This window comes from Melanotaenia boesemani, chromosome 3 (genome assembly GCF_017639745.1).
Source record: "Melanotaenia boesemani isolate fMelBoe1 chromosome 3, fMelBoe1.pri, whole genome shotgun sequence".
Classification (NCBI taxonomy): Eukaryota; Metazoa; Chordata; class Actinopteri; order Atheriniformes; family Melanotaeniidae; genus Melanotaenia; species Melanotaenia boesemani.
This window is the reverse complement of record NC_055684.1, coordinates 33,354,346-33,471,795: the sequence shown is the minus strand read 5'-3', so window position 1 is coordinate 33,471,795 and position 117,450 is coordinate 33,354,346. Positions and strand designations below refer to the sequence as shown.

The 117,450-nt window shown below is 38.0% G+C and overlaps 11 protein-coding genes across 18 annotated transcripts; 6 read left to right on the top strand and 5 right to left on the bottom strand.

The window, feature by feature from the left end:
- Nucleotides 1–13,566: 13,566 nt before the first annotated feature.
- Nucleotides 13,567–17,081, bottom strand: camk2n1 (calcium/calmodulin dependent protein kinase II inhibitor 1). The gene is made up of 2 exons (XM_041978014.1): nt 16,143–17,081; nt 13,567–15,368 (listed from the first exon to the last, which is right to left on the bottom strand). Exons 1-2 carry the CDS (start codon nt 16,309–16,311, stop codon nt 15,295–15,297), a joined length of 243 nt encoding a protein of 80 aa, XP_041833948.1. The 5' UTR covers nt 16,312–17,081; the 3' UTR covers nt 13,567–15,294.
- Nucleotides 17,082–18,141: 1,060 nt separating this feature from the next.
- Nucleotides 18,142–31,701, bottom strand: LOC121636868 (trypsin-like). Of its 5 annotated transcripts, XM_041980706.1 has the most exons (8): nt 31,625–31,701; nt 27,725–27,815; nt 26,029–26,102; nt 25,213–25,375; nt 22,814–22,973; nt 20,508–20,649; nt 19,972–20,238; nt 18,142–18,711 (listed from the first exon to the last, which is right to left on the bottom strand). In XM_041980706.1, the coding sequence occupies exons 4-8, from the start codon at nt 25,265–25,267 to the stop codon at nt 18,538–18,540; spliced, it is 798 nt and encodes a 265-aa protein (XP_041836640.1). In that variant the 5' UTR covers nt 25,268–25,375; nt 26,029–26,102; nt 27,725–27,815; nt 31,625–31,701; the 3' UTR covers nt 18,142–18,537. The 5 variants fall into 5 exon arrangements, with proteins under 5 accessions (XP_041836640.1, XP_041836639.1, XP_041836641.1 ...); XM_041980705.1 differs by lacking the exon at nt 26,029–26,102; XM_041980710.1 differs by lacking the exon at nt 26,029–26,102 and having other exon boundaries at nt 18,562–18,711; nt 19,977–20,238.
- LOC121636869 (putative trypsin-6) lies at nt 29,694–32,308 on the top strand. The gene is made up of 4 exons (XM_041980711.1): nt 29,694–29,908; nt 30,164–30,305; nt 31,021–31,278; nt 31,645–32,308. Exons 1-4 carry the CDS (start codon nt 29,739–29,741, stop codon nt 31,792–31,794), a joined length of 720 nt encoding a protein of 239 aa, XP_041836645.1. The 5' UTR covers nt 29,694–29,738; the 3' UTR covers nt 31,795–32,308.
- A 203-nt stretch (nt 32,309–32,511) lies between these two features.
- cdab (cytidine deaminase b) lies at nt 32,512–35,259 on the top strand. Its single transcript, XM_041980712.1, has 4 exons — nt 32,512–32,756; nt 33,986–34,097; nt 34,426–34,483; nt 34,779–35,259. Exons 1-4 carry the CDS (start codon nt 32,576–32,578, stop codon nt 34,917–34,919), a joined length of 492 nt encoding a protein of 163 aa, XP_041836646.1. The 5' UTR covers nt 32,512–32,575; the 3' UTR covers nt 34,920–35,259.
- A 982-nt stretch (nt 35,260–36,241) lies between these two features.
- On the bottom strand, nt 36,242–45,724 carry LOC121637241 (dnaJ homolog subfamily C member 16-like). Its single transcript, XM_041981272.1, has 15 exons — nt 45,322–45,724; nt 45,046–45,112; nt 44,735–44,880; nt 44,221–44,396; nt 42,540–42,724; nt 42,137–42,241; nt 41,225–41,383; nt 40,963–41,093; nt 40,504–40,681; nt 40,071–40,253; nt 39,875–39,951; nt 39,549–39,629; nt 39,212–39,307; nt 37,178–37,348; nt 36,242–37,002 (listed from the first exon to the last, which is right to left on the bottom strand). Exons 1-15 carry the CDS (start codon nt 45,507–45,509, stop codon nt 36,516–36,518), a joined length of 2,430 nt encoding a protein of 809 aa, XP_041837206.1. The 5' UTR covers nt 45,510–45,724; the 3' UTR covers nt 36,242–36,515.
- Nucleotides 45,725–47,597: 1,873 nt separating this feature from the next.
- On the top strand, nt 47,598–50,872 carry b3galt6 (UDP-Gal:betaGal beta 1,3-galactosyltransferase polypeptide 6). The gene is made up of 2 exons (XM_041980864.1): nt 47,598–47,927; nt 48,424–50,872. Exon 2 carries the CDS (start codon nt 48,428–48,430, stop codon nt 49,445–49,447), a length of 1,020 nt encoding a protein of 339 aa, XP_041836798.1. The 5' UTR covers nt 47,598–47,927; nt 48,424–48,427; the 3' UTR covers nt 49,448–50,872.
- Nucleotides 50,873–51,509: 637 nt separating this feature from the next.
- Nucleotides 51,510–54,166, bottom strand: LOC121636978 (protein FAM107B). Its single transcript, XM_041980842.1, has 5 exons — nt 53,677–54,166; nt 52,907–52,940; nt 52,580–52,736; nt 51,711–51,855; nt 51,510–51,608 (listed from the first exon to the last, which is right to left on the bottom strand). The coding sequence occupies exons 1-5, from the start codon at nt 53,737–53,739 to the stop codon at nt 51,510–51,512; spliced, it is 498 nt and encodes a 165-aa protein (XP_041836776.1). The 5' UTR covers nt 53,740–54,166.
- A 1,327-nt stretch (nt 54,167–55,493) lies between these two features.
- tmem167b (transmembrane protein 167B) lies at nt 55,494–58,437 on the top strand. The gene is made up of 3 exons (XM_041980865.1): nt 55,494–55,655; nt 56,458–56,589; nt 57,822–58,437. Exons 1-3 carry the CDS (start codon nt 55,646–55,648, stop codon nt 57,902–57,904), a joined length of 225 nt encoding a protein of 74 aa, XP_041836799.1. The 5' UTR covers nt 55,494–55,645; the 3' UTR covers nt 57,905–58,437.
- A 1,913-nt stretch (nt 58,438–60,350) lies between these two features.
- Nucleotides 60,351–79,306, top strand: mapk14b (mitogen-activated protein kinase 14b). 2 transcript variants are annotated; one of them, XM_041980212.1, is made up of 12 exons: nt 60,351–60,798; nt 66,680–66,809; nt 69,432–69,490; nt 70,450–70,561; nt 71,423–71,452; nt 71,701–71,748; nt 71,850–71,964; nt 72,202–72,273; nt 76,333–76,412; nt 77,307–77,385; nt 78,632–78,805; nt 78,895–79,306. In XM_041980212.1, exons 1-12 carry the CDS (start codon nt 60,680–60,682, stop codon nt 78,960–78,962), a joined length of 1,086 nt encoding a protein of 361 aa, XP_041836146.1. In that variant the 5' UTR covers nt 60,351–60,679; the 3' UTR covers nt 78,963–79,306. The 2 variants fall into 2 exon arrangements, with proteins under 2 accessions (XP_041836146.1, XP_041836145.1); XM_041980211.1 differs by lacking the exon at nt 76,333–76,412 and adding an exon at nt 76,829–76,908 and having other exon boundaries at nt 60,352–60,798.
- A 4,780-nt stretch (nt 79,307–84,086) lies between these two features.
- Nucleotides 84,087–109,218, top strand: srpk1b (SRSF protein kinase 1b). 3 transcript variants are annotated; one of them, XM_041980744.1, is made up of 16 exons: nt 84,087–84,173; nt 84,866–84,920; nt 96,885–97,012; nt 97,767–97,875; nt 98,195–98,282; nt 98,365–98,452; nt 99,208–99,314; nt 99,522–99,687; nt 100,174–100,199; nt 100,291–100,516; nt 101,727–102,149; nt 102,638–102,732; nt 105,307–105,414; nt 106,975–107,044; nt 107,355–107,447; nt 107,738–109,218. In XM_041980744.1, exons 1-16 carry the CDS (start codon nt 84,161–84,163, stop codon nt 107,920–107,922), a joined length of 1,980 nt encoding a protein of 659 aa, XP_041836678.1. In that variant the 5' UTR covers nt 84,087–84,160; the 3' UTR covers nt 107,923–109,218. The 3 variants fall into 3 exon arrangements, with proteins under 3 accessions (XP_041836678.1, XP_041836677.1, XP_041836679.1); XM_041980743.1 differs by lacking the exons at nt 84,087–84,173; nt 84,866–84,920 and adding an exon at nt 88,184–88,372; XM_041980745.1 differs by lacking the exons at nt 84,087–84,173; nt 84,866–84,920 and adding an exon at nt 92,899–93,234.
- A 2,371-nt stretch (nt 109,219–111,589) lies between these two features.
- On the bottom strand, nt 111,590–116,294 carry lhfpl5a (LHFPL tetraspan subfamily member 5a). The gene is made up of 3 exons (XM_041980746.1): nt 115,827–116,294; nt 114,159–114,395; nt 111,590–111,802 (listed from the first exon to the last, which is right to left on the bottom strand). Exons 1-3 carry the CDS (start codon nt 116,227–116,229, stop codon nt 111,792–111,794), a joined length of 651 nt encoding a protein of 216 aa, XP_041836680.1. The 5' UTR covers nt 116,230–116,294; the 3' UTR covers nt 111,590–111,791.
- Between the last annotated feature and the right edge of the window lie 1,156 nt (nt 116,295–117,450).

Below are 117,450 nucleotides of genomic sequence, written 5' to 3'. Positions count from 1 at the left end.
TGCCACCAAAATATTTAGTCAGTCAAGCAAAGTTTCTCCAAGTGGTATGCAGTTATTGTTGGTTGTAGCCCCTTGCTGCAACACATTTCAAACAATTAATTTTAATGAACAGCATCATATGGTTATTCCACACTATTCTGAACTAGCAACACAAGCTTTTTTTTTTTCTGTGACACATTTACCTTTTGCTATGCCAGTTTGGTGTTTTAGAAGAAACTAGACTACTGAACAAGATTGGCCTCCAGTAAGGCCCATGCAGGAGCATTAGGGTCACCTTCAGAGCAGCACTACTGTGCCTGGCTGTTTCTTAATTGAATGCAGAATTGATTTCACACATTTCTTCTGTTCTATTGGGATAGATGAATAATGACAGTGGCTTTCGATTGTGCTGAAGTAGATTACATATATCCCTTTTTGCCGTCATCCAACAGTCAGTGCCATGATGTGTGTGCATCAGTTAGAGTTTATCTACATCTAGTGTGTATATACATTAGTGACTGTGTCAGCATGCAACAGAGGATTTAGTGAACCTCTTAGGAAATAACTTTATAGAGAAAGTTGTCAAAGGCTTTACAGAGTAGAGTTTATTGTTTCCTCCAATCAGTTGCTTTGCGGGAGTATCCATAGCAACTGAAAAAGTAAAAGCAAGGTTTGTGGTCTCCAGAGATGTTGGAAAAGACAGACAGAAGGACTTGTTTTGCCAGATGAGAGCTCCTTTTGAGTCCTGAATATGACAGAAAGGATATCAAAACAGGGTTCTCACAGTGTGAACAACGTGATGAAATGCACAGCCAATAAATACATAAAGTAAACTGCTCCACACTTATACATTTACAGTACATCAAACCTCATGTGGGTGATATATAGATGCCCTTACATCTCCATAAATAAAGAAAGGGAAACTTCAGCACTCAGAGCTTGAACATGTCTCCTCATGTTAAAAAGGATCTCCGTCCAGTGAATAATAGAAAAGAATACAATAAAAAATGAAAGCATTGTTAGATAAGGATGCAAATAGAATTTGACAAAGAAAAGAGAAAAAATTTTTCCCAGTATACATTAGAGAAATTAAAATCTTTTATTTCTTAGAGTGGCAGTTTTTTTGGCTGTTAATAAAAAAGATAATCAGTTGTTGAGGTGTTAGTATGTCTACTTCATTACTTCTTATAGAAAATAAGCATTATGCTATTTTTATGACTGCTGTTTTGTTAGTAGACTCTTGGATTAAGATAGAACCCTTAAATTTTCATGGACCTAAAGAAAGAATACATACATTTAGATTTATCTTATACCTTAGTTGTGCTCAATTAATTAGGGAGAAAGCGTGTTGTTTGCTTATGAATATCTTTTTAACTTAAAGTGCAGGTCATAACAGACTATCTGTACATGTATGTGAGCATGTTTGTTTGTATATTGGGGTGCATATTTATGTGTGCATGTGTGAATTCTGATTCTGACACTTTTTAAAAAATATTGTATTAATATGGGTTATGATGTGACAGAACACCACTAAGGTAATTTTCAATTATCTGACACAGAAATGAAACATGAGCAGTCTTCGGGCATGTCCTCATCTTCTGCAGCTTGCCAGGAAGTTATACACAATCAGTAGATGTACGCAGTATTTACATTTAGACAGCTTTACATTTACACCAAGGACAGGTTGCTTTACATTACACACAAGGACACCAAGGACAGGTTGCTGTTCTTTAAGGGCTGACTGTAGCACACACTCTATTCAGTGTGTCAATATACACTACCAGTCAAGAGTTTAGGGACAGTTACCTATTGGATTTAATTGGAATGTGTGTCCAAATGTTTGACTGAAACTGTAAATCTCCTAATAAAATGGTATCCTCACATATAAGTATGTCGCCCATGGACAATGATGCACCCTTATAAAACCACAAATACAGGCTTTTGCACCTTCTGCTTTTATTAGCTTGGATGTTTTTTTCCTAGAACCAGATGCCAGTTTTTCCCCCAAAGCAGTTAAAACACAGACTCACCTGACCACATACATGTGTATTCCATATTCCCTTCCATCTGGGATGAGTTCAGAGAACTTGGGGCATTTCTGAGCAGAGTAGGTAAATTGATTTCTCTTATACTCCTGATCTTATATTACTTGATCTTATGTTGATGATGATCACATGACTGTTCCTCATCCAGTGGCACCTGAAGGCTATATTGTCACAGTCCATCAGAAACCAGCTGGTTTCTGTCCTTGGTATTTACACAGTGAGGGTTCCCTAGATTCTCTCAATCTTTTCATAATATTATACACTGTAAATTCTGAAGGTACAAGTATTTGAAATCTTGGTTTGAGATTTTTATTTATTTATTTTTTTGCAGCTAGCTGATGACTCTGACAGTGTGTGGCACAAAATGATGAGCCATGACAAATCCTTGCATGGAAAGACTACTTTTGGTGGATGCTCCTTTTATGCCCAGTCCTGACACCTTCACCTTTCACCAATTAATATGTTGAATATAAAATCTTCCAAGACTGTATTAATTGTAGATTAGATTAGCTATTTTCTCTTTATTTGTCTCTCCCCCAAATTAGTCAGTGTGTTGCTGGAATCAAATTTCAATATCTTATTATTTTCTAAATACAACGCATGTGGTCAATGAGCACATTGGAATAATTTTTGTAGATGTATCTGTTAAATAAAAGTTAAAGTGAATGAACATTTACAGATTTTAGTTTTTTTTGAAAATGAGGATTGTGTAGTCCAACCTGTAACCACTGATTACATGGTCTTTACTTTTCAGTATTTTGTGGAGATGTTTTGTGCCAAAGAAGGCACAAGTCCTTTTTTTTGGTGGAAACTCCTTATAGATCAGATACCAGCAGCATCAGTGGAAAGTGGCCCTGTCAGAATGACAAAAAATAGATCCATTTCATGTGGTGTAAATGGAATTTATTTATTTAAAAATTCTCCCCTATCTAACACACAAACATTGCTATCTGTAATTACTGTGTGAATACCACTCAATATGGTTGTCATATTGGCTGCGCTAGCAAAACAGGTGGCCATGATACTAATGGGGTAATTACAATGGCATTTGCTAAACTAGGCTGTAGCTGGTGTCTCTTTTCTGTTCTGCATTGTTAACGTGCTTGCATTCAGGTCCATGGTTGTCCATTGGTAACCAATTAATCAGAATCAAAGGGAGACAAATCCTGTAAACATAAAGAAGCTGTAAACATGAGTCCATAGGTGTAAGAAAGACAAGTCGAGGCGGAGAAAGGGAGATTAAGGGTGAATTCTCCCCAGACCTTCTCTTCCCACTTTCTTCTGCTAGAAGTCATTAAGATTCATACCCCTGATTCTTCACTCTTCACTGCTCGCTCCATGCATCTTTAGAAAGAGAGAGAGAAAAGCACAACCTGCACACCCACGCCAGAATTAAAATGGTGATGCAGCACTTGTTTTCTGTCAACAACAGAGAGCAAACTGAAAAAGTGAGAGAAATGGAGATAGGGTGAGAATAAGCAGGATAGTATGGTCGAGTTAAAGGCTGACAGCTGGTTGGTATTCCTGGGGCTTAGCTTAGAGGCTGATGGTGCACAGTGGACATCGCTCAGGAATTTTAACAACGTCCTGCTGTTGTCTGAGCCCTTATACTGACTGATTTGGCAAATTTATAAACAAATATTTATCACATAAAATGTCATCACATCAATGATGGAGCCCCATTTTAATTATAATTTTAAGTTAATATGAAATGTGTTTTTATAAATACTTAAAGATCCATTTTAGACTAATTTAGTGGTGCAGTGTATAGCAATATCAAAGGTCAATGTCAGAAGAAAAAAAATTAAAAACTATGTTTCTACTGACATATAATAATTTTACTAAAACATTATTGTTATGGTTTTTATTATCTTAGAATTAGCTATTTATATCGACTTGCAATGGCTGCTGCTATATTTGTGCCACATTTTTACTATAGTGTCTCTGAGTGGACAAACAACTGTTTGTGAAATGAGAATCATCTAAGTTTAAAACTTTAATGTCAGCTTTGTTTGGTAGGTGCGATAGCACCATTTGGGATAAGTAACACCTTAAAATGCACATGGAAGAAGACAGTACACATGAACATAATTTGAAGTAGTTACCTGTAGTTCAAATATGTTTATATCTTAAAGAACTTAGGTCACTGATGACCACGTTCATTCACATCTGTACTTGACGTTTGAAGTAATTTCAATTCTCCTCTTTACCACTAGATGCCAGTAATTCTTACACACTGTACCTTTAAAGGCTTTTATTATTATTTCTCTTCTAGAACAGGTACAGATATTTGAAATAGTAATTTTTTTTAATATTCATTTCTTCATTTTTCACATTTTGTCTAACATGCTCAATTTTAGTCTGTCTTTTAAAGGAACCTCTTGGAAAGATACAGTCTGCTCTGATTCAGCTGAAAATGTTGGAGTGCATGCAGCTGCTCATTATTTGTATGTTGTGCCAAACCACTTCTCAGGAATTGTGGACATGTTTTTCATGATGATGTGGATTAGTAACATAAGAAAAAACCTGGACTTCCAGTGAGGTATTTCAGGAAGCTCAAGAGCAGTATCCTCTTGTTGAGGTAATAGTTCCTTTTTCTGTGACTTATTTCTTCTTTTTACTTTGCCGATTTGTTATAGACCTTGAGGCCCTTATACACCAAACCTACATGAAGACCCAGTTACAATGAAAGACCCTTTTTCTCTTCCATTTGCCAGAGTATGAGCAAAGAAAACAGTGCTTGAACAAACTGAAAAGACAACATCAAATTGCTGGCTAGGATGTACAATCTACAGCCATGGGTATCTACTCGGATATGTTGTTAAGAATACGTTCCTGGCTTTGGAAAAAAGAAGATGACAAATGAGAAGAGAATGTGACATGCAGAGTTAGTCGTTTGCTTTATGTTGTCACTGCCACATTCCTCTTCGTGCACTTATTTGCTATTCTGACCAGCCAGTCAGAGTGATCTCTTTTACTGACACACCCGGCACTAATTCAACATGTAGAACAGAGATAAAAGAGATTATCAATAGCATATCGATAAGAGAGATCATTCCAGTGTAGCTTAGGCTTTTTATCAGCTTAGTTAATTAACTCTATTATACTAATGTAACATTAACTGTTATTTTATAATGCACAAAGTTTAAAAGCTACCTTTGCAAAAAAAATCTATGACTATCATTTAAATTTTAAATTTAAGCAGGTTTTTTAATCTAAACTATTAAATCATGCCTATTTGAGGTAGCTGCTTTAGTTGAAGTATTGTTATAATTCTGTGTATTTTAGATGAAGGTCTAGTTACAGTTGGAGGCATTTTGCAGTTATATAAACAATTTATAGAAATGTTTAACTCTGTCTTCCTGATGCCTCTGCATGTTTGCATCCACTAATCAGCTTTGGCAGTGGCTGTCAAATGAAAAGTGAAGACAATAAATGACACAATAAATGTTGGCCAATAAAGAATTTCCTAGTTATCCATTTGAGTTATTATTCATTTTCAAGTGGGTAATACCCCATAATACTACAGAGCAGTTGGGAAGACGATCAATAACTAAAATGTGACAAAGAGAAGAAGGAAGAATCAGTATGTAGTGGGTGTTTTTTTTGTTTGTTTGTTTGTTTTTGTTTTTTTCGAAATTAAAACATGAACTAGCTAAATGTACAAGGACTGTGTCTTAAGCTGAGCTCCAGTTTTACTTCCAAGGTCGTCCTGGCAACTATGAGCATCTGGATCTAGCCTCCTTCCTTTCTCCAGGGGGAGTCCCAGCTCCCGCTAAACCCTACCAATCCACTCAATAAACAGCTGGATTATTACATAATATGTGGTGGATGGCTATGCAGCCCTAATTAAAAGGAAAAAAAGATCCTGCAACAGAATTTTGCAGACTTCTTGTTCACTCCTAGTAGATGGAACTCAACAGTCTCTGACAATCATTTGCTTTGTTCTTCATCTATTGGCGCCGAAAAGCTTCAAGGCTGTCAGGCCCCTGCTTAACAATTTTCAATTCCTTAATAATTTATTGATGGCAGGCAGTCAAATTGCATATCAATAATGTAGAAGGGCTCAGTACAATGTTGATACAAAACACCCTTTGAGTTGAGCTCATTCATGCTCACAGACCTGCAGACGTATGTACTATGTTTAGTCCCACGTGGTCCCGAGCTGGCACATTGCATGAGTACAGTGTGCATCAGTGAGCTGTGTAATGTTGGTTGATGATGAAAATGCATCTCATGTTTTTATTTATGACTTGGTCTTTGAAGATGCATGCAGGATAAAACCCCAGAGGTGAGGATGTAAGCTTTGTAAATGGGGATTGGGAAAGAATAGTAGATACACTAAAAAGATACTGATATGAAGAACAAATTTAGCTAGTTTTGTGATAACAGTATATATTCTGAGCTCAGTGTTCAGATTATTAAACTTTAGCTAAGCATTTTATTGTGCATACCTGTAGAAGAAAAAAGTTCTGAACATTTTGTACCCAAATATGACTATCATTGTTCATAGTCAATTGGACAACTATATTATATGTTTGGGCATGAGCCAATCACGCATGTAGAACAAATTAAGTGACCAATGGCGGCTTTCCATCTAGGTCAGCATCTTTTATTCAAAAGGCACACGTACACAGTTACATGCCATCCCGCCCCAGGGGCCCTGCAGAGACCCACTCAGCCACAGAGAGATGGCCCACCATTTTGTTCTGTTTTGAAAATGATCTCCATGCATGAGATTAGCTGGGGGGGCTGCACGCTCTTCCCTTTGTTGAGTATCTCAGTTTGGATATTTCCTGGCTGGTCTCTGTGAGCACAAGCTTGTGTGTGTGTGTGTGTGTGTGTTTATGTTTATGTTTGAGGGGGGTTGCATGTGTGGTGCTAGGCTGCATTTTGGCATGAACGTGCATATGCTTATGTGTTAGAGTGTGTTTAATATGACTTTCTGCTTGTTGCAGGGGTCATTATGAACCTGATGGAAAAATCTGATGCCCATTCTAGGTATGAATAAGGCTCTCTACTGTGGAACTTTAAGATAACACTCATTGCATTTTAATCTATCTGCAGTATTTTACAACACCGCTTAAACACAGCTCCAACCCTAACTATGTAGACACGATAGATGCCTGTGTGTTGGTGTGTAAATAAAACTCAGAGATAGTATGTGACATCTGTTTAGGTCAAAATAGACTCTTGATCTCAGAGTAATTGATGTCAAATTGGATTATAAAAGATATATGCTTTCATATAGAAAGTGTAACATGGGTAATCATTACATCAGTTGACGTTTTACGCAGGAATAAGCAACTAGGACAAAAAAAAAAACAAAAAAACAAAACAAAAAAAAACCCCTCCTCATATTAAATGTAAACAAGTGGGTACATGAGTCTGTGCAGCTTGTTTGAAAGCTTTATGATGCCACTGCACCAAAATGTAAAAAGCTGTCTCTCTCAGCCGTTGGTTTCCCTCCACAGACTCAAAGCAGCAACAAAGCAACTATAGACAGAGAGACAGAGAGTGAGAGATAGAGAAAGAGAGACTGGGGAATGTGGTTGCTATAGTAACCATCTGGCGGGTCTGAACTGTTTCTCCCTGGCATTCATTTCATCATATTGAGCCTCTGTCTCTCGTCCTGTCTTCCAACCTCTAGTCTCACTTTTGTTTATCCCTCTCTTCTCCTCCTTCTTCTCTCCTGGCTTTCCATCGCTCTTTATCTCCTCATCTTCATCTCGTACCGTGCTCTCTCTCTCCTCCGAGCTGCCTGCCTGCCGCCCTTCCTGCCTGTTCTCTTTTCTGTTGCAAGAGTGTTTAATGCTAATGGAGAACGGTCCTTCTATCTCTGTCTTTTTGGCTGTCTGTCCATTTTTATCACCCTGTCCTGACAGACCCATCTATTAAACCTGGAGCTTGTCAAACAAGAACAATGCACAAGGACAGCGTCCACAGTGACATAATTTGGGTGGAGGTTGTTGGACATGAGGAGAAGCTGGACTGATATCTTAGAGGAAACTCACTTGAAAGATTGACGTCATCAGATTTAGATGCAACGGAAGTTGTTTTTGCCATCATATCATAGGCAGGGTTGCTTTTTGGTCATATGTCCAGCTAGATCACACCCCACTCGTGAGTAAGAAGAATACACTGGTGTTGTGCCTCTATTTTCCCAGTCAGGACTGCATTTCGTTTTACCTTCTTATCAGCAGCCGCCCTTGTGAATTCCCAGCAGAGACTCAATTGACAAGTAAATACCTGATCTCAATACTAAAGGAGCTTGCCCACCATTCATGTACACACATTTTTTTCTGTGCACATGCATAAATGGAAAACAAAAATGTAATAGCCACATGAATACCCACATAACTGCACACATGAGGCAAAGTGAAATGCAAATATTACCATAGCAATTTGCATGCCATACACAGAATGTTACTGTAAAAAAATACCTGCTGGTTCACACAAAGAAAGAGTGAAGGTGATTTTCCCTGTGAGTGTTTCAGTAAGGGAGATCAAAGCCAACATTTCCTCAACAGACACAAAGGTCATATTTAGGAGTCAGCCAGGGAGGAGCTAAGCACTGGGTTTCCACAGGGACAACCATGTGAAAATTGGTCAGCCCAAGTGAGTGTTACCTCATACGCAGCAACGTGGGGCTTTTGTGGATGTAGTTTCCTCTCTTATGTCAGTGACCTATGGATGCTCTTGTCCAGATTGAGTATCTCTGTCTCTTCACATCCTTCATAATGCTCCTCTTCCACCTCTTTCTACCTCCTCTTTACACCTGTCAGAGCTTATGTAACCTAACAGCTATCCAGCACTTGACTTTCATCTGCCCCTTTTCACAGCACTAGTGATTACTTTCTCATAAGTGCTCACTTCAAAACCCATTTACTACATTATCATCGAAGCAGTAACTGAGTAATTTAAACTTCCTACTACATTAATGATAATAATAGAGGATCTATTTGTTGTAAAGTGCAATTTAAGCCTGAGCCTGAATTTGAGGTAAACAAAGGCTGCAGCATATCTGTGTTAGCAGCATTAGCCTGAAGTATTTATGTATATTAAACACACCACAATGAGAAAAAAGACTGCTTTTTTTCCTGCTTAGTATATTTATTATAGAAATGGATGGGAAACAGTGTGGCTGTCTGTTCTGAGAAAGGTGGACAGGAAATAGGAAACTCTCCATAAGGTATGCCATTAAAAAGGCAAAAAGGGAAATCAAGTGGAAAGTACCTCAGTCAAAAATGAAGCAGACTAGTAATCCTTATGTCACAGTTTGCAGCTGAATGACGTCTATTCTAATGTACTGGGACATGTTCTAAACAAGATGTTTTTTTTTTATTTAATCTCTCAGAAAAGAAGAAACACACATTGACTATACACACTAAAGTAATAACATTTAAAATGTGTGTGTGTGTATCCTTCTCTAGGCCGTGATTTCAATCACAACTGCTAAATATCTACCAAGTGGGTCCCTTTCGCACAATTTTCATTTGAAACTTGTAGCCATCAACTTTATGGTATTTTTTTTAAAAGTCACTGTTAGAAAGATTAACGATGTACTCAAGCAAACTAATATATATGCAGGGCCTCATAAGTTTGGGCTTGATGGATTTAGGAGTAGAATTTATTAGGCCACCCATAACATTGGTCACATTTTAATTTATATCTTGTTGCAAATAAACATACTCATGTTTGGAAATCTGCCTTTGAAGAAGTGTAAATTGTCTAATTAAAAAAATCAACTTTAAATAGTTAATCTTTACTTAATTGCTAAATTGGTATAGGTTCGCTTCTAACTTACTAATAGATAAAAGTATGTCAGTGGTGGAGAGAATTATCAATTCCTCTGCTATAATGTGTGGCTTTTCAGACTGGGAAACTCTGCACATTACTTTATATGAGGTGAGTTGAGCATTTGATGAGACGGATGCTGCTTTGGTAAAACAACAACAGCTATTTGCAACAGATGAGTAGATTATTTCTAAAGGTTTTTCTTTGTGTTCTAAAGGAGACGTCGAGAGGTGTTGTAACCTATTTGGTTTTATACTGTCAGATGCTAATATATCATACAACACACTGTGGTCTCTATTCATGACCCACTGTTGACCATTCGCATTACCAGATCAAGCCTGGGGCAAGATTTGCCTTGTCATACTTTCTTGTCTCTTTTTTTGTTGTATTTCTTTGTGTCTGTTATTGATTAATAATCTTTTTTCCATTGGTACATTAAAAAATGTTTGTGTTTTACAAGTGGTGCAAAAACTATATGTTTTTATTTATCTTAGCTTGATATAAGTATTAAATTATAAAGAAAATAAAACTGAAAACTTCTGGTGTATCTACAGTGTCAAATAATATGAACCAGTGATCAGTCTTCAAAGCACTAATTCTGTTTCTGTGTAAATCCTCTGTTTCTCACTCTCTCAGACACACATACTAAGACACACATACATCAACTTACACAGAGTAATACACACAGACAGACAGATATATGGAGTGCTCCCTCGACTCTATGTTCATATTAGCGATGTACTGAGTGCAGTGTACTCTGCTGAACATGATCATGTACAGCACTTGTTTCCTTACAGAACAATATGCTACAATATGGGGTAGACAACCCAGTATTGTTAGTTTTTAGTAAGACTCTCTTTGGGAAATATGAAAATGTTTCCGAAATGTTTATTAGTTTATTTTATCTCCTTATTTATAGCTTAGCAGCTTATTCCCAGATGCTAACAGTGTTTGCTGCCACCTCAATGTATCCCACAAAAACTGGCTGCAGCCGAACATGCACCTAAATTATAAGTTCTCCCCAGTGCATAATAGTTGGAGAGGTGATCTTTTCAGCCTACCAGGCTTGCTTTTCTAATTTGCTTCAGGTTTGTTTGGATGTTTATTTAAAAATTTCTGATGGTAAATTTTTGTGATAAAGATGGTACAAATGTTCCCTTCCAACAACTCAGTGGTTCATTTGTGGGTTGGTGTGACTGCATATAACAGTGCACCACCACTGGGGGGGCATATGTGTGTCTTAGTAACACAACTGACAATATTTGTGGTTATGTGTTTTAAAAAATATATCTATATCTACTCTAATTTTCGATCATTCCCACCACTTTCTATTAGTCTGAGTCTGAGAACAGATCAAGATTTCTCTTGTTTTGTCTTGGTAAAATTTTGAATTTAAAATGGGCCTACAAGTTCTCAATAGGCTTTATATCAGGGGAAGAAGGGAGGCAGGTCATTACCGAGTCATCTTTGAGGCTTTTTCTGGCCAGCAAACCAGTGGAGTACTTAGATGCATTATGATCATGCCCTTATTGAATACTGCAGACTCCTTCCTGTAACACTGCTTGAACAAAATTAACTTAGAGGAACATGACAACAGATTTATCAGACCAACCAGTTCATCCTTAATGACAGGTGTACTTAAAAGTACCCATCTTCCACCTTACTGGCTCCTAACAAGAAGTAGAGTTGTGTATTTGTTGGTGATGCAGACACTGTTCCATCCATTACATCAGGGGTGCCCAACTCTGGTCCTTGAGATCTACTATCCTGTAGTTTTTAGATGCAACCCTTCTCCAACAGACCTAAATCAAATGGCTGAATTCCCTCATCCACGTGTCATTCAGCTCTGCAGAGGCCTGGTAACAAGCCATTCATTTGATTCAGGTGTGTTGGAGAAAGGATGCATCTAACAGTTGCAGGATAGTAGACCAGACTTGGGCAATCCTGTATTACATGGTGTTGCATTTATGTAGTTTTAGATGTGATGCATATGCTGTACTGTAATGGACTGGCGAGCTGTCCAGGGTGTACCTTGCCTCTCGCCTGCTGGGATAGGCTCCAGCTTCCCTGTGAACTGAATTGGACTAAGCGCTATGGAAAATGGATTGATGGATGGCATATGCCGTATGACATTCTATTCTATACCAAATGTATAGATATACCAAGTACATAAGTACATTTATAGATGGTAGCCTACTTAGGTGTGCTTGATGTGCATTTTATGCTCAGTGTTACATACTTTAAACTCAGAATTAGTCCTACTTTTGCTCCTTTGGTGCAGTTTTCATCCTATTTTTCTCACTGCAAATAAGTTGCTAATGAGACTTTCTGATTGGTTTTATTTGAAACAAAACAAAAAACTGGTTTACATTAGAAATGTCTTATGTAAGTCAAATTACTCTAACTGAGAAACTTGAATTTTGATTAAAAAGAGCATCAATTAATCCCAAGTGATCATTTTTTATGCAGAAAATATTTAACTGTCTGTCTGGGTTCAAATGTCACACCTGCTTCTTTATAAGGACTTTGTTGTCATGCTTTCAGAAATGCTGTGCAATTTTTGTCAGTGAGGCATCTGCATTTCAGCAACTCATAACCTGATCTTTCTTTCCCAGCTTTCCCAACACATGCTCCCAATTGGTGTTGTTACTTAATGAGTCACAGGTGTTTCTGACATTGTAGGTGTGACTTACAACAAGTGATCATTGCCTGGATTGCTGGTCTATCCGTTGGAAACACTATATAATTACAGAAAGCTGGAAGAAGATATTTCTGAAAAATATGACGCAACACCAAATAGGAAAGTCTGAATAAATACATAACGATGTTTTGAACTATCAGCATGCCTAAAAAGCTAATTAATTGCACTATATGCAGCACAAGTTTCAGATTTAAATTGAAATTATTTTAAACCTTATGTTCTCATTAAGATATTTGAAATGTGTCTAGTTTGTCTTCCCATTAGACTGTATTTTGCTCAAACCTCATCTACTTGTTCATGTGGGAATATTGTCTGGGTCTGCGTTGACTGAGTAGCACCAAACTCAGCCCGGCTTATCACACCCAGCTATTGCTGCATCATTTTTGGATGAAAGGATCCACCACACAGACAATCATAAACCATTACTCCCCAAATCTAATAACCTCTGATCTTGTGTGAGAGGACAGACTGTTGCTGCAGTAGGCACCACTGCCATGGTTGACTGCCATTGTGAAAGAAGAGACTATTTTGGCAGGATAATGCGGTCACGCCAATGAGTGAATAGGGGGTCTTGAGAGAAGAAGTTAGAGATAAGAAAATGGAGAACATTCCATTAAAGATAGCGATGGTATCAAGCCAAAGCATGGGGAAGACTATTCTGCTCCGAAACCCAACACAGCACCCATCGAGAACAAGGTGCATCTGTTACCATGGTACCCATCACAGGCAGCCCCTTTCACGTCTGTCAAGATGAGGAGGGATACTAGCAATATGTTACTCTCGCCTGCAGTAGAGCTGAATTAGACATGTGAGTCCTTATGTACGTGTGTGTCTAGAGCTACATGTATGTTCCCAGCACACAGCCAGGCAGCACAGGTTTAAGATGCCGTATGCTGACAGAGGCTCGTCACACAACATGAATCATTTAGTCACCACAGCAGAGCTGGAAATGTCACATCTCATCAGTGTTCCTGATGCCTGGGTGCCCCTAAAAATCTGGCAATGCAGTTAAAGAAAAAACTTGATTAAAGAGAGAAGCTGAGATTTTAAATGCAAACAGACATTTATTGCATTGGGAAGCAGTGTTATACATTTTCCCCACAATATCATTTGCAGTACTGTAGCACTTAATGAGATTATAGTCTGTTGTGCAACTGTTTGAGCCTGGTGTCTCATCAGGATGGAGTGCGCATTTTAGATACTTGATGGGATTATTGGTTCATCATTCTGGCCATTTCCGTTTCCTTCCATGTCTGATCTTTCCAAAGAGTGGGATGCTACTTCCTCACAGTGGAAAATGCTGACTTCCTGACTTCCTTGGCAGCCAGATAGGCAATACCATAACAACAGAATAAACTGTACAAGGAACATTTCCAAAAGTAAAGTCAGACTACCTGCTACTGTCTTCATCTTTCTGATACAAAACTATATTTTTAGGTTGTTGCTACAGTTTCAAAACAGTTTATGAATAAAAGCAACATCAAATACATTATTCTTTGTTGAAAACCACAATCAACACTAACAGTAAATAGTACTTTATCATAATCTTTATTACAAGATATTATGCCACTGTACAAATCAGTGAGAATCGTACAGTACAACGCAGAATTAAGACTGTTTCTTAAGGTTTGTCATTCAAAGCTGTATACGAGGTGCTTCAAGAATACACAAGAGTTGTAGAATTGCTGCCATGCATGCATGATTTTATATTTGCCATGCATGAGTTGGTATTTAAGTGTTTTACGAAAAGAGCCCTAAAAAAATGGCAACCCAACTAAACAACTTAACGAGTAAATGTATAAAGCACGAATAGGAACAAGTAGTCCGGTACAGTATATCCCTCATGAGTTTTGGCACACACAATAATGCACAATGCAATATAAATAGTTTTATCAATAGGGTGTTTACAGTCAAGTTACAGTATCAACCAATCCAGGTGAAAGCCTGGGAAGCTTACAAACAGGTGGGAAGTACACCGTTTATAAATGACTCGTTAGCTGCAAAGTATGGTAACAAAAAACAGGCAACATCGAGCACTGTTAAGTGAAAAATAATATCATTCTCATTTGCTCAAAGTTTTTTCTCAACATACAAAAAACCACTCCCTTAGGCCTTAGGTCACTGGAAAAGACATATTCCCAAGGATCAATAATAAATAAATTCTTCAACACAGAACAAATAAGTTTACCAATTCTCACTTTATCCAAGAAAATATGGGCTACGCTTTCCATATTTACAAACTCTGTTATTCATTTGCCCTCAGTCAAAATGAGAAGCAGATAGAATGGTACCATAGATTTGATTGAGAAGATAGGAGAAGTGTGTGCTTTAGTTATTATATTAGATTTACTTCTGTATCCTGTCCCTGATTTCTGCATTTCGACAGCATCGCCTCCTTCCTTAACCTCACCCCTCCCTCGTCTCCCCCCCGTGAAGTCTTCTCCTTGAATTGGATTTATGGCAAACCCTGTAATCGAGGGTGTGTGTAGGTTGTGTGTGTGTGTGTGTGTGTGTGTGTGTGTGGGTGCACGTGCATGTGTGCGTGTGCTGAAGGGGGTCCACCTGGGGGTCTCCTTTGCTGCCATCTCTCATCCCTGCCAGTGTGTGTGTCATCTGGCTGGTCATGACTGGGAGAGGAGGGTGTGGAAGTTCTGCTTGCTGCCACATGAGAGAAAGTGCTTATATACAGTGTCTTTGGATTAAAACTGCTAAATATCGCCATAAAAAATTTTCAAGAGTGTCTTTTGGGGAGGGGCTGGTGAGCTGAGCGCTCTAAGCCTCTGCCGAGGTCTTCTCTGTTCCATTTTTCAGTGCTTCGTCGTCGCCATTCTCATCTTCGATCACAACTGTGGATGACAGGGGAGGGAGAATTAATGAGAGAGGTGTGGAGGGGGGGGGGGGGGGGGGTAATCTTGGTGTGGCGTCTTGAAAATTCACCATCAGCTGACAGCAGGGCTTTAAAGCCCAGAACCATGAGTACAGAGCTGTATGAACAGAAATGATGTGTGCATGCATGCGAGAGTAAGCCAACGCAGAGACAGAAGTATGTATGCAACTGTGCGCCTCTGAGCTTTCAATGCACATTTGCAGATATGCATGTATGGACATCTATGCTGTGCAATTACAGGTGCAGCTCTTACATGTCTGCCATGTTTGTCCATGCTCTACTAGAATTGTGTTTCTTTGTGCATGTGCGACCACAGGTGAATCTCTTTTACAAGGTCCTATTTTTTTTATCAGGAATGCATGACACATAGAAACAAACAACCAAATCAAAATGCAAATAAACAAATCAGAATTATCCAGCATAAAAAATCAATCGTGCCATGCATTTTGTTGGGAGGGGATAGAGCACAACTCTGCTAAGCAACATTCAAAAGACATTAAACAGCACGCACTGCGCATCCAACTTGTGTTGCAATGCGAAAAGAATATTTAAACAAATCACACACGCATGCCAGCATTAGACTTCATCTCTGATCTTAAATATTACTGAAGACCATGGCATGGCATTACTGCCAGTTGGACAGGGAAATATTCTCAATAATGGTGCTCTAGTAGCCACAGTGCGCATTCATCACATCACCATACAAGCAAAAAAGCCTTAAATATATAATTACCACGTTTGCTTCTGCCTATTTGTCCGAGTTTCGGCGGACGTTTATTCTGTGAGCCATTGAAGAAGTTGTTGGTGTCTTGAAGACGACAGGTAAAGGAAAGGTGTTCCTCGTCGCCCTCATTTCCATAATGACTCATTTTTTCTTCGTTGAAAGGCAGTACTTCCGACATCTCCAAATGCGTCTTTATCACCAAGGCGCACCAGCTGAAATATATCGTCGCCAAGCTTGAACGTGGCCGTTTGAGACAAACAACAAAACAAAAAAACGAAAAAAAGGGAAAAAGAAGATAAAAAGAAACAAACAAAAGCAATATGCTGGTACTACCTAGTCCTTTCTGTTTACCCCGAAGACACGTGTCTGTCTCCGTTGGTACGCACCAGAAATAAATCAAAATGTATTCAGTTTCTCCGTTCTTGAAGCTTCAGCAACATCATGATAAAAAAAATCCAGAGATTTAGTTTTTCTGGGGAAAAATATCTGCGCGTATTGCTTTGGAAATGGAGGCGCACATACTATAGGTTACTGCCGTGAAGCGCCCGCTGGTTTCGTGCGGCTGAGCCCGTCGCACGGAAAATCTGAGGAAGAAATGCAAATTGAGGAACGATGCAAAACACTGATCCCGGGGAGACCTGACGAGGGAGCTGTACGGGGGTTTTCTGGTGCAGCCCAGAAGCGTCCAGTTGGAGTGGTGGGTACTACCAATGCTCCGCTCTCTGGGGTCTAGATGTAATAGAATGATTGCCGATTTTGAAAGTGAAAGATGGCACTTAAATCCGAATCAAATTAGATGGGGGCAAACAAAGAAAAAAAAGAAAAAGAAATTATTTCGTGCCACCACACGACGAACCAGAGACATTAAACGATCGAGCCTACTTTTCAATTTCTCAAATTTTGTGATGCATCTGCCTCGATGGGTTTGGAGGAGGACGAATATCCAGTCAGACCTCACCAGAGGGTGGCAGTATTTTCATAGGCTCTGGTGTGACATTTGGCCCCATGGCGCACTTTCGCTTCCTACTCCCTAAGATCCATTTAAATGATACATTTTTTAAAATGCATTTTTTTTTTATTTTGTGAGTGCTTTTCCTCTGCTTCTTCTACTCTTATTATTAATACACATTTGCCTTATATCTTTGTGGGTGAAATGCTCTGCATAGCCTAAATAATAAATAATGTTTTCACCAGTTTCTGTAGAACTGGATTTAACTGGGTTATATTTGATTATTAAAGCAGCAAAACGTTGTGTTTTAAAGGAGAATCAACGGCAAGTCTTGACAAAGTTCCAGGCTTTTCTAATGAATTTATATTCCTATTCACATTTTAGCCAATAGTGAATGCCCTCCCTAAGTTGATGAACACTCATTACAAATATGACATGCCCCTTCTTATCACCATGTTTTACAACAGACACACTCATTAATCAATTCTCATAAAAATAAATATATAAATGAATAAAAAATAAATAAATAAAACAACATTTATAGGTGTTGCAGTAATACATTAGGGCTAATATCTCAGAGGGTAGTACAACTGGGTTGTTGAAACTTGTCCTTAGGGGGGGGAAACCCTGAGTTTTCAACCCAGTACTGTCTGCTGTTTGTAATTGTGTCTTGCAAATGAACAACAGCACAAAAGAATGTCTTACACAACAGGTACAGGCAATAGACATAGACGATCCTTTCTCAGAGGAACCTGAATAAATATAATTACACACACAATGAAATGACAGATGGTATCTGAGCCTGTAGCAGAGCTAACTCATTCAAGTTGTCAACTATTCAGAGAGGATGTGCAGTTATGGCACACCTACTCTCCAAGGATTAAGAGTGGCCATGGATTTATCCCAGAATCCACCTTAGCAACAATGGCATCTACATAACACATCCCCAAGTTGCTTCTATTGCTACTATAGTCCCACAATATTCAATTGTGGAACTGGTTTGATTGGACTAAAATATAAGATTCAGATTCAAACACAGCTAAGTCATGATCTAATTTATTGAATTACTGGCACACACACACGCACACACACTGTATAAATATATTTAGGAAGCATTCAAGCCACAAAGCTTACATCTTCTCTGAGTGATTATGTAAGAGGGAAATTTCTTGCAGGCTGTGACATTTACTGGAATTATATTAGCATTAGGAATACAAATTGCTTACTATAGTGAAATCTACAATAACTGTATCTGACACATAGACCTGTGCTAGCACTAGATAACATCAGTGTATAAGATTCATTGCCATTCTATACAAGAATGATTAGAGCCATGTTTCAGAGATAGCACTGCAGGTTTTTAAGAGAACCATCTCTGATCTATATACTTAAAAAGAAATTAAAAAGAAATTACTTAAAAAGAAATGTCAGGTTTCATTATTTGCCCATTAAGCATCATCTGTATTTGGAACAGCGTAGATATGACACATAGATGGTTTGGTCTATCCAGCGACGGAATCTGGACACGGCTGTGTAGACTCCTGGAAATTTTGCATCACCACAGCCGTTACCCCATGAGACTACCCCGTAGACCCGTCCTCTGCATGCCAACGGCCCGCCAGAGTCTCCCTTCAAGCACAAGATCACATCCTCCATCAGTTACTATGCCACATTGTGTCTCAAAAGAAGAAAAAAGCTTTCAGTTTAATCTTATGTTGAGTCTGAGTGGTGCCTTGGAGGCGCAATTTCAAAAAGCATTTACTAATCCAGAGGGTTGGATGTCTCAGCCGTAAAGGTTACTTGTTTGTTGTGCATGTGAGGCAAAACATGGAAATATTATATAGTTGTAACTGAAAGCCTAGCAACACCCTATTCTTAAAATGTAATTACTTCAAGTTATTAAATTTGATTTATTATGTACTGAAAAAAACCATTTGCTATGTTAAATGTTGCATTGTCAGAAAACATGCAGATTTACTTTATATGAAATCATTTTTCACTACAATAACCCACAATGTGGACATGACAGCTATGAATAGTCATCTGTTAATTATGTATGCCTATTTTTCATGTGTGAAATATTCATGTGTCTTTTTTATATAGAAAATGATCAATATTTCACAGTAGAACAGAGACACAAAATCTTATAACTAACCAAATGTGGTTAAGTGTTCAATTCCCATCAGTTCTTTGTTTCATAGTTTCAAATCTCTTAAAACAGTTAATCAAAATCCCTTAGAAAGTCTTCTACTGTTGTGTTAAATATAGCACATTTTAATTAGTCACTCAGTTCTTTACCTAAGGCAAAATATAGCCTACTGGTATATCACACATTGAATTTCATTTAATTTTTCTCTCACACCAAAAAGCTGAGAAAAAACTTTCTCTCTCATACTGTGCAATAACAACAACAAAAAAATGAATCCAAGCATGGTATTATTTGCAGCTGCAAATTAGTTTATCTCAAAACTATAGTCACATTTTCAGCGTTGTTTCTAATTTAGAGATGCTTTTCCATCTCTGCAAATATCATATGTAATATACTTGAATCTGGACTTCCATCTGTTTCTTTAAAGCTTGGTGAACCTATGCGAACATGACATATGGTTGGTTCATATTTTCAAAGGGATGAGCTTCCCAAAACTGTTTTGCTCAAAATGCAAGAGAATGAAGACACATTCATGTGGTGCTATCTGATATGCATTGGGAAGCAAGGTCAGGACCACAGAGATTTAATTTCAAAGTGTATTTCATGTCTTTTCAGGGATCAAACAATCAAGTTTTTCCACAATGACTTATACTGGGTGGCAACACCCATTTACTGTACATGCTGCTAAATCATTTTAAGATAATAAGATAATAATAATAAAGTGCATTTGTTGTCTGTACCTTACATGCATCTTTTCCTCCAGCCCGATGGCCAGCACAAATCATGTTTGCTGTGATGTTTCCGTTAAAGGAGTCACTGTTGTTACATCTTGCGGCTGAAACAATGGGCACTGTGACTGTCCTGAGCGTGACAGGGACCTGGCCTCCACTCAAACTATTGTAGCCCCATCCAGACACCCGACACACATGGCCTTCGACCACACCTGTCCCCTGTCTGGGAAGAGGTGCCAGTGATACAAATTTGTTCAGGATCATGGGGGCCTGCAACTGGATAAAAAAAATAAGAGGACACGGTACATTTGATTACTATAATTAAAAATGACCAAAATGTTAGTTAACCTAAAAACAATTAGCGCTGTTTGGTCTTACAGCCTTCAAACATTTCTTTACATCGTCAGGGAGCTATTTTTGGCATTAAATATTGTAAACTACCTGATAGATACAAAACAGGAAAGGTCTGCAACTATATTATCATTGCTTATTAAAGATAAAACCATCTGTACAGCTGAATCTCTACACTTCTCTTTACACAGTACCTTAATGAGCATGATGTCAGCATTGTTGGTGCTCCTGTTGTACAGTGGATGGACCACCAGCCTGTGGGGTTTAGCATACTGCTCAGTACCCTCGAAGATATTTACTTTGTAGTCGCCTGCCACTATCATCATCTGATCTTTCCTAAAACACAGTCATTATTCATTTTAGATCCTGTTCATCAACAAACTAAGCACAAAATAGATCATTGGCTAGAGATTTAATTATTAGCTTTTAATTTTTGTTTTAGAGAAAACCTCTTCTTTTAAGTTTCTAAACAACATACATGAGAAATTACCAGAGTATAAAATAACAGCTGTGAATGTGTACGGGCACTGACTGTCATCACCATGAAATGTTTGCCTGCTGGGGAACAATGGCTTAGTGTAACCGGGCAGAGCTCAGACTATAAAATAATTTCCTGGATCTACAGAACACCACACTTCACTGTCTTTCCATTTAACCCTCCCACACTGATGATGCTACACCAAGGTCACCTGACAAAACTGTATCTGTGTGCTGTTTGACTTCCAAATGATGGTCTTGTTGTGACATTACCTAACGCTACCAGAGCGGATATTTGCTTTGAGGCATCTGTTGGGACCATCTGCTCCCATCATGCCAAGTTAGGCTTTATACAGTGAATACCAGAGGAGTGTAACTTTCAGTCTAGACATTTCAAAGACAGGTTTTTCTTTACCTTTAGGAGAGTTTTAACACAATCTGTCAGGTCATATTTTAAATTAATATGGTAGGTGATGCTGCAGCAGCCCATTTCAATCAATTTGTCAATCTCTAGGACAAAGTAAAACTTTGGAAGAGAGAACATAAATAAAGTTTAAACTTCTCTCTCTTTATTTCTTGAATTTATTCTTCATACAAGTATGTCACATAAGAATATTTTTTTCAGTAAGTCTAATAAACATATCTGTTGTATAGTGATACACTTAAATGTTTCATATTTCCATCCTTCTGTCTCAACACGCAGAATGTAAATACACCTTACAAGCGATTCCACATCAGAGCAGACGTAATTGTCAAGTCTACCACAACAACACTTTAGTAAAACAAATTCATCACTTCCTGGTTGGGTTAGGCAAAAATATTATTATAGTAGAATCAGAAAACAATTATGGTTTGAGATAAAATACACGCTTTTTACAGGTTGCCATGGTTACATTATAACACAGCATGAAACTTAAGTAATTTCCTGGTTGGCTGTAGGCTGTAACATGACTTGGTAAGTGATGGATTATGGTTACAGCTAAAATACATTCTTAAAAGAACCAAGTGTCACTGTCATGGATCACATTTTGTTCCCTTCACATGCAGATGCTCTCACAACCATTACAGGTCGCATATTCTTCAGATGCAATGACACTCAGCATCTCCCTGCATGCACATCTGCCACATAGATATGCAGCAACACAGCCTGATAAATAAAATCAGAATTAATTTTGAATACATGGATACAGATGGACTTCAGAGGTTTTCATTTCGAGTAGGGAATAAGAAATACGTTGGGTTTCCATTCACCAGCAAAGCAAATGTTCCCACTCTCTACATCCTCACAGGCCTTCCAGTTGTAGTTAGATTGTGCACGCATGGGCTTAATTGATCTAATTAGCTTCAGTGGCTGCACTTGTGAAGGAGTGCATAAAGCATGCCTGGTGTGTCTAGGAGGTCACTGTACTGATATGTTTAACATTAGCTAATTTCATATTACTCTTAAAAAACACATGTAATACAAGTATTAACATTTTATACAATGTTGGAAGTGTTTGAATTTATTTTGTTCAATTTAGTGTTTCTGTGACCTTTTCTTATTCTTGTCTTATTAATCTGTATCAGACACAGCAATGACGACCCTAAGGAAGAGTATTAGAAGAAAAAATAAAATAAAATTGTGAGATTAATGTTAGAATTCTGATTTTTTTTTTCTCAGAATTCTATTTTTTATTTCTTCAGTGGCCCTGATATTTTTCTGTATGACCCAGCTATCGTAGTTTTGCTTTTTTATTTATTTTTTTTATTTATTTTTGACCATGCCCCTGTGAGATAGCGAAGCAGTAATCACAAGCCTTATCAGACTTTCAGAACCTGGCAAAAAAAAAAAAGAAGAAGAAAAGAAAAGAGTAGGCTTTTATATGGCTCTGATTTGATTTAATTCAATTATATTTTTCTATCTCATTTAATTGCATTGTGAATCTTGCAAATTAATTTATCACAATTCCAAAATAACTATAACGAGTTGGAAATGAGCTAATATGTCACCTTAAAGTTCATAGTAAAATAATAGCATTCTTACCCAATGTTGCAGTGTGCTGCAGTCAGAACCCAGTATCTGTGGACTAGTGATCCACCACAGAAGTGTTGGCCACTGGTGCTCTGCAGTGACACAATGTATTTGATAGAATTTGGTGCAGCAGTGTAACCACCCACTATACGGCCCTGCATAAGCACACGACCTGCATGGAAACATCAACAAAAGAACATGCGCTGAACGAGTGGTGTCAGCCTTGAGTGGGTAAAAGAGAAATAATGATTTAGCCCTCCCGATCCCACCCATGTCTTTACTTGGCTTTACAATTAGTGGATTTCTGTCACCTAGAAGCTCCCTACGTGATGAAGCTAATGTAACACAGCCTGCCTGACCCGTCAGCGTCACCACCTTGCTCTAGTTTTTGAAACATCAGAGCGGAGACCCCTCCTGCATGCCTTATGCAACAGCTAAGCTACACTGGCCTCAGGCTACACAGTCGGACACATGGTGGCAACAGTGAGGACCATTTCCTACAAATATCTTTAGCTGTGGGTGGAAATATAGCTGACCAGTACATAATGGTTTATAGTGAATATTTTTGGACTGCAAGGTTTCTTCTGTCTGGATATGGTATGAACAGATGACCAAAGAAGATGGAAGTCACTCTAGTAGAAATGTCAATGAACAATGCTTTTTAAACATTATTTTTCCAATAATAAACATCAAAGTGATCATCAATTTCATTACCTACAAGCTTCTTGTTTGTCTATTGGTTACTTCTTTATCAGGTAGGCTAAGTGTTTGGGGTCAGTATATTAAAGAATGTCCATGGATGATTGAGGCACAGTTTTTCTTCAGTGTTTTCTGAAGGGTTGTAATTATTTTACCCAAAGCTATCCTGATTAGTTAGAGAAATTCAGGTACCAGCATCTCAAGGCAGCACCCCAGGGGACAGCACACAATGCTGTTCTCCATGGACAGCCACCAAGGGAACTTACTTTTACAAGATAAAATCTTATCCTTCCATTACAGGGAATGAAGGAAAGCCTTTGATCATCAAGTATTTAGTGAACTGTCTGCACTTGCATTGCATTTTATTGACCCTCTTTAGGTTCTACATAGTGTGTTTTTTTATTCACCCATTCATATAACGCATACAGTGCCTCTTGTTCTTTATAAACACTATACATGCATTGCTTTTTTCTGAGTTGCATACAGTTACACACCATTGGTCACATCAGAGACCAAGTGCAGTTCAGTGTCTTGCCCAGGGCCACTTTAGCATGGGGAAGGGCTTGGGAATGAGCTGCCAATGTTCTGAATAAAAGGAAAAGCATTCATCCTCAAGAACACCACTGTAAGGGTCAAGCGTGATACATCTGAAAGTTTTTTTAATTATTATTATCATAATTGTATTTTTGTTTATAACCTTGTTTTATTCAAGAAAAAAACACAGCATAAAGATTCTTTAGAATTAGAATCCCACTTTTTTTAAAGTCACATTTAAAATGTTTGCATATTAATTATTATTAATATAACCACTATAACCACTATTTTATATTATGATATATGTATATATATATATATGGTATGACATTTAAGATGACAGAGACTACCAACACTGGCATAGTGGGAAGAGATAAAACCGCACATCTTTATGCCTTGCTCCACTGAATCTTTGCACACTTCAAAAGCACCTCATCTGGTTTTTATGTTTGCACCTCTTACCTGATGGTTCATAATTTGTGCAGAATTGTGGATAGATCATGGTATTACTGCTAAACTTCTTACTCATTTTGCTACATCAGAGCATGTCAGTACTCATAGCACTGGAGTCCAGTAAGAGCTTGATGCAGCTTGATGTTCCCAATTTGCACTTTAGAGCATACGGCTAGGATGGGAAGGGTAATGCTGTACCCCAGTTTCTTCAAATCTGAGAAGAGTCTGAGAATAAATTTGAGAGTAGCAGTGAGACTTCTCTTTTTTGATGCTTCTGTGTTCTTGGAGCAATCTACCAAAATGCTTATATGTAGAATGAGTCTTCAGAACAGAACACCTCACAGTGTGGACTGCAAATTCCTCCAGCACACTGCTATGCTCCACATAGCATATGTGTTTGTTTGCTGTCTGCATTGAAAGTCCACTTCACTTGACTGATCAAGGCATCAAGGAAGAGACATTTAAGAATCAGTTTTTCTGAAAACAAAAAAGTACCAAAAAGTTTCTTTTCTTTTTTTCTTATTGTGTAATAAACAAACAATATATCTGATGTAATCTGAGCTGAGTATGGGGACTTTGCTTGGCTATTTTTTTACTCCTCTTTCATTATGCATGTTTTCTGCTATGTAAGAGTATTTCTTTAAAATATCTTGTCCTTTCTAATTAGAAAATACAGTGGTTTAAGCAAAAACACAGAAAAGCAATACACAAAATAAGCTACTCACTGTGGACTGTTGTTAGATCCAGAAGCACAAAACATAAACACAGAAGCAGGTTCATTGCAGCAGGTGGGGCAGTTATCTCACACCATACCAGAGACTGAACTACAGCAGCCACACAACCAGCGTCCTCTGCTCCTGCCTGCTGGCCTGGACTACTAATTCACTCCTCTCCGGAAACAGAAGGATTCAGTCATATTAACCTTTATTCTCAAGTTTCCTGTAAAAGAAAAACACAGTTTTTAATCTCATTGTTCATCATGCAGCTGAAAGGTCCAACACTGTGGCACTGATTGAGAAGGAAAGAGAGAAGAGAAAGGAACAAAGTTCACATTCAGAAAGTATCTACTATCAGAAGTCTGTCTTCTGACCCTTCTGACTTGTTGAAGGGCCTTATGCTGTTGCCATGGAAACACGGGGTATTGTGCTGAGCAGGTTCATCTATACTGTATCAGCACACTCTATTTCATCATGCAGACTTATCCCTGTTGAAATGTCCCAACGGCCTACTGAGTATATTTGTTTCTGTGTATGTGAGTTTGTGTGTGTCCGTGTGTGCATGAGTGTTGTATGACTTTGTTGTGTATTAGCTATTCTCCACACAAGTGTCTCTGTATGAATCAGCAACTATCACTGAATCCATGTCAGCAACATTGACATGTCATTGTTATTAGTATGACAATCATGGCAACGATGTTAATGATGATGATGAAGATCATGAACCCTCTGGCAAATCAACATCAACCATACCATGGGGGATGGGAATTTCACCTGACCTCCTCTGTCCCACATTTACAGCAGGGTGAATAATTGATGCCTCACCCGGCAAAACGGGAGAGATGGCTGTGTGTGGCCTCCCACTGTCAGGTATTTCTTTGGCTGACGCTACAGTGGCCCTAAGGTGCAAAACACAACTGTTGTGGATAAAGTGTTCTAATTAAATAATAATAATAATAATAATAATAATAATAATAATAATAATAATAATAATAATAATAATAATTTCCATCATCTCTTCCACAAAGAATTAGCCTTCAGCAGCAACAGTAAAAAAAAAAAAAAAAAGCCACAATATGTATTGAGAATGTGGATACAGCTTATATTGTAGCTATATCTTTCCTCAGCTGGTTTGCTGGTTTGGAGTTGTCTCTGTTTGGTGTGTGTGTGTTACCAAAGAGGAATAAATAGTTTTTTAAGGCAGAACCCATGTATGAAAAAAACTACAGTATTAATGAAACAATAATAATAATGTTTATATGAAAATAAGGCACCTTGCACTGTACACATAAAGTTGTGTTATTGTGACCAGTGTTACAGTTCACCATGTTATTACATTAACTGGCAGATGAGCCAAAATGATCTGTGGTAGCTGGTAACTACAAGAGCTTTGGAGTAGCGCAATACCTGTTAACTTGCAACAGTGCAAATGCAACTAGCTATTTCTTCTATGTTACGTCCACTATAACCACATTCTGCAGCAGAATTAAACATACATAACTTGATATTTAAAATAAGGCTCATGATAGTTTGGCACTGATGACAACTATGCAGCCTTGTACATCCAGCTTTGTAGCTACAAGCCACAAGCTCCTTTAGCTGAACAGAACATAAAATCAGACCAAAGATCAAAACTAGTGTGCTCATCATATTTCAATTCCTGTCCTTTTTTCTGTTATTTTACAGTTAAAATTAAAAGAGTATGGAGACTTTAGCAATCACTAGGCAACAGAGCCAAAAGTTGCTGTTATTTTTCTACCTCCTGATGAATGAATCTGGTCTATTAATTAATTAATTAATTAATTAATTAATTAATTAATTAATTAATTAATTAATTAATTAATTTATTATTATTATTATTATTATTATTATTATTATTATTATTATTATTATTATTATTATTATTATTATTATTATTACATTTCGCCTTTCTTTAACCAGACAATGTTAATTGAAAACCAGTTTTCATTTGTAATGACGACCTGGGTCAGAGGCAACAGTAACACCTGCATTGGTACGTACATAAAGCAGTATAGTATAACTGCCCCCTTGTGATTATTTTTGAAGACTGAAGATACAAAAAACACCTCTAACATAACAACATCTTCAAAGTTTCATTTCATCTGGAGACTTTTCATTTGCACATTGCACATCTTTCCCCTGTAAACCATTGTTTCAGGAAAGATGTATTGATGGAAGCCTAAAACACCTGCTGATGAAATATTCATTGAATTTATTTGCTTTAACTCTTATTTTGATACTGTTAGTAGATATTTTAGCTTCCACATTGTTTCTCTGTTCAATAACTTATGCTCTCTTTTTATTTTAAGCTATTTGTTGCATGGCAACAGTACCACTTTGTAAATATATTAAAGGACTTACAATACTTTGCTGTATGTCTCTGCCACACATGTACTTTTTCTTCTCTCCTATCTCTTTCACAAACACACACACCAGGCACAAAAGCATCCTGTTCGTCACAACAACTTTGCACCGGAGGGAAAAATGAGCACGCTATCACCTTTCATCCTCACAGGTAGAATGACACCTTGGGAGTTCAGACTGTATGGAGGCTGTGAGTTACAAACCAAACATCCCCATGGGTGGGAACTCTGAATGGAAAAAAAAGAAGAGAGAAAGTGCTGAGAACCTAAATGAGAGTAACACCTGGGAGGCTGTGAAGGAGGAGGGACACTGCAGCATATCTCTACTGGATTAGACTTATTAATACATACCATATTAAAGCTCTGATTGAGCTTTGTTTTTTTCTTTTAATTAGTTTCTATTTAAGCATGACTGTTTATTTTAGCCCTTAGACAATGTGAGGGTAAAGGTGTTCAAAATGACATCAGCTACTCTTGCTCTATATGTAATATGTACAATTTCTAAAAGATTTTTCCTCAAAAAATAAAATGTTTTTTTTTATGGTAAGCACTTTGTGTTGCTTTTTGCATGAAAAGCACTTTATAAATAAAATGAGTTTTGATTTGATCAGAAGTATGGAAGAAATGCTGTTTTGCCCAGCTTCATCTCAGGTTGATAGATCACCAGAGGGCAAATATATCACACTGCTCTTGTCCTGCTCTCTGTAATATTATTAGATGTACTAACAGTATGTCTTACAAGTATAATCTATCATTTCTCTGGCTTGTTGGGTTTCATCTCTGTAAAGCTTTACTTTGTCTGTAGCACTAGACAAAGGACTGATGCTGTGAGAACAAAAGCCTTTGAAAAAAGGAGGTGTAATGAAAGAGAAGTCTTTTTTAGTACTGGGTCACATTCTATCCTTTCTGCATGTTACAGACACTTTAATAATGGTGGGGGCTAAAAAGAAGGACATGTGTGCATACAGTATAAAAGCCTCCTGAGAGTCCTCAAACTTCTCCTGAAGCTTCATTTGTTTAAGATTAGTGTGTGGATGCTAGACTTCGGTGGACTCTGACTTGACTGTTGATTAGGTGAGGCAGTTTTGTATACAATGGTTACATGTGGGAGTGTAGACAAAAGGGTAACACTATCTAAATAAGTTTAGGAAAAGTTGGGTTTTTCTTTTAAAAAATATGTAAATCATTCAACTGAAACTCAAACTGTCTATAAAAACCTCATTTTGAGGATGTCTGAATTGGAAAACCATTGAATGGTCTATGCAACTATAGACTGGACCACTGAAAAAGATGATTCTTTGACACTGCATGAGATAAGGCTGATGGAAACCGTAGAAGGGTGGCTGGTAATCTTGGCTCTGTTTTCCATCATGTTCTAGTTTAACATCTGTATGATCGACCAATAGTACAAATGTTTGTAAAACCAAAAGTAATGTTTACAGTATGAACATTGCTTGAAGATTTTTGTTTTCTGATGATTAATCAAGACCTCGTGAATTTCATGCAGCATTTAAGAGTTACTTCCATTTGGTTCTTTGTGAGACTTGAACCTACAGCACTATTTGTACTGCAATAAATAAATACATAAATACATATTACAGACTTATTCTAGTGATCTGATAAAGCTGTAATTGATCATGTAGGACAACTGCAAACACACGCATATCACCTTTTTAATCAGCATACACAAGGAGGAGTGCATTTAACATTTTTTGTACTTATATGTGAAACAGACTGCTTTGGTTGTCTCCGTATGCTTCTATAGTAGCTGCAATGATGAAACTGGTTCCATCTGATTCTTTCTTACTGTTTGGACTGCTCATTATTGACCTAACAGGTGAGGTTCATGAGAAGAATGATAAAAAATATCATGGTATTGTATTTATTCTTTTAACTTATATTTGTCTTCCTGGAGAAGCTGCTTTTTAAGCGGCCCATTATGCTCTTATTTCCTCTTAATTGTATTTTTTTGTATTTATATGTTTGCACCTGGTTGCTTAGTTTTAAGCATTTTGAGTTACTTTTGTCTAAAAAGTGCTATATAAATAAAGTTTGATTGGACTGGATGAAATACTGTCTTCCTGTCTTTAAATTTATTCAACTAGAATAAATAATAATAAAATAAATAAACATCAAAGCTACTTTTATGCCATGCTTCTGTGTATCTTAGGTGTGTTTGGGGCCAGAATTATTGGGGGTGAAGTGGTAAAGCCTTATTCCATCAAGTATCAGGCCTCCCTCATGTACAGTGAATCCCACTTCTGTGGAGGCACCCTGATACACCCGCAGTGGGTGGTGTCTGCTGCCCACTGCTGGAAGCCGTAAGTTATTGCAGCTCTACAGCTGATCTCCACATAGTGTACACTGATCATGCATTAAGGCTAATTGTATACACTCAAAGCTGTAACAGAGATAAGATATTTTAGCATTCATTTTGTTTTTAGTATTACTTAATCACTTTAAATGTCCTATGGTGCTATTATATGCTTATTATATACTCTCATTTATAATTTCCCTTCAGAGATCAATAAGGTATTATTTTCATTTCATTTCATTTAATGTCATTTCTCTCGTAGGAGTCACATGATAGTAGTGGTCCTAGGTCAGCACAACCTTGTACTGCGGGAAGGATTTCAGCAGACCTTCAACGTTTCATTAATCATCAAACATTACCAGTACAATTACTGGATGCTTGATAATGATATCATGATGCTTAAGGTAAGGACAACAGTGAGACTATAGCACAGGGCTGCATTCTGATGCAGGAAATTAGTGCATACAGATGTCATGAATGTGGATGAGAGGAATATGGTCTTTTTAAGGTTATTCTTTCAAAGTGTTGCTAAATCAGTGATCATCAAAACAACAATGAGGCAGAGTATAATTTACTTGTGCATCTCTAAATAATTCAATTGTAGCATGGTAGTAATGTCACTTCCTGTAACCCAAAAAAAGGATTCCACTTCCAAATTTGTTTTATGCACAAACCAAGGAATTAGCAGTGGCAAATGCTATATACTTGTAGAAGTAGGCTCTGTTACCAGTGTTGATTTATTATTGGCCAGAACAGAGGCTGGCTTCAGTAAGGATACAGCCGTCAGCTACCACTCTGTTAAGCGTCTGGCTACTGTTCAGTGGTCTTAATGTGCCATATCACTGCATGGCCAATACTTGAATATAAGTCTTCTTTTTTCCTTTAAATATCTAATTAAAACCCCCTCATTTATCCAAAGTAGTATTCTATATCACATATTGTAAGTAACCTGGTGTTTTAACATTTTTACAATTAAAGAAAATAACTACAATATGAATTTCAGGGTGTATTATGAAATATTACTTTAACTTCTATAATCTCAGTGGAATAAGTACTATTCTACTTTCGGTGCTAGTTTGTGAATATGACTAACAGAGAAATGTGTTTCCTGTGAGTCAGCTGGACCGTCCAGCCAACATCAATGCAGTAGTGGAGCCGGTCCTTTTGCCAGATGTGGGCGCTCCCCCTTTGGAAAACTTGGCCCGATGCACAGTCAGTGGCTGGGGTGTGACCTGGATCTATGGCCAAACTCTGTCAAATGAACTGATGTCTGTAGATGTGGATTATTTCTCAAACTGCTGGAATTACTACTACTTCAGGATCACAAGCAACATGATTTGTGCTGGCTCTCTCACTGGTGGGAAAGACTCCTGTCAGGTGAGCCACAATGTTGTGTAATTGTGTGTTTGAAAAGGAGAAAATCACTGATTTAATGTCAACAGTGTGTATCAGTATATATTCATTTAAAGCCATGTTTTTGGCCACTTGACATATTCAAATTTAGATTTTTTTTTCCCCTTGTAACAATGTGTGTGTGTCTCTCTCTCTCTCGAAGTCACTAAATGCCAACTGAACTTCTGAAGATGAGTGGCATGCACAGATATTAAAATTTTTACAAAATTCTTCACAAAAAATACTTTTTTTAAACATCACTATAAAGTCCTTTAAGAGGACAAAAACAATGATCAACTTTTAAGGATATTTAAACTGCCAACTTACTAACCCTGTATTTTCCCTCCTCAGGGTGACTCAGGAGGACCGCTCGTCTGCAACGGTAAATTTGAAGGAATTGTGTCGTGGGGTATCGGCTGTGGTTATGCTTTTTACCCCGGTGTCTACACCAAAGTCAGAAACTACATTTCATGGATGAACTGGGTCATACAGAACAATTAATGATTCCTTCATTCACAGATAAGTTTGCTGTCATAATTATTTAAATAGATCCTAAAGGATGTTTTTTTTTGTTTGTTTTTTTTTGTCTTTTACAATTCTTCTATATAAACTTGAATATATCTACATAAATTGCATTACCAGAAATATACATTGTAATAAAATGACTTCACTCTGACTTTTTTTTCCACTGAATGGGTATTGCCTGAATTCTTGTTAATATAGAGACTCACCAAGTATGGCTAAATTTTCAGTTAAATGCACTGTGTATTTTGCAGTTATTACACTGTGTTTTTCATAATGACATAAAAGCATCTAAATGATTCTGTCTGGAAATACTTTCTCATCAAAGGTTCAATTTCTCTAATGACTACTAAAAAAAAAAATAAATAAACAATACATGTATTTTCTCAAACTGGCTCTTTTGTTTTTGATCACTTTGCTCACCCTGACAAACAAGATTAGGAGTTAAAGCAAAAAGAGAAATCCTTCTCCACTAACTTTCAGCTTAACCCATCATACAAGAAAGTCACAGTTAATGGTATGAGACCTGCCCTAATCTCTCTTATTAATATCTTATATTAATATGTTCAAAAATACCTATGAGCTGCCAACACCACATATCAGCTTTCTTTCTTCATGACAGCTTGTTGACATCCCTAGCGAATGATTGGCTGTGACTCTAACCTCTCCCCTTTCGCTCTGTTCCATTGACTTGTAAAAGCTGAGCTACAATAGACACATTCACTGACTCAAAACTACATTACAAAGCCCAAGAGCAGGAATGGATGAATTGAAGACTGGCCTGGGGGCTGTGCATATTGATGACAAAAGCTCCAACTACCAAGACATAGTTAAAGAGCTGATTCTTCAGTCCCAGAAGGCGAAGGAGGGAGCGTACTGTCCTTATAGTAAATTTAGAGTGGGAGCTGCTCTCCTGACCCTCGACAACACTGTGTTTACAGGTGAGCTGCTTGTGAAATTGTATGTTAATAACTGAATGGGGTAATTACTATTCTGAGGATAAAATCTAGTTTTGGGATGAGCAGAAAATTAAAGTAATTGCTCATAATTTCTCAGTTTTTCTATTGAACTAATACAAAATGATTGAATTTCTTGTTTTCCAAAAAAAAAAAAAAATGTTTTTGAGTTTTGAATCAAGTGCTTATTTAAAGAACAGGAACATTTTACATCAGCATGATCTGAAGTTCATGCTACTTCTATGTTAATGATTACCTGACAGTTCAAATGACTGGACTTGGTGAGGAAAGTACAAAGTAAATATTTAAAGTGTTGTTTTTTGTTTTTTTTACATAAAGTGGCCTATCACTGAATCATTATTTTCATTAATCCACTTGACTAAATCAAATCCCTCCTTTCAACATGGGGCAACCTTATCTTTCCTGACAGCTGAGACATTTTGCCTTTGCATCACTGTGTCAAATCGCTGTAAATTCTTGATGTCAAAGATACAACCATCCTGTCAGTGTTGACAGTACAAAGCTGGACATGTCACGTGTTCCTTAAACCAAAAACTCTGGGTGGGACAAACAGCAGTTAAACAGCTGAGTCCAAAGAGCCAGAGTAACTATTTGGTTAGACCAGAAGAGGTAAACAGTCATCCCCTTTTAATCTGTTAAGCCCGATTGGCCTTTATGAGGACTGAAAAAAACATTACACACATAATTGCTTACACTTAAAGATTTATAAAGGACATGGAAATGGTGGAAATGGTGTTTATTATCAACTATTGTTAAAAGTTTAGACCCTAATGTTCACAAAACAAAACCAAACATTTTTTTTTCTGGTTTTTTTTTTTTTCTTAGTTTAACATTAATGTTTAGAAATTATTTTGTTGTTGAAGATGGTCAGTGGTCATTAACATGGTGTTATTGTCATCAAATATGGGGAAAAAAAAATCAGACAAGGATAGAAATTTATGTTTTGCCTCGATTTTATTTAAATTTACTCAGGCATAATACCAGACACAATATTTTTTTACACTAAATACATTCTCTGAGGTCCTTAGATATCCATAGACACCAAAACATGCATGATCCTTATGATCCCAGAGTAATTCTTCATTTACTTTGGGTAAGTCTTCTTCATTGTCTTCTAAAAACGTGGCTAGAGCATAAGGGCCTCATTTCAAAGAACATGCATTAAATCATTCCATATGTACGTGTCTGTGCAGGTTGCAATGTAGAGAACGCATGCTATAATCTGGGAGTGTGCGCTGAAAGGAATGCTATTGCAAAAGCAGTGTCAGAGGGCTACAGAGGTTTCAAGGCCATTGCAATTTCAAGGTAATGTGCACTTGTGGTTAAAATATATTTCAGTCCATAAAGTTTCCTGCATTTCTAAAGACACTAACATTCTCACTGTCATCACTTCTGTATTTTTAAATCACATGACTCACCTCAGGTGGCATTTCTTTTGCACGTCACCTAAGGTTAAAAGAAATTCCCCACATTCCCTCTGTCACGCAAACTTTGTTATGTTGTTTGACTAGAAAACTGAAATATGATTAATGATGAGAAGTACTGATCTACATTGTGAAAAGAAGCTATGTGTTAAGCATTAGCAGTATGTGACTATAAAAATCCTTCATGTTTCCTCTTATGTTCTTTTCAGTGACATGACTGAGCAGTTCATCTCTCCATGTGGAGGCTGCAGACAGTTTATGAGAGAGGTATCATCTCTTGATTGGTTCAGTGCTTTTCCTTTAAGGCTCAATCAGTGATTTGATGCGGTTAAAAACACTTAAGAGGACAAAAGTGTTTTATAGTTAATTTTTGTTTTTTTACTGAGAGGTATACTCACGTTGCACTAGTCCCAGTAACACATTATCAAATGCTAGTTTCTTATTAACTGGTAAGTGTCCAAAACTGGTGTTTAGAGTGTAGAGTAAAACCTTTTGAAAGACAGATGTTTTTTTTTTTCAGCTGTATAAATATGTATTTTTTTCCTCCTTGTTTCATTTACAGTTTGGTCCTAATTGGGATGTTTACCTGACAAAGCCTGATGGCTCATACAGCAAGATGACAGTTGAAGAGCTGCTACCCGTCTCCTTTGGCCCTAAAGACCTGTCACTGAAGAAAGTGACTGATAGCTCTAACAGGCAGTGAATCTGTTTTCTTATAAACACACACACACACATCTCACCGTCTTTGTGGGCTCATTCCACTGACATTGCATCCTGAACCTGATCATAACTTAATTCTATGCATGAAATTAAAAGTTTTCCACCTCAAAAATCCCTAGACTCTGGAAACTGGAACTTGGACATGTCCAGCATTGTACTGTCAAACAGTACTGTTTGTGTCTCTGACATCCCTGCTAGTAAATACACAATTACTTTACAATATTTTTTTTAAATGCTATGACATGAACTGTTTGATGCTTTTTCTGAATGTGTATCTTTGCATAGCAGCAGTTATATTTCTAATAAAGATGCATTCTTCTTTTTGTTATATTTAAATTCACTTTGTGTGATCTAGAATAAAACAATTTGAAAAATAAATCATTTTGGCTTTGCTTGTGATCAAATCAAAGAAATAATTAACTTCTGAAGAGAAACTATAATTAAATTTAAATACAGTAAATACACCATTATTGTAGATAAAACAATTTTATTAGTTTAAAGAAACTTGAAATAAAATAATATCCACACATTTTAATAAATAACAGTTCCAAAAAGAGTTTTCTTTAGTGACACTTAATTTCTTTTCTTTAATTTCTTAGTAAGATTTGGGAGCAGTTCAAGTTCAAAGGACAAACAAGGAAATCAAATTATTTGACTTATCAGTGTACCGTAAATATTTGTTAAGCAGCATATTAGTGAATAGTAGAAAAGTGAGAACAGGGGGAGTGAAACATTTAAGCTGCCAGTTAAATCTACTAGATTTATTCGTCAAAGATTTTTAGGTCTACTAAAATCTTCACTAAATCTCTTTACTGAAGATTTAGTGAAGATAGAGAATAATATCTAAGATTTCTCATTTTTCCTCATTTAAAGAAAGAAAAAAAATTAGTCACATTTAAGAAGTGACAAGTGAGTCAATTTTTAATTATAATTACAGTTGTTCAAAATTATATTTAAAAAAATACAAACAAATGAAAACTCTGGAGGAACCACCAAAGGTGATTGTTGCAGCACAATATGAGAAAAAATTATTATTGAGATCAGTGCAACAGGCTGGTTTTCAGGCTATTGGTAACCCGTTTCCAACAGAAGCCCATGGGCAGATCTGACCACAGAAAGCAGATTCTCCATCAAACAAAATCATAAATTCAAACTTTAGAGACGTTACTCAGAAAGATGTTTCTGGACTTAAATACACTGAGGATGCTGAATGTGTTTTAAAGAATTAACGTAGTGCAGAAAAACAAGCAAAAATATTTGCCCTTCTGCATGAGTTTACCTATTGAATAAACAAAGACACTCACAGAGCTAGCTACAGTTAGCACCTTGGCAGGATGCGCACTGACTGGATGTTATTAAGCAAAATAAAACTTGCATTTTGCAATCCTAACATCCTTCTGCAAGTCGCTGGTGCTCACCAGCACCACCCAAAAGGTGTCAACAGTTCAGTGCTCATCTACATTTACAAAAAAAAAACTTAAATAATTGTTTGAAAAAGCACAACATTGCTCTGCAGATTCTCTGCTAAAGATCTAATCAGGAGGCAAAACAGTGGGGTGCAACTTCTCCTACTCTGACCTCAGCTCTTTGTGGAGGAGCTGTTGGTGGTATCAAGTGTTGGCCATGCAGGGACCTGCAATCTGGGCAGGGTTCCCTCCATTAGCCTCTCCATCCACAGCCCCAGCCTGTCAAGCTTGTGGTGGACTTCTATGCTAGTGGCCCTACTCGAGCCTCTTTTGGGTATGGCACCATCTTCCCAGGAATGGGATCGGGATCGGGAGTGGGAGCTAGACCTGGACCTGGAGCGGGACTTTCTCTTGCTGTCAGAGGAAAATGAGCTCTCAGATGAGGCATCATTTGGATCGTCCCCTGTGAAGACGGGTCTAAAGAGACAAAAATACTTCTTGTAGCCATTGAGGGCCAGGACGTGGCCAGTGTAGTCTGAAGACTCCTCATCATCTAAATGGCTCACACTCTGACCAGCAGCACTGGCTGAGCGAAGGAGTGAGGGCATCCAGAGACAGTGCTTATCAGCATTGAGGAAGGAGAAGTGAAGGGTCTGAGTCCTGTAAGTATGTAGACAAAGGGTTTAGGACTGACACTTGAAAATATGAGACTTATCATAGTAGGCACAAAAATACTAAAGTACATAATTATTACGAAGAGCCATTTTGGTGTTTCTTATGAGAAATAAAGAGGCAATAAGAAATTAGTACTCAAGTACTTGATACTGAAACTTACCCAGAAAAAGAAAAAACCTCCTTGGCAAATTTCCTGAGCAAAACATTTTTGGAGGCATTGGTGAGCACCAGGACAACATTAATGTGACCAGGTCTCAGCTTGACCAGGTTACTGGTGTATGTAATGTCTGTTAGCTCAGTCACTTCCACAAAGTCCTTCTTTGGAGGACGGCTGCATAAACCAACGAGAAACACAAAAGGATGCAAGGTCAATAGTGATGCAAAGAAAAGTATAAATCATGTTTCTGTGGATTAAGGGTTTTGTCCTTTATAACTAAGTTGAGTTCAAGAATCCAGTCTAAAAGTTGTTTTTTTTCTTATAATTTTTTTTTAATTAAACCTCACAAGGGGATACACTCCAGAAATCTGTAATAGTCCAACAGAATTACATGAGTCCAGGGTGGGTTCTCATACTGTGGATCTCACAGTCACAGTCAGTCTGCAAGGGTCAGACTTCTGTCATATTATGTTTAACAGCTAACATAAGCAGCACTGCAATAAAAACAAGGCATCAATATAATTTTATAGATCAGATGAAAAATAGGTGCCAATTCAATTTCCAAACTCTATTTTCAGGATGGGTTCTCGTGGAACTTCTCAGCTCTAAATGGGCCAGCATCCAAGCATTCAAATAATAATTAGGCCTGGTTCAATTCCAGTGAGTATATGTTCAGGTCTTTTTAGGTTAGGAGCCTAGTTTTGGACCCATTTGCACATATCTGCAAAAATGTTCTCCATTGGTCGGAGCGTTTTGTGTCTAAATGTTCATGCAAAAGAATCACAAAGATTTGCTACATAAAGTATATCAACAAAAAGTTTTAACAGAGTTTGTGGCTGCTTGTGCTATGAGTGATTAGGGATGAAGGCTTTATGTAAAGTGACCAGCTCCAAAAACAGTAGTCTTAAGCATCAATACTTTCATCTGAAGGTAAATAAGAGGAGCCTTAAGGAACAATTGTGATTTTTATCAACCAGCTCGACCAGCTGTATAGCAAAGATGCGATTGAAGGTCACATCTTTGCGCTTGCTTCTGGGTTCTTGGGGCCCTGGGCCCTTGGCTCTGGCTGCCCTGGCTGGCTAGTACCTGGTGGGGGGGGCCGTGCCCCGTGACCGCCGTGGGCTCTGGCTGGGGCTCTCCTCTGCCACCCTCTGGGTGGGACCGGGGTCACCTTCAATGTTGGGTAGCTTGGGTTTGTGCTCTAGGATAACTGCTGATGACCCGGGTCTCTGGGCTGCCCTAGTCTGCCTCTAGCCTCTGTGGAGGCGTGGTCGCTTTTGCACAATCTCACTCACCACTCCTCATCACTGATCACTCCTCATGCACGCTGACACAGTCACTGAGTTGTCCAGTGGGTTTATACATTAAGAGATATTTCTGTTTTTTCTCTGTGAGTGTGTATCTGGTACTTTGGTTGTTGTGATATGTTTGTGATATGTTTTTTTTTATTTGGTTATTCTTTAGGAACTCTTGATCACTGTCAGCTCTGTTTTCCTGTAAAAGCCACAGGAAATTTTCTGCTGTGTTTCTGTACAAATGTAGCAGTTTGGATTGAAGGGGTGTTGCCTTCTATCTGTGGTGTGTTTGTTTCCTCTTTCTTCTTTCCCTTTTGCTTCTTTTTGCCGTCTTCCTTCTTTTACTGTCACCTCCAGTAAGGTCCAGCAAGATTACATAATTATTTACTTTGAATTATGGAATTTAACAGTAAATAAACAAATAAATGAATCAGATTATCAAGAGGAGCCTTATATCCATAAACCTCCCCTTGGTAAAGCAAATTTGTTCGGCACAACACAGCAACCAGACTATCATTCCGCTTGCTATGATGCTAGACAGGACAGGTTAAAAAAAAACAGCAGCTTACATCAGAGGTGAGCATACTACTTTCTGTTTCCTTGTACTGATATAACCCTACAAGTGTCTTTCACAATGATCCATCTAAAATGCCCATGTGATCAATGTCTTGGTTGCTGACCTGGGGAAACATATCTCAGTATTGTGTGTCCACCTTGTGCTTGTTTGATGTTACTACATTACCTGAAGGTATTTGCTCTGCTTGCTGCTTCTTCCTCAGCTTCTGTTGTGGGTTGCTTCTTTGGCTTTGCATTTTGTGGTTTACTCTCACTTGGTTCACTGAAAATATACACAACAAAAAATAATAATAATTGGTGTAGACATAAAAAGCTCTCACTCTTAATGGCAACCCAGAATAATCAAGTAAAAAAAAAAAATTTAAAGAGTATGTCAGCCTGTTTTTTATTAATACTGTTATTGTAGATCTCATCTTAAGTACAAGAACTTTCATTTTGAACAATTCCAAGTAAGATATTTCAATATGTGAGTAAAATGCCTCAGATGGAGTGTTGCCTCTCACCTGAAAGCTTGAATGATAACAGTGCCGAAAAGAATAAAGAGAGCTGAGAAGATCAAGGACAGAATAGGCATCATCTCTCGCCTTGAAGGGAGAAAAAAAAACTGTTATTGCAACAATATTAGGAAAATGCACAGTCAGCAGTCTTCAACCTAGCCTCAACATAAAAAATATATAAGTACTTACAGAGCTACCATAAAGTACACACTGATCTTGATACAGAAGCATGATTCAGCTTATGATCAGATTTCCATATCTATCAGCAGAACCCATTGTATTTGTCTGTCTCTTTGCATTCCATTCTGCAGACTTACTCAGTATTGTCTTACCAGTTTGAGTAGAGAAGGTCATCATATATTTGGAGGATGTAATCATAAGCTGCATTCATCCACTGAATAATAAAAATCTGAAAAGGGAAACAAAGGAGAAAAAGTAAGACTGATAAAAAAAACACATCTAAGCAGAAGAGGTCAGGTGGTTTGGAAACTAAAGTCAGTGTGTGTGTGTGGGTTTGCTGTTACTTACAGGGGCCATCTCGTTGTTGAGTTCTGGCAAGGTGGTGTCTGAGCTCAGGTAAGTAGGATCTTTCTGAAGAAGCTCCAGCTGTTCGTGAAGGCGGTACTTGTCCTCCTCACTGCCATTCCAGCCACCGCTCACAGAGCGGTAAAAGACCCGGCCAGTTTGGCTCCGCCTCTCCAGAATCACCACCTGTCAGTGTTATTACAAAGCACTTTTACTGAAAACTGAGGCGTTGCAGAACTTTAGACGGCACAAACAGGAAATCTAAAACATTAAATCTGATATACTCTCCACGTTTGTATGTCCTGCAAAAGAAAATGCAGTGAAAGAAAAGCCTAACTCCTCCTTGAGGTTTATATATTGTGTTTACAAACAGGAAAAAAAAAAGTTATTTAAAATGTTTGTTTCACTGTGCACATTGTGTGATTAGACCCCTGACCTGAGGTGAGACTGCAGCCTGGTTGTGTAGAAGCGCTTGACAAAGAGGCTGCTGCTTACGCTGGTATACGTATGCAAACCGCAGCACTTCTTTTTTGTTCACAGTGGCAAAGTCCAAGAAGGCCTTATTTCCTGGAAGAAAATCTTCATCCTCCCCTGTGATTAGCAGCACACAGTACCTGCAAAGCATTCACAATAAATTCACCTGCTACAGGATTTTTATTTAATTTCAATGCAACAACCAATTCCTGCACAACTCTTCGGTTTAGACTCCAGCCTCTTACAACTAGCATGCTATGAGACTGCCCAAAAAAACAATCAAGTCTCTCTTTTTACCATCTATCAGTACAGCAGAAATAGATAGGAAGATGTATGAAGAAAGAAAGACATATCTTCTAATCAAATTTCATATACAAGGTATTTATTGCAAGACTGTTGGCTACAACTAAAAATGCCTTACTTCCTCCGTCGGTGGAATTGCTTGACAGGACATAGCTCATCAAATAGCTTCTGGCTGACCAGCCGTGGCACCTGAAGGAACTTGTTATTGGAGACAAACTCATCCATGATCTGTTTCTTCATCCCTCTTGCCTGAAAAAGAAAGTTTTTAAGGTGTGTGTGAATGGGTTAAATTAGCAAGTGTGTTATGATACAACAGGAGAGGACGTTTTTATTCTTTAACAGTAGTGAAGTTGTAGGCTACAGGTAATGCAGGGGTGTACCTGGATGACGTCAACAGGCTTCTCTGTGTTTTCCTTAAAAAGCAGCATGGTGGGAGCGTAGGTATTAATGTTGAACTGCCGCACGAGCTGAGTGCTGTGTGTTTCACCCTGATCCACATAGCCAAAGCGAATATAGTCCCTGAAGGCGAATGCAGTTAGCTGGAGGTGGCAAAATGAAAGGCACAAAAATTAATACATTAAATTAAAGAAGAGATCAGGGCAAAAATAATGGCCATTTTAACTGCAGGGCACAAAATCAGCAAATAAAAAAAATTATTCAAGTAATAAAAACTTCACCACCAAACTGTAATTTAGCCATTCTTGTGTTTGGTAGAAATCCTCAACACCAGATTTATGAATATTATTCTACCTAAAGAAGCCAGACTGAAAGATGTCTATATTCTATTAACATATTTAGCTTCATTTATTGCTCTGTGTTCATCTTTTCAAAACATTACCAACAACATAACGGTGTGACAATATTTAACAATCACAGCTCTGAAACAGTGTGCACTGTAAGATATGTTGAAAGATGGTTATTGAACGGGTATTACAATAAAAAAATGTAAGTTGGACAGTATCAGAAACTTAGAAAAACCGTCTGACAGTATGACTGCTGATATAACTTACATCTGCAAACCAACTGGACTGCAGAATGAAATAAGACAGTAGTTGACACAAAGCCATAGAAAATAATTGAAATAAATATGTTGTAGTTTCCAACAAACAAGAGTATTGAACTAAGTTCAAAATAAGAGCCCTTTGTTCTGTCATCGAAAGTGCAGCCATGTTTCTGAGCCTATAATATGGAGGGTACCATCATTTAGTCCCCATACTATAAACTTATCCACAGTGTAAGTTGTGATAAACTTATTTTAAGTGAATAAATTCTCAGTCTGCAGGTGGCTTTACCTTGTATAGTAGTGGCACAACAGGGACTTGGTCAAACAAGAGAAGACTGGGCTTATTTTCCAGATGCCAACTATCCAGAAAAGCCCTGTAATTGTTATCATTTATCTGGAAAAATAGCAGAGTTTAGTTCAAAGGTATGCTCCAGCTATGGAAAGAAAAAAAAAGAGCTCAACTACGTTTAAAGCAGTTTTACTGACCAAATAGTTTGTAATTAGACTTATGTTTCCATCAGCAAATAAAAACAAACAAAAAAAACAACAAAAAAAATGGCATAATAACTGTCCAGAAATTTTTTTTAAAAAATAACTCATATGGCCCATTAGCAATTACTGGTCAATAAATTTCTTTGAAAAATATGAGTTGAAATTTGTGGTGGGAGTGTATGTATGAGAGATGTGATTACCCTCTCCACCAGTTTCTGAGGCAGCAGATCTTCAATAAACTGTCTCAGGAGCTCCCGTACTACAGCCTGATGGAAGAAGGTCAACCTGCCATTCACCAGCCCAATGATGGAGGGAGCGCGGTGAGCTCCCAGCTGGTTGGCCAGGCGACGCTCATAGCCCAGATCCACAATGCCAATGCCCACACCTGGTGTAGTAAAAACAATAACAGATTTATTGGACTTGACAGTGTAGAGTAAAACACATTCTCTCTTAAAATAAATGTAAATACAACATTAAAGAGAACAGGTCATATTTTAAGTTTCTTCAAGCAGGGGCAGTCATCTTCCTGAGAACATCAGTAACACAAAAATGTGGGCTAAATGCTGACTTCAGACAGTGAATTGGTGGGATCATTCTCTGGTCTGGCAGAGATTTTACTTTCAAATGAGTCTTTGTGAACACGAAGAAAAATGTGGCCAAGTCCCTCAATGGTTGCTGTTTAATTTTACAAGCAAATCTTGGTCACCCTGTGTCCAGAGCAATTTTTTTTCTACATATCAATTTAAACCTAGAAACAAATCAAAACAAAGCCCAGTTGAAAAGTCTTGTTATTTCTCTTCAGGTCAAGCCACCACTAAGCAGTGAAATGTATTGATTTGTTTAATTTATGGTTTAGGACTATATAGTTTAAAGAAAATTGGACGTCATCCACAGATACCTTCTTAAGTTTGTTCTTAAGTTGTACATAAGAAGTTTTCTACAAAAACCCTGCAAAATTGTTTGTATCTTTCTTAAACTGGTGAATGCCAATCTCTTGTAAGTTGAAAGGAGGTACAAGCTGGTCCAATTTTGCATTGGTAAACACCCAGATGTGAATGGAAACGGGTGGTCATAAATGTGGTTTATAACCACACAGTGAAATTCAAATCATATAAAAGCAGCTTTCGGTATGAGTAATTAGGATGGAGCTGGAGATCTACCGGTGGATCAGTGCGGCATCTGCAGTGATGCAGACTTTGCATCGGTCTGTTGTGGTGAAGTAGGAGCTAAGCCAAAAGGCAAAGCTCTCGATTTACGGGTTGATCTATGTTTCTAACCTCACCTATTGTCACGAGCTGTGGGTAGTGACCGAAAGAACGAGATTGCAAATACAAGCAGCTGAAATGAATTTTCGCCGCAGGGTGGCGGGGCTGTCCCTAAGAGATAGGGTGAGAAGCTTGTGATCTTGAAGGGGCTCAGAGTAGAGTCGCTGCTCCTCCACATCAAGAGGAGCCAGATGAGGTGGTAGATGAGGGACATGTAAGTTTGTAAAAAACTTGCTGAAACTAAGATTTGAATGTTGCTTGCAATGTCTGACTTGTTTTAAAATACATTTTCTAGGCTTGTTTTACTGAAATTAAAATGTAGATCTATTTTTCTAATGTATCTCAAAGCAAAAACGTTGGTATTCATAAAGTGTAGTTTAAATTATTTACATTTCTTACTTGGATTTACTCCAGGAAAACCAAGAAGAACAAATAGACCCTACTGAATTAGTAAGGAAGTTGCAGGCTCTTTGGGCCACCTCTTTGTAAAGCATCTCAGAATTTTCAGCTACATTTGTCCTCATAATCCAGAAGTGTGCAAACGTCAGCCTTGTGCTTTCATCTTTTTCAGGAAAAGCGGAACATACAGATGGGTATTCCACAAAAACAGTCTTACCCAGAGGTTCCAGCTCCAGCACCGTGTCCTTCCAAACAGGCTCAATGTGAATGCATGCAAAGCACCACTCTGAAGTCACTTTAATAAGGTACGGCCTCTTGTAGCTGTCTGGGAGGACATCGCTGTTAAACTGAGCATGGTGAAGCATGTACTTGCTGTCAGCAAAGTCCCTGGACCTGGAACAGTGATATAGACAAAACACAGTCTTTCTTGTTTGTTTGTTCTTATTATTTTATTATTATTATTAATCCAGTAAGATGCTCTTTTAAGAAATGGGTTGACAGAAAACTGCCTGCAACACTAATTTGTTCCAAACAAGCTATAAGGCTGAAATTATGCTCTAGAAAAACATTGCAATAAAAAGGAAGGCAAAGAGCAGTTTTTGCTTGTCCCAATATGCTAAATAAATTCAATACATGATGGGCTGAACACAGTTTTCTGGGAGAAATATGCTTCCAGTGACCAAAATTATTTGGCAAAGAAACCAGAAGAAACCTGTTCCGACATAAGGTACCTGGGGAAATGAAAAAAAGACTCATCAAAGTAGAAACTGTTGTGGAAGCTGCGGAAACCATGATGCTGTGACTGGCCAAAAGGTTGGTTTTCATCCATCTGACCATAGCGGTCAAAGTTGGACCTTCGTTCCTCATTAGACAGAATCTGTGTGCAAAAGAAAAAAACAGAAGTGAGTTCATTTATGATTTCTTAAAGAGATTTTTTTTTTTTAAATAAACAATGATAGTGAAAGCAAAAGAGAGTAAGTAAAAAAAAAAAAGAAAGGAACAAACTTTCAAGTGTTGTATGATGTGAAGCCTTTAGACCCACCTCATATGACTTAGAAATCTTGATGAACATGTCTTCTGCTTTAGGGTCCTTGTTCTTATCTGGGTGCCTAAAGAAATCCAAAGATTCAAGTCACCACATAATTCAAGTAAATTATGTAAAAAATATTCTCTGTTTAAAACTGTAAATTGGGTCACTTTGTGATAGGTTAAGTGATAACTAACATTTCAGTTAGGTGATGATGTTAAACAAACAGGGCTGATACTACACAGCCGAGGGGGGACGGCCTAATAGTGTTAAGGGACACCTGTCACTCACCATTCTCTAGCAAGGCTCTTGTAAGCCCGTTTGATTTCTGCCTGACTGGCACTCCTGCTGACACCCAGGATTTTGTACGGGTCAGACTCAGTAGTCGGTTTCACCACATGTACAATCAAAATTAAAAGGAAGATGGCGAGCAATGCTGGACATGCCCCAGGAACCCGGCCGGTGCTACAACCCCTCATCGTTTGCTAACCTTCCCGTCCCTCGTAACGACAGTTAGCGATCCTTTGACGGACAAATATATCAAGCGATGCGTTTACATGGTCGGGTTTATTAACGTTGAGATCCAAGGTAAAGTACAGATGACATGCACCTATTTTCCTACGACGAAGCCATAATTTCCTGTACAGATGATGGACATTAGCAAACCGTCAGCGTCAGGCCAACTGTTGCTAGCAACGAAACATTAAACTTCCGGCTGTGAATTTCAAAATAAACCTGTTCGTTTGACCCTAAAAATAATAACAGAAGAATGGGATTTTTTCCTCAGTGAAATTGGCATAAAATTAAGGTCTTGATCAATTGTAAGATAATAGGGACATTGCAGAAAAACACTGTTTTCCATAATCTGTGTCTATGACAGATTTACTTTTTATAGCCTGTTTTACCTAGAAAAACATAATAAAAAACAAATCACATCCAGCAAATCATCAAGTCAAATCAAATTTTACTTATAAAGCAGTTTTCATACAGACAAAGCAGCACAATGGGTTTCACATGATTAAAAACAATCAGTTTTGCAAATTAAAAACACACAACCCATCACATACCCAACTATACTGCCTAACAATTTAAAAACACACCTAATCAATCATTCTCTCTAACACACAATGCAAATGTACCCCACCAACTGAATTTTGTACAAACATAAACTCCAATAAGCAAGCAACATGGCTTTTATATAATAATTTTATATCACTTTATACAGTTCCAGTAGTGGAAGTTAAAACAATATTTTTGAAAGAAGATTATTATGAAGTTGGATCCTCCAGCACTTGTATTTAGTACATTTGTTCGACAAAGGACATTTTAAAAGAATATCCTACTACCATTTAGATAGTAAGACAAGAAAAATACAGTTAAAATCTGAAAGGAATCAATTTCCCAAACCTCCCCCCACAAACTTTATCAGACACTATTCTTATTGTAAAACTTCAGTCAGAGAGATATTATTTCCCATATCTGTAATACCATGGACTCCACTATTTCAGTTTTAACACAATAAACAAAAAATTTGTGGGAATGAGAACTACAGCTCAATTAATATCAGGGTACAATATTCTTGAGTTGGTACACAAATGCTCTACCTGTGCCAGACATGGTGGATTCAGTGCAAACTCATATACAAGGCTTACTATACTAATCATAGTCTGTCTAAAATTTATCCAAGTGTTACAGATGCAGCCAATCTTCTGTCATATGTTTTGGTCATGTCCAAACTCTGACTCACTAAATATCACACCTGAGGAGACAGATACCTGAGTTTTTAATGATTTTTTTAATGATCATGTTATTGTATTTTTTTTTGTCCTTGAAAAAAATCCCTTCATTTTTCTTCTTTTTTGTTCTTCTTTCAAGGGTAATGTTGGGGGATAGTATCTTATGAGATGGTGGGAGTAGGTGGTAGATGGGATTCTGAAAATTTGCAAATCTGAGCAGTCTGTTTCATATGAGAACATGTTCTCCCCTGTTCTCAGCCTGTGAAAATGTTGTATTAATATGTGATTAACATGTGTGTGTGTGTGAGGGGGAGAGAGAGAGAGAGAGAGAGAGAGAGAGAGAGAGAGAGAGTGTATGAAAAAAGTCTGAGAGTAGTAAAGAGGAAGAAACAGCTATCATAACCTCCCTGCTCCACATAGTGTAGCCCACATATTCACACACAGCACAATATGTCAGCGGATGCTTTTGAGCTTTAATTTTGAAGCAAAAGATTTCACATCCGGTCTCGCTCAGATCAGTACAATTTTGAAACCGCATAATGCGCATACTCGTCAGATCTTTACCAACATATTCATACCATGGATCCATGATTCATACCTGCTTAGTTCATTCACTGTTTTCTGTTCTCATATCCAAAATGAACACAAACGTGCACGCGCCTCTCGAATCCCTGTTACTTTCTTTGTCTTTTTTCATCACTCTATGACAGTTTAAGAAAAACATGGACATTTTTGCTTCGGCTTGAATTAATGTGCCTAGTTTTTGTTCATGGCTTGTTTCTGGAAATACAAAAAAATATTTTGCTACACTTTTTTAAAAAATCGTTTTATATCCCTCTATCGGGGCTACATTTCCGTTTCCTCTTCGTCACAGCCACCCAGAACTGAGTTTACACTTTAAAAGCATGGAATGAATACACTCAATTCACTTTACCCAACGAACTGCTTGTTGTAATTCGCCTGACCGACACCACTAAACGTACTGCTTTTTCCTTCTCTTCCAAAGACCAGTATGATCAAACTGTGTGTGTTTACATCTGGTGGAGTGAGCTCAAAAAGTGCGCAGATGATTTCATCTCGGTAGCTAACGCTAGCCCTGCGCATCTGCTGTCTTTGGCCCGCCTTGGCTGCATCATTAGGGGACCTTTTTAATAACCTAAGGTAAGAAAACATATCGTTTTGCATTCTTAACTACTTACAACATCGTTGTGACACAGATGGTGTGGAGTTCAATTGCTGTGTTAAACGGAAAGGTGGCATATGGATAACGTATAGATAAGCGGTTCTGAGATTTGTTTGCTAACATTCTCCGTTATTCAGCGCAAAATGCAACATCATTCACTTTAATGTAATATGTTAATGGTCTGACAGATTTTTAAATAGTGCATGTAAAATGTTTGTTGTTATTTGCAATTCGTGTAAAAACAGCGGTGACGCGTTAAAACAAATATACAGTGCTGTGTGCTGACCAGCTACAACCTACATGCAAGTATTTGTCATGACAGTAAAACGCACATACACAAACCCAAGTTGAGTTATTTTCTTTCACAGCCAGGTTCTCAAATCTGATATCAAAGTCTACTGTTAAATGTTTGAAAATCAAATATATATTTCTTAAATGAATAATAATGTCCTTTGTGTTCTTCACTCTCCCCAGCACCATGAATCTGTTCCGTCTGGTGTGCCGCCACAAGACAGCTCTGGTCATTGGGACAGTTTGCAGCTTCGCTGTAGTACTTGTCTTCTTGGCCAAATGTACATCAGAAACCCTGAAACAGGGTCAATGGGATCCTCCAGGTTTTGCCCCTCACAGTAATTCTTTGCAGTCTCGTCCAGAGCAGCACAATCCCCCCTCCACATCCAAAGACTTGTCAGCATTCCTCGTGATCCTCATTACAACGGGACCCAAATACACAGAACGCAGGAGTATTATCCGCAGTACCTGGCTTTCTAAGCGGGATACAGATGTTCTGGCCTTGTTTGTGGTTGGAACTCACAGCCTTTCAAACGAAGACCTTCAGAATCTGAACACAGAGCAAGGACGGCACAAGGACTTGCTTTTACTTCCTGAATTGCAAGATTCTTATGAGAACTTAACACTGAAGCTGCTGCACATGTACTCCTGGCTGGACCAGAACGTGGACTTCAAGTTTGTCCTGAAAGCAGACGATGACACATTTGCTCGCTTAGACCTCATTAAAGAGGAGCTAAAGGGGAAGGAACCCAGTCGTTTGTACTGGGGCTTCTTCTCAGGGAGAGGTCGAGTAAAAACAGCTGGGAAGTGGCGTGAAAGTTCTTGGGAGCTCTGTGACTACTACCTACCCTATGCGCTGGGTGGTGGCTACATTCTTTCAGCTGACCTGGTACATTATGTGCATCTAAATACAGGATACTTAAAGACATGGCAGAGTGAGGATGTGTCCCTGGGCGCCTGGCTGGCACCAGTAGATGTTCGGCGGACACATGATCCACGCTTTGACACAGAGTATAAATCACGTGGCTGCAACAACAAATACTTGGTGACACATAAACAGAGCCTGGAGGACATGTTGGAAAAACATCAGACTCTGCAGCGTGACGGGAGGCTCTGCAAGGAAGAGGTCAAGCTGCGGTTGTCTTATGTGTATGACTGGAGTGTGCCACCCTCACAGTGCTGCCAAAGAAAAGACGGGATCCCATAACTGCTGTCTCTCCACAAGGCGGAAGTTTGCTTTCATGTGATGTATATTATTAGCCAATTTAGGAAGACTCAAATTTTTATCTGATCTCCATTGTTAGACTATTTAAAGTTGTGCAACTGATTATAAATATTACAGCAAAAGTTGTGATATTATAAATGTAATTTTAGAACTTATGTTCTATTTGTGAAAACATAAAAAGTGACTGATGCACATCAGTTGTTCTCCAATTACAGCAGGTTTAGCCCAAAAACCTACTGTAGATTTTTTGCCACTGCGTTTGGAAGTTTAAAACATCTGGTTGGAAGGAGAAAAACCCAAGTAACCAGTTTCCTTAAACCTGACCCTGGGTATGAAACATGATCATCTAGTAGGTTTCATAAGTCCAAATACAAATGTGTTTTTCATTTAAACCTAGTTTAATGTGGTGTAATAATATACAAATGAAAATGTTTTCAGAAATAGGCTTTTAAAAGGGCTGTAGCTTTATTATAGAATTAAATAATAGTTATACAACTTCAAATTGTTTAACATGGAGAACTGGCCAAGAACTACAGTATTGTCCTTCCTCATATTTGGAATTGGAAGCCAGCACCAGTTCTGTGTCCGTTTTGACTTGCTAGCCCTGACCTGGCTGTTATCCCCAGTTTTCAGCTTTGGTGGCCTACTTCTTTCCTGTTTTGCGCTTCATCTGCTGTACTCCTAGCTTGGTATTTTCTAACACAATGTGATAGGCTTTAATTTTATTTCAGTGTTGTAAATTGTACAAAGAAACACTTACAGGAGATTTTTACCCTGCCATGATGTCTACTTTATGTTAAAGCAGGATTTTTATTTTTTTTCTTTGTATTTTATTTATTGTTAACTTATTTTGCAGTAAACACAACACACTGGTTCAGTTGATGGATGGATGTGCAGGGGATGTAGTTGCTGTTTGTAGAAACAGTTTGTATTACTAAATATAACTGACAGAGTTAATGAACAAGAAATGTTTAATTTCTAAATGTAATGCTTTTGTTAATGAACAACAATACTCCAACTCTTGCTTTTAATTTTTCAAAGAATGTGTACCAGAAAATGGTTGGATGTATTTTGTTTAACCAGCCTTCTTATTCCTCATACTGAAGTCTGCAATGGTACTAAAACGTCCAGTGCCACAGCCGCACTGGTGAGTTATGGTCGATGTGTTTACTGTGCAGCGAGATCAAGTCATTTGTGAATGTTTTTTTTTTTAGCAGCACACCCAGCACTTTGTTGCTTTTTGTAAGCGAGAAAACCTCATTTTTAATTCCCATAATAATTCTTTATTGTTTGTCTTTTGATGTGACGTGAGGCTTTCCAACCTAAACTCTCTGTGATGTCAGTAGCTGTGTCTTGAAACTTGTGAAATTTCTTCCTGGAGCAGCTTTGATTAAAGAGTTTGACATGTTGGAGCCCCAAATAGGTTCATTTTTTTATGCTGTCACATTTTTTTGTGAACAGTGACCAGATTCTTTTCTTTCAGATTCAGTACAGACTGGGGATCTGCGATCGTATTCAAACATGCTCAGCCACTCTAGGTGATTTATTTGAACAGTTAAGTGTGTTCTTATTACTTATAAATGTCCATGTTAATCGTTTAATAAATGGGTTACAGTGTGATTATATCCCTGTTGAGAAAAGGCAGAGTTACCCTTCAGAGGACTTGATAATATAATTGCATTGCAGAATGCAATAACCTTACTTTCTGCATTCGTATTAAGCAAGGGTTCTCTTGTAAAGATTATTTTTGCTAGATGTCTTTACACAACCATTTTTTTTTTTTAGATGAAATGTTCAAAATAGAAGTTTTAAAATGTCCTGTATATAATGTATGAAAGGTTTTTATTCATTTCTTTATTCCTGTTCTCCAAGCAAACCCTGCAGCTCATCTCCAAAAAAGTTTTAACAAATGCTTTTAAATTTTGATTATTCCATTTCGAAATGTATGCAGTTCCCAATCAAAACCGACGTTCCTTATAACCAATCAAACAAAGAAAATTGTCACACTTGCTGTGTTTTATTTGAGCCATAGCTCTGGTAGTTATTAGGAGGAATTTGGGATACACTTTAAAGTTTGTCTCACATGAACAAACTCTGGCACATTCCTCAGGCTTTCCCTCCTCCTCTTCTCCTCCAGTTCATACTGCAAGACAGGAAACATAAAGGTGATTGGACATCCTCATTAACAATATCCTGTTTTTTCTAAATATATACTAAATTATCCCCCCCCAACTATCAGACTTACAAGCTGCATTTTCTGTAGTCTTATGCACAGTTTCATCTCTAAGTCAGAGGGAGGATGGAGAGCTCGCTCTTGTTTCTTGTGCTGCTCTCTCCTCTTGTGTTCATATACGCGCTGCAGCTCCGGCTTTCTTCGCGGCAGCACGCCTCTGAAGAGACATTCAGATATGGAGAGGTGGATTAGAATAACCTACATATACTAGGGAATATTTTACTTGGAAAGCTACTCATCACTCATTACAACTGAAATGTAATAGAAGTTGTACAGTAATTCACAGAAGGTATCAAATCGCCAACCTGACAGTTAGTGGATGACCCACTCCAATGTGATCAGCACCTTACCCCATGTTGTACAACAACAGGAGAGAGAAATCTCCTGTGTTTGTTGAGAGATCAGCAGGGATGTTTTGGAGGGTGCTGCACCTTTGACTCAGTTGTTAAACACAACCTGAACATACTGCTTATCCATGGTCACAACCCCGGTCAGCTGGACTAAGAGGATTCACTGACCGAGGAAGCAAAACAACTCAAATGCAGGCGTGAAGAGTTATGACCCAAATTCAGTAGTAATCTATATTTATTTTAATATTTGTTTTTATTTTGATCTTGATTTTTATTTGTGTGCATGTAACGGTAACAAAAAAGATTGTATTCCAAAACCATTGAAATAAAGCCACTTAATCTCACACAAAAAGAAAAGATTGATAAATATTTAGCATAACAAATTCACAATCCTGAAAGTGGTTTGAGGTATAAAAGTCCTGGTAGAAGCTTAGAACCTCATGACATTTTCATGCACAAGGAACTGCATGCACCTGCTGCAGATGAAACCTGATCACATGTAAGCAAATATAGAGCTCAGTGTTTTCTCACCGTCTGTAACAGAATAACAGCTCCTGGTGAAGAGCTCTGCGCTGGAGAGAGGCCAGGACGGGATTTATCAGCTTTTGTGGTTTAATGAGGTCATCTTCCTGCTGTTGTTGATTTTCAATCACCTGGTGAGGCGGGATCATCCAGGAGTAATGTCTGTCTGATAAACATGAACTCGAGTTAGATTGTACAGGTCAGAGCAGCAGAGCAAGATATTCCAGGAAAATAAAACAACAGTATGTTTTTATTGCCCTCTGCCACGTGTGAAAATAGTGCGTGACTTATTTGTTTATTTAAATTTACTGGTTTTTATCTTTGATTTCATCTTACCGTTTCTCTTTCTTAGGCCCATCTTTTGTGACACCTAAATGAGCACCAGAAGTTCGTCAGTACCATTTGTAAAACATGTAATATTAAACCAAAAACATGTTCATCCACACAGTCTTCCTAGTTATACACATGGGAAAAAATGAAAGCACTTAATTTATTATTGTCGACAGAAACTGGGTCAAATTTTGTATGTTCACACCTCAGAAAAAGACAAATGTCCACCATTTTCTTCAGAGCCAAAAACAGTTAGACTGATCAGTGTGTTTAATTTTTTAAAGTAATTGAAATATTAGCCTCTTTATTAGTGATTGCATTTATTTTCAACATCAACAACAGTGTCAAAAGAGTGAATTTATAAATAAACCGATAATGTAAAACTTTTTGAAAAAAAGTTACAATGACTTTAAGTCTAAAATGTTGGAAAAAATATTAAATAAAAGGAGAACTGCCACAAAACAGCTGGTTTATCACATGTCACATGTCCACAAAACTTTTGTTTATCAGATGTAAAAACTTTTGTATTTATGTATGTTTCCAGTTTAATGTTAGGAATATATGGGGATTAATTTCCATCATTACAACATTTAGTTTTTTTTTCTCCTCTCTCTCTCTCTCTCTCTCTCTCTCCATAAAAACCATTTTACCAGCATCCAGACACATATACTGGAATACTGGAGTCAGCTGTTTTGGACAATGGTTGGTTAAATCAGTTACTAATTTTAAGATTTGCACCAAACAGCTCTGAAGTGATTAGAGTAAAATAATCTTACCTGTGTGTTCTGGTAGAGACGCATCGCTGGAAAAAAACTTAGACTTTTGCACAAAGAGTGCATAAGTTTGTGCAAAAGAATTGTAGTAGGAGAGTTTCTCTGCTGTGGTCAGGGTGCACGGTGAGCTTCAGCTACAATGAGGCTGATCAGAGCAGGTGTGCCACACTGTCCTGTGACCAAATCTCATTAAGTGTCTCACAAACCTTTGTTCTACTCTTGTTCCCTTCTGGGGAGAAACTTCTGTTGTCTCTGAGCAGCAGCATATGCAGAGATTAGGATAATGTAATGTAACAGTTGGGGTAATCCAGCATGAGAGCCTGGGATCAAAACTATTGTGGCCATTGTGTCTCTGCTTTGTGGATCCATTTGTTATCAGCCAGGAATATTCTACAATCACATTTACTTAGTGGTTTTTGTAATTTTCTCTTTTCATTTATTTGCTAAAATTGCTTCTAGTCCAGAAACTAAATCAAACTAACACAGCAATATAAAAAAAACTGGTCTCAACATATATATTTTAGATATAAACACTAAACCTTCCCTTTTTGCTCAGATGATAGCAAACAGCAAACTTTACATGTCAGTATGATGCTGAACATGTGCAGTAGTGACAGTACTAGCTATAAATCATCAGCTATCTGATACATGAGAATGTTGCTGAGAAATACAGGTGAACTTAGGTTTGGACAACCTAAGTTTAAACATTGTGACATTTTTACTGATAATAAGTGAAGTAAATACATTCATCTGTACTGAAACGATTGTGTCTTCACGTTTTCCCATAATGCAATGCTTAAGATCAAATTCCTTAAACATGTTACCACCATTAATCCAAATTGCTCCATGGAGCTTTACATTGGGAGTAAGGTGGAGAAGGCTCAGCCCATATGAAGTATTTGTGAGCAGTCACTTTAATCCTTATCCTTCCCACTGCAACTACCAGTGCTGTGTCCAGGTGCAGAGCTCTAACAGAGGTTAGCAATTTCACCTGTCTCTCAATTGTCTCTTGATTATCCACTTACTAGTGCTGCCTCCATCTGCCTTAGCCACATTATGAATAAGGTGACTGTGTCATTAATATTTTTTCTGCCCAAATACATTCTGAATTGACCATTTGTTGCTGATGCATTCCCTCTATAGTACAAACCTTTTTAAAAAAAAGTCAGCAAGTGCAAGTAAACAGACTGAACAGATTTGCCATTCATTCAAAGCCCTTGTTTCATTAATTATATTTCAAATGCAACATATTTAATGTTAAAATTAAGAACATTTAGTGTTTCTCCTCTAACATGTGGTCATTTTGAAATAAAAAGAAACACTTTGTGGAAACCAGACAATGTTAATCTCAAGAAAGACCCAAACTGTTTGACAGCAAAAGATTAAATAAACATTACTCTTGTAAAACCACATTCAGCTCCTAATGTGGCTCTGTAGTTAATGAGTATGTGTTGAACTAACCTGCCTGCTGTCCAAACACATTTTTAAAAATCTACCATATTATAAAGCTAAAAATAAGAGAAAAGTCTCAAACTGTTGAGCTGTTGAAATCCTATATCAAACAAAACTGCTAAAACGTTCATACATTTTACACAGCAGCTTTACCCAACCCTTTTTGTTGGTATTTTTTGGTGAAAAAAAAAACACATTTATATGTAAGAACATTGTAAACAAAAGTATTTGAGGCTGAAATACAACGTTTGTGCATAAATCAATGATGTAAGTTTATTTTGACTGAGTTACAGCTAGGGGTGCTGTAACACCATACGCCAGTAGGTGGCAGTAATGTCAGCTGGACAACAACGAATATGAAACGAAGAAAAAAAAGATTGTGTTCAGGGAAACGGAAATGTCAGCAAGTACTGCGACGCAGGCATCAACACAGTATATCTTTACTTTAACAATATATAATGGATTGTTAATTTAGGGGGATAAATAGTGATTTAACGTCGTCAAAGAGTTAACTGCAAATATGACAAATGGTAGGTACACTGCTTTATCCGGAGGCTTGCGGCATAACAGGGCATCTAAGTTAGGCTACTTCTATGATGGAAAGCTAGATGAGGCTAGTTTAGCTGCAGACGTGGCCCTGGTTGTACTGCTGGTATGTCAAGAACTTAATCAATACGTATATGTCTCAAACAGCGTTACAGTACTTATTTGTCTACAGTTACAACCACAATGCTAAACTTACCGTATCTAATACAAAACTTGTTTCTCGTGTTTTTCTTGGGCTACATGGCAGTTTGCTAACTAGCTTAGGCAAAGTGGGACTAAGACTATATAGATTAAGATATCCAGGTAGACACAGCTGTATTAAAGAAGAAAACAGGAATGACTGGTTACAAATACTAGAAGTTCGAGGACTCGAGGTGAACAAACCTGCAAGTTTTCGATGTTTCCCTTCTCCAACACACCTGACTCAAATTAATGAGTCATTGTGTAGAACTCCATTAACTGGTCCATTTAATTTGAGTCAGGTTTGCAGAAGCATGTAATATTTGCAGGACATCGACCCTCGAGGACTTACTTTGAACACCCCCTCCTTCTACTGTCCTGGGAACGCCAGCCTTACATTTTTTTAACGTTGCTGCGAATGCGTGATAACTGGGTAGACTCAACAATACAGCTAGTACACGCTGGTGAAAGAGAAAGTCCAACTACTGGATAACTGTGTTTGAAAACTAGCTTGCTTTTTTAATTGTTTGGGGGGGAATTAATGTACTGTATAAATGTAACTGGCACTCGGTCCACACGTGATGTTGTCCTTGTGCTCTTCCACAGTGTACTCCTTCGATGGCATACTGGTGTTTGGGCTGCTGTTTATTTGCACATGTGCATACCTCAAAAAGGTCCCTCGCCTCAACAGCTGGCTGCTGTCAGAGAAGAAAGGGGTGTGGGGTGTCTTCTACAAAGGTAATTATCACAAGCTTCCTAAAGAAGTTTACTTTAGAAATGTGATGACAACACATCCTTGTGTTTAGGAGCCACAAATATAATTTATCCTGTACTATTACCCTATTTTACACTTTGTGTAATTTGCTCTGAGCTTCAGCATTATTGAAATTTAAATGAAACACTGGTTATGAGTTATAAAGTAAATGGTCATTTAATATCCAGAATTTACTTTTTGCATCTTGTGTTATGTTCTAACATATAGATGAGGCAACAAAATAACATGATCAACTTCATTGTAATGATTGACAGGCAAAAAGTACCTATAACTGTAAAAAGGTAGGGCCTCGTTGTTTGTAATACTTACTGAATTTCCCAGAGTTATCTCACTTAACCAGGTTAATCTTCCCTGCTTTGTTAGAAAACAATGAGTTTTATCCAGAATAATTCCTGCCATGGGGAAAAGCCCTACTTGGGAGAATTTTTAAACTTAATAAAATATAAAAATATAATTTTTAAAGTGCAAAGCCTAGGATGTGGTAACAGTGCACCTGCAAGACGGTGTCAGGAAGGAACCTGTTTTGGTGGAACAAATGTGCAAACATACAAGAATAGCTTATTGTATAAGCCAAATCTTCATTAAAATTTTCCGCTTGTGTACCACTTTCTTTGATGATGCCTTTTACTGTAACAAAAGTGGATTTATGAAAGAGTAATGCAGATGATAGAAGTGAACGGGGTTTCTGTGTAAAGAACCATTCTGTAGGTTTAATTCTTCTGCTACATAGAAAAAAAAAACACAAAAGCCTAACCACAAATTGTCGTAAGGTTGCTTAACTCATAGCAAGCAATATTATTTGACAGGACTTAAAAAAAACAAACGTATATTTCCTGTTCTTATTCTAAACACACGCTTAGCTGGGTTGATGACGGGCAACTCATACAAAAATGTTTTGACATTATTTACACATGCAAACTCCATGGTTTTTCTCTTTAAATTTAAAAATATCTACTTTTCTCCAAATTTTCGTCTTGATTTTTAACCTCAGTCATAGCTTTCCTTTTTAACCTGATGTTAGTTTACAAAAAAAAAGCTATTGTTTCACTTCATGACACACACTTGGGACTGTCAGGGAACACTTGCAGCTCCAAGTTGTAAACATTTTGTGCATTGTGCTCTTCTACCTTACTTTGCTATACTTGTTTGTAGATAACCTGCAATATACTTAACGCATTTCATCTTTCATTCTCAGCGGCAGTAATTGGGACGAGACTTCACATTGCCGTGGCGATTTCCTGCTTAGCCATGGCCTTCTATGTTGTTTTTTTGAAATGATAAACTGGACGTCTGCAGGTTGGGAACGGACTCATCTGTGTGGTCATGGGTTAGGCCTCGTTGTGGGACTTTTCTTGGATTGTATAACAGGTGAAACCTCACTGGGAATGAGAACCTTTGTGAAAGTCAAGCCAGTGCTGCCCCCTTCTGATGACTGCAAACATAGCTCCTTCATGAATATTTGTGCATTACAAACATGGAGGGCATGGATGAATCTCCTCTCTCTTACGATGGTGGAAAGAGTCTGCTGGTTTTTATGGTATCATTCTGTTTTGGGGTAATACTGTTTGCTGTCTTCATCAATGCCACGTGGTTCTTTACATCAAAGGATGCAGAAAATCAAAAGGCAGAGTGTATATTATACATTTTACCTGTATACAACGTATGATTAGCTTAGCTGTATATATTTGGAAAAAATACCAATAGAGATTTGCCAGATGTTATGTGATCAGACTGATAAAGATCCATTCCACCTGCTCTCCGCTATGCTGTTTCTGTATCTTTTTTTTTTCATTAAGTGGCGGAGAGAAAGATAAAACTAATATATAGGTATGTCCTTGTTCACACTATATTTTGCTTTTTCTGTTTAAATCTTTTATTTTTTTCTGAACAGTGCTGTTTGGCACTTTTAAACTTTCAAGGTTTGAAACACCCTTTTGCACAGATGTTTGTTGTATATACTTTGTCATTTAAATGTAAACTGGATAACACTTTTAGTTTCACAAATTGGTATTGGAGTTATTTTAAAAACTGCTGTTTCACAAAAACTAATAACTTAAAAATATCTAATTGGGTTGCTGTATTCATCTTGCTGAAACATTTAAATGCAATGCCAAATGGGGACTGTCCTAATGCCATTTAGTCATTTTTTCTGACTTTAAATCTGACAGCTTATTTGTATAATTGAAGAAAAGAAACATTTTAGAGGGGGTGTAATGCAATTTTAAGTAAAATGATGAACATAAAATGTGTTTGTGGTATTTATTAAGTGTCCTTGCATTTTCTACATTGAACTAAACCTGTACACAGAATAGGATCATCAAATGGACACCCATACTCAAGCTAAACGCAAAACTAATGTGATTATAGACCAGCATTACACATCTGGATCGTGCAGAACTGGTTTGTCAAGATACACAAGTGATTTTAAATACATGCCACAAAGACTGGATTGAAATCACATTTTTTATTTTGCCCCATACCTGAACAGTAGTTCTTTTATGTTGACATGTTGTAGTTGTTTCCTAGTTTCAAAATCATCTTGAATTAGGTCAGTGTCCCCCCACACCCCAACATATAGCAGTGGTTAGCTTCTTTCAAGTTCACCCCTCAAGTCTGCTTAACAAAAACCCCCCAGAGAATTTCCCACATCACTGTTCTGGCTCCCAGCATGCATCACGATGCACTATGTTTCCTGCTGCTAATGCAAGGATTTAAGCTTTAGCTGAATGTAGCTTGTATTCTATTTAGCTGCTATCAGACCATTAAACCATCTGCTTTTTTCTCTTATCTCAATCTCCCACATGCTTTCAGATAAAAGAGCAGATGTCCTCCAACCTTTCCAACAAGCAACAGCTAAAGTAGCATAACCCTACAGTAGTTTTATAAACATCTCCCATCTTCCCCAATGAACCATATGTACTTTTATCCTGCTGCTTTATGCCTCAGGTTTCCAAAAAACCTTCAGCTGATTTTATAACTTCTTGATAAGCAATTATCTGTGGAGGCATGATTTGTTTACTGAACACTGAAGTGTGATCTTATCATATTCTGATATTTTTCAGTGTCACTAAGATCTTGTTAAAAACGGACAATTTCATTTGTCATCGCAAGAAAAGCACAAGTTGGATGAATCAAGCCAGTATGGTTGTTTTTTTCCAAGTAAATGATGATGGCGAGAAGAAACTTAAAAGAAAAAGTAGTTAAATTGAATAAATCTCAGAATCTATGCTATAATTACATAGAACATTTTATATATTTATTTAGTAACTTCTCATGCCTCCTTGACACATAGGTGGTTTCCAATTGACTAAGACGCTAATAAGAACAAAAGAAGGCCTAAGCCATATCTTGCTCTGTATAACAAATAGTTGAATGCTTCTTAACAAGCTACAGTTATCTAATAAGACATTATCTGCCTATCATTAGGAGGAAATGCATTTAGCAGTCAATCTTATTTAGTATTTTAAATCTGTATTTTCCAGTCATGGTTATTTTCTATTTAGATGTTTTCTACAAGAGAAATTGTTTGTGAACATTTAAGAACAAAACAGGTAAAACCATTTACAAAGGGAGATTCCCGCTTCTGACCAGTGCAGACGGAATACCCCCATAATTTCCCAACCAGCGAGAAATATCTCGCGAGAAGAGAGAGAGAAACAAAAAACAAAAACAGGATTACCACGAGCACGTAGTGAGGCTGAACGTGCTCGTTCACGTTTCCGCGCGCCTGGCTGAGGGAGATCAGAATAGGACGAAAAATCCAGCGAAAGCACGACTGAGCTTCCTGGCCCGAGTGCGTTTTGTAGGCGAAGTTATCTCCGAGCTCTCCGACGTGCGCGGAGAGGAGGGGATTTTTCTTTTGCGCAACTGCACCGAATTTGCACGACTAGGCGGCTTAAGTTTTGCTCGATCCCGGGCGGTTTCAGCGTAGAGTTTTTCTGGACAGCGGCAGCACAGTACATCGTGCCACACCGAGAGGAGAGCAGAGAAGAGAGGGTAGAAGTTTCCGCTGGCTTGTTTTGTCACTGCGGGGCAAGCGGTGAATCCGCAGGAATGTCGCAGAAGGAGAGACCCACTTTCTACCGACAAGAGCTCAACAAAACCGTGTGGGAGGTCCCGGAGCGCTATCAGAACTTGTCTCCCGTCGGCTCCGGTGCTTACGGATCCGTGTGGTAAGTAGTTTTGCAGAGTGCTCTCGAAAGCACACAGCGCGATTGCACAACAACTAAACGGCTTCCCATTATCCACAGAGGCCCATCCGAACTGCCTCCCTTCGGGCTGCTTGTCAGTATGCACACGGTTTTCATGGAAGATGTGATAAAATCAGTTGTGCCCTTTGTTTACAGCTTCATTCTCGGGGTATGAGGGCACAGCGTGCACTCTCAAAGAGTGGCACGCATTTGTTTCGGCGGAGGGGGATTATTTTTCTTTTAGTGTGCAGCATTGCTACCCTACTTAAACAGACGTGTGAGTAATTAGTTTCAGTAAACAAACAGGATGAAGTTAAGCTAGATCCTCGTATTTTAATGTGTCTTCAAAAATGTTTATTTGCATCTTCTGAGGAAGGGTGCTTCCTCATCATGTTTGTGCTCGTGATACAATGAGGGTTAACCCGTGAAACAATCGCCATCCACGAGAATAGCATTGTATTCCTGCACGTACTACCTGCTACTTGACACATCCGCACATTGCATACATTATGCATTTTCCAGTTGGGTGGAGCCTGCAGAGTACCAGAAGGTCACATGGCTTTCGGAAAGTAGGCCCCCTCGTGCACAGTGAGAGCTTTCTACAGGAGCCCGTCCGACGACGATGACGACGATGACTCTAGAATGATGTCATCCTTTCTACCGTTGTGTTACACTCATGACTCACAGTCCCGAGGTTAGGTACTGTCCTCAGCTGTGACGCCTTCTACTCATTACAGAGTCGTGGATGGCATCATGCTGTAATTATAAACCCACTGTCTATTTACATTCAACTTCCACACATTTAGCTGTTGATGCTGTGTTTATATGCAGTTGCATATCGGGAAGGACATGCAAAACCTTGAAACTGACAAAAATAAAACATATCTACTGTTAATATGACAGATTAATACTTTATTGATCCAGAAGAAAACTTAGGATCGCAGTGCTTTCAATAAAAAATGCAAAAACAAACGTCAATCAAAATAAAGTGCTTCTATATTGAATTTATTTATATTTAAATGTATTTAGTTTTTTAAGAGTGCTTATTAACCTGAAAAGGGTGATTTTTATCTCCCCTTCACTCCAGTAACTAGAGTCCCTCTTCAGTAGCTCCAGTGTTTGCATTAATACGGATAAAAGCATTCTCTGTTATCCTGCCTTCTTCAGCAAGTCTTTTTTTATTTCTTCGTTTTATTATGCCAAGCCGGCACAATGACTCCTTATCCTTTCTGTAAAAAAAATCAAAGCTTATTTCATTGATGTAACTTTCAACAGATTCTGCAGAACAAGAGGGATCCCAACTAAACTGTGTTTCTAGAACTCCAGAGCAGATCTGAGAGGGATAAAAGACCTCACCACACATCCTCCAGCACGGTGGTGGTCAGCTGAGCACGTGCTCTTACTCATTCAGCCAACATAGTCTTTGTTGTTGCCGCCACAGTGTTACTCAATGTTCTCCACACATTTAAAAAGGAAAACATTCATAACTTGGGGTTTCTATCACTTAAGTACAAATAAGCTGCTGTTGCTCTCTATGTATTACATATTTTTTTAGTATTATGCTTGGATAGTTTAGTTAGAAAAAAAGTTTACAAGATTGTTGCTGGCTTGGGTTACAATATATGGACTGTGCTGAATTTCTTGTTTTATTCAGGCAAGTTTTCTCAGCTAAGTAGAAACCAGCATGCAATCCATTCAGGCCCGAGGGTCATGCATATTTTAAATGAACAGCTATATCTCTCAATATTGTACAATATCATTTCATTGTTTCCTCTAAAATATTTATATTATGTCTGTTCACGGATTTAAAAATCCTGTTAAGATGTTTGAACTGTTTTTGGCTAAACTGTAACAGATTTTTCTGTTCACACCTCCTGCTGACCGTCATAAATAAGCATTTGTCTGATTTGTGGACCAGTGTGAAAAGGTTTCTTATTCTTAAACTTGAAGTTAAATGGAAGGTTAAAAAGTTTGTTGTGTTTCTTGTAGTGGTATCCTGTATCACTGACTCCAAACTATTTTTTTCTTTCTTTTTTGTTCCTTTGTATAGAAATAATAGTGTTGTCACAAAAAACAGGACCATCTGAGCCTCTGTTTAGTTTCTGTCTTGAGTAGAAACATGGTGGTCACAAACTGGAATTTTAATGTATTTTTCTCCCTGGTTTTAGTAATATGTAGGTCATATGTTTCTATATCAGCTGTCTCTGATTTTAAACAATTTCAAACCTCCATATGAGACGGTTTGCTGCCTTAAATATTTTGCTGATTAAGGAAACGTTGCATGAGGCTCATTGCACTGTATGTTTTGTCTGACGCACTTAGTTGTGACCTCAGACGAGTTTGCACCAATTTTGAAGCTTAAGCTGAAAACCTGCAATTTTTCTGACTTTGGCCCTAGCATCCAAACATGTTGGGCCCATGACTGAATGCACGTGTGATGTCAGAGGAGCTAAACTGTTCATTTTAGTCCAGCAGTCTGCATTAAACTTTGAGCTCCAAAAACATTTTTTGCATAATAGATTTAAGAAGAAATTTATTTATTTATTTAGCAAGCTCCCGTTTTACTTTTTTGCTTAAAATGTAACATGAAATATTTTATATTCCTCCATGTCTTTGTTGGCAAAGACATGGAGGAATAGAAATTCTATTGTATTTTAATGGCTCTTTACCATTGTAATTATTATGAGGATTGTCAGAGGAGCCAGCTTATCCAGAAATGACAGCAAACATAAGTTGTTTTATCTCACCAGCTTTCTTGTAACATTGGATAAAATGAATTTCTGTCGTTGTTGTGCAACAAAACATTGACGCCTTCATGATATGCTTAGTGAAATCTGACAGTTTCGACCCAGCTGCAAGAAAGTTAGATGATAATTTGTGATGTCAGACCTTTTATATAAACACTGAACCTCTGAGATATGTTCATTACAACCTGTCCTATTTCTCACCAGTTGTTTTATTGGTTGCTGCGGCCACCGTGTCTAGCCTTCCTCAGTCATCTTGCAGTCATTTCCTATCATAAAATCATAAAACAGATTAAAAAACTGTCATTGATAACAATGGGACTGTATACCCATCTTTGTCATTTTTACGATGCCAGACAATCTGGATGGCGACATTCACATTTAGTTTGTGATTTACAAAAATACTTTTGATGTATTTTATAATTCAGATCAGGCACATTAAACTGAAAGCACTGAAAAAGCTTTGGTCTTTGTTTTTGTTTTCTTTTATCCCTTTCTGTAATTTTTGTTGACTTGTATGCATGCTGGTAATTCATGCATTAGTCAAACTTTACAAGATTTGCAGGATGACTCGGGTTTAAAGATTTCCTTCAAGAGTGGGTAAATGAAATGTGCCGAATGATGATCAGACATTTATTACAAGCATCTGAACAAGGCATAAACGGTGCACATTTGTGTGTTTGCCCAATGGGTCTGCCTGTGTCAGCAGACTGGCTTGCCTCGCAGCGTTGCTCCTTTTACAGCCCACAGTTTATGGCCATTTGTTATTGCAGTTCCATTACAGACTAATTGGATAGTGTATGCTTGGACTCATCTTGTTTGCCCTGCAGATTAGCAGCAGTTTGAAATGTAGCGTGCATGCATCTTTTTGTTTCACCATTTAGCATTTGGTCTACCTTTGTGTGCTTACTGTGGGTTTTCCCTCACTGGTGACACACATAAAAGTTGTTCTGCAAGCCTCGGACATTGGGTGTGGGTGTGGGAGATGATCCGCGACTGACTGGAAAAAAAACATGTTCTTATCTCAATGTTCTTGTTAAAGATTCCTGCCACTCAGGATTATGACTTTCTTACTGACATTGATTGTAAAAATAGAATATTATGAATGGGGTTGTGAAATTCCTAGTCAATACTGAAAATCAGTCTGGACTTGTCATCCCATCCTACTGTACACAGCATTGCTAACAGGACATGGACTTTAATTTTTGTTAAAGTTCAGTTCATCAAAAGCATTTTGACAAAAATCTTAAAAAGAAAGTTGCATCTGTAAACTGTTGAAAAACCAAAACAAGACCCTGTGTCTGAATCATTCCAGTCAGATTTTTCACAAGTTCGTATGCAGATAAGTGACCGACTTGGAAAGAATGTGGGATTTTGTAAGTGGGTTGAGTTCCTTGCAGTTACAGGAAATACAGCAATGTGCTGCTTCTTGGGGAGGCAAGGCCCATCTGCCTCTTCCTCTCACAGCACGTGTGAGGATCATGTCCACCTAGCTGCAGGTTACACTCTTGTTAAACAATATGTAACCCAAGGGACAACACCAAGCTATAGTACATTTAAGCTCAAACGATATACAGGCATGTTTTATGATAACATACATTAACATGGTATGTTGGGTCATATATCCTATCAACACAATTCTCTTCCATAGTTAAAAATCTAACTGATAATTACTTAATATCAGTAGGAAACATTTCACTTTGCTTTAGTTGCAATGTATTTAACTTTTGTTATGTGTTGCTCCACAGTGACAATAATATACTGCATTCTGTAAAATACTCCATAAAATAATGAACAATGATCATAACTGATGCATGCACACATAAGTAAGTAGCTTCAACACAACACAGGATATTTAGAGATTTTTTTTAAAGATAAAAATTTTTAAAGATTTTTGTGAAGATAAAATATAGAAGCTGAACAGTCAAATACTGTGCAAAAGCAGCTGTTGCGTGTTGACAGTTATTTAAACAGTAGGGTCCAATAAGGCCTCACATTTTATTGCTAGAAACATATTTCATGCATATTTTCCTGTATCATAAAAGATATTTGGATAACTAAATTGTCATTGTTAATTCGTTGAGGTGAAAAAGTCAGTCATGAACTTTTGCTCAGTTTCAGATTTTTTTAACCATTTTATTTAAATGTGATACAAATGACTGGAAATAATTGCTTATACAGGACCAAATTAACCCTTTAAGGCCCAACCCATGAAAAAATAGTAAGAAAAGTTCTTTATAAATAAATATATATATATATATATATATATATATATATATATATATATATATATATATATATATATATATATATATATATATATATATATATATATATATATATATGTATGTATGAGGTCTTTATTTGGCCCTTTAGCAATATGTAACAAAAAAAAATTACTTTTTTGGGGGGGGGGGGGGTATCTACCATTTATTACTATGTGATATTTTAAAAATATTATAGTGTGGTTTTCTGCTTGTGGGTATCTATTAAGTATCAGATTGTGTTCAACAGGATTTTGAGCAAAGTTTATACCATAAATTGAAGCAAAATGTCTCAAACTGTATGTAACAAATATGTCACGTCAGGCTCTTATGAGTTAAAAGACAGACATTAAATTAATCACAGCCCAATTTGGGGATAAAAGTGAGTAAATGCCACCATTGTGAAACCAGTAATGAAAGTATTCCTGCAAATGCAATGTATCACATATATGCTTTTAATTAAACTTTTCTTTAATCAGTGAAAAAGTCTGGACTCCACTATGTGTAAACAAATATTCACCAACATGCTGTAGTGTTAATTCTTTCTTAGCAAAGTAATTTTTTGCTAATTTCACACTCGTGAGGTCGTCCGTACTGTTGTTCTTGTTTGAAAACGGGTTCAGTCAAGTCCCTTATGCAACCTGCACAGTATAATAAGAACTGAAACTAAGCGTTATGCAATTATTTGCTTTGTTTACTGGGCTATGGCCACCTACACAATCTCGTGAAGGACTTTGTCAGTTTAATCAAAGCAAAAGTTGAAGTTTTGATATGACGGTTGTTGGCTGCCTGCTTAAATGACTTCACTGTGTTGTAAAAAAATTCTTTTCTTTTTCAAATGTTTTGAATTTTCAGTTCAGCGTATGATGTGAAGTCAGGCCTGAAGGTTGCAGTGAAGAAGCTGTCCAGACCTTTCCAGTCCATCATCCATGCAAAGAGAACATACAGAGAGCTTCGGCTGCTTAAACACATGAAGCACGAGAATGTAAGTCACTTACAGTCCTCCCTTCCCTTGATCCCTCTCCTCCTTAAATCTCTGGCGATGGTCTGTCTCCTCCGTACAGTATATTCATTGTTCTGTACGCTGGCGCTTAAGAAAAGTTTGCACATGAGGCTTTCATGGTGGGAACTTGCAGAAGCAGTCCCTCTACATAACTGTTCATCTTGTTAACATACCTATGTTCTTCATGTGGCGTCTGCTGGATTTAAAAAATAAACAAACAAAAAATATCTATCCTCAGGAATGTTTAGGGAGAGCCATGTGATCTCAAGAGATCCTACACTGCTCATCCTCAAAAATGAAACTAGAAAACAGAAAAGCTTGTCATGACACATAAGGACATATCTTTGGGAACATGTTACAGGGATGAGTAACCAAACGTGTAACAACCGCAACCCCATCACCTTCTCTTGTGTTTCTCATTTTTATCACTGCAGCATTTTTGATTCAGTAGCTTCAGCTCCCCTCCCACTGGTTTTTGGCTTGATTTATGTGCGTATAGATGATCACAAACACAGCTACCCGTTCCTCTGTGCTGGTCCTTCATCCGGCCAATGCCTTGAGCAACTAAAGAGGATCTTTGTGTAATGCTACTTGTTAAGGTTTCTCAAGCTTGTGTGCAGATGATGGGTCTCTGTGGTGTGGGAGTAAGTCACCAGATGAATGATGCATATGACTGTGAGGATGCCTTGAAGTTTCAGTTGGGGTCTTTTCCAGAAAAGGTGTGCATTCCTAAGAGTTTGCTTAGTGGCTTGCTTGTAGTTGTTATCAGTAGAAATGGATACATAGTAATATTGGGGGACAATACCACTAAATACCAGCTTAAATTGTTGCATTCTTGAGGAAGCATGGAGAATATTAGAGGGAAATCCCCACCAGCAGAGCTGCAGATGTTGCTGTCAAATTGAAGACCATGTTAAGAAAGTTGCTTGAATTTAACTTCAAGTATTTTTACATTGGTTAAGTTATCACTTCTTCAGTCTAATTAATGAAGTTGCTTTCACTCAGAGCACAAAGGAAGCAACGTGTGTTTTTGTCTGAATGGAAGCTGCAGTGCAGGAGTCAGCGTTGGCCAAATGTGTTTTTAAACATGCCTCAAAAAATCTGTTAAGCCTGAAACCAGTTGAAAGGAACTTGCCTGAGAGCATAGTCTATCTGTCAAATCATACAGGGGTGTGGTGGGGGCTCATACTGTGAAAATGGTTATTATGAAACGTCATAGCTCAGGGAAAAATGCAATCTAAGCTTGCTTTGATTAGATGAGCACACATGACTTGTATAACTCCTGTTCTCTGGACAAACTCTAATATCAATAGTAGGAAGAGCTTTAGTATTTTAGTGAAGCAATTTTGGAAGTAGGGTTGCACAGGGTTCTGCTACTGTGGCTGAAAAACCTCAGTGCATTCATTTGAAAAACAGGTTTTACATGGAGAAAGGATTATTTAGGATTAGACAGCCTTTTTTATTGTGCTGAATGCAAGCTGGTAATATTGTATAGAAATGTCAGTATGATGAATAACCTACTCGCATAACAAAATCAAAATGTCTTTATTTATCAGAGTGTAAAACATGCTGTTGCAAGGTTCTACTTCTTTCTCCTTCCAGGAAAGAAAAGCTTTAATCTGTGCTTTCTTGGCTTGTAAATCAGTTTTTTTTTTATACCAGTTTATGATTTACATCCAATGAGATTCTGTGTTTTGCTCATGCTGTTGCCAGGAGACTCCCAGGGTTTTGATTTTGGGGAGCTGTGTAGACCAATCAGCTGTTCGTTGTAGCTCTGACTCTACCAATCAGCTGCAGTTTTGGATCCTGTGTGGGCTGCTCCAGTGTTTTCACAGTACCTATATGCTTCTCTCCCCACGGGGTGGGGGGTAGGATAGGCACTCAGGACTAATCTCTGCCTGAAACAAGTCTTGCAAAATGTAGGATAACAGTTGAAAGTCTCTGCATCTTGTTATACCGCTAAAGCACAGGAAAGAAAAATGCAGAATTCATTACTAATTCGAAACAAGCAACAAGCATAAAACAGGCTTGGTGATTCTCAGACTGACATAACATTTCTTTGCGAGCTTTTTTACTTTTAGCTTACCCTTGGACTCGTTATTCATACTGTAATGTGCCTGTTTGATTAGCCTGATGCACATAACAGCAAAGGATAAGATTGTTGAGGACGTTAGTAATATTCAGAATATCAGCTCCATAGATGTGATTAAAGAGGCTGGTAACCAAAACAGTGTCACCATAACTGAAAGAACATCAATATCTTAATAAGATAATGCAAAAACCCCAGATGAGAAAATAAAATAGGCAAGAGTTGGTTGTTTGACTACATCTAAATTAAATGTTTGGCACTTCAGGTAAGGTTAATATCCTACTTTTGTACTGTAATTCAGTAAATATGTCACACTGGGTTGGTGTCATTTTGTTATCCTTAACACATAGCTAGGGGTAAATATGCCACTAAAGAGGAAGCAAACCATGTCTTTTTATGAGTTTAAAAAAACCTGTTTGTTCAGTTAAAAAAAATGTATTCATTGGAATCAGTTAACATCAAGGCAAAAACTGTTGAATTATTAATAACTTCTTGACCTCTCTCTTTGCCTTCAGGTGATAGGCCTCTTAGATGTTTTCACACCAGCAACAAGCTTAGAGGAGTTTAATGATGTGTAAGTAACTTATTCCCCTTCTCTTCGCTCCTGTCTTTTTCTTTTTTCTTTATTTATTTTTTCCATTTCTTTGCGTCCCTGCTGTTTAACTCGTGTCTATTTCTCTGTCTCAGCCTCTGTGGCTTTGGTTCAAACTTAATGAAACATTTCATGTTGGCTTGATTATGTGACTGTGTGATCACTGAAGCCACAACAGTAGCACAGTCCATAACTTCACGTGAGTCTAACATGTGGCAAGTTGTGCCAAGGTGAATGTACGGTGAACACACGTGCAGAAAGCACATCACAGCTAGTCTCCATGGTAACAACCATCTGGCACTTTCGGGGCGAGTTGTGTTCCCGTGTGCATGTATGTGCACAGAATACTCAAATCAGTGTCCTTGAATTCTCTGCACAGGGTTGCGTCATCAGCACATTGAACATTTGTGAAAATGTGAGCTTAAGCTACACACACACACACACACACTTCACAGGCTGTTTGACTGGAGAAAATAAGATGGGTGCACGTTGGTCACAGGGCAACCTCATAACTGTTTTTTTTTAAATGAATTGAGGTCATATGAGGCAGATATTCAGTACACAGCTTTCACATGTACACTACAGCTACCACTGGGCTTACTCAGCTGATCTGGCTGCTGCATAAATATTCCACTATCAAGAAAAGAAGAGCAAATATTTTCTGTTTCTGCTCTCACACTTATATTATTTTCCTCCTCCTATAGATGTATATGTAGCTGCAGGAATAGATTTACTGACAGCATCTACTGGCTCATCTAATGAGTATATTTTAGTTATGACTAATGGGTTTCATATAAAACAGTTTAAAAATAAACTGGAAAGTGATTTATTAACTAAAACAGGATTGTGAGCAATATTGTAGCAATATTAAATCCTAAGAAGTGTTAAGTAATGGTTTAATTACAGACTTCTCTTCATCTGATTTGTTGTTTGGTTTGCAGATATTTGGTGACGCACCTAATGGGAGCAGATCTTAACAATATTGTTAAGTGTCAGAAGCTGACTGATGACCATGTTCAGTTCCTTATCTACCAGATCCTGAGAGGCTTAAAGGTCAGTGAAAATACTAAAAAGCTTTATTGTGTCTATTTTTGTTAAATAAATGTGCATTTATAGCAGAGATTTGATAAATTGCTCATGTTTGGTGTAACCCCTTGCCTTTAAATTGAAGTATTGGTTGATTTTAATGTGTTAATTAAAGTTCTACAGAGTATGATATGGCACAAACAATCTGTTATAAGATGATGAAATGCTTTTTTATTCCTCTCTGTTTGACAGCATGGTTTTGAAGAACCTTCTTTGTAATTCTCTAACATGTTTAATTTTTGTTTCCGAAATGGATCTTTTTGATTTAGAGTTGCAGTCAGCATGTAGAAAAGAAACCAAGCAGTGCTTCATTCAAGAGTTGTTTTTTTAATGTTTTGTTCTATATGCTCTGTGCTCCCTTTCTGTGACACCTCTCAGAACATAACAAGTAGTAGTAGGATGGCACCAACTCTAAAATTCTGAGGTGATACAATGTTGAAAATAACTGACCCATACCCACTGTTTTTGCCCTTTTTGACAGTTTAAAAGTATGTTAGCATCTCATTACACACTATTAATAAGCACAAATTTAATCATTTGGAGAAAAAAAAAACTTTATAATAACTTTCCACATGATACATTTCTTTTAAAAGAAATTTTGAAAAGCTTATAGCCTGTTAAACTATTACCAACTTACCATAACATACTAGTGGGCTGTCATTGCCCTTGGTCAGGGTTTGATAAAAGGCTGATTGCAGTTAACAAGCAGAATAATTGCTGGCATTAGGTCGACATATTCTACTATTGAGCTGTTTTCTTGATGTACAAATAATTCACAAAAGGAATAATGTCAGTTTAATCCTTTGTATGCTCTTTTTATCCCTACAGTACATCCACTCTGCAGGAATTGTCCACAGAGTAAGTAATGACTTGGCTGAATATGGACTGAAACTTGCAAGTCTCTCATTTTCTTAAGACCAAATGAATAAATGACACATCAGTTTTTCTAAATACATTGTGCTAACACAGAAACTGATTTGCACAATAGAAAATATAATAAACGAAATCCTTGAGGGGAAATTTATAATTTTGTAGGTTTTTCTTTTGTGTATGAGTGTGTATGTTGTTTCTAAACTTTTTTTTTTAAACCTCTCCCCCTTTCCTAGGATTTGAAGCCCAGTAATTTGGCTGTGAACGAAGATTGTGAGCTTAAGGTAAAGATCACGTCAACACAGACATAAGGTCACCATAAATGCTAAGACTTACAATAGAAGAAAGGAAGTTCAGTCAGGTATATTAACTTCTCATCTCTCAGATTCTTGACTTTGGTTTGGCGCGGCACACGGACGATGAAATGACAGGATATGTTGCCACCAGATGGTACCGAGCCCCTGAGATCATGCTCAATTGGATGCACTACAACATGACTGGTAAGCACACATATATTTATTTGTACTTCTTTGAAGCATAGCAAGAAGAGTCATTATATGATATATTTGCAGACATTTGTCTTGTTGGTTGACATTTATTTCTGCTTCATATCGTTCATGAGGATTTATGCATTCTGTTTTTGCAATTTCTTAGCTTTTTTTCCTTGTTTGGCTGTTGAAATAATTATTTGCACCCTTTTGCATGTACCAATATATATATATTTTTACATTTATTAGTGGATATCTGGTCAGTGGGCTGCATCATGGCAGAACTACTTACAGGACGGACGCTCTTCCCTGGCACAGACCGTATCCTTCCATTGTTGTCACTGGAATGCATTTGTAAATTACACCTTGTTGTCCACCTTTGCTCTAGCACTGTACATCTGGAGGAGGTCTTTGCATTCTGTTTGTTTTCTGCTGCAAATGCACAAAAGAGCACAGTTTTGCCTTGTTCAGGCTGGCTCGAAAGCATTGCCAAACATTGAATTTTGTGAGTTGCGTGCCAGAATAGACGAGGAAGCTTGTGTATGTAAGTGATGCATACACACTGGTATTGTAGTTAAGAGTCCCCTGTGGTGTGCAGCATGACTCAGTGCTGCCCACTTTTGTGTCCGCTGCTTCTCCACGATACAGTGCATTTTCCTGCTTCCCTCCCACAATGATTCTCAAACACAGCAGCGGAGCATTTAGAGGATTTTAATACAAAAACACAGGAAGAAACTCTAATTAGTCCACACATATACATACTTTTACATGCACCTCTCACTTAAAGGGAGAAGTTGGCACACTTATCTTCTTGGGCTACATTTCTGTTGAAAATCAAAAATGTGGGCTTGCTGTTGCATAATATGTTTGTGATTTCTGCTCTAAATAATCGATTTTTCCCTCCATTCTTTCTCTGTATGCCCTGTGGGGGTGTGTGTTTAAGAGTGCACCTTCTCACAAGATCAGGATTGCTTTGAGAAGATGCACAGCCATTTACCAAAGCTTACAGATACATTTCCATCTCTCTGGACCATCTCCTCACACCTGCACTCTTGTCTGAATGACATGTAATCTGCATACATTGTGTAGTGGGGGGAGAAAGAAATAAGATCCTAGTGTCATAGAAGTTTTTCTCACACTGTAGACAGTGCAGTGCTAAAACATGAATAATAAAGGCTAAAGATGCTGCTGTAATAATGCTGATATTTAGATATTTAAATTATCTAAAGTTCCTATGTATGCATTTTAGTTTTCAGTCACAAAATAATTTTGATATAGCTACTATTGTTCTTAATATATCAAGAATACATGATGCAGCTGCAATTGCTTTAGATAATTATGGTCATGACTGATACATGTCATGATCTATCTGTAAAAAACTAGCCGAGCTTGACACTAAGAGAAATGTCATATTTCCACATTATTTCCCCCCATTTGATAGAGTTGACTGAATGATGGCATTTCAGCCCTTTTGATGACATTGTCTTATTGTTTGTCATGTCTGTTACTGAGCAGCTCATATTCTAATCATGCAATCTGGCTTATTTTTTACTTTTAATTTCTGTTATGTAGAGCTGCAGCAATTAGCCTGTTAATCAGCCAGTTCATCAGCAGACATCAGCCTGCAACCTTGATGGTAATCAGTCAGTCGTTTCAGGTCTTTCATGAGCAAAAGGCCACATATTCTCTGGTTTGAGCACTTCAAACAGAAGGCATACCCTTTCATTTCCTGAATTGACTGAATATTCTTTGGTGAAAATATTTTGTTGCATGTTTGCTGGCACTCTCGTCCCTCTTCTAGCATAATTACTTAACACCACATTGCATGCTATGAAAATAAATCCTCTACTTAGTTTAGAGTAATGAGACAACACAGTCTAATCCTTAATTACACAGTGCCCTTCGGTATTTGGAAAATTTCAACTATAAGCAAACTTCCATGTGGATTTTAAGATTATATTTTAAGTTTGCTACTATTTGTCCCATGAGAAAAACACTAATGAAAAGTTAGCTTAGATTTTTTTTATTTCTTAATTTAAAAGGCTGCTCTTAAAAAAAAAAAAATAAATAAATAAAAAGTTGTCGACCCAGAAATCCTAACAGCAAACCAGGGATTAAATACTGGGCATCAAAGATAACGTCTTAGATAATATAATATAATAATAATAATAATAATAATAATAATAATAATAATAATTTAAAAATTAAAATAAAAACAAGAAAGCAAAACAAAAAACTGACTTTTTCCATATCTGTATATATTTCAGTTATATTAATATGCTTGTGGAGCAGTCCAGGAGAAGTTGTAAATACATATACTGTAGGATTTTAATGATGGAATCATGAACTTTAAGGCAGAAAAAAAAACTTTTGGATGCAAACTTTTAAAGATGAGATTTAAAGCTGCAAAGTCAGGTCTCACAGTTCCTCCATGACATATCAGTCTGGCTTTTGGCAGGGCCACCCTACTGAAACTGCTTCCTGTCAGTTACTGATTCCCTACGGGTTGCTAGATCCGCTGGTCAGTCCTCAGTCCTTAAACTGCTGGACTTGTCCGCTGCCTTTGAGACAGCCAACCACCAGATCGTCCTCTCCACACTCACGGCATCTCAGGATCTGTCCTCTCGTGGTTTATGTCCTACCTCACAAGAAGTTCCTTCAGAGTATGTTGGCGAGGGGCAGTGTCCAGATCACTTGGGCTGACAACAGGGGTGCCTCAGGGCTCTGTGCTCAGCCTTCTTCTCTTTTCATTATGTACCTCCTCACTCTGTGCAGTCACTGGCTCTCATGGCTTCTCCTACCACTGCTATGCAGATGACACTCAGCTTTTCATTTCCTTCCCATCTGACGACACAACCGTCTCAATGTGAATATCAGCATGCCTTGATGATATCTCCACATGGATGAAGGATCGCCACCTTCAGCTAAATCTGTCCAAGACCGAGCTCGTTGTCTGTCCAGCCAATCCTACCTTACTACCACAGATAAGCGTGCAGTTTGATTCTATCACACTTGTGCCAACATCTCCTGCCAGGAATCTTGGTGTCATGGTAGACAGCCAGCTGACAACCCGACAGAACACATGGCACTGCTCTCAGTTAGACCTCTGCAGATATTCCAGAATGCAGCAGCACATCTGATCTTCAACCAGCCCAAAAGAGCTCATGTCACTCCGCTGCTAATCGCTCTTCACTGACTTCCAGTTGCAGCGCACATCAAATTCAAAGCTCTGCTTTTGGCTTACAAAACAATAACCCAGATAGCTCCTGTCTACTTTGACTCCTTAATCCAGAGCTACACTTCTTCACAACAGTTACGCTCTGCCAGCGAAAAACGCCTAGTGCTCCCACCACAACGTGGCGCGAAATCAGTAGCTAGACTCTTTTCCTTTGTTGCTCCCCGATTGTGGAACGATCTACCGAACTCTGTCCGATATGCACATTGCTTATCTACTTTTAAGAACAAGCTCAAGACTCAGCTGTTAAAGGAGCATTTCCGCACTTAGCCTAACTTTTGTACTTGTCGGAATGAGTTAGAAAGATTTGTCCAGCTCTTTGGCTCAGCTCAGCATTGAATAAGCTGCATGCACTTATGCCCAAGATGATATTGTGTGATGAAATCTTGATCTTGTAATTAAACACAGGACTTTTGTAGAGACAGTAAGGGGGAAAACATCCACTGCCTCTATCACAACACAACACTACCTGTGTCCAACTGCACTCACAGCAGTCTGACTACCACTTAATTATGATTTCCCCTCCTGTTTGATTTCTTGCTTGTGTTGTTCTTACTGCTAAATTACTGTAAAATAGAAAATAGTTACCAGCTGCCAGGAAAAAGTCATTGTCTTGAATGGCACCTTCCATGGGATGACCTAAATCCACAGAGCAACATGAAAACAAAAAAGAATCTAATTGCTTCTCTAATGGACCACATAAAAGCTTTTCAGGTTGAAACATATTGTCTGCAGTCATCCCAGCTGTTGGAAAAGCTGGTCCCATTCATGTAGCTGGCAAAGTAAACACCAAAGCCATGAAAACCAGTGGTGTGGAAGCTTTTGAGTGTCCGGATGCTTTAAACAAAAGACCTCCTACAGAACTTTTTTTTGGTATGGTCTTTTTTATAGTATCTTTCACTTGACTTATGCTTCAGGACATTAATATATTATCTTGTGTTTGAATTACAGATGTGACAAGAGCATCTTGAATACATTATGTAAGGACAAAATGTATTTATAAAGTGTTTATATAGTGTTTTATGAACCTGTCAGCTTGAATTTTATTTTTTTTTCATGCAAACACATTTGAGTTGAACCTCTCACTCCTCTCCAATATTTATCACCCTCCATTCTTTCAGTTTTCCTTCATATGTGTGTGGTAGACATTGATCAGTTGAAGCTTATAATGATGCTCGTCGGAACTCCAGGGCCGGAGCTCTTGATGAAAAGCTCTTCGGAGTCTGTGAGTGCCATCCCACTCAGTTTTGTTGCGCTGCCCTGTGCTACTATGCCAATAGTTGGCCTACTACCTTGCGTTGATGCTTTTCTGCACGTTTTGTGCTACACTGTTATTTCTTACCGGCTTCATTTGCCTTTAAATACAAAGCTTTGGTTAGCATGCACTGTTATTTGCTGATCTCCTGATATGAATGGAATAAAGTGCAGAAGTGTTCATAAGCCTTTCATTCTATGATAGACACTTGAGGGTATGTGTATATTAAAGCTCAGATTCTGTCTTCTTACTACCTGTTATCTTCACACTGTTTCAGCCATTTTTCAACCTGCCTTTCACCCCTAAACATAAACACTTCTAAGCACCTGTGCTCTTTGACTTGCTGACCTCAAATGCTATAATGCCCCTTGACTCAGAAGCTTTAGATATAAACCAGCTGCAGCAGATAATGCGACTGACGGGGACACCCCCAGCCACTCTCATAAGCAGGATGCCCAGCCATGAGGTGAGACCAGTTACCTTTTGCCATCCCACATGGCCTTTCCCTAGCAACATTACTGTTTACAGACTTGTATTTCCTCAGAAGTGAGCACTTTAGCTTCTGCTTCTACACCATGTATCCAGTTTCCTCTCACCTCTGATTCACAGTGCTTGTCACAGCAAGGCTTTTCAGGGTGCTTTGCCAGTGTAGCCACTAGAGCACAATGTTTGAGTAATGCACGTGATTTGAGTATTAAAGTATTAAAGTGCTTGTAATGTAGTTTGCACATCCTTGCACACCACCCTTTTTAAAATGAATGGATGGGTGTGTCAGAATATGTAAAATTCCCAGTGGATGCATGGTAAATGTACTTTGTCTCTAAGATCTTTGACCATATTCTGTTTGTTTATTCTTTATCTCAGGCGAGGAACTACATTAACTCACTTCCCCACATGCCCAAGAGGAACTTTGCTGATGTGTTTATTGGCGCTAACCCTCTTGGTAAGTTCTTCTCTCAGTATTAGACTATGGCGTGAACTGTTTCTGGATCTCTGATTCCCTCTAGTGGTATTATAAAGACATGGTTTGTTTTCTAATTTGTTTAGTTTAGTTTCACTTATCCTCAATAAATAAATGCTGAATCATTTTAACACTTACTTGATAGTGATATAATGACACATTGCTGGTGCCGATATATTGTGGTATTGTGATTTTGCACTTCTGTAATGTCTATTACGTGGTGTGGGTAAAAAAGGGGAAAAATACTTTATAACGCATTTTAGTTCAGACAACTTTGGCAACTGTCATCCTGTGTTGTCAGTACCCTAAAACAAGGCGTTGTGTCCTAGAGTGCTTGTTGTTTTTGTGCGTCTGCTTGCATGCAGTCCTCCAGCAAGCCAACACTGCATCTTCCATAAATATGCCATACCTTACCATACAATATAGCACTTTAAAAAATACAACACATGGTTGACCAAAGTGCTGCACAACAAGTAAAACACAGGACAGAAATAATTAATATGAACACTAAAAACAAATAAGAAACAATACAATCAGAAAACAATAAAAGCAATGTCAAACTCACACTGGGTTAAAAGCCAAAGAATAAAAGCATGTTTCCAAAGAAGATTTAAAAATGTCAACTGAGGGAGCTTGTCTTATATGTAAAGCGAGTTATTATATGTATACTGTATGCTCTGCATGGGTTGAATGCAGAACTTTGGCTTTGAATTTAACTTGAATGGCACCAGAAGTCACTTTGATGGCATTTGTACTAAGCATGAACTTAGACAAACCTTATGTCATGCCGGGAACATAAATATATTGACATGTAAACATATTTTTCATACAGATTACTCAGTTTATTGCATGACAATAATAACAGATTTTTCTGGAAAAGATTAACCTCTAAACCAAAATGGATTATTAAAAAAAGAAAGATCAGTGATCAATGCTCCATCATCAATGAATCCATCTTCATTGGTTTCACCGGATATTAACACCTTTTTTTTTTTTTGTTGGTCTCTGTGTAGTTGTTCTGTTTATGCCAGCATTTTGACTGACTGCTTCCTCATCAGCTAAAGCAAACCCACTCAGCAGAAAATCACACCTCCGTAGCTGAACTAAACAGGCTATGTGTCAAAACATTGACAACGCTGACTAATGTTTGGATAAGCAATCAAATAAAAGTTCTATTAACTGCAGCCTGTAACTACTGCCACTCTTTTTTATTGCTGTTTTGCTGTAGCGGTGGACTTGCTGGAGAAAATGCTGGTGCTGGACACAGACAAGAGGATCACAGCTTCTGAGGCCCTGGCCCACTCTTACTTTGCTCAGTACCATGACCCAGAAGACGAACCGGAAGCAGAGCCTTATGACCAGAGTTTTGAAAGCCGTGAGCTGGAAATTGAGGAATGGAAATGTGAGTTTGTACATAATGGGTGCCCTTCATTTAGTTTAATTTATGTGTGTATTATAATGGAAAATAATCTTCATGTTGTATTTCCTCAGGTTTAACCTACGAAGAAGTAATCAGCTTTATGCCGCCGTCGTTAGATGAAGATGAGATGGAATCATGAGGAGGCAACTTTCCTTCCCTTTTTTTTTTTTTTTTTTTTGTTCTTTTTCTTAAAAAAAACATTCTTTGAAAACTATCAGTCTCATATGGCTACTTATTACTTTTCTTTCACACACGCACAACCATGACATTCAAGTGCCTGCCGTAATTCATATCCGGGGGGACGTAGCACTATCAGGGAAAAGAAAACTTGACATCCTGTTCATATCGTCCCCCGCTCTGCTGTTTTTGTTCTCTTGCATCCCAATTTTCTGAGACCCGCTTTAACTGTCTTCGTACTTTCAGTGCATTTTCACCCCAGATATTTTGTTTTTTATATTGTGCACCCACTTTAATTCACCAAAACTTAAAAAAAAAAGAAAAAAAAGAAATTGAAGAACTGAGCTGGTGATACATGTTTTATAATGTTTTACTACTTATCAGGATTGGGAAGAGGGATAAAATGGGTTAAAACATTTTTAAACACAGTTTAGCTTTTGGTTACATGTTAAATGTTATTTCTTTAAGGGCATAGAACTGTGTAGATATTACAGTAAACAGTATTTGTACATAAGTGTTTCAGGCTAAACAGTTATGGAAAAGTCATAATTTACAGAGGCAAACTTCAGCCAAACTCTTTAACAGTATGAATTTGAATACTAGAGTTTATCCTGAAATAACATATAAGGTGATATTCTATCTAAGTTATTACTCGTATGTATAGGGTAGGATGAAAATATGTAAAATATTCACTCCAAGAATAAAATTTCCAAGCTTCATATTTGTTATTGTTTGATTTCTAGATTTTGGTATCCCTTTTATTTTAAATGAAAGAAGTTTGAAGAACTTTGCTTTTATATTTCACCAGACATTTAAAGTTCTGCTTCTTTTTCCTTTTTCAATTTAAAGCACTTGTGTTGTTTCAGACGAATGTTTTAGCAATCAGCGAGTTCCAGTATCACCAGTATCAGCCTGATTGAAGCCAGATTTAGCTTCATAGTTTATTCAAGTATTGATGTTTTCCATAAGAACATCAGCTGACAATGTAATTTAATCATTTTCCATCATAAACCAACATACTATTAATGTTTATTGAATGTTTGGGGCACCAATTTGCCCTGTATTTATGATGTTTTCTTATATTGTTTGTTTAACTATATAAAAGAGAATATTATTTGAATTTAAGTTTTGTTTTTTGTTTTTATTTATGGAAAACTTATTGTATCAGATTCAAAATGCTTCATCAATAGTCTGATGTGTCACTTGAGCCACAGTGATTGCAGCTGCAGCCTATATATCTAAAACAACAATGTAATTAATAGAAATATATAGTTTAAATTTAATTTGAACACAATCATCATGGATTTAATGTTTGCTGAAAATGCATTAATATTACTGCCATACACCCTCTAAAATCTTCCCGTTTTGCAAAACATTCATGGTAAAATATCCTAAATTTAAAACAGAACATATATTTCCAGTTACTATTTACAGGAAGCAACAAACCACTAAAGTGGAGAATTCTCCAGAAGCTTGAAAACATTTTCAACCAGCTGTATTTACGTTGCTCTGGTTATGTCAATCATTTGATGTCAGTTATCAGTTTCATTTGCGACTGCTTGTTACATGTAGTTCTTTTTTTTTCTAACATGTTATTTACTTTGTGCGTTAAATCAAGATATGATGTTATTCTGTGATTGTGTAATGTTGATTTTATCATTTTTTTTATGAGCCGTACACCATATTGTTCATTTGAATACTTAAGCAGGACACGAGTGTACGTTTACCCACTGGATGCTGAAGGGCAATGCTGAAGCCTCACACCTACTCATTTTTACACAACCTTGTCAATCAGATGAGATATTTATCTCGTCAATATCCCGGTGTCAATGGCTTATTTGGTTATGCTTGCTTTGCCTGAGATGTGATCATATTTTTTCACTATGTTCTGGACCATATGTCATATGTACCAAGACAGCAGGCCCTGCCATCTTCTGTAAATACCACCATGAGATAATAAAGGCTACTATTTTTCAAAGCTGCAAAAGTGTATGTTGATTGTATTTTTTTTTTTTTTTAACATGAGGCCACTGGGAGGCAGCAAAACACAAGCAACTTATACTTTTTCTCCATGTTAGAGTGCTTGTAATTTTTGTGTATGCTATTGTATTTATATATTGCACTCAAAATTTCCCACAACCTCATGTTTAAATTTGTGCTTTTTAAAGTGCCCTTGTGTAGCCCAGTAGCTGCTGGTAATATAAGAATATGGATGCCGTAAATGTTTGAAAGGTTACAGTGACATACTAAGTGCCTTTTATGTAAAGTAGCAAAGATGGACGGATGTGATTTCAGGACCATTTACCAAACTGCAGGGAAGGAAGGTAAAGGGAATGGTTAAGAGACAAATCATCTAGAAATACTTGATCTTCTAGTACACAGTCACCCAGGTCAATTACAAACATACTGAATTCTCAATGTTAATATGTTAATAAGACAATATAAAAAGGAGTTGTCAGGCAGATGTTAGCTGAATGTCTGCCCAGGAATGAAATGCAAATAACGTTTTTTGTTTTGTTTTGTTTTATTTTATTAGGTTGAAATTTCACTGTTAAGAAAAGGTTCCACCTGCCTGGCATTTTTTGGGTGTAATTAAGTCAAGGCTGGTTTATAATGTATAACACTGCTGGCTCAGAGCTCCTCATGGCATGGCTAATGGAAGCTTTGATGCTTTACTCTGGTGCTCACAGCACCTATATGGGTTCCCCCTTGTAATTAGGTAGGAAACTATTTATAGAAGTTAATTTCTGCAAGAAGATTAAGGGGAATGATTAAAATACTAAAGGAAAGAAAAAAGATTAGTACCACTGTCTTCTAATTAATTATGCATTTAGGATTTCAGTTAATCAAACATTTGGGTTTTAGGTTTTCTGTGGAAAAGGTTTGATAATTTGTTTCCTCTGAAGAAAACTTCATAAGGAGGTTGTTCCACTGGATTAAACAAGTCACAGCCATGTTTTCATGCAATATGGGGATATAGGGGGATCTATCTGAAAACGAAAAGCGTGGAAAAGTGCAATACCCCCATTTCATGAATACTGAAGCAAGATCAAATAGGTTTGTTCAGACTTAAGCATACCATGAAAAGTCTCCATCAGGCAATAAAACAGCTGTTAAAAAGCCGCTGATGAACAGCATGCAGGTGTTTGAAGCTGCTGGTGTCTATGGAATCCCAAAAGCTTCTCATGCAGGATACTCCAGAGGCAAGTAGCTTTACATATAGCTGTATTTTGGAAAAAAAAAACCCTCAGGGGGGGCCACCATCATCCCTTGACACCATACCTATTGAGAACCTGTGGAGCATCATTAAAAGGAAGATCTATGAGGGTGGGCTGCAGTACACCTCCAAACAGCAACTTTGGGAGGCAACTCTGGTGTTTTCAAATGAGATATGGAGTATAAAGGATTCAAAATTAACATGTATCTTGATCTGTAAAAATGTTTTTTTTTTTTTTTCAAAGATGTTTAATATGTTTTAAATTGTTATGCAGAATAATTTGGAACATCATTGGTAGTTTTGTTTGATAATTTTCAGATTTTTGTGTAACTTAATATAGGTTTTGATTATTAAAAATTGTATTCATTGTCATTTAAATAAATTTGATTTTGGAGACAAACAGTAAATGCATGATAATTTGGAGCACACTGTATAAGTTGTCATTTAGACCAGGTTAAACTATATGACAGAAGCAAATACTGTAGTATTCTTTCCTGAATAAATACACAATAAACAATAAAATGATAACTTACTTGTCATAACCGGGCTCATACAGCTATCAATATTTTTGATAACTTTCAACTCATTATGCACAGGCTTACCCTGCCTGTCCTTAATCATTACCATTTCACCACAATTTACACTATAACCTTAACCAGGACCCCCACAGTCATGTTCTGCCTTCCTAGTGATTAAAAAGTCCTAATGAGGTGACAAAAGTAAGAACACACATGAAATTCAGTTTAATGGTGAGAATGGCAGTCCAGTGTAGTTTATTACCACTAATTAAATTTGGTTAGATATTGATCTAAAATTGCTTAGTTACTTTACAAAATGTGACTGTTGCTGATTTTGCCGCTTCCACAGGTTCTGTTTGCTGAAAACCCTCCAATAAAAAAACAGGTTAAAAACAAAAGCAAAGAAAAATAAAATAACAAAGAAACACAGGCATTTTTCAAGCATTAAACCTTTTAGAAATGATAATATACCATGCTTGCTGAAAACACAAGTAGGCTAAGCTTTGGTTTCTTTTTATTTCATACAAGCAGAATGTGCTTGCCCATATCTATGCATTGCATGTGTGTTCTGTGCACACTGACAGGGAGAAACAAAGAAACCACATGTACTGGGCTGACAGTTATTGGCCTCTAGTGGTATTTTGGTTGAGTTGCAGCTACTTCTATCCTGCATACTATTTACGAGCAGCTTCATTCACCTGAAGGGATCATGATCTTATTTGGACATCTGAGTCTGTACTATTCACTAAGTGGTTGGGGTTACTGAATGTTATGCCTGGAGTTATGAGCTGTCTTGGAGGTTTGTGATTGGTTAATGAGAGTAATCTAAGGAGATGGACTACTTATCTTCCAAATACAGCCGTTTGATTTTTGAGATGTCACAAAAAAGAGAGACTTGCTTTGAGTTCAGGCCTCCACTATTGATACAATCAAAAACTTGGGATGAAGTACATTATTGGGGCCCTTTCCAACCGAGGAAAAGTGTGGCATTTTCAGGATACACACATCACAACTCAAATTGTTAGGATGTGATGTTATTTAAGGATATGAGAAAAAGATATTGAAACCGGGAACATAATTTCTCACTGGCTGTTGAAGTTGGCATGTTAAGAATATTCAAGTAAAATACATGTTTGCCAAATATGTAATTAAATACAATACTTAACCGGATGAAGTGATAGGAAAATGTTTTTTTTTAAAAATATCCTAGGTTGACTGGGTCATGATTACAGAAGAGCAAATGAGAACTTGGACAAAGTCTGTTAAAACAAAATGTCAAACTGTTTCCATTAAATGCCATCAATGGCAGTTTCCATTCACACCCCTTTTCTACACAACACTGTTAGATCAATTTCGCGCACATCTGAGAGTTTTTACATTTCCAACAGTCCCTGAACGCAGCTGTTCCCTTGACTGGTGTTTAGCATGGAAAGAAAAGGTAACGTTGCTAACTTAACCAAAATGCTTTTTACACAAAATACTCATAACGCACAACTTTTTTTTCTGGTGGATAAGTATCAGAATAGTGACTTGTGTGAACGGAATCCACCAACACTGATAGAAACCACGTAAAATGGATGAGATGTGAAAGTGGACCATGCGCTCCACTATGTGTGTGTTATGTGTGGTAACATTAAGCTAGCTCTAGCTATAAGATTAGCTTCACATTATTCTCAAAGTCTGCTCTAAAACTTTTTTGGAGGGTGAACATAGAATTTAGCCACGACAAACATTTTTTAAATTGTATCTCTACATGATAATAGACAGTTAAGTTATTTAAAGCGCAAAAACACCCAAGTTGCTTTTAGCAGCTAAATTAAGATGCTTGTAATACACCGCTGAGGCCGATTTACTTCTGCTAAGTAAAGTGCTAGCCCCGGTGTTTAAGAATTTAAGCTGTTACTACGTGTTTGGATTTTCTACACGTGTAATCGGAGCTACTTTAAAAAATGTCACTAATTGAATATATAAATAATTACTAATTTAATATATATACATCATATGTACATAATATGTAAATATCCATAGGTACTGTTTTGTACCAGTCTAACACACACACACACACGCACACACATAGGAGTTGAAGATGTAATTTTTTAATTTCCATTCTTTTATGTACTTCTTTTGTAGTACTCGCAATCCAAGCAAGGAAGAAGAGGACAAAGCCCAGAAAACCTGGCAAAAAGTAAGCTGAAAGCCAACTTGCAATGTTTAATATGTTTCTTTCCTCTGGTCTGTAACAGCAGAAAGTTCACTGGGCTGCTTTCTGATACTTGGCTGTAAAAATTACTCCTATCATTAGTCACTTTAAATGATTTTGGTCAGTCTCACTGTATTATATTGGTACATTCTGAAGAATTTTCGAATATTAGGTTAAATGTAAATTACGAAGACTTTAACATTTAGCTACCAAAATAGAAAGCTAAGTGCCTCAACGCTCTCAAGTATGCTGTAGTTTGTGACTTTTTTTATTTTATTTTAATGGGCCATCAAAAGTGAAATAAGTGGATTAAGGTTGGCTTTAGATGGCAAAGAACACACAAGGGCGTTGCTCTCTTTTCTACCAGTCTTTGAAAAGTTTTTTGGGGAGCAAATTGCACAATTAAAATCAGATGTTCAGCTTTCTAATGACTGTGTTTGAATATAATGCATAACTGTGTTTAAAGATGTACTTGTTTGCTGATTACATATGAGTTGATATCCATCAAAGAGCTTTAATACTCTAGTTTTAAATAATTCCTTATTTGTGATGCAACAGTTTATTTGAAGAAAACCATGGAAAAAGATGGCCCTGTGATGCGACTGGTCCAGGGTGTACCCTGCCTCTCACCTGTTAATGCTGGTATAGGCTCCAGCTTACCCACGACCCTTAATGGACTAAGCGGTACAGAGAATGAATGAATGAAAAAAGATGAGAATTTCTGAAAGTTAGGAAGAAACAAAATGTCATGTCAGTATCCACTGAGTAAAGTAATTTTGTTGTTCTTTCTGAGTACTATCAGATACATACTGAGTGGCCTATGAGAATCCTTAGATTGCTTAAAGAATGTTCTGTTTTTCTTTTTATTAAATGAATAACATGGATGCAGGTAGCGTTTTATATCCGGAACTAATTGTCAAAACTGGAAAGCTATTAATTTCTGCATTTTTAAGGGTATTATTGTTATTGTTATTATTGTTATTATTATTATTATTAGTAGTAGTAGCTGTATTAGTATTAAAGGATTATATTGATATAAAATAAAGCTTAAAATGTCATGATTCATAAGCACAAGCCACAATTTCTAAGTTAATTTATAGTCATAGAAAGACAGATGTAATTGTTCAGATTTGGTGACTCACTTCATAATGCAGATTGGCCACATTTTTACTCTGAGGCCACTGCGGGCTGGAGCTGTCATTGAGCCAGTGCCTGTTTGTAACTTAGGACTTGAGGCTCTGAGTTTAAAACCTCACTGTATTTTAGTTGTTGGACTGCTGAGCCTGGAGATTTGTCCTTGAACTCCTTCATAAATTACTCACTCATTGTGAATGTTGCCTTGCCTGCTCTGAAACTTTCCCAAAGAGTAGAGCTGTGCACAATTGAAGCACAATGCACAGCAGCTGTAAATGACTAAATGAGTGCAAAAGGTTTGCATATCTTACAATGCCAATCAGAAAAGAAAAGCACTAAGAGATGTATGAGACAATTACCTTTCACAACAAACAAAGGTGTGCAGCCATTCACCAAAAATACCAAGCACTGCAAACAAAAAAGTATTCAGTCATCTGTAAATATTCAGTTGCATATCACGGTAAACAAAAAAAGTTCACTCAGTTGTGTTAATAAAAGTTCAGTCATGTATAAATTACTGGCAACTAAAGTAAGAGTTGTTGTAATACATATGTTCTTAGAAAGATGGATATGACTGCACCATCGAGAGTCTACCACATAGTAAAAATAAAGATTCACTGCTGAATAAAGTACAAAAGGGATAACATAACAGAATTGTTAAGATCCTGCAACTCTGTAACTAAAAATAGCTGCACAGGAAGTTGTACAGTTAATACCACAAATATCTATCCCCTAATATGAGAGAAGAAACGGGTGTCATAAACAAGCTGCTGCTAATTCTAGCTAAGATTTATTATAGTTTATATGATTTAGTTTCAGATACACTTTTAGTTTATTAATTTCGCTGTTGAGCAGTCAGTCACTCAGCTGGTTGAATGGACACCCTGTGTACAAAGGCTGTAAATCCTCATTGCAGTAAGCCCATGTTCGCCTTGGGCCCTTTGAGGGGCTGCACAGTGCTTCTCCTCCTCCTTCAGCAGGGGCCTTTGTGTGTAGAGTTTGTATGTCCTCCCCATGCATGCACTGGTTCTCTCTAGGTACTCTGGTCTACTTTAACAGTCTAACAGTGGATTGAACAAAAGTAGAGTCCTAGTCAATCCCTGCATAAGTCCTGAAAGTAAAAATAAGTAAATAAGAGTAGACTTTCTCACACACACACACACGGTAGTTTAAAAACTTTCGGTTTGGACCGAAGGGACAGGGATTACTGCAGTGGGGGGGGGGTCTCTGTCTTTATGTGCAATGAACAGTTGACCCGGTTGTTTCATATTTATTGTGAAACTTTAGAATAGAAATACTTTATTAATCCCTTTGGAGAGTCCTCAGGGAAATTTGGGGACATTTGTGCACATTGTGGTGTTGGCGTCGTTAAATGCCAAATGTGATGTAGACATTTTCATACTTTCTTAGCACCTCAGTCAGCTGTTCATTAAGTGCAATAAAGAGACCAGTTCTCCCTCACAGTTTAAAAAAAATCCTGGAGGAAACCCTGGTGTTACGTTAATCTACCGGACACATTTTCATCCTGTTGTTCCATGTGCTATTTAATGTAGTGGTTTAGTGTAGTGTAGTTGAATAACTTGCCTTTCCAGATTAAATGTTTGTTCTTGGTCATGGATTTTGTGAAATAAATTTCTAAATAAATGCAACTAATAGTCCAGTCTGACTTGTACATGTATATTTCCTCTTTATGATGCGTTTTATGACTGGTGCAATGTGGAAAATAAGGTGTTCATGATCACAGTAAATATGTTACAGGAAACAGATTAAACACACTTCAAAGTTTGAGAAGCCCTGGCAAAGTCTTGACACAGCATGTTGGACTAAATATGAATCAACAATTTTTGTTACAACATGGCTTCTTTTAGATTGTCCTTCTTCTCACTGCATCCTGAAACAGTGATGCAGTACAACAGTTTTCAGTTAAAAAGGCTTCATTAAAAATAACTACTAAGTGGCAAGCATCCAGTTTTAAAACTCTGCTGTCTCCCTCTCCATCTTAGACTTACTCCCCTCTTACACCATCCCTCCCACCCTCTTGTCACTCGTTCTTTGTGTCTACTGTGGTGAGAAGGACACAGCAGCCACAGTACACTTGAAGAGCAGGAGGAAGAGGAGTGCAGACTAGTCCCAGGCCGACGCAGGTTTAATTCTAGCTTAAAAAAGACCCTTTCCTTAGCCCAGTTTACAGTTCGGTGTAACAAAGCTTTAGTTTACTTTTTTTTCTTTGTCATGTGGCTCCTGGACTGGATCTTCTCCATCAATACAGCTGTAGTGAAACTTGCCAGTGGTCTAACATGCAAGTGAGTTGTATAATCCTTGTGCATGTATCTGTTAAGAAAAAAAAAGCAAGCAAAAAAAGGTGTAAAAGTCAGACCTGCTGCTGCTTCTGATCGTTGTTTCTGATAGTGAGGGCAAGCACATTATTGCGTTGTTGTGTGTATAATCAAGTTCACACGAAGCTGGGCTGACTTATTGATGGGCTGATGTATTTTTCATTAAGGAGTATGCAGGCTGTTGCTACTTCACTGTCTTTACTATTTGCTTATGCATGTTGCTTATTTTGTGTGCAAGTGACAGAAAACAAGGCTGCCAATTTGCACCTCCAGGTTTGCTTGTAGATTTACTGCATATACTGAGATTTATTTAATTATTTATATTTTTGCATCAGCTGAGAATGAAGCTACTTGCTTCTGTAACTCGGTTCAGACTGCTTTTATACTCAAGAGACAGAGCATGAGTAGCCTGTATTGCTGTGTATTTACCAGCACTGTTGCTCTCAGCTGTATTTGCTTTTATCTCTTTTCCTTCTCTTCCAGCCATAGCTGCAGTTCATTACATAACCAATCAACTCTTTTATCATCTGCGGCCCTTTGCAGCTCTGTGTCCCTCTAATTCTCTTTCTTGTCCTTTGTCCTCGCACTGCAGGTTAATCACTACCCTTTCTCCCTATCCGGACAGTGGCAGAAATATATAATTAAAGGTGCTATTTGTGCATGCTGATTGTAAATGGGAGGTTTGTGGCTTCAGGCCATGAAAATTAGGTTGGTTTCAGCTTTTTCTTTTTCTTTTTTTCTTTTTTTTACAGAGATATTTTATTATTGTGAACTAAGAGAAACCTGCAGTGGTGTAACTGATGATAAAACATGCAAAACTGTAATGTCCTCCTTCTGCCCCCCTCTCTCTCTTTGTTGTTATATACAATGCATTCTGCATTAAAAGCTACTTTAAGTTTTAAACTATGATGATTACATTTAACAAAGTATTTTGCGAGTATTCTTTTAGAGCTAACTTGCATTATAATGCCTATTTAGAGGACGATCAGTGTGTTTTTTTGTGCTAATTACACAGTAGCTAAAGTGAAAAGAAAAGCTCATTTATAAGAAATTTAAATAACTTAGAAAGCGACATCTCCAGCATGATCCTTGCTAAAAATTTTGTAGGTGTTGCAGTGCTAAAGTGAAAAAGCTGCACTACATTCATTTACACCTTGCATGCATTGCACCCTCAGTACATTTACCTAGTGCTGCTGTTACATTCTGCTGCCCTGGCACTTTGTATTGATTTTGTTTAGAGGGTGGGGACCTGGTATGGCAATCTTTTTGGCCCATTTCCATCCTAAGAGCTCTGCCTTCTCTTGTGCCCATGTTTATTTTACTTCAGAGATCTGATGGGGCTGGATGGGTGGAAACAATACAGCCAGTAGAGAGCAGGAGATACTGACACACACTGTCATGTCAGATGTGCTCTGGAGCGATGTTGATATCAAGTGGATGTGATTCTGTGTTACAGTAGATTTTGGTTCCCACTTCCATTAAGAAACGTGTTGCAGTTTTACAAAGTTTTACATGAAAAAATGCAAATCAATCACATTTTATTTAAAAAGAAAAATGAAAATGTGCCAAATTCTCACTTTTTTTTTTTTTTAAAGTTCCAGTGCGCAGGTATTTTTAATTTTTCCCACACGCTGGTTTTCCATGGTTTAATACATAGTAAAGACGCCAGCCATAGATTTTGGTAGCAGACCTGGCTAATACTTATCACCAGTCGTATGGTCCATTAGTATTTATTGTGAAAATGATGTATTAATTATAAATCACTGTAGATTAATTAGAAAATTGTTTTTTTCCCTCAGCATTTGAAATGAATTAATCCATGATAGCTGGATATAATTAATAATAAAGTAAACGAACAATTGGCTTTTAAAATGTTTTTATTATTATTATTATTATTATTATTATTATTATTATTATTAATAATAAAGTGTACCTAATGGTGAGTAATCTTTACAATACCCCTGCTATAAGAATGAAGCAAATATAGTCAGTTTAATACCATCTGCTCTCAACACTGTTTTGCCTGTTATCTCTTTACTTATCTGTTTTTGTTCTACAGACCAGAATTGCAAAAATTACTTAAAGCTCTCATACCAGATTCAATTGTAAACAGATGTTGCTTACAACAAATCTTTGTTGTAAGCAACCTTTTCACTTTTAATTGTGTGGCATCATATCACTTTAGATGAGATAAATGACTTTTTAGACCCATATGGGGAAGTTTACATACCACAGCAGCAATAATGTAAATCACAGTCCCAGAGACAAAGAGGATAGGACACACATACAAAAAAGGGGGCAGTTACAATATTAAGAACTATAAAAATTTTTTTTTTTTTTTTACATATAATTGCATAAAAAGCAATGGGAAGCAAGTAGCACATAGCTACTTGCTCAGTGGTTGATGATCAGTTTGAATTCTTTTTTATTTTTAGTTCATTAGAAATATCACACAACCTTTTTGAATATAAAAAGCTTAATTGTAGTGTTTGAGTGACTCACCTTAGGATTGTACATGATGTGCTTTCACTACAACCAATTGTAATTCATAGCACACCATTTATGTGGTTTTTTATAGCCGCTGTTTCAGAGTAGGACGTTCTTTCAAAATAAGGGGAACATCTATGCTTATTGGTTAATTAAGAAATGCAACACCAGAAGAGATTACAAGAAAATATTAACAACAGTTCTGAAAGTCTGAGTTTTCTACATCAAATGTATCATGAACATCACAGCCCAACACAACTGATTAAATGAACCATAATGTAAAAAGAAAAAAAGGTCTCAAAATAACACAATACAACAAAGTAAAATAACCACGAAGTCTCGTTTCAACATAATCCCCTCTTCTTTGTAAACGATAAATTAATACTATATATTGACTCAGGAAAAAAGACAGAAAAGGCAACAGGGCCGCTACGTGAACTTAGAAGGCTTTTTTCTGTAAACTACATACAAAAAATGTTTTTGAACATGTTTGAAAGATACTGGAATAATAGTGACAAATAAAGAAACAAGTCAACAGTTAAGAGTTGGTGACTTTTTAAAAAAATTATTATTTATTTATTTATTTTTTGATCCGAATAATGTAAAGTTCAGTGAAATAACTTATTACGTTGCGCTGCAAGCCCGCCAGGAGTCGTACACAGTTAGAAAACTGCAAATGACCCTAACATTTCATTTCAGTGTTGTATGAGGTAAACATTCATAGCATTTAACGCAGTTAACGAGCATTTATATTTTACTTTAGCTTACAAAGCTGGTGGTTACCTTGCAGGTAGTGAAATGTGTGTGTTTGCATATGTGTGTTTATATAGCATTTCCTCTTTTTAGAACAAAAACAAAGCAACACAAGCGGTAACACAAGGATGTGTGACTTGGTTTTTGCTTCTTGCACAAGTTGCATCGTTCTGCCTGTATGTTTCTGACATCATTCTTTTGTAGAAGGTGATGATATTGAGAGATCTTTGCGATTAATTAATCACAGGGATTAATACTGCAATTAACTGTGAAACCGTGACATCTCTAATTGTGGGAGTGTCCTGTCACACAGTATATCAATTAAATTCTACCTGTCTCCAGTAGAAGACTGTAAAGGTAACAAGTGAAGAATGAGGTGGTGACTTCCAAACATGGGCTCTCTCAGTAGCTACGCTGCCCTCTAACCTCCTCGATGTTTCACACCGTCTGTGGTGAAACGAGAATCATGGTCTTTCTACTTTTGGATGAACAATGAAGATACACTGATGCTACATGTCTCTTTACCCTACCAAATTGCCACCAGAACCTAAAATGAACAAACACCCTCAACCACCCCCGACCCCCATATACACAAGATTGTGTTGAAAGTGAATGAACAAAACATTTGTCAACTTTGTATGGAAAAAAAAAAAAACAACTAACAAAAATGAAAATTTTTTTTGTATTATTGCTTGACCTTGATAGTCATGTCATATGTTCTGAGCAAGGATTAAGTTTGTGAAGTATATCAGGATTAAACAGTTATTTCTAATTCTGGATTTACATTTAATGTAATTTGATTTTAGGCTTTAAACCTAAGTTTAAGATTTTGTACCAGGAAGACAGAATGTGGGTCATCCTTTAGTTTATGTAGAGCCTCCTCCAGGGGACGGTGCCAGGGCACTGTTATTGTAAAGCAAGCTCTAGCTTTGCTGCTGATATGTAAAAGAAAAAGAAAAAAGATTAAAGAACCATTGTAATGACAGACACACTTGATGGGGTGATGATGATGGAAAGACAGAGGGTAAAGAGGAATGGTGTTGTTTTGGTATGATGAGGAGGATGTTGGTGCGGGGGGGCCAATGTCGTACCTCACCTGCATTGCAGTGCTTGGCTCTCTCACCCAATCATCTGCCAGCTGTCAGTGAGGGGGCTGGGCCAGAGGCTGATGACAGCCAAGGAGAGTTCTCGGTCAGCCAGGGAGAGAGAGCGGCAGTGAACGTGTGAGAGACGAATAAGTGAGCAGGAATCAGCGATAGTGCAGCGCTCCCCTGCAGTCCAGGACTCAGCGTGCAGCAAAGCCTCCACATTTCTCTTCTGCTTGCTAGGCTTCCCTTTCTCTTCTCCACTCCTGCCTCTTTCCTCCTCTTTCCCATGTTCTAATTTTGTTTGCCACCCCCTCCTTTTCATCATTTGCACTTATCACTTTCTCCTCCTCCACTCTTCTTTTATTCTTTCTGTCCCACTCTCTCCTCTAACCTCTAATACCACATTTTTCTTCCTGGTGGATGGAGTAAAAGGCTTTTCTAACACCTGTACTTTCTGGTCCTCCTCGCATCACGTCCCATGGGCATCCGTGCATCTTGCAGGTAGGATGTGTGTTCATTGGGGGCAAACTTGACAGTCGCAGATAGTTGGAGGAAATCTTGAAAAGAGACCATGTGTTTGTAGGGCTGCAGAAGTCCTTGAGGTATCCTGGTGTTTGTTTTGTGATAAGGGGGCATTGAACTGTTTTTGTCCATTGTGCTGCAGTGCGGGGTGAAAAAATCTAACTGTACAATAATTTGAAAGGCACAATTATGTGTCTGTTGTCTTCAAATGTGCAAATATGTGTAAAGTAACATATTAAATTTTTCTGTAGTCCCTCGGTTTTTGTTTTTTCTTCATAGGGACAATGTCCTACACCACCTTTTTTTCCCTACTTGTGTTGTTGTGTTGGGACCTTATTTTAATTCCAGACCTTAGATCTAAAGTTTGTTCTTTGTTTTGTTTTTTTTAATCCAAATGTTTTATAATTAATTTTACATTAAACTTTTCTGTAGAATCATTAAAACCCATAAAGGTATTGTCTATTTTTAGTTAAGGAGAACACATTGGTCTAGTTTTTTCTAAAATAATTCTCACCCATCCTTTTAATTTAACCATAATAACATACAGATTGTTTTTTCTGTTCACAATACAGGCTCCACTACTGTCAGTGAGGTCTTTGTGTTTTTTTTTTCTCTTTTTCTAAAAGCTGACACACTTTTTCTTATTGGTCACTGCAGTTATAGAAATTCCAGATCTTGTGTTATTGAGTATTGGCAGATAAGGAGAGCTATCTTACATATTGGACGTACTATTTTTAAGGAATGACTGTTGGCTGTCCTGTAGTTCTTGTTCATTCTGCCATTCACTGAACAGGGTTGAGTAATCAGCCACTACATTGCTGTAACAATATAAGGTCTCCATGAATGAAATATGTTAGTGGGTTGTAATATGTATGGGAGTGTACATCAGTTTGCTCTTTCATTGGCTAAATGCATGTTGTGGTTACTTAGTGAGTGGGTGTACCAAATCATGATTGAGCTGTCCATCCATGCAACTGTCTGAATGTTAATAGCTGTGAATGATGCAGTATTATTTCTTGGTGACACATTATAACTCAGTTGCATGGCACTAGCAAGAGAAGCTGACGCTTAAACTTGTTCCATCAGCACCTTGGACAGCACCAAAAGATTGTTCGCTTTAACAAACTAACTCGTGCTCAAAAAATGGCGACAAGAAATTTATGCGGCAATTTAATTCAGTTTGTGCAAATCCTCTGACATCCTTATTAACTCTGTAGCAATCCTTGAAGATAATTTCTGCAGCAGTAAAGCCTAGATGCTGTCTTTTAGATCACTGGCTTAATTCTGCACCTTCACTATCTCTTTTAGTTGTTTAATTTACGACTTGAATCTAGTGTGTATGCTTCTAACAAGAAAACAAACAAGCTGTCTGTTCCATATAAGCAACTGAAGAATTGGTTTTAATATTTTATTCCTCCATGTTCAGATTCTCACCATACAACCTGTAGATTTGAGTGTTGTGAAATCAACATTAGTTACAACAATATAGTTAATCTTTAATCTTCTGCTTTTGACGAAAGGAGTGTCTGTTCCAATACTCTTAGGTTTTGTGGTGGATGCTCCAGTTGCTGGGACAGATGAGTCATTCCTCCTTTCCTCTGCTTTCCAGACTAAAATATTTGCCCATTGTGTCGCTAGCCAAGAACACAGACTTCTTGGCTTCTAAACGGTTTTATTTTATTTAATTGATGTTTTTGGAGTCGTTTCTGCTTTAGATAAATTCATTTCTGCCTCAGCAACAGAAAATAATTTTATCCAAATAAGGACAACACAGATTAACATAGTTTCAATACAAAGAATGCATCTGATGTGCTGTACAGTGATTTTAGCTATTGGTAATTCTTTGATGTTATGCTCTGTTATGCTCATTTCAGGATAATTTGTTTTTAAATGCGAGTCCACAAGGGCAGGAATCAATCCAGCATTTTTCGCAAACCCCGTTATTTATTTTATATCAATCCTCTCAGATCACCCTGTCCCAGAAAGGAGCAGAATTAGACTCTTCCGCCCTGAGCCCCGCCTCCCCCTGATCCGGGCTGCCTCTGATTGGTCAGCTGCCGGGAGTAGTTGTTGGAAGCGTGCACTGTTTTCGTCATAGAAACACTGGCAGAACTAGTAAACCAATCTAAGTAATATAAATGATCAATAAACAATATCAACATAAAACATGCAACTGTACATGTTCGAACCCGAATCAGACCCCGAAAATGAGGAACTCGGCAACCTGCAGCAACAAATGCAGCAGGACGACGTATCTGTTTGGTAAATACTCTGCTTACCAGCTGTTGTTTGCCATCCTTCACTCGCCTTATATATTTGTACATGCCCCTGTTAATAGGTGTACATGTGGCAAATGTACCACAATGTCAACAGAGGTGGAAAAGTTTGCTGCCAAGAAATAGATAAGCTAATGATGCTATTTGCTAACACTTTCATGTATTTTTAAAATATAGATAGCTGTATAGCCACTCCATGTACATATTGTTTCACGTGGCTATTCAGCTGGGTGTTTTTAGCCTGCTTGTTACGTTTGTAGCATTTTGTTTGTGTTGATCGCTAACTTTCTGGTCATCATTACCTGTGTTACCTGCTAGTAGCGATCAGTTAAAGTAAGTGTGTTTAGTTTGACCGTTGCTCACACGCTATCAAACCAAAACAAACTTGGTAACTATTTGGTTTTACTTAGGCTCAGGATCAGAAACACGGTCCTCGATTGTAGGAACAAACCCTCCTATCAGCTAAAACCTGGTCGCAAATCCCTCGTTGTACCGCCCCTTATTCATCCAGCAGTCTTCGGTGAAGTGCCAGTCACAAATACAAATGTTGGTGCAACTCACCTGGCTCCCAAAAACAAACTCCTTCCATTGCTGTCTAACCGTTGTTTCCTTCTGGAATTTGAACAAATGTTTCTTTCCCTCACAGCCATAGAAGCATTTCTTGTGTGACATGTTGATACTTAAAACGTTCTGAATTACACTGAGCAGTGAAGGTGGATGTGCCTTTCTTTTCGTGAACGTGCACAATCTGGAGAAGATGACCAATCACTGAGTCCACCAGGACGTCACTGAACTATGAAAGCAGACAAAAACTCTAAAATCTTTTGTTTTCAGTGCCATGGAGACTGAAAGTAGAGACATACTGGGAAACTTAAACATGCGTTTGTCATAAAAAACGTAGCCGATCACAGTTTTCAATACTATAACAGTGTAGAAAGCTCAGAAAAGCATAATAGGACCCCTACATCTTCATGTAAAAATACATCTCCTCTTCCAGCTGTCTTTCTATGTACCTGAACAAGGTTGCTCAGCTGCAGACTCGATCACATCCTCCGGATTGTTGACAACTTAACTTTCTTTTTAAATCTCTCTTTTTTGTGAACAAATAGTAGCAAACATAGTAAACACTTTTATTTGCAACATTGCCCTGAAAAAAATGAAACAACAGAGTTTCTTTGGATGAAAATGATACAGTAAGCTTTTTGGTGCTTTGTAAAATCTTTTTTTTACATTTTTCCCCAATTTTACCAGTGATCACTCCTTTCTTTGCACTTTATTTCCCATTTTTCCAGATCCTGTCCAAATTTGTACTTTTCCTCACCAGCCTTGTTGCTGTGTTTCTCTCTCTCTCAGACCAGAGCCTCATGGCCGTGGAGGTGGCTCTCAGCAAGGTCAGGCAGACTCCCCCCTTCCAGAGCAGGATGAGGAGATCCTGGGCTCTGATGATGATGAACAGGAGGATCCTAACGACTACTGCCGGGGTACGATCTCTCTTGCGCTTTCCTCAGAAATCTGATGTGTTTAGATGAGTTGAAACTTGATGCTTTTTTCAGTTTGAGATAAATAAAGACTTTCTAGCAAAGATAATTATTTGCATTTTGATCAGTCTCATTTATAAGTGATTTCTTTATCTGTTTAGTTCCAGTATCTGTTTGGTTCTTTTCACATTGCATGTGTGGAAATGCTCATAGTTTAAATACTAAACATACCTGAGAGTTCTTTCATTGATTTTGTTGGATTTGATTTTACCAAACGTTTAACTGATGTCTGATCATAACCATTTTCCTCTGACCACATTCCTTCCCTAAAGATAATCATTCATAATAATGTCCTCCCAGAATTTAGTAAGGCACTGACCAGTTAATTTCAGTGGTCTCCTTAATGCTTATTTATGGTCTATACTAGAAATGGGTAAGGAGCCCAGGCCTATTTATGCTCTACGCTAAACACGGATAAGGAGACCTCTGTCTGTCTTCTGCATCCTTTGAGTGCGTACGTAATTTAGTCTGTTTTCGGGGCCTTTGTGGATGCATACCCATATGCTTCAATATGCTTAGAAACAGGGTTTCCTAACTTTGAGTTAGCAAATATGTAGTGTATTTCTATAAAATATGTTTGTTTCTTTTTAACTTGTTAAAGTCCAGAATAATTTTTCTAAGACAAAAACACTGATTGTATGGTAATGACATAGCATCGTTTCACAGTCTCTGCATGTATGCATGTGTCTTTGGTCAGGTGGATACCACCATGTGAAGATTGGAGATCTGTTCAATGGGAGATACCATGTGATTCGTAAGCTGGGCTGGGGGCACTTCTCCACTGTGTGGCTGGCCTGGGACATCCAGTAAGTGGGCTCCCCATCTTGACTGTTTATTTAATGTTTTTTAGGGTTTTGCTGATTTTGTTTTTAAACCAAAGATCAAATGCCAGATTATCATTTTATTAACCTTATTTAAGTTTGCTGATATTTTGCCTGTCATAGATAATGAGTGATTATATTTTTTTTTAGCACAGCTTCTAGAAAAGATGTAATAATTGGACATACACACAGTGTGCTCTGTGAATTTTGATGTGACTGGGATTTCATTTTCACTGACATCTTTTTAAATAAGCTTTGCAATTTTTATGTTTTCAGTTAACAATGTTGTTTGTGTCACTTCCAGGGAGAAGTGCTTTGTAGCCATGAAAGTTGTAAAAAGTGCTGAACATTACACTGAGACGGCTCTGGATGAAATAAAACTGCTCAAATCTGTAAGGCACATAAATGTCTTCACATTGAATTGGATATTGTAGATGTTTAAGGTGTTGTCGATCACGGTTTGTGTTTTTCCAGGTGAGAAACACTGATCCCAGAGACCCCAACAGAGAGAAAGTGGTACAGCTGCTAGATGACTTCAAAATTTCCGGCATGAATGGAACTCGTATCCTCATTTTTGTTCAGAATTGAATTTGTTTATGCTTAGGATCAAGTTGCAAACTGTGACTAGTCTTCTGGTGCCTTTTTTTTCTCTAAAAAATGCAGCAGTGACGCTAAAGAGGCTTTATTTCTTTGCATATTTCTGTGCTCCTTTTCCATGGTTCGTTTTTCAGTTTAATGATGTGATTACTTTCCATGCTAGTGCAAAGCATCCAAAACTGCACCACCTCAGGCTGGACATTAATTTAGCTCGTCTATGACACATTGGTGTTCTTTTTAAAGATGTCCACATCTCAGCCAGGGTTCTTAAGTCAGAGTTTGAGTGCAAACAGCAGTGACAAGATCCATTTTTGGTGTCAGTTATCTGACAATCTCAAGTACAGAGCAATTTATTACACCCCCAGACTGACACGCGGCCTAGCTATTCTTGGTTCTCAGATATTCTATTGACATTCAGCTAATTCTGCATGTATTTAAGTTTATCAGTTCTTGATGCAGTGGTACACGCTTCATTAATTTTTCTCCCACCACATCAAATCTACTGCTGTGTGTTCAGGCAGCCTGGAAAACAGGTTTTCTTACATTGAGATGAACAAAAAGTATAAATCATTGGATAACAAACTGTTCCTTTAAAACCATCTGTACATAAGTATGTGAAAAGAATATGGAGCTGTTTTGCTGGTTAAAAGTAAACAGCAAAGAAAGACTAATATAGGTAATTTAAGAATTGTTGCTCTTTCTTGACCTGCATTTTTTCAGATGTGTGTATGGTCTTTGAGGTGCTGGGCTACCACCTCCTGAAGTGGATTATAAAGTCAAACTATCAAGGCCTGCCCCTACCCTGTGTTAAAAGCATCATACGACAGGTACTGTATTCTAGAACAGAAATGAGACAAAGCTGCATATTATCATAAAGCAAGCAATACACCAGGCACATCTGCAGTATTCAGGTCTGTTGTTAGCTCACAGAACTCTTTATAAGTTGAGAAAGATTTATTAAATTCCGTCCCAATGGGAAACAATCACCTTTAACCATGAAATTTGATGATTTTTATTGTCTGACTTCACTGCAGGTTCTGCAGGGCCTAGACTACCTCCACACCAAGTGTAAGATCATCCACACAGACATCAAACCAGAGAACATTCTGCTGACTGTCAATGAGCCGTACATCAAGAAAATGGCTGCTGAAGCGACGCAGTGGCAGAAATCTGGTGCTGCTCCTCCCTCTGGATCTGCAGGTCACAACCTTTCTTACTCTGCTCCCCAATAAACAAGCTCTATAGTTCGATTGACGTGTTGCTGAGAGGAAAGAATTTTTTGCTGTTCAGCAGGTTCTGTCGCACTAAGTGGTGGAATAACTGCTCACAGCAAATGTGAACCACTGTCTTTGATTACTATTCTAACAGCTTTATGATATGATGACATGCTAATTGTGATAGAGTTTTTTTGAGGGTTTTGACTTTGAAATGTTTCTATTAAAAGAGGAGAGCTTAGCTGTGTGTCACTCTGAGTCACCCCCTGGATTGGTTATGGAAATTACCAGCTTGCTTATAAGAGTGTGTATGAGACTCCTGTTGAGCTTGGTGCTGCTGTAGAGGCAGTCTGTTAGTACAACTTGGTGTGAATCAGCTCAGCCACCCAAACAGAATACTAATTACACAGTCCTTGGATGTGCTACTTATCATTCAACATGGTAATCCTCTCATACTTCCTGTTTCTTGCAGTGAGTACAGCACCAGCACCCAAAACAGTAAGTTTAGATTTTTTTATTTGGGGTCTTTGTACCAAATGTAGTTTAAGTCAAGCCAGAATACAAACTCTCCTGCTGTTCTCTGCTCCAGATGGCCAAAATGTCAAAGAACAAAAAGAAAAAGATGAAGAAGAAGCAAAAGAAGCAGGCAGAAATGCTGGAGAAGAGAATCCAAGAGATGGAAGGAGGAGCTCTACCTGATGGTGGAGAGGAAGAGGAAGATGAAGAGACAACCGAGACCACTGAAGATACAACTTCCACTGCTACCCTCTCTGTGTCTACTACATTGCAAGACATTACAAACCATACTAGTACAGGTGAATGACTGACTAGATACTCACCGTGACTCAGAAGGGGGACATTAAACAACTCAGGACTAAAAACAGTGTAGTGTGCATGCCAGGCCTGTAGTGGGCAGTGAAACTTTGCAACGACACACCCAACATGCGCACTTCATCTTTATCAGACCTGAAGACATAACACTTATATCGAGATGTGTGGGTTATCTAGTGCATGTGATCTACATGTCTTTGCTGATGGCTTAAATGTTGCACAAAAAAGCAGGTTTTGCTTTAAGAGACTAAAATAACTTTAAAAGACTCAGGAGCACAACCAACACAGAGGTTCGCCATTGTTGTTTTTGTTGTGCTGTTCGCGAGTGTAAACAGGGCCTGAGTGCCCAAATGCAAGATGATGCGATAGACGCCATCATTGTCAAAACTCTGTTACAGTATAAACTAGAGGCCAAAACTTTTACCATTTACTGTCCCAGTGTCATCAACTAAATCAGGCCTGAGTTGTGCAGGCATCATGCACCAATCCTCATCAGCTCTGCTTTTCTGATGAGAAAAATTAAGCCCAGTTGGTCATAAAAAGGAAAATAAAAGCTAACACATGCTAACACTTGGCTTTTGGGAAATGGGAAATAAAGTGCAGTGGAAAAAAAGTTTAATTCGCAGACTTGAGTTAAACAATTTTGCAGAAGTTGCAGATATTGATCAGCTCTGGATAAGTTAAACATTGATTAGGACAAAACACCAAGCCTGCGATGGTCTGGAGACCTGTCTATGGTGTACCCTTCTTCTCACTTGCATATTGCTGGGATAAGCTCCAGCTTCTTCACAACCCTGAGTTGGACTAAGCGGTATAGATAATGAATGAATGTATGAATTAAAAACACCAAACTAAACACTGAGTTTTGCTGACAATGCTAGACTCTGGGCTGCATAAGAGGGCAAGATTATTTTTTGCACCTGTGAAAAAAATAACCCTTTTACATGCTCATTTTGGTTACAAAGAAAAGTGTTATTATTATTATTATTATGGGTTCTTGTGTGTAGAATAAGTAATGCCAAAAAACCAAAACATCAATCATCAAGTTTGATATCATGAGGATTTAAAACATCTAAAATAGAAGTTGGTGTCAGTAACTTCTGAACCTGCATACTTAGGTCAAACCAAAAGGCCACTAATTCTTATTATATATTAATACATCCATGTAGAATAAACTTTCACTTTTTAATGCAGACTCAACTCCTGATGAGCAGCCTCAGCAGATGCTTCCGCCAAATGAACAGAGAGTGGATGCAGCCGTGGAGGAGAACAGGATGGAAGTGAACTGCAACGGCAACACATCCTCACAGGAGAGCAATGCCAGTACAGAGGCACAGGGGACCAAGCAGTCTAAAGAGGAACAGGAGGACCAACAGAATGCAAACCAGCCAGAAAAAAGCACAGAGACCCAAGACACATTATGTAACAAAGAAGAGCATCAGACCTGTATCACCTCACATGGAGAAAATGACCCCACCCTGCAGCAACTCCCTGATCCCCTCAGCTCTGACATCACTGTAGAGCAAAAGGAGGAAAAAAATGGGGAAAAGAAGATGGAGGACTTAGACACTCAAGAAGAGACAAAAATTGGGAATGAAGAAGATGAAAGCCAGAGTGGTCAGTTGAAGAATAAACCCTTGTTTTTTTCCTTTTTGGTGTTATGTAAAACTCTTACTTTATATTTCAGTATTATTGATATTTATGCCGATAGTTTTCTGAATATGAAGTGGTATCTTAATGATATTGAATGTAATTTTTTATGTCATTGTTTATTGAATTATTGATAACTATTTCACATTTCTGGACATTAATACACATAATGCAGGAACACTGCAGAAATGATTAAATCAGTAAATGTATGGTTTTCATCCTGACAAAAAAATCTAATATCACATCTCTGCATGTGTGGGCATTCAGTCCATTGTGTATCAGACTATGCTTTAATGTGTACATTGGTGTAGTATACATTACAGTGAGGAGGGTCTTCTGTAAAGGATAGTTCAAAATCCCAATTCACTAAATGCCTTGCTATAAGTTTACTGTGATTTAGATTTGATTTATTTCCTTGTTTGTTCCATCTGCCTTCTCTCTCCACTCTTTTCCAGGTTCAGCAGGCAGTTTGTTAGTAAACCCCCTGGAACCTTTAAATGCTGACAAGCTCCAGGTTAAGATTGCTGACCTTGGCAATGCCTGCTGGGTGGTGAGTAAAAATATATAGCAGTCAGTCACAACATTAAAACAAATCAGCCTAATGTCCTCAGTGTGTGTCCCTTTAGTGGCATCAGAACAGGGGGTGTCTAGGGTTTTGTCAGCAATTGTGTGTGTTATGTGTGGGGGAGGTGATGTTTCCCTGGTTCACGGGGTGTACAGCTAGAACATTGGGACATGTGCTGGCCCACACCAGGCACTGGGTGGTCGTCTGGGGGGAGCGTGGTCCTCCTGGGCAATGTGTGGACCTTCTGCCTTAGGGGGGATGGGGTGACTTTCAGGATCTTGGGGCCCTGAGCCCTGCACTCTGCCTGCCCTGGATGGCTGGTTCCTGGTGGGGTTGGCGGCTACCAATCTTGGGCCACCAGGGCCTGTGCCCAGTGACACGGGGTATTGTGGCTCTGGCCTTCCTCTGCCACCTTCTGGGTGGTTCTAGGGTCGTCTTGATGGTGGAGTTGCTGGGATTCATGCTCCGGTATTGCTGATGATTGCCCAGGTTCCTGGGCCGCCTCGGTCTGCCTTTAGCCTTTGATGAGGTGTGGTGGGATTTGGACGTTCACACTCATCTTTGAGTCCTCATATTCTGCATGGTGATACAGTTGCTTTCTTGTCCTGTGGGTTTATATATTAAGAGTTACTTTTGTTTAGGTTTTGTATGTGTGTGTGTTTTTAGTACTCTGGTTTTTACTGTGATACGCTCGCTTCGGTTTGTGTTTGTTTTTTGTTTTTTTCTTTTTTTAGTTTGTTAGTCTCTTGTATGAGCTCATGATTGTCATCGTTTTCCTGTTAAAGCCGTAGGAAATTCTCTGTTGTGTTTCTGAACAGGTGTAGCAGTTGGTTGGTGTTAGTTTGGGTTGAAGGATTGTTGCCTTCTATCTTGTATCTCTGTCTCCTCTTTCTTTTTCTCTACCCTCGTTTTCATATCTGTTCACGGTTCTCTTTTTTTTTGTCCCCTCTGTAATTCTAAATAAATAAACAATAATTTCAATAAAAAAAAACAGATTATCAAGAGGAGCCTTATACCGATAAAGCTCCCCTTGGCAAAGCAAATTTTTTCATTACAACAAAGCAGCCATACTATTCTATTCTATTCTATTCTATTCTACAGTCATTTAGCAGACACTTTTATCTAAAGCGACTTACATTTGAGTAAGAACAACACAGGCAAGAATTCAAACAAGATGGGACATCATAATTAAGTTGTAGTCAGACTGCTGTGAGTCCAGTTGGACCCAGGTGCTGTCATGTAGTGCTAGAGGCAGTGCATTACTGTTTTTTTTTTTTTTTTTTGTTTGTTTTTTTTTTTTTAAAGTTTTTTGTAGTTTTTGTAAGTCATTTTGTTTAAATGCAAACATTACGATTTCATTACACAATATCGTCTTGGGCATAAGTGCACACAGCTTATTCAGTACTTGGTTGAGCCAAAGAGCTGGAGAAATCTTTCTAACATATTCTGTTGAGTAGAAGAGTTAAGCTAAGTGTGGAAATGCTCCTTAAATAACTGAGTCTTTAGCTTGCTTTTAAAAGTGGATAAGGACTCTGCGGATCGGACGGAGTTTGGTAGATTGTTCCACCACCGGGGGACAACAGAGAAGAAGAGTCTAGCTACTGCCTTTGCGCCACGTTGAGGTGGGAGCACTAGGCGTTTTTCGCTAGCAGAGCGTAACTGTCGAGAGGGAGTGTAGCTCTGGATTAAGGAGTGAAGGTAGACAGGAGCTGTTTGGGTTATTGTTTTGTAAACCAGAAGCAGAGCTTTGAATTTGATGCGGGCTTCAGCTGGAAGCCAGTGAAGAGCGATTAGCAGCGGAGTGACATGAGCTCTTTTGGGCTGGTTGAAGACCAGACGTGCTGCTGCGTTCTGGATCATCTGCAGAGGTTTAACTGAGCATGCAGGCAGGCCAGCCAGTAAGGAGTTGCAGTAGTCAATGTATGAAATGACCAGAGCCTGAACCAGGAGCTGTGCCGTGTGTTCATTCAGGTAGGGTCTGATCCTCCTGATGTTGTAGAGAGGAAATCGGCAAGATCGAGCAACCGAGGCAACATGGTCCTTAAAGGTCAGCTGGTTGTCTACCATGACACCAAGATTCCTAGTAGAAGACGTAGGCACAACCGTGATAGAGTCAAGCTGCACGCTTATCTGTGGCAGTAAGGAAGTATTGGCTGGAAAGACAATAAGCTCAGTCTTGGACAGATTTAGCTGAAGGTGGCGATCCTTCATCCATGCGGAGATGTCAGCAAGGCATGCTGATATTCACATTGAGACGGTTGTGTCTTCAGGTGGGAAGAAATAGAAAAGCTGAGTGTCATCCACATAGCAGTGGTAGGAGCTTGCTATGATGGTGGATAGGCAAATAAATAAAATAAATCAATAAATTTGTGCTGATTGGTTCAGGTTAGGATGATTTTTCTTTTTTTTTTGAAGGATTCTTAACAAAAGCATAAAGAGATTTTTCATTGTTTGTAGTTTAAACTCATTATTTGAAACATTTTTTAAACACCAACTAAATCATTTAGACTCTAAAATCATTCAAGAGTTGTTTCTCTCTCTCTCTCTCTCTCTCTACAGCACAAACATTTCACAGATGACATCCAGACTCGACAATACCGTTCACTTGAGGTCCTGATTGGCTCCGGCTACAGCACTCCAGCGGATATCTGGAGCACAGCCTGCATGGTAAGACATACACATGCTTTGGCACATGCACACCATAGACATGAAAGGACCACATTCCAGTCCAAGCTAACAATGTAATAAGTCCCAGCACTGTCCCAACGTGAGCTAATATAACATTTCTGAGCGAGTAACTGCATGACCTGATACACACATGGTTGAAAATCTCACTTTTTACAAAAGAAAGTGTCTGCAGGCAAATCTCTAGATGCATATTTTCATGTTGTCTCTAGTAGTTTTAGGAGATACAGTACGTTATCTGACACAATATCAAGATGGGACACTGAGCACTGCAGACACTTAACTACCTTAGAGACGTGATGGACCTCAGTCAACTTTTTAACTCTTAACAAGAACCAATGATCCTCTTAGAAAGCTGAATAATCTCCAACCAACTTTTTAGGTGACTGGTTAACTGTTTTGTCATCTGTCACCCACCAAACAAATCAGGATGGAGCTCTGTTTTTAGCCCTGCTTATGCAAAAACCTCTACAATAACAATGTAAAGGAACCTGTTTATAACTTGCTAAAACCCCACCCAACAAGTAGTCAGGATTGGTTGCTGCTGGTTATTCCAAATAGTCTATGTGAAACATATGGCTTGTCTGACTTCACCTTTTATGAGATAAAGTGTACGGTTCTGGAGATCGCAAGTAGTTTTTAGGGTCTGGGGACTTCAGTGCAGCACAGTAAAGACTTTGGTATCATTTATAATAATATAAAGCCGGGTAGGCATGAATGCAGGATTACACTGTGATTTACAAGTTTGCAAAAAATGTGTGTGCATAGTTTCTGTAGTTTTACAGATGAGGGAATTCAGCCATTTGATTCAAGTGTGTTGGAGAAGGGTTGCATCTAGAAGTTGCAGGATAGAAGATCTTGAGAACTGGACTTGGGCAACCCTGCTTTAAAATTTGCCTTCAAAACACTGAAAATGCAATGAGGGCAATGCCAAACCCGAGGGTTTTCAAAGTTAGGTGACAAACTAGTGGATGAACCCCCAATGCCTACAACCAGGCAGCAAAATTTAGAAGTGGGCACTATTAATACCCTCTGTTTTCAGCAGTGTGTGTAATTTCATTGGCGCATATCTGTGTACATGTTTAACCTTTGTATAGAAGCCTGTAGAAGGAATCATGGAAATATTTCTGTATCACAGCACAGAATCTCACAAACCTCCAGAGTGTGCATTTAAATTCAGAGACTACTGCAAGTGTCACCTCTGCCTACACAGAAATCTTTCAGAGGGAGGAATGATGCAGGGCTGGAAAAAAAAAAAAAAAAAAATATATATATATATATATATATATATATAAATATATATATATATATATATATATATATATATATATATATATATATATATATATATATATATGTATAAATCAAAACTCAACCTACACTCACTCAAACTACTGTTGTTGATGGATATTGAGATATGATCAAATCCTGACTCAGTGTTAATATTTCATTGCTTTTTTAGTCATTCTTGCAAAATATCTGAGTAATTAATCCCACTCACATATAAGTTGTTGTTGACTTCTTGTGTTGTTGGTTCCTTAGGCCTTTGAACTTGCAACTGGAGATTATCTGTTTGAGCCCCACTCTGGTGAAGACTACTCCAGAGATGAAGGTTAGTGTTGCCAACATAACAGATGTGGAATATTGCAGCTTCAGAGTCATTATAAGCCTTAACAATCTGTATGGAGGTCATCAAATTCAGTACAGTTGTGACTGAAAGGAGGCATTGCTGTCAAATTTGAACTATTCATATTAATTTTAAGCTATATGAAGTCTAGGTCTTTCTCTCCAACAAAAAATGCACCTAAACCACCAATTGTTTTGATGTAATTTTTTTCACACATCTAAATTGTCTCCATCACTTCACAAGTCATTTTATCCTGATATTCATCATATATTTGTGTTTTCCTGGCTCCTTATAGATCACATAGCTCTGATCATTGAGCTGCTAGGTAAAGTTCCTCGGAAACTGATCTTGGCAGGCAAATACTCCAAGGAATTTTTCACTAAGAAAGGTAAACGCATCCACCTACCGCCAGCTGTCCACTGTAGCTATATCCACGTCCACTTTATGATACTGTTAAGTTATTCACTGCAAAAGTTACTATTTAAATCCCTGACAGCTCAAGGAAACCACCCACCTGCTCTCTTCTTCACTTAAACTGTTAATTAAATTCAGCGATTTCAGTTACATAGAGGTGGTTGAGTCGATTTATGCTTTTCATAAAATGCATGTGAGTCATATTCTGTGCAGATTATTGAGATTCAGCTATGTAATTAGATGTATTAATCATGTTTCTCCCAGGTGACCTGCGTCACATCACCAAGCTGAAGCCTTGGGGTCTGTTTGATGTCCTGGTAGAAAAGTATGAGTGGTCCAAAGAGGAGGCTCATTCCTTCAGCACCTTCCTGCTACCCATGCTGGACCTGGTGCCTGAAAGGAGGGCCACTGCGGCCCAGTGCCTCTCCCACCCATGGCTCACATCCTAGAAGCCACCCATACACACTGCTCCGCTTCATGTTGTGAACAGCTCCATCTGGTTTGAAGGCCCTGAACTTGGAAATATAAATACATTTATGTCTGCAAGAGCCTTATCGTGCCTGCACCACATAGTCATGTCCCAGCCTGCCCACACACTTCCACACAACGGAGAGATGGACTGCTCTTGAGTCTTTGTCCTGTAATGGATTTCACTGTTTATAGAAGGAGCATGAGGTTCTCTCCCTGTATTTGTGGCTCTTTCTTTTTTTTTCTTTTGTTACAGGCTATATTTTCTAACTGCAGGTGTTTTTGTTGCACATTACTCTGCCAGAATTAAAATGAAATTGCACTTTCTACAAAAGCAAAAGGCAGGATGCTAACAGAAACATGAAGGCAACCATCAAAACTTCTTCTAGTTCCCCAGTGATTCAGATCTGCCAGCCATGGTGTCATGTGTGCCAGCTTTTATGCATTTTACTTTAACGGTGTGCTCAGAGTTAATTGATGCACAGTGCTAACTGGAATAAGGAGTTACTAGTAGTCTTTAAAGCACTGTTAGATTTATCACCACCGAGAACAAAAGAAGAAACCTTTTGTATATTTGTACACAGACGGCATCACCGGATTAGGAAAAAAACACATTTTAGGCATTGTGCACCACGGAGAGATTCATCCAGATTTACACTCTGAGAACTGCATTTTTTTCACTTTTTGATTTGTTTTTAGTTTCTGCAGTATTTCATGTCATCTTGGAATAAAGAATTTGGTACAACACTATGTGAACCAAAATCAGATTCTTTTTTTACTTGATGGATCAGTTGGCAGAAAGTTTATGTAAATGCTATTTCATGTTTGCATTCCTTTGCCTGTTTGGAGGGATTTCATTTATCTTTGCCCACATTAACACGTAAATCAAACTATATGCGCTTTCACATCCATTGTACAGTCCAGTGTACCAAAGATTTGGCTTCTACAGATTTCCAAACATAACAGTGAACAGTGAGGAATGAAGGTCCCATCTGAGGGGCTTGATTTAAAAAAAAAAAAAATCTCTTATGTGATTTTTTTTGGAAATTGATTGAATCACTCAGATGATACATTTTGTTTGAAGTTTGCAAGATTTTTCTTTCTTCTTGTTGACTTGCTGGAATGAAAGGAAAAAAAAAACCAGATTGTACTAATAACGTATTTTGAATTCCATCATAGTTTTCATGCTTTGTTTTTCTAAGTCTCTTTTGTCCATGTCTTCCTCCTTTGTTTACTTCTTTCTGTAGGTAATATGAATAAACATTTTTCAAAATTTACATTTGCCCCATGTTCTTCAGATAATTATTCTGTGAATGTAGTGTTACTACTTTAAGATTTCTGCAAAATCTGAGCACTACAAACATTTTAATGTGAAATATAAATATAACCAGTTACTGTCAGAGAACATCTGTGTGTAGTATCATGTGTGCAGAAAACTGATAACAAATCTCTGGCTTCTGTATGGGGTCACTGCAGCTAAAATGCATTATAACCTTTATTGGTGAACTTAAATGGACTTTCTCTAATCTTTCTCTAAACTTTTAAACGTTTTAGCTACTTACTGCACCAAACACATTTTTTAATTTTTGTGCTAAGTTTCTAAATGCCTCTAATTGTACTTCAGAATTAGAATCACCTTTATCATTTTATGGCATTTGAGCAGCTCTTCCTTAAAATGATCCCTTTTAAAATATTTACATTAATAGTAATAAATATTATTAAATAAATGTAATAGTAAAAAATAAAATTTGAGTGAAAATTTTTTTTCAAATACAACTGAAGAGTGAAAATAAGCAGAATGTAAACATTAAATAATGCAGATGGATGTAGACAGTAGTCTTAGACAGTTATTGCACAGAAGGACCTTTATTGCATGTTTTCAGCAGTTCTTACTGGTGTGATTTTGAATTGTTTAATGTGGTTATTGCTCATGGGAAAGAAACTGTTTCTTAGTCTAGTCCGAGCTCTGTGTGACCTGTAGCCGAGGGTAATGGCTCAAACAGGTGGTGACTGGGGTGAGAGGAGCCTTTGATGTGTTGAGCTCTACTGAGTGATGTCCTCCATGCTGGGCAGAAAGCAGCTGTGATCCTCTGGGCTGTGTTGATCACTCTGCAGTGCTTTCCAATCCGCTGCCGAGCTCAGTGTACCACACTGTGATGCAGTACGTCAGGATGCTCTCTATGGTGGTTCTGTAGAATGAAAGCAGCAGCTTCGCCTCCAGGTTGTTCCTTCTGAGCACTCCTAGGAACTGGAGTCGCTGCTGGGCTTTCTTCGTTGCCATGTTATTGGCAATCCAGGAGAGGTCATCAGAGATCTGCACGCCCAAGAATCAGATGGAGTGGACCCTTTCTATGCAGTCCCCGTTGATGTAAAGAGGGGTCGGATCTGTTCTGCCCTGAACACCACGCTGACAGTCTGTTCCCCTCATCTCTGTAGTCAGACTCATCCTCCCCTGACATGAGCCCGACCACGGTGGTGTCATCTGCAAACATTATGATAGTATTTGAGAGATGGGTCAGAGTGCAGTCATAATGTGTAAAGATTGAAGAGGAGGGGACTGGTGCTGAGCATGAAGGTGGAGGAAAGTGGGTGCCGAGTTTGATGGATTGTAAGCGGTTAGTTAAGATGTCCTTAATCCACTGGCAGGTGGGGGAGGAGAGACCAAGATGCAAGGGTTTCTGCACTAGGATCTCAGGGCTGATGTGGTTGAAGGTTGAGTTGAAGACCAGGAAGAGCAGCCTTGCGTGGCTTCCCTGATGCTCCAGGTGACTCAGTCATCTTTAGATCGGTTCGCCCTGTATGCAAACTGGGGGGGGGGGGGGGTCCAGAGTGGGTGGCAGACAGGCCCTGATGTGTTGGAAAACTAGTCTTTTAAAACTTCATAACCACAGGCGTAAGGACAACAGCCCTGTAGTCATTGAGATTGTTCACTGCTGTCTTGTGGGGAACAACAATGATGGTCAAGGTTTTGAAGTAGGCTGGGATTCTGCCTTGTGACAGGGACTGATTGAAGATTGTGGTACAAACTCCAGTCAGTTGGAGTCCAAGTACCTTGCCGGGCACTCCATCAGGGCCTGCTGCCTTCCTGGGGTTCACCGTATTTAGCACACTTTTCACTTCACGCTCTTGTGGATTAAGTGTGCTGCTGGTGGAGAGTAGTGGTAGTGGTGTGGCTGCTGTTTGCCTCAAATTGGGCAAAGAATTGGTTGAAATCCTCTGCCAGCGAGGCATCAGTCTTAGGAGTCACCTGATTACTGCTTCTTGGTGATTTGATTTAATCCCTGCCACATGCTCCTGGGGTCAATCTCAGTGAAATAGTCCTCAATTTTCCTCTTGTAGGGGGCACCCTGATGCCTCTTTTGAGGGCCGACCTGACTGCACTGTACAGGGGCCAATCAGGGGTCGCAAACGTGGTCCAAAGTGTTTTCCCTTTTGTAACCTTCACATACTGGATGAGTTTGAGGAGCACAGTCTATAAGCAAGCTTAATTGAAGTCACTGGCAACAATAGACTCCAAGTACAGTTTTTGAGGAAATGTACTTAATTAAAAAAAAAGACACTCATGTTTAATTTTTTTAAAAACAAGTATTTATTTTAACATGTAAAATAGTCTTTACATTCTTCATACTATAAAGACAGGCCTGAAAACAAAGTCCACATTTTCAAAAAAATTATGTACCAAAATTGAAGCTCATTGGTGATTCAAAACTTTAAGACTTTTATTTTGAGGACATGAAAATCTTAATCATTTTCTGTCATGAAGCCTTGGAGTTGGGGTATGTTTTCAATGCTGTCAAGCCAGTTTCCATAAAATCTTAACCAGCTCCTTACTCTGTCATCCTTCAGGGGTCTATGCGTTATCTGTAGTTAAGAGAAAAACATCATTAGTGAAAACATAATTATCAGCTCAAACAAAGATTCACTGGTTCATGTTCATTCACCCAAAAATTGGGGTGTTGAGTAATAAAAACAGACAGCAATACTTTGCACATCCAGTAAACCAGTATAAATGTATATTTACAGTAGAGCTAATAAAACCTCAGATGCTGAATGTTGGTGTAGATGCTCAGTCAACCAGGTCATATTAATTGATCATTAAATCAGATGCTGAAGGTGAAACATTTTTAGGACAAAATAGCTCATCTAGAATTTGATAGTATCTTAAAAAAATGGGACTAAACAACAAAGGAATAAAAAACTGTTACTAAAATTAAAGAAACATGTTGCCAAATTTGATTAATTAAAATGAAGTCAAAATCATGATTAGGAACACTGATTTTTAAAGGGCACTTTAGAGAGGCAAAATCTCTCAGAAGTAAAGATGGGTAGAGATTTATTAATCTGCCAAAAACAGTCTATACATTGTGGAACAATTTCTTAATATTAATCCATAATATAAAACTGCAAAGACTGAAAATTTCTTTGCCAATAGCACATAATATTGTCAAAAGATTCAAATAATCTAAAGGCATCTCAGGGGAAGAGATACAGCTGAAAATTAAACCTGGATGCCTGTGATCTTTGGGCAGCAATGTGTTAAAAACAGCATAATTCTGTCAAGGAAACACAGGAACACTTCAGAAATCATTGCCTGCAAACATTATGCTATGCATAGGTAAAGCTTTGTCATGCATCCAAGAAGTCAAATGTGGACATGATCCAAAAATGCTGTCTTCACTGGACCACAGCTCAACAGCTCACATGAGACAAAATGATCATACATATAGAAATTCTAAAGAGGAGAGGGACCATCTGACATCCTGATAATATGATATTATGATATAATAATGATGATAAGATGATAATAACAACATTGGACTACAGAAATGGCAACTTGAACAATCAGAAAAGCACCATCAATGGTGAAAGGTATATACAGGTTGTAAACCAGCACATACCCCTCTACAGATATCTTTCAAGCCTTAATATTTCATCAAGACAAAGCTAAACCACAAACTGCTAAACCACAAAGAAGAACTAGAAGTGTACATTAGAGATATTATGGACAACAATTCTCTTTCAAAGTTCCAGCAACGTGTCTCAGTTCCCAGGAGTTACAGACTGTCATTAACCGAAAAAGAGAGGAGATGCTACACAGTAGAAAACACGTCCCTGTCCTAACTTTTTTCTTTAAACACGGTCCTGCCATAAGTGTATGTTTTTAAAGAAATAGTAAAATATTTCACCTTCAAAAGTTTTCTATTGTTCATTGAAAATAAATGATTGATTATGAGATTAGCAAATTATTGAATGAAGTTTTTCCCACATTTTTATCAAATAAGGATTGTACTTACAATGTTAATCTACATACACATAAGATTGCCATTGTAAGGTCTGTGTATATAAAAAATGTAGCTGACATCTCCAAGGAAATCCAGAAGGATAGAAGCAGGTGGATTTATCCACACATAGCACTGCATCCTGACCATGTAACAAAAAAGAAGCAGTGAGGTGATGTTTTAAATATTTCATTAAGACCTCTAGACCAGTGGTTCTCAAACTTTTTACAATATGTACCACATGAGAAAATATCGAGCTCACCAAGTACCACCATCATGAAAAACCTGAACATACAGTAGCAAACATATTAAGCTATAACATACATAGCTATTAGCTATGGACAGTTCATAAAGGAACTGGGCTGCACGGTGGTGTGGTGGTTAGCACCACAGCCTCACAGCAAGAAAGTCGCTGGTTTGAATCTCAGCTGGAGGGGGAGGTTTGAACTTTGTGGCCTTTCTGTGTGGAGTCTGCATGTTCTCCCCGTGTAGGCCTGGATTCTTTCCAGGTTCTACAGCTTCCTCCCACCGTTGTGGTTGTTTGTCCCCTATGTGTTGGCCCTGCGATGGACAGGTAACCTGTCCAGGTGTACCTGCCTCTCACCGGTAATGCTGGAATAGGCTCCAGCTTACCCGCGACCCTTAATGTTTAATAATTTTATTAAAAAATATTTATGACTTTCCTCTAAGTACCACCAAGAGGGCTCTCACGTACCACTGGTGGTACACGTACCACAGTTTGAGAATATAGGCTCTAGACAGTTGTCCCTTCAACCAAAACAATGCATAGCTAAGAAACTTTCTCTGCCTAACTACTTCTTAAAGTCTTTCTTTCCCCCTGTTTGTTTTCTGCTACCCTATCTAAATCTTTGTTTTACCATTCTTCATGAAAAGTATTCCTATTCGCTTCATTCCCTAGCGTTTCTCCACCTTCATACCTTTTCCCTCCACCTGGAAGTCCTCAGGCAGCAGCTTGTCCTGCCGGCTGCCCAGGCTGAAGGCCAGGAAGGAGAGGCTGAGCGAGTCCATGATGCTGATGATGGCCAGGATGTACGCCCAGCGCACGGTGCAGTTGCCCAGGGTATATTTGTCGGTCCGTTGACCACACATGCGCTTCACTTCATCAGAATCCCAGCCGTCAGGATAGATCATGCAGCCAATCACCATGCACGTACCTGAGAGACATGAGGAATGATAAAGGTGATGAAGTTCGGTGCTATGTAAAACTTAATTTTTCATCATTTGTGTTTTAGAACAGTTACTTTCAAGAATTTTAATGTAGAAAAATAGTAAAAATATTATATACGCATTTGATTTCTATTTAATGGTGCTAGCAATGTAAGTTTTGAAACAGAAGGAAAAAAATGGAGAAGCCACCAGAGAAATGAAATATGCACACATTTCAAGCATGCACATACACACACACACACACACACAAAGTTGCCTGGCAACTTCAGAGCATCTTGACTCAGAAAGATGAACTTGTTCCTCTATTATTGACTACACAGTCAGCCTTATGTCATGTCACCTCAGCATGATCAGGTGTAACATCGTGCGCGCGCGCACACACACACACACACACCTTGCATCTCACTTTCACTCTGTTTTTCACACACCCTTTTACTTTTGCAGTTCTTCAGCTCACATGCTGCCTTATTTTAAGAATTTTGAACCATTTCAGTAAGTCATCAAGATACCTCCACACAGTTTGTTTTCAGTAGAATCTGTCTTTAAAACACTTTAGCTTAACTTATTTTATTTAGCGCATACTAGGAAGTTCCAGGTGTCAACAGTTTATTATCCCGGAACTCCTCACTAGTCAGTTTAAGAATTAAGAAGTCTTGGATGAGAGGCAAATCCCTTCCAACGGACAAAAATAAGTCCAGTTGACTTCAATTCAAGCTCTTAGGATCACTGTGATGACTGAGAATCTACACCATTATAGGCCCTCGCAAAGATATATGCACACAGACAAGCTCAACAGCAGGTGTGAGTGGTCTGAAGAGGGAGAGGAGAAAGTGTAACAGAACACCTTCAGGTTGCTCTCCTGTCTTATTTCATTACAGGCTTGTCCTTTCACTTGCAGATACATCTGTTCACAGACTGCTTCATGTTTCAAACACAGACTCAAGTTTCACTGTGTGTGTGTGTGTGTGTGTGTGTGTATGTGTGCAGTCTGTTGGAAGAAACAAGTGAAATATGTTACACTGAAATTCAGTTTTCATAGGTTTCTGTTATTTTCCAGAACTTTTACCCCACTGTGTGATATTACCTGTTTCACTGGGAAACCTTGACTTCTAAATATTGAGTTTTATTGTGTTTGCCTTCTTTCTACATGAAATGATTTTAAGGCTCACTTATGACTGAGGGCTAATTTACAATATTAACAAATCCCAATCAGGTTACTTTAAACAGTGGTGCTCATTTTGTGTAATTATATGGCAATTTAAATATGACTGATCAATTTCAGAATAAGTGAACCTTGCTTTTAAAAAAATTTTCATAGGTAAAAACATTGTATATAAAAGGGCAATCAAACCATATAAAGTGAAGGTTTTCAAGGAGAAATTTCCCATACTACGTCTACAAACTTTGGTCAAACTCACTGGAGGCCAGCTGCATCCAGGCGCAGATCTTATAAACGCTCCCCGCGTTGCAGAAGAAGAAGAGGCTGAAGCAGACGATGCTGCCCACGATCAACAGCATGGAGATCCCCACGAAGAACATGGCCGTCTTGAAAGCTCCGGACGGGATGGAACCAAAGTCCAGCGCGCTCCCTTTGCAGACGAGCTCCGAGGTGAGCGCGTTCCCGATACAGTAGTGGAAGAGGCCGAAGTATCCGGCCTGTGGCGTGTTGACGCTGTCCCCGATCCAGTAGGGCTGGATGAACACTACCACGGTGATGACGGCGAAGGTAATAGTAAAAACCGTCCACATTACGCCCATGGCACGAGCGTTACGCACATAATTGGTGTGGTAGATCTTGGCTGCCTCCTGAGCAGGGAGCATGGTAGGAGGTGGGAGACAACAAACTCTTCAGGGATGAAAGTTTTAGTGGTAAAAACACATTAAAAATGTCTTTCTGTCTTCTGTGAAACAGTTGAGAGAATAAATTAAGTACACACTCATCTTTTAAATCCCTTATAAAAAGTCGGCGAAACGCAGCTCAAAACCACGGACAGCTCCCAGTGCTGAAAACACAAACGCGCGCACAAGATACACTCCCATAAATCTGTCCCAGAGAGGTGAAGAGACACTGTGTAGCAAATGAATGAGCTGTTACAGCGGTACGAAGGGTCTTCTCCCTGTGATAGTCCTTCCTCTGTCAGCAGTTCTTCACTGGTGAAAGCTGTAGTCTAATAAATGATTAATGGTTAAAAGATCCACTGAAAAGAAAGACGTGGAAAGAGAGACGACAAGCAGAGTTTGTCCACGTTTAGTAACACGTGCCACTCAATATGTTTCATCCACTTATTTTAATTCAGTCTACTTACTTTCAACAAAACTTTAAAGTGGTAGAGGAAATATTCAGATCTTTGTCTAAATTTCCAAGGAAACACTGTAAAAACTACAAAAAAGTTAAGTTAGTATCATCTGTTTAACTAACATCTCAAATCTTACTAGTGTGTTTCAAATTATTATGCATAAAGGATTTCAGGTCATTAAACATTTATGTTTTAGTTTTTCTGCAGAAGATTTTGCTTGTGTTCTTTAGCTTGCCCTACATCACTGACAACAATCTCAGACAAGTTTGATAATTAGTTTCCATGAGCTTGATGAAAGAGAAACTACTTAAAGGGGTTGTTTCACATTATTATGCCATAGTTCCCATGCAGTATGGGAAAAAGAAGATTCTTTCTGCAAATGAAAAGCTTGACAAATGCAATGTTTTGAAAAAGAAATGAAAAAAATGGAGACTGCAAACACATAAGCAAGATCAAATAGGCTCGTTCAGGTAGGCATATCAAGGAAAGTCTCCAGACAAATTAATCTCAAGACAGCAGCAAAAAGCAAGTATAAAGCTGCTGGTGCCTGTGGAGCCTCAACAACCTCACCATGCTACTCCAGAAGTAAAAAAAACTCCCTCACAATCACACAATCACCAAAGCAAAAACTTTCCACGGACATAGAACTTCAGTGGATGAGAGTTATTAAGGTGGCATCTTGGAAGGGCTCTTATGTTAACATGTAACCTTATGTTTAAAAAAATGTTTTTATTTTGTTTGGTTT

What these genes read in the sequence shown, in the direction of transcription:
- camk2n1 (XM_041978014.1), bottom strand. Translation starts at nt 16,311, where the DNA reads ATGTCGGAAGTACTGCCTTTCAACGAAGAAAAAATGAGTCATTATGGA. An exon ending in AATAGGCAGAAGCAAACGTG is followed by an intron (nt 15,369 to 16,142) that starts GTAATTATATAT and finishes TGTCATCCACAG; the next exon opens with TTGTGATCGAAGATGAGAAT.
- LOC121636868 (XM_041980706.1), bottom strand. Translation starts at nt 25,267, where the DNA reads ATGAACCTGCTTCTGTGTTTATGTTTTGTGCTTCTGGATCTAACAACA. An exon ending in GGATCTAACAACAGTCCACA is followed by an intron (nt 22,974 to 25,212) that starts GTGAGTAGCTTA and finishes GTTTCCATGCAG; the next exon opens with GTCGTGTGCTTATGCAGGGC. An exon ending in GCAGCACACTGCAACATTGG is followed by an intron (nt 20,650 to 22,813) that starts GTAAGAATGCTA and finishes ACTGTGTTTTAG; the next exon opens with GAAAGATCAGATGATGATAG.
- LOC121636869 (XM_041980711.1), top strand. Translation starts at nt 29,739, where the DNA reads ATGCTTCTGTGTATCTTAGGTGTGTTTGGGGCCAGAATTATTGGGGGT. An exon ending in ATGATATCATGATGCTTAAG is followed by an intron (nt 30,306 to 31,020) that starts GTAAGGACAACA and finishes CCTGTGAGTCAG; the next exon opens with CTGGACCGTCCAGCCAACAT. An exon ending in GTGGGAAAGACTCCTGTCAG is followed by an intron (nt 31,279 to 31,644) that starts GTGAGCCACAAT and finishes TTCCCTCCTCAG; the next exon opens with GGTGACTCAGGAGGACCGCT.
- cdab (XM_041980712.1), top strand. Translation starts at nt 32,576, where the DNA reads ATGGATGAATTGAAGACTGGCCTGGGGGCTGTGCATATTGATGACAAA. An exon ending in CGACAACACTGTGTTTACAG is followed by an intron (nt 32,757 to 33,985) that starts GTGAGCTGCTTG and finishes GTGTCTGTGCAG; the next exon opens with GTTGCAATGTAGAGAACGCA. An exon ending in AAGGCCATTGCAATTTCAAG is followed by an intron (nt 34,098 to 34,425) that starts GTAATGTGCACT and finishes TGTTCTTTTCAG; the next exon opens with TGACATGACTGAGCAGTTCA.
- LOC121637241 (XM_041981272.1), bottom strand. Translation starts at nt 45,509, where the DNA reads ATGAGGGGTTGTAGCACCGGCCGGGTTCCTGGGGCATGTCCAGCATTG. An exon ending in AAGAGCCTTGCTAGAGAATG is followed by an intron (nt 45,113 to 45,321) that starts GTGAGTGACAGG and finishes GGATTTCTTTAG; the next exon opens with GCACCCAGATAAGAACAAGG. An exon ending in AGCCTGTTGACGTCATCCAG is followed by an intron (nt 41,094 to 41,224) that starts GTACACCCCTGC and finishes TTTCTTTTTCAG; the next exon opens with GCAAGAGGGATGAAGAAACA.
- b3galt6 (XM_041980864.1), top strand. Translation starts at nt 48,428, where the DNA reads ATGAATCTGTTCCGTCTGGTGTGCCGCCACAAGACAGCTCTGGTCATT.
- LOC121636978 (XM_041980842.1), bottom strand. Translation starts at nt 53,739, where the DNA reads ATGCACTCTTTGTGCAAAAGTCTAAGTTTTTTTCCAGCGATGCGTCTC. An exon ending in GTCTCTACCAGAACACACAG is followed by an intron (nt 52,941 to 53,676) that starts GTAAGATTATTT and finishes GTGCTCATTTAG; the next exon opens with GTGTCACAAAAGATGGGCCT. An exon ending in GGGCCTAAGAAAGAGAAACG is followed by an intron (nt 52,737 to 52,906) that starts GTAAGATGAAAT and finishes CATGTTTATCAG; the next exon opens with ACAGACATTACTCCTGGATG.
- tmem167b (XM_041980865.1), top strand. An exon ending in GTGGGGTGTCTTCTACAAAG is followed by an intron (nt 56,590 to 57,821) that starts GTAATTATCACA and finishes TTTCATTCTCAG; the next exon opens with CGGCAGTAATTGGGACGAGA.
- mapk14b (XM_041980212.1), top strand. Translation starts at nt 60,680, where the DNA reads ATGTCGCAGAAGGAGAGACCCACTTTCTACCGACAAGAGCTCAACAAA. An exon ending in AGATCCTGAGAGGCTTAAAG is followed by an intron (nt 70,562 to 71,422) that starts GTCAGTGAAAAT and finishes TTATCCCTACAG; the next exon opens with TACATCCACTCTGCAGGAAT. An exon ending in CTGCAGGAATTGTCCACAGA is followed by an intron (nt 71,453 to 71,700) that starts GTAAGTAATGAC and finishes CCCCTTTCCTAG; the next exon opens with GATTTGAAGCCCAGTAATTT.
- srpk1b (XM_041980743.1), top strand. Translation starts at nt 88,302, where the DNA reads ATGTGGCTCCTGGACTGGATCTTCTCCATCAATACAGCTGTAGTGAAA. An exon ending in TGGCTGGCCTGGGACATCCA is followed by an intron (nt 97,876 to 98,194) that starts GTAAGTGGGCTC and finishes TGTCACTTCCAG; the next exon opens with GGAGAAGTGCTTTGTAGCCA. An exon ending in AGACTACTCCAGAGATGAAG is followed by an intron (nt 107,045 to 107,354) that starts GTTAGTGTTGCC and finishes GGCTCCTTATAG; the next exon opens with ATCACATAGCTCTGATCATT.
- lhfpl5a (XM_041980746.1), bottom strand. Translation starts at nt 116,229, where the DNA reads ATGCTCCCTGCTCAGGAGGCAGCCAAGATCTACCACACCAATTATGTG. An exon ending in CTGGATGCAGCTGGCCTCCA is followed by an intron (nt 114,396 to 115,826) that starts GTGAGTTTGACC and finishes CATGTCTCTCAG; the next exon opens with GTACGTGCATGGTGATTGGC.